This window comes from Mesoplodon bidens, assembly GCF_964165515.1.
Source record: "Mesoplodon bidens genome assembly, contig: HAP1_SCAFFOLD_210, whole genome shotgun sequence".
Lineage (NCBI taxonomy): Eukaryota > Metazoa > Chordata > Mammalia > Artiodactyla > Ziphiidae > Mesoplodon > Mesoplodon bidens.
The window spans coordinates 66,574-210,752 of NW_027671695.1; the positions used below are offsets into that span (position 1 = coordinate 66,574).

The 144,179-nt window shown below is 41.4% G+C and overlaps 1 protein-coding gene and 1 pseudogene across 2 annotated transcripts; both read left to right on the top strand.

Moving 5' to 3' along the window:
• Positions 1-3,523: 3,523 nt before the first annotated feature.
• Positions 3,524-31,190, top strand: LOC308611146 (transcription termination factor 1-like; annotated as a pseudogene). Its single transcript has 11 exons — positions 3,524-3,694; positions 6,196-6,400; positions 10,738-11,411; positions 12,741-12,967; positions 14,081-14,266; positions 15,203-15,281; positions 18,565-18,695; positions 21,762-21,996; positions 24,729-24,818; positions 26,413-26,478; positions 30,702-31,190. The product of its transcript is annotated as a transcription termination factor 1-like (transcript).
• Positions 31,191-48,469: 17,279 nt separating this feature from the next.
• On the top strand, positions 48,470-110,030 carry LOC308611152 (putative helicase senataxin). The gene is made up of 24 exons (XM_081260042.1): positions 48,470-48,959; positions 50,193-50,403; positions 52,375-52,484; positions 56,000-56,219; positions 56,993-57,112; positions 59,774-59,945; positions 60,080-60,167; positions 60,665-63,829; positions 73,341-73,440; positions 80,174-80,347; positions 82,665-82,897; positions 83,958-84,125; positions 84,808-84,958; positions 90,128-90,229; positions 90,419-90,534; positions 91,733-91,804; positions 93,503-93,652; positions 94,828-94,935; positions 98,205-98,392; positions 99,013-99,105; positions 100,793-100,957; positions 104,415-104,513; positions 105,119-105,206; positions 109,213-110,030. The coding sequence occupies exons 1-24, from the start codon at positions 48,783-48,785 to the stop codon at positions 109,963-109,965; spliced, it is 7,023 nt and encodes a 2,340-aa protein (XP_081116168.1). The 5' UTR covers positions 48,470-48,782; the 3' UTR covers positions 109,966-110,030.
• The last annotated feature ends 34,149 nt before the right edge of the window (positions 110,031-144,179 follow it).

Below are 144,179 nucleotides of genomic sequence, written 5' to 3' on the forward strand. Positions count from 1 at the left end.
CCACTTCTGTGACCAGGTCAGGGTAGTGCCTTGGGTGAGTCTCTTCCCCTCTCTGGGTCTTAATAGCCTCAAAAAAGGAATTGGACTAGATGGCTGTAAGCTTCCTTCCAACCCCAGAATGACGTGATTCTATAGCTCTATCTACAAATGTACACGCTTCTTGTTTGTGACACAAAGCCCCACCGAAAAACAGAGTCGGTGAGAAATTATGAAAAACATCGGGTGCCGTGATCATTTGCACACTCTAAGGATGCTCAATTCAATAAATTCCACCCCTGTACCTAGCCTGCCTCTCCAGGGCAACAGAAGATTCAAGGCTGTCAGTGGAGCAAACCAAACAGTCTCTCCCCATAATTGTATTGACAGGATATCAGTCGAGTTCTGATGGCAGGAAGGGTGCACCCTGACAGGTTCTGTAAAGGAGCCTTGAAGGCTATTGTTGCAGGATCCTCTGTTGAGTCACAGAGTTCTGGGGAAATGAGAATCAAGCAGGGAGAAGCCTGGCTCTTTCTCTATTTAATTTTATTCTTCCCAGAGAGTCACATTTGAAGGAAAACTGGCTAACCACACGTCACTTTATACAATAGAATAGATGCCCTTTCTAATGGAAAACACCTGCATCTTCTTGTGGCCACATTAAAACATGCAGTTGTTTCAATCAGCCCCACTCAATAGCCAGCTGGCTTGGTTTTAAATGAGGCAAAGAGTTGTTGAGCTCTTGCTGATAAAATATCTGCTTGGATGTCTGAGGTTTTCACTTTTCACTTGGTTACGGTGACATCTGGCAGACATGTTCTTGAATAACTGATGTGTGTACATCCCGGTAAATTCCATGGGTGTGAAACAGCAGTGTTGTGTTCGTTCAGGCAGTGTGTCTGCATTTTAAATGAAAAAGAAAATTGCAATCCTATTCACTGGAGAAAACAATCTGAGCAACAACCTCCCAACATGGGGGAGTCAATGACTCTTTCTCAGGTGCTATGTTCCCCCAATACAGATGCAACGTTCAGATTCAGACGGAGACAAAACCAAAATATACTTCAGTTCCAATCATTCTCCTGCAGACACCCCAGGCAGAGGGCACTCCCACCTCTGCTGCACACAATGAGAACTCGCACAGAAACAAGGGTTTGAAAATCTGGGATTGTGAAACTGACATGCCACAGTCAAGAAATCCACAAGCCATGCCTCAACAGAAATTTCAGCAATACATTATTGTTTAAAAAGATTTTTTTAAAGGCTCCACCATCTTGGATACTTTCAATCTTCTTTTCTTGAGAGCTGAAAACCTCAAAGTTTTTTTTTCATAATTTAAATTTCCTTTAAAATAGAGGAAGCTTTTTGGAGTGGTAAAAGTAAAGCTGGGCTGGGAGCCAGTGAACGAAGCTTATACCCCTGGCTCTGCCAGAACCTGGCACAAAGAACCCACCACAGACCTCCTCAGCGTCGCCAGTGTAAGGAGGGGTCTGAAGAAGGTAATAATCAAGGTTACTCCTTGCTCTCAATGTTTCTGCAGCTTTTACTTAGGCCAGATTTTAGTAGAAAAATCTGGTGGTGGTGGTCAGTATTGAAATGTGGACATAATCTTCACTGCTACTGAAACTACCTTACGGCCCATCAAGAACTGGAGGGAGAAAAGTAAGAAGGAAACACCTGCTTTCCTGACAGGAGACAAGCTGGGCACGATCACCAGGGCGCCCCCTGCTGCTTGAGCCGAGTCACCGCTGACGGGGCAGCCCTGCTCTGTGTCACATGCTCTGAAGACAGAACCCTCGGTGGTGGGTCAGTGTCTCCCGCACGTTTTCCAACCCAAAGTTCAAGTTCAGGAATTAGGACTGAATTCATCTGGAAGCTGTTCAGCTAGTGCCATCCAGAGGCCAAATACTGTCTTTCTTGATATGCAGCACGAGCAAAAGGAAAAATGGGAGGGGAAATGTTTACTTAGAGATGTATGTTATACATGTTAAACACATGTATATTGTACATACACATGTGTGTATGTGTGCATACATATGTGTATATACAAGGTGTATATATCTATGCATATACCTATATGTATGTATGTGTCTCTATGGCTATGTTATAGCTTGGGGTGTGCATCACACTTAATTCACCATGGAGAATAACTCCATTACACTGTCCATTTTGTATTTCACTAGGAAGGCGTTGGTCCCCCAGTAACTGCTTGAGTAAAAGCAATGATCAGAGGTGAGGAAATTGATTCTCCCCTTGATCCCAGAGTGGTGAACCCCATCTGTCTGTGCCATCTGTCCTCTGAGAGTGGCTCTTCTCACCTATAAATAAGTGAAGGATTTTGCTCCACTTTGGGAGGCCTAGGAAGGGGAGGTGTTAGATGGAAGGGTGCCTAGTGTGATAAGCCAGCTTCTCCCAGCTGCTGGTCCAGGAAACAGTTTGGGTAGGGCAAGAGCAGAGAATCCATGTTTTCACAGGAGCCAGTTAACTCAGCTAATTCTACCACGATGTTAAGAAAGCCCAGGTTCCCTGTACGAAACAAACAAAAAACTAACAACAACCAAAACCTCTGGGCTCTAAACAGCTCCTGGCGTTCAGATAAATAATTGTTACTGAATCCACGGTTATCACCTGCGCCGTCCACCCCCGGAATCTGGGGAACTGCGCACATTTTTAAAGGCACACTGCCCTCCAGTGGCGCAAGGTAAAATTGCTCCATGACCAGCTTCCCAAGCGCCAAACTTCAACTTGACCTTCCCTGAGGCCCCGGAAAGGAGCGTTGATGCCACGCCAGCGTTGGGTGATCACCATTCCCGAAACGTGACTAATGTAAGGGAGCGTGCGATCAAAGAGGCGGCGACCTAGTTGGAAACGGCGGCTCCCTCGCTCGTTTGTGTCTGTGGGACTCCTGGGGCAGAGATTCGCGCTTTTTGTCTCTTAGGGTCGTAATTCTGGTTAAGAGTATGATTGGGTGGAAATTAGCGTGTGATGTGATGCTTCCAAGGGACGTACAGAACACTGGCTACATAACAGCAGCCCAGGCATTCAGGGGAATCGGGACAGGCGGCCTGCACCCTGCGAGGGCTGGCTGGTGGTAAGGGTGCTGCTACCTGTCTGTCACCCTGGGGGTTCACCCTGCGTGAATACATATGCAAATAGCCGCCAACGTGGAGCACTTACCACGTGTCAGGGATCTCACAGGGATTACCTTATACAATCTTCCCAGTCACTCCCTTTAATGAGTGCCATTATCCTCCCACTTTGAGGATGAGGAAACTGAGGCTCAGCGAGGTGATGCGGCCTGCCCATGACCGCCTGGGGGTCCAGGTCTGTCTGGACCACAGCTGGAGCTCCCAGTGCCAGGCTTGGAGCGGGGCGGTGGGGCTGGGGCAGGATGGGTGGAAACCCCCGGCCGCGTGGGTGCCCAGTGAGGGGACGAGTGCAAGAGGGTGAAGGGCGTGGGGGCGGCTCACCTTGACGATGAGCGAGCGGGTTCTGAAACATGGAATCCCGCACGACCCCCAGCCTCTCATTCTCCATGGCCGGTTGGATGTCGGCCACGGTCAGGGGCCGCCGCGGGGGCAGGCAGATCTGGCTGACGGTGTGGCGCACCGGCTGCTTCTTCTTCCGTCGCGTGAGGTCGTGGCAGGAGGTCCTGGCCTCTGGCATCCTGGGGATCGTGGCGAGTCGACCAGCCGGCTGGATCGAGCGGCCTTCCCAGGTAGGGGGCTGGTGCGGAACTCGGAGGGGCCCTCCGCCAGTCCCGGGACATACCACCCGGACGCCGGGGTGGACACCAGACGCCGGGCTCCCTCCGGAGCGAGGCACGCCCACCTCGCGCCGCCCCCTCGTTGCAAGGAGCACTAAGACCTACAAAAGCCCCTCTGGCTCCTGAGAGCGCCTTCTGGGCTCTGCGCTGTGGATTCGAAAAGGAGAGAAAATCACGACCACCCCTTGAGGAAGAATGGAACCGTCCGTTTCCATGGTGACAGGAGACCAATGGCACTGGAACAGGGCTGGTCGATTTACTTTCAGGAAACTTTTTGGCGGCCACCTCAGTGGACGTGTTTTGAGTTTTCTTAAGTAGACCTGAGAAAAACCCAAGAATCACCACTGGGCTGTGTTAAAAGCGACGGAGTTCTAGAAGGCCAGCTACACTTGACTTCCAAGTCAAAGACACATACACCCCCCCACTCACCACGACCCCTCTCGCCGCCCCTTCCCACTTCTCCCAGCGACACACACACACACACACACACACACACACACACACACACACACACACACACACACACACACACACACACACACACACACACACACACACACACCGGGGCAGAGCGTTACGTGTTTCAGAATGAAATAGAAATCCGCATGCCAAGCCTGATGTTACTGCTAAACCACTGTGTGATCTCAAATTAGTCACCTTTTGGGTCCTCGGTATTTTCTTCTGTGAAATGTGTAGGGGGGGAAAGTCTAGAGTTGAATGAAATCAATGGTACCCAACTTTGTGCAACAGAAAAAAGGGAAGTTGAAAAATACAGATTCACTGAATCAGAATATCTGGAAATGGGATCTGAGAATCTGTATTTTAATCCTTCTTCCCCTTTGGATTTTTTTTTTTAAGTTCAAAGCTATGGAAACTTTGAAAGAAGAGTACAAGGAAAACCCATATAGACTTCACCTAGATTGACTGGTCCTTAGTATTTGCCACGTTTACTTTCTGTGTGTGTGTGTGAACATGCACACACACACACTGCTAAACCATTTTGAAAAGATCTGCAGACAGCATCATATCTGACCCTAAATACATGTACCTGCCAAGAACAAGGACAGTCTCACACAGAACTACAATGCTATTATGTCTATGGATTTCAATGTCACAATAATGGTGCCTGGTATGCAGTCTGTATGCAAAGTGGGAAATCTGCACTTTTTAAGAGCTTCCCGAGTGATTGGTGCAGTGTTTTGGGAACCACTAGCCTGGATGATCCCTAGTCTGCCTTCTAGTTCCAGCCTTTAGTGCCGTCATTCACCCATCATTATCATCTTCATTAAATGTGCAAATATCCACAAGGCTCTGGGTAAAGGGTTCACCACAGAGAAGTTGCACAGACAACAAACCTTCACTGCACGGCCTTGCACAGCAACAGTGGACAACAGCAGCACTGCCTTTCCAGAGCAAATCAGACAGACTTCCGACTGTCCATCCAAGGCCTGAAGAGGCCCTTGGGTGGTGACAGGTGTATGATGTACGCTTTATGGTTTCTCTAGTCTGCTTCACTTTCAGACTTTCACATAAGTGCGTGTTGTGCACTTTTTAATCAAAGCTGCTTGGCAGCTCACACAGAGGAAGTCAGGTGGTGCAGCAAGGCGCAGGATACTGCAGTAGTAGGAAGATCACAGGTTTGAATCCTAGCTGGGGCCACATAAGTTCCCCTGTGACAAGTTACATGAAGCCCTAGTTTTCTCATCCACAAAGTAAGGCTGATATTACCTAATAAAGATTTCCTAAAACAGGGGGTTGTTATAGGATTCCATGAGAAATCTCTTTGCTGGTGTGATTGTCTTCACTATGCAGTAAGACTAAAAGTTTGGGTGGCATGTATACTGGCCTCGACTTGATGGCCTGCTTAAAGCTTTACTTTTAATCATAAGCTAAGTTTCTTCAGGACTCAGTGGAAATGGGAGAATCGGAATAGATCTTCAAGGTTTCTTCTACCTCTAACCTCCACCTAAGTTCAATATGCATTAGACTCCACACCGCTGACCCCCTGCCATCCCCTGACTTCACCCCTTACCTCTGTCCCTGTCACTCACGGTGCTCCCGCTACCCTGGCCTTCTTTCAGTTCCTGCAGCAACCAAGTTCAGGGCCCCTGGATTTGCTCCCAGCCTGGAACACTCTTCCATCGATTTTTGTTCACCCTTTTCATTTAGAACTCAACGGTCACTCGTCCAAGGGCCTTCCTTACTATCTAACCTAGCTCTCACTGTCCCTAGTCGCTCCCTATCACATTACTCTGATCTATTTTCCTTAGAGGATAATCTGAAATTATCTTGGTTGATTAGTTTGTTTTCTGTCTTCCTCAGGTTAGCCCTCAGCATCTTGTTCACTCCTAGACTGCAGACGGACCTCAGCAAAAAAAACTGTTGAATAAATGGCATGCATGCACGAATAAGCAAGTCGGCGGAAGGGCTCTGTCCCACTTTCTTAGTTTTAGGATCCCGCTCTACCCTGTCCCACCCCACTCGCAACAAGCCCGGGAGCAAATTGGGCAGAAAACGACGCGAGTCACAGCCCCACAGCCAGCGAGCTGCTACGGCAGGGCGATGCCGAAGGGGGCGGGCCGGAAGTGACACACCCACTTCCGCCTTCGCCACACCAGCACTTCCGGATTGGAAGGCAGGTGGCCACGCGTTCGGAAGGTAAGTGAAAGCGCCTTATAGTTGCTCCGGCTTTTTTCCCAGTTGGCGTGTCTGAGCCGAGAGGTGTGTGGCTGCTGTCTTCACCTCCCCGGAGGCCCGCCTTTGGCCCAGGTCCCCAGGGATGAGGGTGGCGCCTGTTTTCTCCGCAGCCGCTCCAGGCCCCTCCACTCGGGAACCTCTCGTTCGTTCCTCCCTCTCAGCCCCGGAACGCCCACCTCGGGGCAGAGCAGGGTCTCCAGGGCACCCCAAAGTGGGGAGGGGATCGGGACCAGGCTTGGGCACGTCCCTGAAAGGCGGGAAGTGGTATGTTCCGAATAAGTGTGAGTAAATGTATATCCATACATATCGAATGCCGGGGAATCATTTGGGAGCCAGACGGACGAGAAGATCCCAGCCCTTAGGAGGCCGGTTCTGTCCCAACGGAGCGAAGTGCAGTAGGCAAGCAGCTGGATTGTTGAGAAACATTGTAACGAGAAGGCGGGACCCAGAAGTGATGAGAGAAAGTGAGTTTCAAACTTAGACCAGTTATAGCGCAGAAAGGTAACGGAGGAAAGGCATTCCTGGGGAAATGAGATGCTTTTGTAAAGTCCCTGATAACGAGAAGGATCACGGTGTATTCTGGGAACGGAAAGAAGACAGGATGTCTGAAACCCAGGGAGAAATGAGCGGTGGAGGGGTAGGCATGGACTAGACTAGCTCATGAAGGGCATGGTAGGTCTGTAAGGATTTGGAACTTTATTTTAAGAATAATGGAGGGACTTCCCTGGTGGTGCAATGGTTAAGAATCCACCTGCCGGTGTAGGGGACACGGGTCCGAGCCCTGGCCCGGGAAGATCCCACATGCCTCAGAACAGCTAAGCCTGTGCGCCACAACTACTGAAGCCTGCGCTCCTAGAGCCCGTGCTCTGCCACAGGAGAAGCCATGGCAATGAGAAGCCTGCACACCACAATGAAGAGTAGCCCCCGCTCGCGGCAACTAGAGAAAGCCCACAGACAGCAACGAAGCCCCAGCACAGCCAAAAATAAATAAAATAAAATAAATAAACTTACAAAGAATAATGGAGAAGCCATAAGAAGGTTTTAGTGGGACGTGACTATATATTTAAAACGTGGTGCTGAGTTCAAGAGACCAGAAGGAGAAGCATAGAAGGTATTTACAAAAAGAAAGAAAGAAACTAATGGAAGGTAAAAATACTAAAAGGAATTATCTGCTCTGTTCATTGTTATTGAGAGATCCTGAGGGAATTCCCTGGTGGTCCATTGGTTAGGACTCTGTGCTTCCACTGCAGGGGGCACGGGTTCGATCCCTGGTCAGGGAACTAAGATTCCGCCAAGCCACGTGGTGCAGCCAAAGAGAGAGAGAGAGAGAGAGAGAGAGAGAGATAGAGAGAGAGAGATCCTGAAAGATGGGCCAGGAAAGTATCTCTTGAATTTAGTGGCTCTAAGGTCATAGGCACTCTAACTGGAGCAGTCTCAGGGGGCGTGTCTTGGAGATGGAAGCTGCAAAGAAGTGGGTTAAGAAGGGGTTTCTGTGCATCTCTGGGTGACACCAGGTAGGAAGGCCTTAACCAAAGCTCCTGTTGCCTCCGTTGGAGGTGAGATCCTGAGGCTGGTAGTTTTGGCTTATAGGTATCAGTCCATATGTTTGTTATTCCCCATCCTTCCAGCTAGACAATTCTTATAGTTTCTTGACTACCGAGGAGAAAGTAGGTACCTTCTGGTAGAAAAGGTGCTTAAGCATTCAGACTTGAAAGACCACTGACACAGAGAGGTCTCCAGGATCTGTTGTTAAGTGAAAATAGCAAAATGCAGATCAGAATATACAGATGCTGCCTTCTCTGTGAGAAAGGAGGGAAAATAAGGGCAGATTATTTTGATGTTTGAACCATGTAAACGTATTACCTTTAGTATTACTTTTAGTCGCAGAGAAATAAAATCTTAAAAATTGAAACCCAGAAGCAATACGGAGCAAGGAGAGTTGTAAGATGTGTTTGTAAAATTATATTTTTAACCATGTCTTTTGTGAAGTACATTTCTATTCCTGTACTTAAACTCCAGGATGCACGTGCTCTGTATAAGAATTGACATTGGAGCCTTATTAAACTTCATTCCAACTTATTGCAGAACTTGGACATTTTGTTGGACACTAACAAGGCCCATTCAGCCTCTTTCTCAAAGATGCGATCTACTAGTTTGAGGTCAGTGGATACTTGATGTTCCCGCTCTGAACCACAGCTGGGCTAAATGCTACAAAAGAAAAATAGTTTGCTATGAAAGTATAGCATTTGGGGAATGGACCAAGCTCAAAGGGTCAGGAAAGGTTTCTTTCTTTTCTCTCTCTCTCTCTCTTTTTGGTAAATACTTGAAACAGTATGTTTACATCCTTCAGTTGCTTGTTTTTACGCTTGTATTTTTTAAAAATAAATTTATTGATCCATTTATGGCTGTGTGGGGTCGACGTTGCTGCCCGCAGGCTTTCTCTAGTTGCAGCGAGCGGGGGGTTACTCTTTGTTGTGGAGCATGGGCTCTAAAGCAGAGGCTCAGTAGTTGTAGTGCAAGGGCTTAGTTGCTCTGTGGCACGTGGCATCTTCCTGGACTAGGGCTCGAAACCGTGTCCCCTGCACTGGCAGGTGGATTCTTAACCACTGCGCCACCAGGGAAGTCCTTAATGCTTATTTTTCAGTGAAAGGAGTCTGTATTCTTGTTCTGCCCCTTGCTTTTTAGAAAGTGAACTATTTCAGTTCACTTTAAAAGAGTAGACAAATAAGAGTAGACAAAAATATAACAAATACCCCTGTACTCGTTACTCCAGTTAAGAAATAAAAGATTGAAGATATAAGAGTAACTGGCTCTCTACTTGTCCCTAATCCCTGAATTTACCAGTTATATTCCCCGTGCTCTATTCATAGTTTTACTACATATGTATCCATTCAGAAAAGATACATGAAACGATTTTGTGTTTTGAATGTAACATACATGGCATCATCATGTATGTATTCTCTTAACTCAATATACACGTCATCATAACATTTATATTGTCTTAACTCAGGATGCATGGTATCATAATGTTTATATTCTTTTAAAGCTTTCTGGAAGAAGCGATGCTCAAGCCAAGCTCTGAAGGATGAAAGGAGGCAGGGAGGGGTAGGAGACAGCGGAGAGCGGCCCAGAGTGAGGGAGTCGTGATTTATAAGACCTCAAGCCAGGGAAAGGATTGGAGCATGTTTGGGGAACCGAAAAAAAAAAAATAGTCCCGTGTAGCTGGAGCAACAGAGTTTGAGAGGAGAGGTAGAAGATGAGGCCATGGGGGAACAAGGGCCCGATCATGGCAGAGCACTGTTCTCAATTAACTATATTTTTTCCATATCATAAAGGCAATGGAACCAGACAAGTGAATTACAGTGAGCTTGCTACACATTTAGAATAATGGAAAACTTATAATCATGACTCCAGGCTTGCCATTTGTCCTGCAGTTTCGTTTTTGTGTGATTTTTTTTTTCCTCCTGAGGCTAATGTTTAAAATGCTCTGCAAAAAGAAACCATGTGGTTCTGTTTCCCTATAGGAGTAAAATGGAAGGAGGATCAAGCAGATTGGAAACCCACACTCCAGTTTTCGTCTAGAAAAAGATCAAGCATTCTGTACATAAGGAGAGACATGGGAGGCATCCCCATGAAAGATTCAGAGACTCCTCCCTGGCAAAGAAACCGGCTGACATAACTAAGGGTAAAAAAAAAAAGAGAAAGGATGCCCAGCATCTTGTTTCTTCTGCTTTGAAACAATCAGAAATGTGTGATGAGCCTGAAAAGACCACTTCTATACCGAAAAAGAATAAAAAGAGAGGAAAATGTGCTTTGGGAGTCTATAAGGAAACAGGTATTGTGTACATCCTGGTGGATAAAGAAAACATTGTGGGGGCTTCCCTGGTGGCGCAGTGGTTGAGCGTCCGCCTGCCAATGCCAGACACATGGGTTCGAGCCCTGGTCTGGGAGGATCCCACATGCCGCGGAGCGGCTGGCCCCGTGAGCCGCAATTGCTGAGCCTGCGCGTCTGGAGCCTGTGCTCCGCAACGGGAGAGGCCGCGATAGTGAGAGGCCCGCGCACCGCGATGAGGAGTGGCCCCCACTTGCCACAACTGGAGAAAGCCCTCTCACAGAAACGAAGACCCAACCCAACACAGCCATAAATTAAAAAAAAAAAAAAAAAAAAGAGCTGGTGACACGTACGTGCGCCGAGACAGCGCGAATTGGAGGAAAAAAAAAAACTTCAATAGGTTACCAGAGTAATTCAAGGTAAACTACAAATAAAGGATAATTGAGACAGAATTAAAAAAAAAAAGAAAACATTGTGAACACACCCAAGAATTTTAGAAAGCATGTCGATGTCATTTACATTGATGTAAGCAAGCGGCAAAAGTCAACAAAAGGGCCTGAAGCACATTTAGTTACTAAGTCACGTGAAAATGAGTCAGAACTGCATGATAAAGTTCGGGGGAAAAAGCATAAAAAAACATCGGAGGAAAGTCAGGTCCTGTGATGCTGTCCAGGAGAGTCTGGGTGCAAGCATCACCCTGCCCAGATCAGAATCCCAAGAGCAGGAACCCCAGCCTCCCATGGGCCAAGAAGGTGAAATCGCACAACTACCAGTGTCTGCAGATCAAAGCAAGTCTAAGACAAGAAAGAGGAAGCGTCCAAGTGACCAGGAATTCGAGGCCTTGCCTGCGCCTGAGAGCGCTGAGAACATATACTCAGAGGGATCTCAAGTGATTGGTGAGGTCGGGACTGCAGGGGGCAATCAGGAGTCCAGTGGCCTTAAGAAAAAGTCTAAGAAAAGGAAGAGAAGATCTTCTGTTGATACTGCCGTGGCACCTGCTGGTGAGTGTTCAGTGCTCAGGACGAGCTCTGAGGACACGCGCTTTGATTCAGTGGAAGGTACTGGTACCTTGATTGAAGAAAGTGTGAAACCCAGGCCACAAGAGGAGAAACCCCAGGCCTGTTCGGAAGAGGTGCAGAGGTAACGTGTGGGTGTAGAGCCTTCTGATGGTGTGCGTCTTGGGTGTGAAGTCTGCCCGTTACCTCTTTGTTCAGCACGGCCATAGGAAGTGGCAGAAATCATAAAGAGATAGACCATCGAATGTATAGGATGTCGTGCACATTTAACTGAGTAACTTGGCAGGTACTTTGCGTTCTTCATGTACAAAATAAGGCAGTTACAGTCTGTTTTCACTAAGAATTATTCCAGCCCTGAAATTCTATGTATAAGTTTAAAAAGAATTTTAAGACCCCACAATTACCTTGTCTATATGTACAGAGAGAGGAGAAAGGATCAGAGAACTTAGAATGCCACAGAACAGGAAAAAAACTTGACTTAGGGTTCTCCCTAATAAAAGAAACTTAGATATCGTTCTTTATATAATTATCATTTAAGTATACTGGCCGATGAGTAGATGCAGGAATTTTTTTGAAGCACTTTATTTCAGTTCCTGGGAGTTGGGACAGGTTTTCTCCCCTTTTCTACTCTGTGACGTTCTTACATTTGCTAGATTGTCCTGGCTTAAAATAGTTTCACATAGAAGTTAAATGGCAGAGGGCCCAACTCACATCATCCTCTGTGCCCTCTCTTTGGGGACATTTTTAGATCACTGATAATGATGCAGGAATGTTCTCGGCCTGTGGTTCTTAACTTGTATGGGGCTGTGGACCTGTGAAAGCTGTTGACCCTTTGCTCAGACAAATGCGTACAGTTTTGTTTTTGTTTTTGTTTTGTTTCAGTTTCCTGTCTGGGTGGTTAGCTGATGCCCTTGGCTGAGAACACCTTTGCACATCTGGCAGAAAGTCTGTGGGAATGAATTAGTGATAGATACATAGAAGACTATGTTTTCTTTATACTGCCAAGGGGAAAATATGTGGCCATTGTTAACTGCAAGGAAGCAATTGTAACGATGTAAACCCTGAATATTGACTTAACTAATTAGTAACCATTATTATAAAACGACTCATTGGTGGGGGGGAGGTGTCTTGAGTATCCATGGGTGTAGAAGAGGGCTGAGCTTATGAGGAAGTCAATATCTGAAACAATACAGTTGAGAAATAGTAACATAAGCAATGCCTGGTGGAAATAGGGCTTAAGGCGACATGTTTACCTTCCAGGCAGCCTCTGAGGTGTATCCAAGTTAGTAAAGCTACATTAAAGAGTTCAGACATCACAGACGGAATCAACTCCAAGATCCCTTCCAGCTTTAATGCTGTCGTAGTCAAAGGGAGAGTCACTGTAAGGAAAGAATCTGAAAGCCATTAGGGCACGTGACCTGTCAGTGTTAATCAATCCAGTTTTTCTCCTTAGATTAGAACCCACAAATGAAGAAGAAAGCAATTTGGAGTCGGCTAAAGATCCTGAAATGAAATATTTATCTGAAGATTCGAGAGATTCAGATAATTCAGACGTGGATTTGGATTCCACTGTGAGGCAGCTCCAGGAGTTCCTCCCTGATATCAAGGAGAGGGCTGCCACTACAATTAAGTGAATATATCGGGATGACTTGGGACGCTTTAAAGAATTTAAAGCCCAGGGTAAGCTTGTGGGACTTGAATATTTGTTGAACTTTTCTATATGCGTAACTAGCCCTGACTTTCTTTTGTGAGTGGTTCATATTTATAGATTCACAAAGAGCATCCCTTAGCTACTTTCAGCTTTATCTCCTTCCAGAATCATTATCTGCACTGTAAAATTACCAAACTGAAGTGCACTAGTTTTCCTCCTCTGTGCCCAACTTCTGGTAGGGGAGGCGAGGAAAAACGGGACTAATGGATCCAGGTGATCCACAGACTAGAAGATCAAGCCCGGAAGAAGAGGGGGAGGAGGTTAAGTGGTTGAGACACTGGGAGGGGGGCACAAGTGAAATCAAATTAAAACACGCATATCAACATCATCAGCTTTGATGAGGTGTAATTTCAAGGATATTAATTTGAGGGTGAGCTGGTTGTAGTGGGCATGGCTTCAGGCAACACCCAGCTTGGTCTCCTTCTTGATTTCACTGTGTTACAAGAACCTCCCAGAAAGCTTATTGGGTTTCAGAATGAACTACAAATGTAAGGTTGTGTACTGCAAGTGATAAAAGATTTTTAAAATAAGTTTAAGATTAGGAAAATGTACTGTGTAATGCAGTCAATAATAAGGAGACTTGAGTGCTTTGAGTTATGACGAGGAATAGAACGTAAATTGCAGTGACATTGTCCCCACCTCCCCCCAACATATATTCGTAGAGAATATACATGTTCATGTTTGTGCCACCCAGTTCCCAGCACTGCCTTGGGGGGAGGAGGGGCAGAGGATAGTGAAGTGGGGGGGGGGGCGCTTCTTTTAAACTTTTATTTCAACACTGTTTGAATTTTTAATGAATATCTATTACTGTTAATTTATTTCTTAAATAACTGTGTAAAAAGGAATTGATGACACAAGAAAGGTCACATTGGAGTAGGATGGCCAGGGAAGACTTTGGGAGGACAGTGTGGCTTTGGCCGAACTCTGCAGGAGAGCCAATGTCAAGGGCACAAGCAGGGGCTGCTCCCCGATAGGTGGGGAGGAGCTGACGGGTGCTGTTGTGATTGCTAAAGACAAAACGGTGGTTCGCTTTCATTCATTGTTGACAGTTGTGTACCTTTTTCTCCTTCCCCAAATCCTAGGTGTCGCTATTAAATTTGGCAAGATTTCCGTGAAGGAAAATAAGCAGTTAGAGAAAAATGTGCGAGAATTTCTGTCTCTGACAGGAATCGAGAATGCAGACAAGCTGCTGTACACAGACAGATACCCAGAGGAGAAATCTCTAATCACCGACTTAAAAAGAAAGTACTCGTTTAGATTGCACGTTGGTAAGTTTAGAACTGTGGCCTCTTTGACCATCTGCAGCCTTCCAGCCTTGCACAGATAACCATGGTGAGTATTGAACACAATGCCTGGCCCGTCCAGTACATGCAGTGCATGTTAGCCGCTGCTACGTTAATAGTATTTTTATTGCCAGCCTATACGTTCAGGGATTTGGAATGTGTTCACGTCTCCCAAGGATAGTGCTTTTACAGATTTTCTAACAAATTAGATGATCAGCTTCCAGCTTTCCTACTTGGTAACAATTACGGTTTTGGTTTCTCTTCTTGACCTCTATTGTGTATTTTTTGCATACACTGCACAAAGTACTCTGGTATACACCAGAGTCTCAGACGTTTTTTTAAGTAGAGCCATTTTTGCGCTTTGAGCTGGAACCCTCCTCTTGGAGGTATCCTGGGGAAGTTAGAAGGTCACGAAGCAATGTAGGTTTGGACTGGAAAAAAAATCTCTCTTGAATTTAAAGAGGATAATTTCTTAGGTGAAATGCACAAAGGAAAACAGAACAGTGAGCCCCTGCTGGGGGATCCTTTCATCTTTAGAGTGGCAAAGCAGGAAGAAGCTTATTCAATTGCAAAGTTTTTTTGTTTATCTTATGGGGAGCTGCTGGAGTGTGTCCTCCACCTCCAGATTACGGTAAAAGCTCTTTGCCTAATAAGGGTCTTTTCCGTGAATTTAGCAGAACAGAAGCTAGAGCCCCTACATACTAAGCATCTAGTTTCCAGAGATGGCCACGGAAACTGGGGATTTTGTATATCTGCTCCCCAAGACGGCTTTCTGCAGGACATAGGAAACCGCACCCTCCACCTGGGGTCTAGGATAGCGTGTGCTGTAAAAAGGGGCCCTTCTGGGTTTCTTTTATAATTGCGACTGTGTTTCATGCCACGCTCCGGTTGTCCCTCTGACCACCTCTCTTCCGACTTTAGGTAAGGGCATTGCCTGGCCCTGGAAACTCATATACTGTCGAGCAAAGAAGATGTTTGATGTCAACAATTACAAAGGCAGGTAAGAAAAAACTTGAGCAGAGCATTTCTCTAGTCTTTGCTGATACTGTAAATCAAAACGTACACAACAAAATCGTGAAGAGTTTCGTGTGTGAAACCAGATGTGCCGTCAGGTGTATGTCTCCAAAGTCCCTTTCAGTTTCCACCTCTTGAATAAATCTTCTGTCATCTTCCCCTTTCTAAATCCCTGGCTTTTACTTTATGCTGTCAATTGTAGCATTCTCCACGCGCTGCCTCTTAGCGTCACCTGTGCAGTTTTCTCGGCAGTCTCCTAAGTTGTAAGCTCCTTGCGAACCCAGACGTTCCTTCTCAGTGTGATGTGTGCCCTTCAGCACTGAGCCCAGTGCTTTGGGTTTTCAGTAAATATTTGAAGGTGGGGGTGAGCATTTGTGTGAGGTCATTTAAGTGTGATTCGGTAACATCAATGCAGAGCTTCATGTGGCGGTAGCCTTTCTGTCCTCCCTTTTTTCCTAAATAAAATACCCAATTATGTTCTGTTTCCAACATTCCAAATAAATCAAATGTAGACTGAGCGTCAGTGGTGGGTAAGCACTCTGCTTAAGGACAAAGGGATGAGGGAGAAAGCATCAGCTCCTACCCTTGAGGGCCCAGACAGCCACCTAGGGCTCAACTACTGATCTCACTTCCAGGAGGCAGATGGAGTGAATCTGTCACGGCCAGTTGGGTCCTACTGAGCGCCGTGATCTTGAATCAGGACATAGGTACTATCAGAACGTAACATTGATATGACCTCGGCTTCTTTTTAAAAATTTTTACCAAAAGAAATAAACCGGAAGTAGAGGAAAGGCGCCTCCACACAGACTGAAACCTGCCCTCTCTTTTTCCCAAGCCCCCGCCATGTACTTTAAGGAAATTCACTAAGGGTGACATTTTAAGTGGGACCAAAATGATGCTTTTGGTAAATGAGTGAGGTAACCTGTTTTTCTACCTGTTACATCACTGTGGGAAATGGCATTTTTCAAATAATGAAGGTCTGTCATTCTGATAATAAAGTTCATTCACTGGTACCATATTACTTGTGTTGTGCTGACCATTTACCCTTAAAGTATGTTTCCAACTTAAGGAACTCTTAAGTGAAAAAACCATAGAAAGTCAAAAATCAAAGAATTGTAAGGCTCCAAGGGGCCATGGAGGTCAGTACACCTGTTTCCTCATTTTCGTACACTCTGTTTTTCTCTCATGTCCTCTTTTTTGTTGCTTCAAGGGTACTTTTAAGTCTTGTTTTAAATCTCAGGAAGACCCTGCTTGCCTTATAAAGGAAACTGCTAAAAAGCTTGATTCTTAATGGTGAAGGATTTCGCATCTCTGTTCACCATGCTCTGCATTTTAGATCCATTTCTGAGAATGCTAGGATCTTACTGTCCCCCGGTAGTTGTGGATCATCCTCATTAGAAATGGTTAGTATTTTATTAGGGCTGCTTTTGTGTTGCATTAGTAATAACATAAACTACCACTTCTGACCCCTCTTCCTTCCCACCAAAAAGGAATTATAAAATGTCATAATGATGGCTTTTTTCCCCTTAAACATTTAAGATGTTTAATCTCAAAATCTGCATATATTATAGTGCACTTTAGTTCTTTTCTTTTAATGTATTTGCTTTTATGTGGGATTGCTGCCTCTTAACTTCCTTAAACTGTGACCGATTTGTGCTAAGGCATCTGTCACATCTTTTATTTTTGTCTGTGTTCGGTCTTTGTTGTTGCGCACGGGCTTTTTCTGGTGGTGGCGAGCAGGGCCTACTCTTCGTTGCAGTTTGTGGGCTTGTCATGGCGGTGGCTTCTCTTGTTGTGGAGCATGGGCTCTAGGCGCACGGGCTTCAGTAGTTGTGGCTCTCAGGCTCAGTAGTTGTGGCGCACAGGCTTAGTTGCTCCACAGCATGTGGGATTTTCCCAGACCAGGGATCGAACCCATGTCCCCTGCATTTGCAGGCAGGTTCTTAACCACCGCGCCACCAGGGAAGTCCCTGTCTCATCTTTATTGAGCATCTGTTGTCTGTCAAGCATTACCGGGTTCCAAAGTGTAGAAAACTGACAGGGTCCCCACCCTCCGAGGACTTCCCCTCCAGAGCTGTGCTGTCCATCCATGTGACCACCAGCCTCATGTGGCCATGGAGCACTTGAACTATGGTTAGTCCAAGCTGAGATGCGCTGAAGAGTGAAGTATACAATGGACTTAGAAGGCTTGGTGTGGAGAAGAGAGTGTAAAGTATCTCATTCATACTTTTAGGTTCGGATTACATGTTGAAATGGCTGCATTTTTAGTATATTGAGTTAAACAAGATATGTTATTAATTCATTAAAACTAAATAAAATTAGGGACTTCCTTGGTTGTCCAGTGGTTAAGACTCCGTGCTTCCACTGCAGGGGGTGTGGGTTTGATCCTTGGTTGGGGAACTAAGATCCCACATGCCGCATGCTGCCGCTAAATAAAACCCCCAAACACATGGAAGGCAGAGTGGAATGGTGGAAAGTGGTCCTTGGTGATTTGACTGAGCTCCTGGATTAAGCTCACCCTAGGGCCCACTTGTATCTGGACTTTTCAATTGCCTGAGCCAATAAATTATCTTTAAAAAAATTAATAAAATTAATTTTCACCTGACCACTAGAAAATTCTAAATGACATCTGTGGCTCATATTTCCATTGGCCAGTGGTGGCCTAGACGACGGGTCAGATAAACCAGGGAAGCCACGAGCGTACAGTTGCCAGTGGTGATGGGGGCAGTGAGAGAGCAGCAGAGTGTCCTGTGGGAGAGGACAGCAGGACACCTCCAACCAGGTGGTCAGGGAAGCCCTCTCTGAAGATGCACCATTTAAGCTGCTTCTGAAGAGCTTGCAGGAGCTTTCCAGCGGTGGAGGGAGGCCATTCCCAACACAGGTCCAGAGGCTTCGAGGTGAGAAAGGCCGATAAGGCCAATAGGGTTGAACTTAGGGAGCACCGAGCTTTGCAGGCACAGTCAGAAGTTTGGGTTTTATTGTGTGAAGCCTTTATGGATTTGGCTGGGGAATAGCATGATCAGATTATTTGTCCTGGCCTCTGTGTAAGTGAGCCAGGGACTGCGGTGACTGACTTACAGGATGCTCATGGTTGTGATGCCGAGACAGGAAGTATCTGGGCTCAGGACCTTGGTAGGACTGCGCTGAGCAGGTTTCCTGACAGCCCGCCCTATACAGCTTCTCCCAGCGTCGCAGCGTGCTGCAGTGAGAATAGTGGTTTTAAGCTTGTGGTTAACGCTTAGCTGTGATCTGTTTTCCCTTCCTCTAAGGTATAGCAAAGGAGATACCGAGAAGCTAAAGATATACCAGTCCCTCCATGGAAACGACTGGAGAAAGATTGGCGAGATGATGTCTGGAAGTAGCCTCTCTGTGGCCCTGAAGTTCTCCCAGATCAGCAGTTGTAAGTCGTGGTCTCTAGAGCCCACTTTGGTGAACAAATCAGCCCACAGTGGCCCAGGGCCCAGGCATCACTGCAGGCCTGTCTTCTGAGAGAGTCATCACTCTTTCAGCCATTCTCTTACTGATTCATTTATTTCTTCATGCATATTGATGCAGCCTTTATTCACCAGACTGATTTCTGCCACACGTTATGTCAGTAGCTTTCAGTGTGACTCCAACTGCCAGGTAAACTGAAACCCACTCAGCCGGTGGGCAGGAGAACCTGGGCCACCAAGGTCCTTTCCCCCAGGTGACCAGGGAAACCATCAAAGGGAGGGCCTGTTAGTCAGGGACGTTTCCCAAAGCCAGTGTCAGTCGTCTCTTGTCTGTTCTCTTCTTTCATAAAAAGCTTCCTTGGTTATATTCTTCACCTTAAAAAGTCCCCAGTTGCTTTCAGAAGACAGTCCTTAGTGGGTGTTAGCTTCAGCCCAGAGGCTCACATGCTCCGGCCCTGCAGGCAGAGCCGTGCAGCGGGTCCCAGCAAGGCGTCTGCATGTCCGCACGTGGTAAACTCTGAGGTGGTGGAGACCACGCCTTTTGTGCCACCAACTCTGGCCACCGGTGCCACGCGAAGACTCAGCACAGCCAATTCTGCCAGTTTCCAAGAAGTAAAGCAAACATCTGGATTTGCACGTGTGTGTGAAATCAAGATCTTTTTTTTCTTGGGACTCTCTTTTTTAAAATAAATTTATTTATTTATTTATTTATTTATTTATTTATTTATGGCTGTGTTGGGTCTTCGTTGCTGTGAGCGGGGTTTCTCTAGTTGCGGTGAGCAGGGGCTACTCTTTGTTGCAGTGTGCGGGCTTCTCAGTGTGGTGGCTTCTCTTGCTGTGGAGCATGGGCTCTAGGCGCGCTGGCTTCAGTAGTTGTGGCGCACAGACTCTAGAGCGCAAGCTCAGTAGATGTGGCACATGGGCTCAGTAGTTGTGGCTCGTGGGCTCTAGAGCGCAGGCTCAGTAGTTGTGGTGCATGGGCTTAGTTGCTCCATGGCATGTGGGATCTTCCCAGACCAGGGATTGAGCCCGTGTCCCCTGCGTTGGCAGGCGGATTCTTAACCACTGCCCTACCAGGGAAAACCCTCTTGGGATTCTCTTGATTTTTAAATATTCATCCAAATTGTTATTGGGGAAATAGTAACAATAACATTCTGTAGGCCAGATCGAAGATATCTGTAGCCTTCCAGCTTGCGGCCTCTTCCTTAGCATGACTGTGAGCATGTAGACAAGAAGAGCGAATCATAGAAGCTTTTGATGCCCTGCACCAAGGACTGGCTTTAGGAATTTACAGGTGCTGGGACTTCCCTGGTGGTGCAGTGGTTAAGAATCCACTTTTCCACTTCAGAGGGCATGAGTTTGATCCCTGGTCAGGGAACTAGGATCCCACATGCTGCAGAGCAACTAAGCCCACACTCTGCATCTAGAGAGAAACCTGTGTGCCACAACGAAGGTCCTACGTGCTGCAGCTAAGGCCGAACACAGCCAAATAATGTTTTTTAATTAAAAAAAAATAGCTTAATGAGTGCAATATGTAAAAAAAAGAAAGAAAAAAAGAAATTCACAGGTGCCTTCATCAAGTACTGTGGTGACGCCATTGTAGCTGTTAATTTCACTCCAGAAACTCTTGGGGAGAGTTATTTATATAACATGAAAGTCGTTTGGTTATTCTCTTTCCACTAAATGTTTGGGAACCTCACAATTTCTTGCAGTAGGTATTACTCTTAGAAACAGGAAGAACAGCTTTCTCGAAGATAAAAAAAAGATTGCATTAAGAAAGGATTTTTTTTCTTTGCAGTTGGTTGTGTATGTGTGTGTGTGTGTGTATGTGTGTGTGAGTGTGATTGGTCCTTAAAAGGAAACTATGGCCACTTTCGTAGTTTCATTTTGATTTGCATGTAACTGATAGTTTTTTTGGTTTTGTTTTGTTTTGTTTGGCTGCGTTGGGGCTTCATTGCTGCGCGCGAGCTTGTTCTAGTTGTGGCGAGCGGGAGTTACTCTTTGTTGTGGCGTACGGACTTCTCATTGCTGTGGCTTCTCTTGTTGCAGAGCACGGGCTCTAGGTGCGCAGGCTTCAGTAGTTGTGGCATAAGGGCTCAGTAGTTCTGACACGCGGACTCTAGAGCACAGACTTAATAGTTGCGGCGCGTGGGCTTAGTTGCTCCCCGGCATGTGGGAACCTCCTGGACCAGGGCTCGAACCTGTGTCCCCTGAACTGGCAGGCGGATTCTTAACCACTGCACCACCAGGGAAGTGCATAACTGATAGTTTTATGTTTGTGTAATTGAGATGTTGCCCATTGTCTTCTGAAAAGTGTCTGATTTACCTTTTTGTTTATAAAGGCTTTATTTTGGGCCTTCCCTGGTGGTCCAGTGGTAAAGAATCCTCCTTCAGATGCAGGGGACGCTGGTCGGGGAACTAAGATCCCACATACCGCGGGGCAGCTAAGCCCGTGTTCCACAGCTGCTGAGCTCACGCACCCTGTAGCCCATATGCCACAAACTACAGGGGCCATGCACCACAACTAGAGGGAGAAAATTCACACGCCACAACTAGAGAGAAGTCCGTGCACCATAACAAAGAGCCTGCGCTGCAACAAAAGATCCCACGTGCTTCAACAAAGATCTCATGTGCCGCAACTAAGACCCAACACAGCCAAAAAAATAAAGAAAATAAATAAATTAAGGGAAAAAAAAGACTATTTTTCTAGAGCAGTTTTGGGTTCACAGGTAAAGTGAGAGGAAGGTACAAAGACTTCCTACTTATCTCCTGCCCTACACATGCACGGCACACCCCCATTCTCAACACCCCCCAGCAGAGTGGTCCATTTGTTACAATCCGTGAAGCTACCTTGACACATCTTAACCCCCCAGAGTCCACAGTCCACATTAGGGTTCACTCTTGGTGTTGTAGCTTCTGTGGGTTTGGAGAGATGTCAAATGACAGATACCCCTCATCATCATTTTGTTGTTAATATTGTGTTTGAAAGCAAATAGATGAGCAACTTCAAGACCATCCTTTTATGTCAACAGAAAGAAATCATGGTGCTTGGAGCAAGACGGACACCCAGAAACTAATCAAGGCTGTTGAAGAAGTGATTCTAAAGGAAATGTCTCCCCAGGAGCTAAACGAGATGGATTCTAAACTCCAAGAGAATCCTGAAGGTCGCCTGTCAGTTGTTTGGGAAAAACTGTACAAAGGCATATCCTGGGTAGAAGTGGAGGCAAAAGTGGAAACCAGGAATTGGATGCAGTGTCAAAGTAAGTGGTAAGTTTGAGGCTTCTTACATAAATTTCAACAAGAAGCATTCCCTGCCCCTCTCTCAGCAACTTCCGGAGAGGGGTGGACTGCTGAGGTTACTAAGAATATCTGTAACGACCACGTGGAAAGCCTCACAGTAGGTCAAGAATGATCCTCTCTAATCCGCTGCTCCAAGCACTTCAATATCGAAAGCTGATTTAAGTTAGCATTTAACCACCCCTGATTCATTGTGTGGCTTCTTCATAAAGAACTTGGACCTTTTTATTCTATTTATTTATTTATTTAATTGAAGTAGAGTTGATTTACAATGTTGTGTTAGTTTCTGGTGTACTAAGTGATTCAGTTGTGCATATATATTATTTTTTTTGATTCTTTTCCAATGTAACTTATTACAAGATAGTGAATACAGTTTCCTGTGCTGTACAGTAGGACCTTGTTGTTTATCTATTTTATATATAGTAGTTTGTATCTGCTAATCTGCAATTTCAAATTTATTCCTGCCCCCTTTCCCCTTTGGTAACCATAAGTTTGTTTTCTGTATCTGTGAGTCTGTTTCTGTTTTGTAAACAGAACTTGAATCTTTTTAATATTGAATATTGACTTCTGATTTCTTCACTCTGTCCCTTTCTTCATAAAACAAGATTGTTACCTATTTATAGCATGAAAGAAATACAAAATTAACGTCTGGATATTTAGGAGGGAAATCACAAGTGTAGTGATCAGTAATACCTCCACCTTTTTACTTGTGCTTTCTAATTCAGCAGTTCCTCTGTCTTCATCCAAAGCAGGGCAGTCATACTCTTTCATCCTAGAACATCTTTAGGTACATCCATCATGAAGAAGTAGTTTCGGTCCAGATGCTGCTGCATGTTCTTTGCCCAACGTAGCTTTTCCCAGCCCTGGAGGGATTCCGAGCTAACTTTCAGCTGCAACATGACAGCTTGAAGCAGTGGTTCTACAGCCCACGACCCAGGTCTCCTGTATAAACGGGGCTCCATCATCCTGCATAAAGGGGGCTCCGTCATCTTGACCATTAAAGAAGAATGAAATCCAGAGTGGGCATGTTGTACGTTAAAAGCAAACTGCTAGATTATACTGAGTATTGTTTATATACCTTACAGTTCTGCTGTAGAATATTTATCTTACTAGAAGACTACCCTCAGGAAATAAGGACAGATAATGTTTTGGGGGGGAAGTGTGTAATATGGAGGAACCAGAGCCCTTTCTACCCCTATATCTTAGGCTTAAAAAAAGGAGTGGGGACTTCTCTGGTGGTGCAGTGGTTGAGAGTTTGCCTGCCGATGCAGGGGACATGGGTTCGTGCCCTGGTCCAGGAAGATCCCACATGCCGCGGAGCGGCTAGGCCTGTGAGCCATGGCTGCTGAGCCTGTGCATCCAGAACCTGTGCTCTGCAACGGGAGAGGCCACAACAGTGAGAGGCCTGCGTACCGAAAAAAAAAAAAAAAAAAAAAAAAAAGGAGTGGGGGCTTCCCTGGTGGTGCAGTGGTTAAGAATCCGCCTGCCAATGGAGGGGACACGGGTTCGATCCCTGGCCTGGTAAGATCCCACATGCCGTGGAGCAACTAAGCCCGTGTGCCACAACTACTGAGCCTGCACTCTAGAGCCTGTGAGCCATAACTACTGAGCCTGTGTGCCACAACTACTGAAGCCCACCTGCCTAGAGCCCGTGCTCTGCGACAAGAGAGGCCACTGCAATGAGAAGCCCATGCACCGCAATGAAGAGTAGCCCCTGCTCGCCACAACTAAAGAAAGCCCACGTTCAGCAATGAAGACCCAACACAGCCAAAAATAATTAATTAATTAATTAATTACTTTTAAAAAAGGAGTGGGTTATAAAGCCTCGGTTGGAAGATGATATGTCAGTGTCTTAAAAAGGAAATGATGAAGGGGAGCCGTGCTTCAGAATCAGCATAATTAAATAACATGCAAGGGTTCTTTTTTAATTTGAAGAAAAAAGTAGGAAACTTGAATGCTGAGCATAGGTTTACTTCATGAAACATTGAAATGGCATCAGCGGGTACATTTCAAACCAGTGAACATGGGCGGCTATTAGTAAAAACTCTCAGTTTCTCTGTGTGTGCCTCATGTACCTCCCTGCTCAAGAAAGTAAATGTCACAGCTCATGATCTGTCCATCAGATTGTGACAGATTTCACTCTTCAAGAGAAGCACTTTTTAAATATTTTTAATTGGGCTGCTTCTCTCATTAGGAACTTCAGGGAACCCTTTCCCTCAGCCTTGAACTTGGGGCCTTAGAGGAATCATGGAGTCATTGATCACTTTAGTAAATCTGTGTAGTTTGGTGTTTCAGCAGCTATAATGGTAATAAGAGCAATATCTCTCTGTTTGATAAACAAGCAAAAATAAATTGAGTCTACACAGCATCCTTTAGCACCTGCAAGCAGGCTTATTCTTTTTTTTTCCTCCCTTTTATTATACTGTTTATTATGGAAATTGTGTAACACACACCAACTTAGAACTCCTTGTATCCATCACTCATTTTCAATAACCATCAACTTTCTATCTCTTTATTTACCCTCTCCCACTTTAAAAAACTTTTAAAAAGGTATATTCTTGATGGTGGTAAATCTTAGCTGTGATGAGTTGCAAAAGTTATAAAGTGGTTCTGAATAAGGACAATTTAAATGAGGAAAACAAAGGACATTTTAATGGAAACTTTACCCCGAAAATAAACTGTTTTTCTTTCTTTCAATGTAGGACGGAAATTCTAACCAAGAAGAGGACAAATGGTCGGGACGTATACCGGGGACTTAATGCCCTACAGGCCAAGATCAACCTCATTGAAAGGTACAGAAATAGAAAGTGACGATATTTTACCCGTTTTCCTCTCTAGCCAAAGAGTAATTGTTAAACAGCAGAATCTGCAGTAAGATTACCACGGTTCATATTCCTGTTCCAGCACTTTCTACGTGCATGACCTTGGATGTGTTTCCTGCCTTTCTAGTTCTTGGTTTGTTCATCTTAAATGAGGATGATAATAACAGTACCTGCCTCTTAGTGTTATTGGCCGAAGAAATGAAATAATGCATGCAAAACGTAGCATGCACTCAATAAACATAGCTCTTTGAGTCTTTAAGGCTTTCACATAGACATTGCTTACTTCTGTCCATTGGAAAATGGAGGTAAATACTTCAGGCCGAGCCCTACTGCTCTCTAGCATGCATTAGTTGGCGTCACTGCTGCTTGGTCTTTACTTTTGTCTTTGAGTTCCTGGTCCGTGCAGAGTCCTCCCTCCCCTGATCGACAGGGAGACACAGAACTGTTTTACAAAGACTGCGAGTCTAGTGGACCTGGCCTCATGTCCAATGAGGAACAGCAAAGAGCAGAAGAAACCTTTGGATTCTGGCCGCCCTGTCCAGCTTCATTATTCTTGCGCTCTGTCAGGAAGCCTGCTTCTCCTTCATTGGTGGGCTTCCTCGTTCTCCACGCTGGCCTGGCTGGGGTTTTTCTCCTCTACCAGAGACAGCAGAGACTAGCAGAGCCAAGGAGGGCATCTCACGTCAGGCAGGCCTGGGTTCCAATGTGGGTACCACCTATGAGTCATGAAACCTTGAGCCAATGACCCGAGCTCTCAACCCTGATTCCTGGCCTGTGGAAAGGACATAATCCCCTAGCTTCATCAGGTGGTGTTGAGGGTAAATGGATTAGTGGGTATCAAGGTCTTAACCCAGTGTTTGTCACTTAGTAAGTGCTGAGTACACATGTATACTACTCTTGTGTGTCTACATTGAATGGTGAAGTTGTGTTTTTGTTTGTTTGGTTGGTTGGTTTTTAATATTGTATTTATTTATTTGGTTGTGCCGTGTCTTAGTTGCAGCAGGCAGGTTCATTAGTTGTGGCATGCAGACTCTTAGTTGTGGCATACATGTGGGATCTAGTTCCCTGACCAGGGATCGAACCCGTGCGCCCTGCATTGGGAGTGTGGAGTCTTAACCACTGTGCCACCAGGGAAGTCCCTGTGTTTTTTTTTTTTTTTAATTGAAGTATAGTTGATTTACAATGTTGTGTTTAACCTTTGCTATACAGCAAAGTGACTCAGTTATACATATATATATTCTTTTTCATATTTCATTCTTTTCTATTATGGTTTATCACAGCATATTTAATATAGTTCCTTGTGAAGTTGTGTTTTTTACTAGGCTTGGTGGGAGATGCAAAGGGCTCAGGAGGAGGAAGGGTGATTTTTTGGTCTGTAGCTCAGCCCAAGACCTTGGGCTGACCTTGGGTTAGCATGCCAGTGACACTGGGCCTGTGTAACAGGGGAGCTGGAGCAGGGGTGAACACGCTGAGGCCTTCCAGCTCTTAATATTCTGTGAGCCCATGAAGATGTGGATCCTGTTGATTTTTGGCTTGAAAACTTAATTTTTATTTTTTCTCATAGGTTGAATGAAATAAATGTGGAAGATGTTAATGAAATAGACTGGGAAGATCTTGCTAGCACCATAGGGTAAGGCCATTTGTTTAATATTAATCTAATGAAAAAATCAGAGAGGAGTTCTAATAAATGCCTCTCAGATTTGAAGAACAGGACTGAGATTCCTGCTGCTTATGGAACTCATCTATAAATTGTATTTGTGTATATATGTATTGGGAACACCCTGTCTACGTACCAGACCAGGTAAATCAGACCAGTCCTCCCTCCGCTCCAACCACCACCTCCACCCCAAGACACCTGAGAAGAGTGAATGAAATGTGTGCAGAGTCTCTTAAAAGCTTCATGGAGCACACCAGCTATGACTGTGATGAAGAACCCATGGTCCTTTTGCCCATAATTAGCCTTTTACCATTTGCCACATTGACTTTATCATCCCTCCCTTTCCCGCTCCCTTCTACAAGGGAATAGAATTCTTTCCCTTAACCGTTTCAGTGTTAGTGGTGGACGCCATGTCCTCAGCAAGGCTGTTATTCTGCATCAGCACAGTGATCGTACTGAGGGCACCTGACACTGATGCACTACTATTGTCTAAAACACAGCCCCCATGCAAATTTCACCCAGCGTCCCAGTCCTGTCCTTTATAACACTTTCCCCCTGATTTAAGATCCAGTCCAGGATCTGTCTCCTTAGAGTCTTCTAAACAGCAGAGTTGTTCTGCCTTTTCTTTTCTTTTTTTTAATTATTGGAGTATAGTTGATTTACAATGTTTCAGGTGTACAGCAAAATGATTTCTGTTATAGATTTTTTCAAATATATTTATTATCTTATTTATTTAATTTTGGCTGTGATGGGTCTTCATTGCTGCGCGTGGGCTTTCTCTAGTTGGGGCGAGCAGGGGCTACTCTTCATTGCGGCTCGCGGGCTTTTCATTACGGTGGCTTCTCTTGTTGAGGAGCACGGGTTCTAGGCGTGTGGGCTCAGTAGTTGTGGCTCGTGGGCTCTAGAGCACAGGCTCAGTAGTTGTGGTGCACAGGCTTAGTTGCTCTGCGGCATGTGGGATCTTCCTGGACCAGGGCTCGAACCCATGTCCCCTGCAGTGGCAGGCAGATTCTTAGCCACTGCACCACCAGGGAAGTCCCTCCGTTATAGGTTATTACAAGATATTGAATATAGTCCCCTGTGCTATACACTAGGTCCTTGTTGTTTATCTATTCTATATACAGTAGTGTGTATCTGTTAATGTCTTTGTCTTCTACGATGTTGAAATTGTGGGAAAATACAGGCTAGTCATTGTGGAGAACTTGCCTCAGCTGGGGAGTTTGTCAGACGCTTCTTCACTGTTAGATTCGGGTTTTGTATTTTACACGGGAATCAGTCACGGGGGAGGCTGTGTTTGTGTCACCATGTCACATCCCATCATGAGGCATGTGGTTCTGATTTTGATCCCCTGGCTCTGGCGGCCTCTGCCACACTGCCCCACTGTAGAAAAGTAAGTTTTTCTCTTGGTGAAAAGAAACGGCCACGGGGAGATATTTTGAGACCACATCAAGCTCCTGTTCCTCTTCGGATTTGCCTCAGTGGTTTCGGTGTGCTGTTCCTTTGCATTTCTCCTCTGAGGAGTGAGATTTCATCGGTTGTCACTGTCTGTCTTCATTGCTATGGTCCTTGCATTTTCAATCAGTTCCTGCCACTGGAGGAGAGGCCATCACTCTGAAGACCTGAGTTCACTGCTGGCCAAGCAACAGAGAGCTGGCTGGCAAAGCACAGTCCCTCTAAGCAATGCAAACTGTTGAGCATCACAGGGCTCAGGGGTTGGTGGGCTTTGGGAGGTGGGGATGTTGAGGGACTGTCTGGCCTTTAGTTCGGGAAGGGTGCTGAGGGGAACAGGGCTGCCACAACCTGGCTGCCTTTCAGAAACGTGGCTGCTGGCGTGAGGTTGTCACTGATCCATTAGGAAGGGTGTAAACTGGTTCTGCTGGTTAGTTATTTACACCTTGGGATTATGGACAAAGAACAATCAGTCCTTTTTTTTTAACTTGGAGAATTGGAATCTTTTCGTGGCAGGCCCTGTTGGGAGTCACAGACACATGCCCATGGTTCCAAACCCTTTCCTCTTCTAGCTCGTCTCAGGGGTGGGGCACCAGCTCTTGGGTGTGGGTCCCTGAGAGGGGAGGGTGTTAGGGGCTTTGAAGGAAGGCTGTCCTGCTGTGTACCCCACCAACTCCCATCCTAAGAAGTATTCATGTCGACAGCTCCCTCCCTTTGTAATATCAAACCCCTTTTGAAAAATCTGACTTTTCCAATAAATGTTTGTGTATCTTGTGACATTGCCTCAGATCACATTTCTTAAATTAAAATGGGTTTTTAATGATTTTAAGTAGAATTATATACTTAAATATTGATTGTTCTGGTTAAGGTTTAGAAATCTCAAAGCTGTAAAACAGACATCATGGCATCCAGTCAAATACCATTGGAAATAGTACATCCTCAAAGTTTTAATAACGAATTAAAACAGTGAAAATAATTAAATTAGAAGTTCGATCTCTTCAGGTTCGTTAAGCCTCCCTTGTGAATTGTTTATGCAGGATTTTAAAGAAAGCATCTCCACGTAATGAGATGTAACACCTACTTCGTTTGAAAATGTCCAGGTCAGTTATTGTTACTTCTTGAAGCCTGAGCTTTGATCTGCAGAACAACCTGTGTGTGGGGCGCTGTGGGAAGAGGGAAGGCATAGATGCCCTAGATCTTGGGCTTTGCAGTCAGGTGGACCGGGCGTCAAGTCCTGGGACTCTGCTCCTAATTTAGCCAGCCTTGGGCAGGTCATTCCCTCACTTGCCTCTGCGTCACGGTTTCCTCATCTGCGCAGCATTGTAACAGCACCGTGATGAGGACGACAGCAAGGAGACAGTGCGTGTCATGCCATGCACACGCGGCGGGCAGCTGCTGCCATGAAGAGGCAGAGAGAGCCCAGCCATCTTGTACTTCCACATACCTAGCAGATCCAGTTATTCCCACTAATCATATAACAACTAGATTAATTAATTACTGAAACAAATATGCCACGCTTTTGTGGCTTAGGAAATGAGTGCCCAGGAAGTGAAGTTAGTGATTTTCACTTTAAAAAAATATTTAAGATGTGGTTGTTTCCGTCCTACTTATTGTAAATGAAAAGTGGATTTGACTCACCAGAATATCGTAAGCATCCACTTTATTTAGCTTTGTAAAGTAAAAAATCCAGACCCCTGCTTTTGCATTGTGACAAATATATAGTTAGCCTGAAGGTAGTGGTTAAGAGTGTAGGATTTGTGAAATGTTGCCATTGGCAGCAACACGGATGGACCTAGAGATGATCATACTAAGTGAAATAAGCCACACAGAGAAAGACAAATAGCATAGGATATCAATTATATGTGGAATCTTTAAAAAACTGATACAAATGAACTTACTTACAAAACACAAATAGACTCACAGACATAGAGAACAGACTTATGGTTACCAAAGGGTTAGCGGGCGGGAGGTAGGGGGATAACTTAGGAGGCTTGGATTAACATATACACACTACAGTATGTAAAATACATAAACAATAAGGACCTACTGTATAGCACAGGGAACTATACTCAATATCTTGTAATAATCTATAATGGAAAAAAATCTGAAAAAATTATATATATATATATATATATATATATATATATATATATGTACAACTGAATCTTTCTGCTGTACCCTTGAAACTAACACATTATAAATTAACTATACTTCCATTAAAAAACACTGATATCAAAAAAAAAGAAAGAAAAAAGTAGAATTTGGAGTGGACCCAATTGAAGTCCCAGCCCTTCCCCCCTATTCACTGTAAGATCTTGGGCATCTTCTCTTGGGTTCCCCATCTCCAAAACGAGGGATAAGCATAGGAGGCCCCACACAGAGTGGTCGTGAGCGTTATTTGTTGCTCTGCGGAGAGCCCTCAGGGTGGGGCTGAAGACAATGTTAGCATCAGCCCCTGTGAGCTAGTGTTACACCTTGTCTTCTCAACTGGTAGTTTAGATTATTCTAGTTTAGACAGAATCCGTGTTGTTGTACTTCTGTTTTTCTTCCTTTTGTGTGTGTGTGTTTAACCAGATGAACAATAGCTTTTCATACGTGTCTTATTTTTCTCACATGTGTAGACATGAGGATTAAGAAAGCTGCTTAGGTCTGTAGACCACCCCTCAATCAATGCACTTAGTACACAGGACTGAAATGATTAATTTTTAAACTGCCACTAACTTTTTGACACCTTTTCCTTTCTAAAGGGGTGTTCCTCCATCTTATGTCCAAAGTAAATTTTATAAGCTGAAAGCTTCCTGTGTTCCGTTTTGGCAGAAGAAGACTTTTCCAGGTCAGTATTTTCGATATCTGAATAGTTAAAAACGCAGCATATGGGGACACACGCTGGTAGTGTGACCTTGGGTAGTGACTTTTGGGAACCTCAGATTCTTCAAATGGAAAATGGTAAAAATTGGCAAATTATAACCCCTACCTGACAGGACTTTCAAAAGTACTAAATGAGATAATGAGCTTGAGAAGTGTGGTCACCAGGCCGCCGGGCGTTTAGCAAGCACTGGGTGAGGAGCTGCGAGTGCTTCTGGATTGCACAGCACACATGCTCACACCACATGCCTGCACACCCACTGATCCACAAAAAACTGGAGGTACAGTTTCTTCTCTGCAGCCATTTGTAGGTGGTTTACATATGTAATTCCCAAACCTGGACTATCGGAGTCAGTTGGGGAACTTGGGAAAAAAGATACATACCTGGGTCTCATCCCAGACCCAGTCGATCCTAGTCTCTAGTCTGGGTCCAGAGGCTAGATTTTTCTCTAACAAGCTCACAGATGAGTCGCCAGTGGCCTGCCCAGCATCATTGTTTGGGAACCACTGGTTCGGGTAACACTGCACCCTGCAGTGTGTGACAAAATGCTCCTTGCTTTCAGCGGACAGCACTTCCTGGGTTTGAATCCTGGCTTCGCCCTCCTGACTCTATGACTTTGGATGAGCTTCATGTCTTTATGCCTCATTTGAAACACGGGTGAACAATAGTGCCTACCTCATAGCATTTTTGAGAGGATTGAATGAGTGACTATGAATAAAGCAGTTAGAGCCAGGTCTTGCACACAGTAGTGCCAGTAACAATGCATTGTCATCATCTGTGCCGTCCGTCCTTTGACCTTGGGAAGAGGCTTTGTCAGATCATCTCAAGATTCAGTTTCTTTTCTTTAGAGATTATAGACTACCTTCATGAGACTAGTCTACCGTTGCTTAAAGAAAAATTAGAGAAGAAGATGGAGAAAAACGGGACTGAGATCCAGACTCTGGCAACCCCCAAGCCAGTCTTCCTGTTTCGAGACATCTTTTGTTGTGACGATGACAGTGAGGGAGAAGACGGAGATGAACAATGTTAAGCGGCTGATACTCTCTTGTCCATTTTTCTAGGTCTGGTTGTGTTTATGTACGTGTCAATAATGCTATTTCCACTATTGATTTTACTGAAGAAGGTGCAACAGCCAAAGGAAGGGTATGAAAATAATAACATACTGTGGAACATTAAAAATTGATTCACATTTCATATTCAAGTTTGTCTGAATGTGAAAAGAAAGGCGAGTACATGAGTTGATTTAATATTTTCTGTGCTATTATATTGAAAATTATCATATTGAAAATACTTACAACTAATGGTTTTCATACAACAACAGGATCCCAAGTCCCTCTAATGGCAGCAGAGGGTAGTCATGTCCAAGGAACATTTTCTTTTTGTTTTTTTTTTTTTTTATGGCTGTGCCACATAGCTTATGGGATCTTAGTTCCCCACCGGGGATTGAACCCAGGCCCTCGGCAGTGAAAACGCAGAGTCCTAACCCCTGGACCGCCAGGGAATTCCCCAATGAACATTTTCATGGTGTGGATTCAACTATACGTGCATTCAGCAAAACAGAGAATGTTAACAATTTTAATAATGCATGCCATTTTTTTCTGTGTTTCAGTTGTTTAGATGTATATTTTAGTGTGTGTGCGTATTAGGTAAGTGGTACAGGGACGTTTGTGTTCCTGGAAGCTGGTTTCGGTTCCCATGTGCCTGTCATGGTGTGCGTATCTCATCTTCCCGAGTGTGATTCTAGTGTTCAAAGATAAGTATTTTTCATACAAGATGCCCTCTCAAAGCCAGTCACAGAATTCTTCTGGTGTTTAACTGGAAAAAACAAAGAATCCAGCAGTCTCTTCCATTGCTTCTGGAAAAACTGCCTCTGTTAGACTTCCCTTGCTGGCAAGGGGAATAAAGTGCCCAGGCTTCTAGCCTCATCTGTACAGGGGAGAACATAGAAAGGAAGGTGTGGGTGAGCAATATCCCATACAGTGAGGCCACCCTCTGGGCCAAGGTGCAGCACCCTTGTCTCCTGAGTGTAGCATCATGCTGTGTGATGTTGGTTAATTCATCCACAAAGCTAGACATGTTTCCAAGCTTGCCGTCATCAGAGAAGGAAGAATAGAGAGAAACAAGTTTAGGAGTCCTCATTCACCAGTATATCCACAGCACCTATCATGGTGTTGTGCAAATAATAGACACTCGATAAATATTCAGGGCACAAATGAGTATTTTCTTTTTAAAAGTTAATTAATTAATTTATTTTTGGCTGTGTTGGGTCTCCGTTGCTGCAGAGGCTTTCTCTGGTTGCGGAGAGCAGGGGCTACTCTTCATTGCAGTGCACGGGCTTCTCACTCTGGTTGCTTCTCTTGTTGTGGAGCACGGGCTATAGGTATGTGGGCTTCAGTAGTTGTGGCCCATGGGCTCATTAGTTGTGGTGCACAGGCTTAGCTGCTCCGCAGGATGTGGGATCTTCCTGGACCAGGAGGTGAACCCATGTCCCCTGCATTGGCAGGCGGACTCTTAACCACTGCGCCACCAGGGAAGTCCCAGAACAAATGAATATTTTCTTTTTAATAAGCATCTTGCCTTTAGTCACCTCCTTCTATCTGTCAAACATACCAATCTTCAGGCTGATGGGAATATAAATTACATGTTCCTTTTGGAGGACAATCGGGTAGAATACATCAAAGCCTTAAGAATGTACATATTCTGAGGTCCAGCAATTTCACTTCTAGGACCTAAAGAAATAATAGAACTAGTGTAAAAGAATGGCACATTTATAATATGGAAACTAGAAAAATGAATGTTCTTTCATAGGAAATTTACTATATATGATGGTGTATTCCTAGAATGGAATATTAGGCAGTAATTAAAGAATGATAATGAGGGACTTCCCGGGTGATGCAGTGGTTAAGAATCTGCCTGCCAATGCAGGGGACATGGGTTCAATCCCCGGTCTGGGAAGATCCCACATGCCACAGAGCAACTAAGCCCATGCACCGCAACTACTGAGCCTGCGCTCTAGAGCCCGCAGGCCACAACTACTGAGCCTGTGTGTCACAACTACCGAAGCCCACGCTCCTAGAGCCCGTGCTCCACAACAAGAGAAGCCACTGCAATGAGAAGCCCACGCACCACAACAAAGAGCAGCCTCTGCTCGCAGCAGCTAGAGAAAGCCCACGCATGACAACAAAGACCCAACACAGACATGAATAAATAGATAAATTAAAAAAAATAATGATAGTGATAGATTTGTTTAACATACAAGGTAAACAGTATCATCAACTAAAATATATACTGTTTTTCATTCAGAAGTGTACATATTATCTTCTTAATTTTGTAACAGTAAAAAAAAAATAGGGACTTCCTGGTGGTCCAGTGGTTAAGACACCTTGCTTCCAATTCAGGGGGCACAGGTTCGATCCCTGTTGGGGGAACTAATATCCCACATGCCGCGTGGTGCAGCCAAAAAAGAAAAAAAAATGTGTAAATAGAGTTGCATTACAGAGTAACGGAGGAATTAAACCCAAAGTGTTGACAGTGGTTCTCTCCGGGGAGTGGGATTGTGAGTTTATAGGTTAGAAGTCTTGACTTGCAAGTGCCAGAAAATGAGACTCAGATAGCTCAAAGGAATCCGGGGACTCTCAGACTGAAAATCCAGAGGGAGAGGATGGATCCAGCTACTCGGAGTCCCCAAAATGTGTTTTCTTGCTGATTCTCAGCTCTCCCTTCTCCAGAGTCCACTTCATCTTCAATCCACACAAGGGGCCCCTTGGTCCTGAGGGGTGCCTTCATAGAGCCCCATGTTATAGCATCCTTATTATTACTTAAATAGAGGATGCCATTCAGAGAAGAGAACAATAGCTCTTGCTTAAGTCCTGGGTTTCGTTCCCAGTGCCCAAATTAGAGCTTGTGCCCAACTCTGAGCCATCACTGTAGCCACAAAAAATAGGATGGTCTTCAACCCATCTGGGCTCATGTCTGGAGCTCGGATTTAGCTCAACCTTCCTTAAATGGCTGAAAGGGTAAATACCCCTGTGGACAATTGTTCCCAATTTTCATCTCTATTCTGCATTGTTATCACCATACAAACAAGCCATGGTGTTAGCTATCTTTTTTATTTTTTATTTTTTTTTTGTGGTACGTGGGCCCCTCAACGCTGCGGACCCTCCCGCCGCAGAGCACAGGCTGCGGACGCGCAGGCCCAGCGGCCATGGCCCACGGGCCCAGGTGCTCCGCGGCATGCGGGATCCTCCCGGACGGGGGCACGGACCCACACCCCCTGCACTGGCAAGCGGACCCCCAACCACTGTGCCACCAGGGAAGCCCAGTATTAGCTATCTTTGATTCTATACAGGTAGAATCAATTACCACTTTCTGCTACACTCCCCCAACTGCCCCCAACTTCTAAATGCTCATGTTCCTCGAGACTTTTTGGACTCTTCACATTCTCCCGGTGCCTCGAAATAACATCTATGTGCTGATGGCTCCCAAATGTGTAGTTATAGGTCAGATTCTCCCCCAAACTCCAGGCTAAAATATTAATCTACCTACCTGCCATTTCCATTCAAACGTCTGAGCTGTTTGACCATAAGGTTAAAAAGGACTTTAGTTTCTCAGAGCAGTTTTAGGTTCACAGCAAAATTCAGAGGAAGCTACAGAGATTTCTGATATACCCGCTGCTGCCCCCCGCCATATGCATAGTATCCCCCATTACCAACATTCCCTACCAGTGTAGTACATTTGTTACGACTGAGGAACCTGCGGTGACACATCATTATCACCCAGAGTCCATAGTTTTCATTAGGGTTCACTCTTGATATGTACATTCTATGGATTTGGACAAATGTATACTGACCTGTATCAGTCCTTTAATATCAGAGTACTTTCACTGCCCTAAAAATCCTCTGTGCTCTGCCTGAAAGCTCAGTCAGTTCACAAAGAAGATACACTAATTCTCAATCTGCACATGAATAGGTGTTCTAGGGCTTCCCCCGTGGCGCAGTGGTTGAGAGTCCTTCTGCCGATTCAGGGGACACGGGTTCGTGCCCCAGTCCTGGAAGATCCCACATGCTGCGGACCAGCTGGGCCCGTGAGCCATGGCCGCTGAGCCTGTGCTTCCGGAGCCTGTGCTCCGCAACAGGAGAGGCCGCAACAGTGAGAGGCCCGCATTCCACAAAAGAAAAGAAAAGAAAAGATGTTCTACATCATTATTCATTAGGGAAATACAAATGAGGCACCATTTTAACCCATTGGGATGACTGAAATTTAAAATACTTACAATAGGGGTAGTATTGACAAGGATGTGGAGCAAATGGCAGTCTTATACTTTGTTTATGGTAATTGAAGATGGTAAAATCACTTTGGAAATGGCTTGTAAATTCTTGTAATGTTAAAGGCACACCTACCCTGTAACCCAGCAATTCCACTCCTGCATATTTATCCATGTTAAATGAAAACATATGAGCATAAAAAGACTTGTACAGTAGTGTTCACAACAGCTTTATCTATTAACAGTGGAAAACTTGAAACCACCCAATATTCATCAGTAGATGACTAAAAGAAAAAAACCCAATTGTGGTGTATTCATTGAATGATACCCTTCTCTGCAATAAAAATGAATTGCTGATACATACAGTAACATCTGTGGACTTCATACACTTCCTGTTGAACAAAAGCAGATGGTCAAAAGAATACATAGTGTATAATTCCATTGATAGAGTTCTAGAATAGTCTAAATTAATCTATGATGATAGATATGTTGATAGAAGTCAAATCAATGTTTCCATTGGGTGAATGGGGAGAAGATTTTCTGCCAAGTGTCCCAAGGGCACTTTTCTGGCAGGAAGAAAATGTTTTATATCATGATTAGAGATGGTTACATGAAATTATGGAGTTGTTAAAATCTCTCAACCATACACCTAAAATGTGTACTTATTGTGTATAATTGTATATAAATTATATAAAGTTGACAGAATAATGGACTAAGAGGCTACAATGAAGGTTAATGTTGATGAAGTCAATAGAAATTATAATATAACAAATATTTTAGTAATTCATTAAGAACAGATCCATTTCAAATAGAAATAATGTGTAACATGTTCTTGGATTGTTGATGATCCAAATAATGATGAGTAATGAGTCAAATGATCAAACTGGAAAAAGTACTGAAAATTTGACATAAAATACTGACATATAAAACTCACAATCTGTATCTAAAAATGAGAAAATCTATGACAACCTAGTAGTAATGTGTTATCAATTCCAAGTACTTAGGTTCAATCATTACACCAGAAACTTTATGTGTTCTGAATTCTTACAGCTTATCTGTGAAAAAAGGCTTGATCCAAATTTTTTAAACTTGACAATCCTAAAATGTGCATATTATCAAACGAAGTATTAATTTGAAATGTTCATAAACACCATAAAATTTCATCAATCTTACTAGAAAAGAGACTGAATTACATTTGTGTTCCTTGTATAGAAAATGATCTTCAACCTCATTGCTGAGATAAAAGTGTATGAAGCCCAAATATATAACTTTTATAGAGTTGTGTTTGCAGCTTAAATATTTTTTTTTCTGAATTTTTAGTATTTGTGGGGTTTGTCCATTTAAAAAATTTGTAATTTGTGCTATTCATTTCAAATAAATATTAAAGACACCCCTCAAGTTTTGTAAACTTTTTGCTCTACAACTCCTGAGCATACCTTGGGTCAATGAATCTCTGAGTATAAAAAGCAATTCACGGAAAAATGCATTCAGTCTAATTTGATAAAGCTCAAAAACACGCTAAGCTTCATATGTTTACAGATTAAAGACAAACGTGGTAATATCATAAGGAAAGACCCACAGCGGGCTCCAAAGCAGGATGAAATTATGGCTTCAGTGGCCCTAGGCACTTTTTGCCTTCAGGGGCACTCTCCTCCTTAAAAATACCAAAATTTATATTTTATGACTGTATTGGTATAAAGACAAATAAATGGTAAATATTAAAAGATTTTCTTCAACGTAATATTCCACTTGTTTTTCTGATTTTATAAGAAGTTAAAACATTTCTGTGTGTCCCTAGCCCAAGCTACCCTATAAAATGGAGGAGCCCCTCTGTTCAGGATTCACGGTAATATTCCGTTTCTTACACTGTGGTGAGTAGCTTAGCATTTTATAAATATCCTTTCATGGCTACTTTAATAAAAACGTATGTAATACATTCTTCAAGGATACACATTAAAATGGTTATCTCAGGGAAATAGAGATTCCGGTGATTTTTTTTTCCATCTTCTCTTTCAGAAAAAGTTTTTTTTTGTTTTTTTTTTAATAGCCAGCCAGATCCCTATTTTACAAAAGTATTAATATTATTTTAAAAAGGATACCTACGCAATTTATAGTGCAATATAGTTCCGCACAGTTTTGTAACTTTCGTATTTGAACACTGGATTTGAATTTGGCCAACAGTCTGCCTGACAGAGAAAAATCTAGAAACGAGAATAACAGTCTTTGCCTCCCGCTGGGATTGTTAAATTTCCATAACAGGCATCGGGGCTTTCCGATAAGCCACGCCCTCTTTCTGGAATGTTCTTCAGCAGGACCCTGCCCACTTCTTCCCTGGCTCACCCCTTCTCATTCTTTGGTTAGGGTTTTCTGCTCAGTAAGATCGTCGCTGGCTGACCGGTCTGGATCGGGCCTAACTCAGCCTCTGCTTTCCTTTAGAGCCTTGATCAGAACTAGTAATTATTTGTTTTTCTGTCTCCTCTATTAGAGTATAAGCTAGTGGTGACGCCTCATCGTCGAAGTCAGCAGTAAGCGTTAAAAGAAAAAAAAAATGGGTAGGCTTCCCAGGGGGTTTTACTGTTATATTCTGTACTGTTTTTCCTCTTTCCAATACTTAATGTATCCCTTTTCTATGATACAAAGTATATACTTCCCCCAAAGTACGTGTTGATTACATATTATATTTTAGGTCTTTAAAGGAAATCGAAAGAGAAAAACAATTCCTTCGCAACCCGTAACACCCCTGCTGAAACTCCTGAGGCGTCTAAAAGGGAAGAAAAAGGACTGGGCGGAAAAGACAGCAGGGTAAGCGTCCAGGTCGCCCGGGGTGGGCGCATCGGTGGGCGGCCGCTACCCGGAGAAATCCGGGTCAAGGCCGCGGTGGAACCTCGGCCTCAAGCTTTCCCCCAGACCCCGCCCCTCACGGACGCTCCTGATTGGGCGGCCCTGGGAGCCCGGAAGTGACGCCGCGCCGGGCTTCCCGGCCTCCAGGCGGAGCCCGGGCGTGTCTCTTCCCACGCCCCGCCCCTCGGGGCACCAAAACAAGAAAGCGGCGGCCGGGGCGGGGCCTGCGGACGGCCGACGCCACGCAGAGGGCGGGTCCTGCGCTCGGGGCTTCTTCGGTTGGGTGGTCGGTTACGGATGTTGGCGACTGATCGCAGGCCCGCACTTCCGTTCTCGGCCGACTGTTGAGTTGAGGCATGGAGGCGGAGGCTGGTTAGCGGCCGGGGGGAGGCCGAGACGGGTGAGGAGAGCGTTGAACTCACGGCTGCTGGCCCGGTGAGCGTGGGAGTGCGCACGGTGTAACCGTCGCAGCGTGTGAGGCCCGGGCGGGTGGGGTAGGGGCGGCGTGAGCTCGGCCGCGTCCCTCAGGACAGTTGCGGCGCCCATTGGGGCGCCCTCCGGTCCTCTCCCTTCGCGTCGTCTGCAGTGCCGTCCCGTGTGAGCTCTTCTGAGTCTGGGCGCTGCGTAGTTTCTGTGGGAGTGAGTGGGGTGTCTCACTACAGAAAGTCTCTGTCCGCTCGGCGCCCCCTGCTTTCTCCTGCTGGGGTTCGTGCCTTTGGAGAGTGTGCCCCTCCCGAGTGGCCACCTGAGCCCTCCCTGCCCCACCTGAAGGCGATGGAGCGCTGACAGCCAGCCAGAGGGCCCTTTGCCGTCCTCCCCACCTTCCAGGAGCGACGATGTGGCAAGACCTGTGTGGCCCAGAAGGAATCGGGCCCGAGGCTCGAAGGAAGAAGAGCCCTTGGCTGGTCAGTCAAAGCGGCAGAGATGTTAGCTACTGACGATCGTAGGGCTGAACTCACCTGCTAATTGCGGGACTTAATGACAAAGTGCCTCGCTGTCCCCAGCGTGGGGACGAGGTCCCCCGTGGAGCCACTCCCCCTGTGGAGTCAGAATGGCAGTTGCACTGTTTCTTCATTCCTTGTTAGATCCACAGGCATGTTGTCTAACCTCTGGGAGCTTGAGCCCTGTCATCAAATGGTAATATTTGGTGGTTCTTTATAAGGATTGATGTGAAGCCCAGGTGAGAGAGCGAGTCTAAAAACCACTTCCTCAGTTTTGTTTTGTTTTGCTTTTTCAGAAATGTTGGGGGCCAGAGTCTGGTTATATATGAATGCAGATCCTCACCCATTCTCAAATAAACCCAGGAATCTCGACTGAAAGGATGGCTTCGCTGTAGGCCATTACCCCAGGTAATTATTTGTTTTTTTTTTTTTTTTAATTTTAAATGTTTACATGTTTTATTATTTATTTGGTTGCATTGGGTCTTAGTTGCAGCAGGCGGGCTCCTTAGTTGTGGCATGCGAACTCTTAGTTGTGGCATGCATGTTGGATCTAGTTCCCAGACCCAGGGATCGAACCTGGGCCCCCTGCATTGGCAGCGCGGAGTCTTAACCAGTGTGCCACCAGGGAAGTGCCGGCAGTTATTTGTTAAATAGACACTTAAGACTTTTTTTTTCAGGCACTTATTATGTGCCAAGCACTGAGAAGTAAGACAAAAGAAAAAAAAATACAGAACGGATCCTTGCCCCCTAACACACGCAGAATTGCTGAGGATGGAGCTTGTAGGTGGGAGACAGATAAGTAAACAGCTCAGCCTAACATGGTAAATGCAGTGATAGAGACCATGTACAAAGTCCTGAGGGGATGGAGAAAAAAGTCATCAAAGACAGATTGGAAGGTAGGGAATGAGTCAGACAAGCCTCCAGGCATGATGATGCTCAGAGGTAGTTCTCAAATCTGGCTCCTCCCACCCCCGCCCCCGAAATATTTACTTATTTATTTATTTTGGCTGTGCTGGGTCTTAGTTGTGGCTTGCGAACTCTCAGTGGCGGCATGCATGTGGGATCTAGTTCCCAGTCCAGGGCTCGAACCCCGGCCCACTGCATTGGGAGTGCAGAGTCTTACCCCCTGGACCACCAGGGATGTCCCCCAAATCTGGCTTTTTATCAGACGTACTGGTGGAGTCTTTTTTAGAACGCATCTGAATTTTCTCAGTGGTATCTCACCATGTGCCTTTGCTAATTTTTTTTGCCAAGTTCCTTTGGTGAGTCTGAGGCACATCCAGGGTTAAGAAGCAGGCAAAGGTATGAAGAGTAGGTGTCCAAGGCAGATGGAAGAGCTTCCATAAAGGCAGGTAATGCCAAACACCAGGAAGCATTTTAGGAAGTGCAAGTGAGGGGGAATGTCAAGAGATGATGCTGAAGCCAGGTCATGGAGAGCCTTGTGTGGTGAGGTCAGAAATTTTAATTTTATCGGCCAAAGGTAGAGGAGTCATTTGTGCTTTTAGAGTCTGGTTTTGGCTTTGGCCTTTGGCAGCACTTTGGAGGAAGAATTGATGGTGGATCAAACAAGAGGCAGATCATTTAGGTTTCTTCTGTAATCCAGACAAATAATGAAAATGTATTGAACTAAGGAAATGGCAGTCTCACTGAGAGTAAAGTACAGAGGTAATCAAGGTGGTAGACTGTATAGAACTTGTAGAGATGGGGGCTAAGGGAGGATAGCATAGGAGAATTCACAGGTTACTGGTTTGAAAAGTGAAGTCATGGTAATACCGTGGATACAGAGAATACAGGACAGATAACACATTGACGGGAAGGACTTTGTTCTGTTCTGGTCCTGTTTACTTTGAGGCAACTGTCAAGTGAGTATAGATTCACTGTACAGTTGGATATTGAGTACGGTCAGCCTTCCATATCTTTGGGTTTCCCATGTGTGGATATAGAGGGCCAACTGTGTTCCCTGTACTCCACTATTTTATGGAAGGGACTTGAGCATCTGCAGATTTTGGTGTGCATGGGGGGTACTCCTGGAACCAATCCCCTGCAGAAACTGAAGGGCAGCTGTATATCTTTGTGGAATTCTAGGCTAGGCTATCATTTATTGAGTAGCTGAAACACAAACATGGCATTGAGTTTTACCTACGTTCTCAGTCTTTGGGGAAGCTTCATTATAAATAGTAGTTGAAGAAATAGGTTGAATTGTCACCCACAAAGAGGATATTGAATGAAGGGTTAGAGTCCTGAGGACAAACCTTTGGAAATGTTGATATGAAGCAGGGGGAAAAGGAACAGATGATTATGGGGGCTGGGTAGAGGAAGTGAGAGAAGAATGCTGTGTTGTCGTAGCTAAGGAATACATGCTTAGCAGTTTCATATGCTTTAGAGGAGTCCATTAAAGAACCTACTGGATTTGGTATTAAAGAGATTATTAGGGACTTTTGTGAAAACATACAGTGAAACATAAGGTAGAGGCCAGAGTGCAAAGGAGCTAAAGAAGTGAATCTAAATTATTTTTTCAAGGGGAGTTCCCTGGTGGTCCAGTGGTTAGGACTCGGCGCTTTCACAGCCGTGGCCCGGGTTCAATCCCTTGTCAGGGATCTAAACTAAGATCCCTCGAGTCGCTCAGCGTGGCCGAGGAAAAAAATAAATAAAAGCAATTGTGAAGAAGTTTAAAATAAATAAATTTTCAAAAAGTTTAGCTAGGAAGGATAGAAGAAAGTGATTGTTATTTGAAGTTTCTGTCCAGCTATTATTGATAAATGATATCCCCTGGATAAGTCAATAGAAAATTACAGTTATACCTCTGGTGAAGCATCCTATGTTATTGGCAAAAATACTGTCTCTCTGATGCACAGGAGCCGCTCTTACTTCTGTCATGCAGCTTGAGGATTCCCTGGACTCCCCCATTTGTGGTTCAGTAATGATTCCAAGCAGTAAAAACACTGATGAACTTAACAAAACTGTCCTCCAGAAGAACTGAATTGTACAAAAATTTGCAAGATTCATAGTCATCTACCAGCAGTTTTCCCTTAAAAGAAAAATTTCAGTATACCCTGTTGAGATTTTTTTGGGCTTAGCTATCAGGCCAATGATGATTTTAGTTTTAGGAACATAACCACACCCACTTATGGCCTTTGAGAGGAACTATGGAAACATGTTTCTATTGTTGATTTGCTGTAGCACTGTTCTCTCTGTTTTCTAAATTCCATGGCACTTATCTGTTATATGGCAGTACCTCCTATCTACTTTGAGAACATTTAGTTTGCTTTCTGGAATGTGGAAGTAAGCCAGCTCTCTGAGTGAGTGAAATAAAAAGCAGCCTCCATAATTTTTTTTTTTACTAGAAAGTTTATTTTGCTAACTAACTTCTCTGTTAATAATTATTTTAAAGTATACAACATTTTGGGCTTCCCCGGAGGCGCAGTGGTTGAGAGTCCACCTGCCGACGCAGGGGACACTGGTTCGTGCCCCAGTCCTGGAAGATCCCACATGCTGCACGGAGCGGCTAGGCCCGTGAGCCATGGCCGCTGAGCCTGCGCGTCCGGAGCCTGTGCTCTGCGACGAGAGAGGCCACAGCAGTGAGAGGCCCGTGTACCGCAAAAAGAAAAAAAAAAATGTATACAACATTTTATTTGTACTTCAGTACCTTGATTTTTTCAAAGTTGCAGTTGACTGCAGTCTTGTTTCCTGCTCAAGTCAAGCTTGAAACAACTGATGTTTGAGAAATCTTCCCTGAGTTTCATTTTCTGTCCTTGCATTGTCTAGAAGGGTGAAACTTGTTGAATTAGATTACATCACTGGAAAAACACAGCTTCTGCAGACTTTTAACTTCCTGGTATTATATTACTGGTTTTTCAAGTATGAGAAGTTCTTTGAGTGAAATTTATATTCTGCAGAAACATAGTGTCTATTCTGTTACTTCATATTTCCTAGTTTGCAGCACCCTTAAAAAATGTAATTGAATTAGAATTAGTGTTAGGAAAGGGCAGGACCCTCCAGCTGAACTAGCATATTACTTTTTAAATTTTTCACACAAGGACTGTGTAACTCATGCTATTTTTCTGCTCTACTTTTCAGGAAGCTCCTAAATTAGGCCTTATTGAAATTAAATTTCTTGTACATAAGTTTTGATTTCTCTCCCTTTCTAAATTGCCTTCTAAAATGTCTTTTTCTTTATACTTTAATGTTGAAAGCTGCCCTGCATTCTTTTCAGAAGCCTGAAGAAAGTATACAGTTAATATTTAATAAATTTTAAAAATCAGTTCACAAGACAAATCCATGTTTTTGATTGTACAGAAACTATAAATACTGTCAAGATGTGATCAGTGTCCCATTAGCAGAGCTTATTATGCAGTCTGAATTTTTGGGTGGTAATGCATTCAAAAATGTAACATTGTCAAGTTTCTGTACCCAAGTATTCAATGACTTGGGTCATGTTTCTTAACCTTTTATTGTCCCTTCTCCCTCTCTGAAAGGAAACGTTTAAGACATTTCTTTCCTATGAATTTGCCATGAATTTTAATCCCACCAATATATATTATATACTTCTTTACGTAATGTCCATATACCTGTGCTTTATATGTAAAAAGAGTAGGATGTGTTCCACTAACCAGTTTTCATCTCCTTGAGGATGATGTCACTCCTGATGAGAATGCATGGATTAGGATCATCCAGTTAGGCAATGAACTTCATTGGGTTTACAGTTGGGTTTGTAACTTTTTTCCCATCAGGCTGATATACATTCATTAGATAATGAAGGTCAAGTTTTCAAGACCGGTTTTGTTGGGTAATTTCCTGGCCCAATTCCCAATAAAATGTTTCCATACGATAGAACACTTGGTTTGATTTCCCTTGGGTGTGGTTTTCTCCATTTTTGTCAAAGACTGGCTAATAGCTGTTTGGCTAATACATTGAGTTTGTCTGATGTTTCTCGCATGAATAGACTGGGGTTGTGGGTTTGGGGAAGCATACTGCAGAGTTGAAGTTCCTGCCTCATCACATTGTGTCAGGGGTTACCAACACGACTTAACCACTGGTGATGTTAACCTTGATCACTTGGTTTGAGGTTGTGTTTGCCAGGTGTCTCCACCATAAGTGTGATTTTCACTTTGCATCCTTTCTTATTTGGAAGTGTTTCACCAAGTCCAGCCCTCGCTCAAGATAGGGTGGGATTAAGCTCCACTTCCTGGAATGGGGAGTATCTGTATATATTATTTGCAATTCTTCCATAAGGAAAGTTTGTTCCTTCCCCCACATTTGTTTATTCATTCATTTGTATCAGTATGGATTCATGTATATTTATACTGTGGGTTATAATCCAATATTACATTATTTTGTTACTCAGATTGTTTCAGCTTTGGCCGCTGGGAGCTCTTCAGGTTGGTGTCTATTATGTCCCTTTGACATGCCCCCATCCTTTTGTGTTTTGTGCACTTTGTTTCTGTTCCGGGCTTCCCTGGTGGCTCAGTGGTTGAGAGTCTGCCTGCCAGTGCAGGGGACACGGGTTCGAGCCCTGGTCCTGGAAGATCCCACATGCTGTGGAGCAACTGGGCCTGTGCGCCACAACTACTGAGCCTGCGCTACAGAGCCTGCAGGCCACAACTACTGAGCCTGTGCTCTAGAGCCTGAGAGCCACAACTACTGAGACCGCATGCCACAACTACTGAGGCCCACGCACCTAGAGCCCGTACTCCACGAGAGAGGCCACCGCAATGAGAAGCCCACACGCCACAACAAAGAGTGGCCTCTGCTTGCTGCAGCTGGAGAAAGCCAGCACGCAGCAACGAAGACCCAACACAGCCAAAAATAAATAAATTAACATTAAAAAAAGTCCCCCACTATTATTGTGTTACTGTTGATTTCCGCTTTTATAGCTGTTAGCAGTTGCCTTACATATTGAGGTGCTCCTATTTTGGGTGCATATATATTTATAATTGTTATATCTTCTTCTTGGGTTGATCCCTTGATCATTGTGTAGCATCCTTCCTTGTCTCTTGTAACATTCTTTATTTTAAAGTCTATTTTATCTGATATGAGTATTGGTGCTCCAGCTTTCTTTTGATTTCCGTTTGCCTGGAATATCTTTTTCCATCCCCTCACTTTCAGTCTGTAACTGTTCCTAGGTCTGAAGTGGGTCTCTTGTAGGCAGCATATATATGGGTCTTGTTTTCGTATGCATTCAGCGAGCCTGTGTCTTTTGGTTGGAGCATTTAATCCATTCATGTTCAAGGTAATTATTGATATGTATGTTCCTATTACCATTTTCTTAATGGGTATGGGTTTGTTTTTGTAGGTCGTTTTCTTTTGTGTTTCCCACTTAGAGAAGTTTCTTTAGCATTTGTTGTAGAGCTGGTTTGGTGGTGCTGAATTCTCTTTGCTTTTGCTTGTATGTAAAGCTTTTGATTTCTCCGTTGAATGTGAATGAGCTCCTTGCCAGGTAGAGTAATCTTGGTTGTAGGTTCTTCCCTTTCATCACTTTAAATATACCGTGCCACTCCCTTCTGGCTTGTAGAGTTTCTGCTGAGAAATCAGCTGTTAACCTTATGGGACTTCCCTTGTATGTTACGTGTCGTTTTTCCCTTGTTGTTTTCAGTAATGTTTCTTTGTCTTTAATTTTTTGTCAATTTGAGTACTGTGTGTCTTGGCGTGTTTGTCCTTGGGTTTATCCTGCCTGGGATTCTCTGCGCTTCCTGGACTTGGGTGGCTATTTCCTTTCCTATGTTAGGGAAGTTTTCGTCCATCATCTCTTCAAATATTTCCTTGGGTCCTTTCTCTCTCTCTTCTCCTTCTGGGACCCCTATAATGTGAATGGTGTTGCATTTAATGTTGTCCCAGAGGTCTCTTAGGCTGTCATCATTTCTTTTCATTCTTTTTTTCTTTATTCTGTTCCACAGCAGGTGAATTCTACCGTTCTGTCTTCCAGATCACCTATCCGTTCTTCTGACTCAGTTACTCTGCTGTTGATTCCTTCTAGTGTATTTTTCATTTCAGTTATTGTATTGTTCATCTCTGTTTGTTCTTTAATTCTTCTAGGTGTTTTTTCTTTAATTCTTGTAGGGCTTTGTTAAACCTTTCTTGCATCTTCTCTATCTTTGCCTCCATTCTTTTTCCAAGGTCCTGGGTCATCTTCACTGTCATTTTCCTGAATTCTTTTTCTGGAAGGTTGCCTATCTGCACTTCATTTAGTTGTTTTTCTGGGGTTTTATTTTGTTCCTTCATCTGGTACAAAGCACTCTCTGCCTTTTCATTTTGTCTGTCTTTCTGTGAATAGGGTTTTCCTTCCCCAGGCTGCAGAATTGTAGTTCTCCTTGCTTCTGCTGTCTGCCCTCTGGTGGCTGAGGCTACCTAAGAGGCTTGTGCAGGCTTCCTCATGGGAGGGACAGGTGGTGGGTAGAGCTGGGTGTTGCTCTGGTGGGCAGAGCTCAGTCAAACTTTAATCTGCTTATCTGCTGATGGGTGGGGTTGTGTTCCCTCCCTGCTGGTTGTTTGGCCTTAGGCGACCTAGCACTGGAGCCTACCTGGCTCTTTGGTGGGGCTAATGGCGGACTCTGGAAGGGCTCCCACCGAGGAGTACTTCCCAGAACTTCTGCCACCAGCGTCCTTGTCCCCACGGTGAGCCACAGCCACCGCCCCTCCTGCCTCTGCAGGAGACCCTCCAACACTAGCAGGCAGGTCTGGTTCAGTCTCCTATGGGGTCACTGCTCCTTCCCCTGGGTCCCAGTGCTCACACTACTTTGTGTGTGCCCTGCAAGAGTGGAGTCTCTGTTTCCCCTAGTCCTGTCAAATTCCTGCAATCAAATCCTGCTAGCCTTCAAAGTCTGATTCTTCAGGAATTCTTCCTCCCGTTGCCGGACCCCCAGGTTGGGAAGCCTGACATTGGGCTCAGAACCTTCACTCTAGTGGGTGGACTTTGTGGTATAAGTGTTCTCCAGTTTGTGAGTCACCAGCCCAGCAATTATGGTATTTGATTTTATTGTGATTGCACCCCTCGTCATTGCAGCTTCTCCTTTGTCTTTGGATGTGGGGTATCTTTTTTGGTGAGTTCTAGTGTCTTCCGGTTGATGATTGTTCAGCAGTTAGTTGTGGTTCCGGTGCTCTCGCAAGAGGGAGTGAGTGCACATCCTGTACTCCGCCATCTTGAACCAATCTCTGAAATTAATTTCATTTAACCCTTTTTACTTGAGTTTGGATGGTGGAGGCTCTGATGGTAGTATAAAACCCCAAATTGGAGACAGTTGAAAACTGTAAGTTTCAAACTTAGTAGGAATAGTTTTGTAGCTATTATATTTGCAGCCATTACAGTTTATACTGCCTTGACGAGCAGTGAGTTATGGGCAGCAGTTCATACACACATGTGCAAATTCATGTGTATATATACTTCCAAACCAAGAGAAAATTCTTCTCTATATGAGTTTTTGTTATTGGTATGGACTAATATTTGGGGATTTCTAAGGTTTCCAGGGATTTCGGGAGCAGGGCCTCAGGGAATGTGAAAGGTTTCCTGAGCTTTTCACTTGACTCCAGTACATGATTAGAACACTCCAAAATCTGTACTTTGAAAACATTGATAATTCTATGTCTCTGTATATAATTTCCCATCAGTACTGTATAGTTTTGAGCCGGCTTTATAACACAGCTGTATGTTGCCTTATGATGTTTATTACTAACTGCTTTCATTTCATTATTTTTCATGTGTCACAGGTAAAGTTTTTACGAGTAAGCTCAGATTGAGTTTAGCCAGTGATTGATAAGCTGGCCAGCAGAATGTTCTGGATGTGGTCGAGGCACATTGTAAGTTGAAGACATGATCATTAGTAGGAAATGTACCCATTCTCCACCAGAATAGGCCTGAAGTGTTGTGTGTTTTTTTTTTTTTCTTTAGTCTTTCCATGTCTTCTTTTCTGGATACAGGTACAGAATGAGCACATGTTGTTGGTGTACACCAGGTGGTATTTCCACCATTGACTTCCTGCAACGCTATGCATCCAAGACCCACTCCAGTGAATTTCAAACAGCTGATGAAGACCTCTGCTACTGCTTAGAATGTGTGGCGGAATACCACAAAGCAAGGGATGAATTGCCATTCTTACATAAGGTACTTTACATTAATTGGGCAGTATTTTTCAGAGCTTGATAACTAGGAAGAGAATAAATTTAAACTCTGTTGGAAGCATTCAGGGAACTGAAAACGTGATTTAAACTGTGAATGCTAATATACGTGTAGTATGTAACTCATAGCCTGGTAGATAGTAGGTGCTGAATAAATGCTTATTGATTGATGGAATTGAATTGAAATCTAAAGCAGAATTTTATAATCCTCCACTTTTAGACATTTTGATGTGAAACAGTTTCATGAAATGAAGTGACGTATGGGGTATTTTTGGGTTCATGTTTTAATGTCGTTGTGTTTGACTTTCTTAACAACCAGGTATCTGAATGGCTTGGGTTATTCTTTTATTGGCTAATAGTTCTCTTTTTCCCCTCTCTTCATTTTTTAATGTTAAGTGCTATAAATCAATAAAGACAAACATTTTTTTCATTCACAGGAACCAAAGTGAAACATATAATTTTAAATATGTGGCTTTGAATATTGGTTTATTATATTTATCTGGTGAGAAATGGAATACAGACCATAGAGTTACGTATAATAATATAGAAGAGAGGAGGGGATGATAAGTTATGAACATTTTGAGGAAAACTTTACGTTTACAAAGTTGCCTAGCGATGAAGCTAACCAATGCCTTTATGCTAAAGCTGATGTTTCAAGGTAATTACCTATGGCTGGAACATAGGAGGGAAGTCAGAGAAGGCCCAGCTTGTGTAAAGAAGCTCCAACTTCTCATTTCCTTTTCAATAGAGTATAGTTGACAGTGCTGTTGATAACAAAACTCTGCAAGAGCAATGTTGTAAACATCTCATGCTCTATGTACTCATGTTCATGTATCATAAAAGCCACTTTTATGTTCAGTGACTGTTTTCTTTAAATCTAATATAATTTTTTTTTTTTTTTTTTGGTACGCAGGCCTCTCACTGTTGTGGCCTCTCCCGTTGCTGAGCACAGGCTCCGGACGCGCAGGCTCAGCAGCCACGTCTCACGGGCCCAGCAGCTTTGCGGCATGTGGCATCTTCCCGGACCGGGGCACGAACCCGTGTCCCCTGCATCGGCAAGCGGACTCTCAACCGCTGTGCCACCAGGGAAGCCCTGGTACTTCTTTAAACTTCTGAATTTTTATGCTTAGGAAAAGGCTTTCTAGAAGGATCGTCACATCCAGTATATTTTGTTGCTAATAAGATATAAAGCACACTGCCCGTTTTTCTTTTCCTGTAGGTTTTATGGGAATTAGAAACCTCACGTCTCATAAATCACTTTGAAAAGGCCATGAAGGGAGAAATTGGAGACGATGACGAGTTACATATAGTAGACAACAATGGAGAGGCACAGCTGTTTGACCTTACTGGCCAAGACTTTAAAAATAAGCTTCGAGTTGCTCTTCTTGAAATACTGAAATATCCTTATTTGCTTTTACATGAGCGTGTTAGTGAGTATCTTGGGTGTTTCACAGTTGTATCATTTTTATATTTTAAGAATTGTAAGAATTTGGGTTTATCTATATTGAAAATCTGTTTCTTAAACATATACTTAGGATACTTTTTTTTCCAAACGTTTTATTTTGAGCATTTCCAAACCTAGAAAAGTGAATTACACAGTGAATACCATATACACACCACATAGATTGTACAGCTGCTGATATCTTGCTGTATTTGCTTCATCACATATTTATTCTTCTATCCATTCAATTAATTTTCATTCTTGGAATTTGTCTGTAGCAGGGTTTTTCATACTTGGAACTGTTGACATTTTGGACTGGATAAATCTTGGTGTGTGAGGGACATGCTGTTTATTGTAGGATGTTTAGCAGCATCCCTGCCCTCTCTCCACTAGATGCTGGTAGTGACTTGCTCTCCCCATTACCCTAGTTGTGACAAGCAAAATTGTCTCCAGATATTGCCAAACGTCCCTTGGGAGTTGGGGGTCAGGGCCAGTGGGGGACAAAATCGCCAGGTTGAGAACCACTGGTCTGTAGTAGTTTTCAGTAATCACAATGGCATAGCATATTATGTCTGCCTAGATTTTGGCCATTTATATTTGCATTTCTTAATATGAATCTCTTGAAGACATTTTCCTGATCTGTCAAATCTAACGAAATAACAGTACCTTTAAGGCACCCACTACTGTATCTAGTCCACATTCAGATTTTCCCAGTAGTTGCAAAATGTGTTTTTTGGATGATTTATTTAAATTAGAGTCCAATCAGGGACTGTGCATTTGGTTCCATTTGGTTCCATATTTCTTACATCTCTTTTAATCCAGAATAGTTTACTTTTACGTATGTGTGCACAGGTATAGATATAGTTAGATAAATAGATAGATGGATAGATAGATAGATAGATTTTTTTTTTGTCATAACTTTGACTTGCTGAGACCAGATGGTTGCCCTAAAGAATAATGTGCTTCCTGGACTTTTCTGATTTCTTCCTTGTCATGTTATTTGACTTGTTTCTCTATCCTCTGTATTTTCAGTAAATTGAAAAGTATATCTAAAGATTTATTAGATAAATCAGTTCTTTCTAAATAAATTCAAAATAACTAGATTTTTAAATTCGAACAAGTCATTTTTCAAACATTTATTAAAGAGTACCATATCCAGAAAACTATATAAGCTTGATTTTTCATAAACTAAGCATACTTGTGTAGCTGGCACCCAGGTCAGAAACAAATCATCATCAACACACCAGAAGCTCTCCTCTTACTTTTCCAGTCATTGTCCCTCCTTCCCAAAGCTAACCACTGTCACTACAATATTCTTTGAAGCTTGACAAAATAAAGTTGATTCATCTGATATGGTAAACGTATGAGTCTATTCAGTATACTTTTGAAAGAGTGATGAAGAAATTTCCATGAAGCAACAGGGATTAAGATAGTGCTGGTACAGATAGACTCATGGAGCAGTGTAGAGACTCCAGAAGTAAACCGAATATATTTGGGGAATTTACTCTTTGCTGATGATAGCATTTCAAACCACTGGAGAAAATGGATTACTCAGTAACTGAGAGTAGGACAAAATAGCCATTTGTGGGGCAAAGCTGATTTTATCCCTGGGGTACAAGATAAAGTCCTCATGGATCAAAATGTAAAATGCTAATGGAATTGGACCTATAGCCATACTTCTAAGAAGGTGCTCTCTGGAGATAATTATGCCCAGTGTGAAAAAAGATGTTTGTACTAGGAAAGTCAGAGCAATTCATAGGCACACACTATGATCAACCTACCGGTCTTTCAGCAGCTAAATATCATTCCTACATTTACAGCAATTTTATGCCTCAGTTTAAAAAAAAAAGGAGCAACTTTTCATTTACTTACAGAGCAACTGAAGGAGCCAAATTTAGGGAATCTTGATACGTTGATAAGATTTATGTCTTATGTTTACTGCCTTATTTTTTCTATTTAGATGAATTATGCGTTGAAGCACTTTGCCGGATGGAACAAGCTAACTGCTCCTTTCAGGTTTTTGACAAACATCCAGGGATCTATTTGTTTTTGGTCCATCCCAATGAAATGGTGAGTGTGAGTGTTAGGCAGTGGAAGAGGGGATATTTTATTTTTGCACCTATATTACAGATAACTATAATAGAGGTTTTTGATGTGTACTTTGTTTAAAATATTTGCCAAAGTTATTCTCTTGTTGTTGTAACATTACTGTAGTTCAGGAGGGGGTGCTGGGGGGCTCAAAGAAGAGGGTTAAAAGAGTAGGGAAACAGTTCTGACAGGTGATGCTTCAGTTTAAAAGACAAATGAGGGAATAATCTGAACTTTCAGTGTGTTGACCTGAACTAACGAAGAAGGAGAGTTCTCTCTTGCTTTTCTTGCTTGCCTGCCCCGCTCCAAGCACATGGAAATACCAGTTAAAACACTTGAAATAATTATTTTGCTAATAGATGAGATTTTTAACAGGTGATGGGGTAGAGGGGAGAACAAGGAGATTCAGTTCTTAGGTGCCAAACAGGAAGAGGAACATGAGAATCAGAACAGTAGGTAGACAGAAGCAGAGAGCAACACCAGAGGCTTGGAACCTGACTTTGAGCTGATTGCTCGAGTTTGAGGACTTAACATCATGTGGCGAGGCAGCGTGTGCAGTAGGACCTGTGCACATTGGCCTCTAGAACTGAGTTACAACGTTAAGACAATAGCCACGAAGGGTTGCTCTGCCAATAGAAGGATAGTAAAGAGGCTTTTTTTTTAAGTGGCGAAGAAAGAACACGGTAATGGGGTTTCCAGTCAGAATGGTGGTGAATTTCTGTCTCCTTTGTGCCAAACCCAAACAATGATAGAAAAGAATTCAAAAAGTGGAATTCTAAAAGGTATAGTCCCACTTTTTAAAGGGTAAATGTTTCTTTGGACCAGTAATGGAACAGAAATACAAAGTGATACATGGTGGAAACCTGTATGTCGGCCTGGGTGGCTGTAGGTAGCAGGGGACTGAGTTTGTGCATGATAATAAGAATTACAAGTCTACTCCAGGCAAGGGTAGAACCAGAGTCGAGGCCTGTGCTTAAAATAAGGGTGGGGCTTTCCTGCCTGTGAAAGAAGACTGACAGAAAGTACAGCCAGCTGCTCTCCGGGACTGGCTTTCTTAAAGCTGCAAAGCAGTAGAGGAAGCAGGTCCAGCTGAGCAACCAGGACCTGGGCCAAGAACTTGCAGACTGGGTGACTGGGTCTGCAGGGCCAGGAATGACTGTATTCTTCATTATATATGTGTTTTTGTAGGTGAGGAAACTGAGTCAGGAGACTTAACCACAGTTACACAGGCTAGTATGGTGACTGGGATTTGTATATAGGCAGCCTGATCCAGAGCCCTAATGCTTTTTTTAAAGTTTTTATTTGAAAATACTTTAAAATTTTCAGAAAATTCTCAAAAATAAAAAAAGTAGAAAACACCTGTATATTCTTTAGCTGTATTCACCAATTACTAATGTTTCACTCCATTTGTTCTATCATTTGCTTTCAGTTAACTACAAAGCTGTTTGTTTTCTGACCATTTGAGAGTAGGTTGCATGTATCATAGCCTTTTGCCCCTAAATACTTCAGTGTATATTTCCTAAGAATAAGTATATTCTCACAATATTATAAACTTCAGTGACTTTAACATTGACACAGTAAGGTCTGTTTTCCAGTTGTGTCGTGTGATCCAGTGTACTTTGTAGCATTTTCCCCCTGTACTCCAGTATCCAGACCAGGATCAGGATTTACATGTAGTTGTGTTACATTAGTCTCCCTTAATCTGTAACATTTCCGCAGCCTATCTTTGTCTTTTATGACAATTACATTTCTGAAGAATAGTCATTTCTGCCTCCCTCCCATTTACAAAAAATAGAATGCTTTTCATTTTGGGTTTGTCTGATGCTTGCGCATGGTTAGGCTTCGGTTATACGTTCCAACTGGAAAACTACATAAGTGAAGGATGTTATGTCCTTCTCAGGCTGTCAGATATACGGCATGCCATATCATCCGGCCTCTCATGGTGATGTTAATTTTGATCATCTAGTTGAGGTGTTGTCCAGTTTCTTCACTGTACAATGTCTATTTCTTAAGTACTCTAAGATCACATAAATACCTTACTCCTCACCAAAATGTTCTCCTAAATTTAGCATTACCTGATGGTTCTTCCCTGAGCCAGTTTTTCTAAGATTGCAAAATAGTTTCAACCCCAGCACTTTACACGTTTTACCAGTCAGCACTTGACATTGATTATACTATAATCAAGAGCCATTTTCCCTGCTCTTCATTTATTCATCTGTTTATCATAAGTTATAGACTCATTGATTCCTTTGTATTTTTTTTCGATAGCTTAAAATCCATTACTTAATTATGTTGGCATAGAGCCCATTCTTTTGTCCACTAGTTCTATGTTTTGCAAACTTTTCTGCCCATAACCTAAATAAAAATATTCTTCATCGAGTTCACACACATATAGACATACGTGACCTAAACATTTCACAAAACAGTACTTACTGTTACTATGAAGGAAGCCCACTGATTTTTTTAAAAAAAATTTATTTAGTTTTTAAGGTTGGTTGTGATCACTAAATTCAGTTTGTAGTGCAGAATAAATTTAAAATCACTTCCCTATGCTATATCGCCATGTAGAGGTGACCTTTGATTTCTTCTGAGGTTTCTCTTTTCATTTTTCCTTTTTTAACTTTCTATTATGGAACATTACAAACATACAAAAATAGATTGGTGTAGTGAACCCCCATATATCCATCACTGTGCTTCATCTGTTATCAATATGTGGTCAATATTCTACTCCTGTTTAGTTACCGCAAATCTTAGACATCAGAGCATTTCATCCATAAAATACTTTAGTTCGTGTATCAAAAAGGTAAGTGCTCTTTAAAAAGAACAATTACATCGACACACTTATAATAATAATAATAATATATTTCTAGTCAGTATTTGAGTGGAAGTTACTCTCTCAAAAATGCTTTATCAGGGTTAGATCAAATCAGGATCAAGTAAGGTTCACATGTCGCATTCCAGTTGACCCTTGAGCAACAGGGGTTTGAACTGCATGGGTCCTCTTATACACAGATCCTTTTTAATAGCATGTAGTATAGTACTACACAGTTCGAGGTTAGTTGAATCCATGATGCAGAACCAGGATATGGAGGGCTGCCAACTATGTTATATTCGAATTATATTAGTGTATTCAACTACGCAGAGGGTAGGTGCCCCTAACCCTTGTGTGTTGTTCAAAGTTCAATTGTAATTAGTATCTTCCGTCTTTTTTTTTTTCTGTCATCATGGACCTTTTGGTTTATTTCCTTTAAATGTCTGAAAATCATGTATTTTTCCTAAAGTACTTTATTCTATATGATAGTTTTTTTCTTCCAGTTTTATTGAGGTATAATTGACATACAGCACTGTATAAGTTTAAGATATACGGTGCAATGATTTTTTTAAAGTATTTGATGTATCTTGTGTCCTCTGTAATCTGTAGAGAATCTTATTTTAACTGTATTCTTTCTGTAGACAATTGTGTGTTAAATGAAGTAATGAATGTGTTACACTTTTAGGTTTCACGTTGGGCTATCCTGACAGCAAGAAACTTGGGGAAAGTGAACAGAGATGATTATTATGACTTACAGGAGGTTTTGACTTGCCTGTTTAAAGTTATTGAGTTGGGGCTTTTCGAAAGTCCAGACATTGATACTTCTTCTGTCCTTGAGAAGGGTAAACTGATTCTTCTGCCTTCACACATGTATGATACTGCCAACTACAAAAACTATTGGTTAGGTGAGTATTGTTCCTACACACATATAATTAGTATTTTCCAATATTTCTTACGATTATCCTGCAAGGGAAGGGATCTCTTCTGGTAATCTGATCAAAATTGCTAAATAAAGGATTTCATAGTTCACAATTCTTGTTCTGTCATTAAATTGACTATTACAACATCTTGTCTTTAAACATTTCTTATCCTAGAAATCATCTGTGTAAGAGGTACATTTTCAAGTATGGCAAATAGATCTTTTATTTAAGGCAGTATTAGATGTTACCGTATTAGCACAGCAGCTGAACTTAATAGGGTTTTGATCTCTTGAAACAGAGGTTTAATACCTCTTTTCCCATCTGTAAAATATTTCCTGGGAGAAAGCGATACTAACTTTGGTTTTCATCAAGTTGTATATTGACTTAAAGTAGTTCTGTCCTACTTCATTGATTCAGAGTCTTACAGTCATGTGTATATTTGGCAGTGACTGGTACTTGAAATATAGTGATCTTAAAATTTAAGGGGTCTTTGATATTATGAGATGCAAATTGTGTGGTAGTCATTTTGGAAATGGTTTTCTAACCAGGTTCGTGCCATTTTCCCTTTTTATTCAGTCTAAAGTTCTGTTCTTAGGAGGAGGAGTTGTATATGAATATCTCAGACTTCAATGTCTGAGGCACTGGATACTGTTTGGTTTCATCTTACTGTCTTGTTATTCTTTTTGCCAACTAAACTGGAGAAGACATTAGAACAGTTTTATTTAATCAATTCAAGAAAACTATACGTGATCTTACAGGTATCTGCATGTTGCTGACCATTCTTGAGGAGCAAACCATGGATTCACTGTTGTTGGGCTCAAACAAACAGAATGATTTTATGCAATCAATACTTCACGCCATGGAGAGGCAATCAGATGGTAATAAACTTTATTTGCTGACTATTGTGATGATGGTGCACTTTGAAAATACTAGTGTCACTGTAAGAACTTGGGTGTATGATGTGGAGGAAAGAAAGAATGACCGTTTTATGGTTTTGGTCACAGAGTCAGAATTTTTAATTGGAAAGGACCTTTAGAGTTTAACTCAGCACGTTACTTTCATAAAAGAAGAAACTGAAGCCCAAGGAAGTTAACTTACTTTTGAAAAAAATAATTAATTAATTTTTGGCTGTGTTGTGTCTTTGTTGCTGTGCATGGGCTTTCTCTAGTTGCAGCGAGTGGAGTCTACAGATTCCTTCTTTAACATCTTTATTGGAGTATAATTTCTTTACAATGGTTTGCTAGTTTCTGCTGTATAACAAAGTGAATCAGCTACACATATACATATATCCCCATGTCCCCTCCCTCTTGCGTCTCCCTTCCACACCCCCATCCCACCCATCTAGGTGGTCACAGAGCACCAAGCGGATCTCCGTGTGCTCTGTGGCTTCTTCCCACTAGCTATTTTACATGTGGTAGTCCATGCCACTCTCTCACTTCGTCCCAGCTTACCCTTCCCTCTCCCCGTGTCCTCACGTCCATTCTCTATGTCTGCATCTTTATTCCTGTCCTACCCCTGGGTTCTTCAGAACTTTTTTTTTAAATTCCATATGTAAGTGTTAGCGTACAGTATTTGTTTTTCTCTTTCTGACTTACTTCACTCTGTACCACAGACTCTAGGTCCACCTACCTCACTACAAATAACTCGATTTCGTTTCTTTTTTATGGCTGAGTAATATTCCATTGTATGTATAGCCACATCTTTATCTATTCATCTGTCGATGGACACTTGGGTTGCTTCCATGTCCTGGCTCTTGTAAATAAAGCTGCAGTGAACATTGTGGTACATGACTGTTTTTGGATTATGGTTTTCTCAGGGTATATGCCCAGGAGTGGAATTTCTGGGTCGTATGGTAGTTCTATTTTTCGTTTCTTAAGGAACCTCCATACTGCTCTCCATAGTGGCTGTATCAATTTACATTCCTACCAATAGTGCAAGAGGGCTCCCTTTTCTCCACACCATCGCCAGCATTTGTTGTTTGTAGATTTTTTGGTGATGGCCATTCTGACTGGTGTGAGGTGACACCTCATTGTAGTTTTGATTTGCACTGCTCTAATGATTAGTGGTGTTGAGCATCCTTTCATGTGTTTGTTGGCAAACTGTATATCTTCTTTGGAGAAATGTCTGTTTAGGGCTTCTGCCCATTTTTGGATGGGGTTGTTTATTTTTTTGATATTGAGGTGCATGAGCTGCTTGTAAATTTTGGAGATTAATCATTTGTCTGTTGCTTCATTTGCAAATATTTTCTCCCATTCTGAGGGTTGTCTTTTCATCTTGTTTATATTTTCCATTGCTGTGCAAAAGCTTTGAAGTTTCATTAGGTCTCATTTGTTTGTTTTTATTTCCATGTCTCTAGGCGGTGGGTCAAAAAGGGTCTTTTATGTCATAGAGTGTTCTGCCTATGTTGTGGCAGGCGGATTCTCTACCACTTCACCACCAGGGAAGTCCCCTCTTTAAGAAACATTCCATAATTGTCTTCACCTAACTAATGACTTTCTTCCTTATTTGAGAGCTTCCTAGACATAAGACAGCTTCAGTAGAGGATAAAAAAGTATATGAGCAGTTCTACACGAACGACTATGATAAAAAAAAAAAAGTAGACTCTAAGAGCCCTGAGGGAAATAAAGCAGAAAGTTCTAAGGTTGACAGTAATTGGGTGAGTTAGAGCACTTGCCTCCTAAGAATACTGCGGAAGATGACAGGTGGTGCTAACAGTGAAGCCATTCTGGTTCTCACTTGGAAAAAGCCAGCTATCTGTTTTTTTCTGTAGGTGGTGTATCTTTATGTGAGTGTCAAAAATAAATCTGGAAAGAAAGAGTAAGATCTTACAGATGCTTGACTGAGGGCTTCTAATTTCCTTAGAAGACATTAAGGAGCAAGTGAAGGTCTTTGAGCAGGGCAGTGTTTTGCCCCTGCATGTAGAGAAGAGGGGAAGGACCGGGCATAAGAGTGTGTGAGTAATGGGAATTCCTGCCAGTTGGATGGAATGGAGATAACAACAAAGCCTTGTTGAGAATGGATGGATAAAGAGTATGTATCTCTGCTTATCCAGTGGATGAGGGGTTCAGTCCTTTATTCCAACCGAATGACACACACAATTCAGGATTTCTCATATCATGGACTTTGTTTAGATCTGAAAATACCAAGTTTTTCTTTCTCTCCCTTTTTTTTTTTCTACTTTACCTCTGTTATTTATTGAAGGATGGGAGTATAAAGGTCTGGAAGAAGCAGAGGAGGAACGATTCTTTCAGGTTGGCAAATAGGGTGAGAAAGTTGAGTTTATCTGGACTATCTCAGTTTGTTCCACACAACAAGATTTCTTAACAGAGGTGTATTGCTTTAAAAAAAAAAATGCAGACATTATTTAAAAGTTTGCCAGGTTTCTAAAACCTGTAGTTGACAACACTTTACTTTAAATTACTTCCTGCTTTGCTTTCAGTTTTGTTGCTACCCAGGTAAAGAATGCTTAATTCTCAATATATTTTAGTCCCTTTCTCTAATTGTGTTGTAATTTGGCAAATTACTCCATTGTGTTTCAGATGATAGTGTGGATCCTTTCTGGCCAGCGTTACACTGTTTCATGGTGATTCTGGATCGTCTTGGATCTAAGGTCTGGGGTCAACTGATTGATCCTATTGAGGCATTTCAAACCATTATCAACAATGTGAGCTACAGGAAAGAGATCCAGAACATACGGAACAGCTCTGTGAGGTTCGTTCAGTTCCTGTGTCAGGATTTCCAACAATCTGTATGAGGAAGTCTACTATAATTGACTTTAACAGTAGGATTTTTCTCTTCTTTTTACCCTTCATTTCAGTAATTTCTATTTGTTCTTAATATTTAAGGACCAAGTCAGAACCGGAGTCATATTTAGATGATATGGCGACTTGCAGCCAGATGGTATACAATTATAACCCTGAAAAGACCAAAAAGGTATAAAACATTTTGAGAATTCAGATGATATTGTATTGCCTTTATATTGTATAGTCAGTGTTTTACGTGGTTAGTTGCATTGCTGATTTTATGATATGTAGCTATTCTGAATCAACTGTTGCATAAAACAGTTTCTGATTGAACAGTAGCTCATGAGGAAAAATGGTCTGTAATGAGAGCATGCACAGTTTGAGAGATTAATTTTTAAGTACATTTTGGAAGGGTAGAACATTTATGGCATGAGGGAGATAAATCACATGACTAGAAATCGAAACCAACTGAAGGAAAGAGGTCCAGAGTACATGGAGGTTTTGTAAATTTAACCTTTTCATGAAAGCTTCACCTCAAAATTGGACTGTTTTCAATTTCTTGGGGGTCCATATATGTACATCAACACAGGAAAGTTGAGCAGTGTATTTTCTTGTTGGCAACTTTTGTGTTAAACCTGTCATGAATGGTGCTTGTTTATCTGAATGTCAGTATCTCTTTCATTTTAGGATTCAGGGTGGAGATCAGCCATTTGCCCAGATTATTGTCCTAACATGTATGAAGAAATGGAAACATTAGCTAATGTGCTTCAGTCAGATATCGGTCAAGACATGCGTGTTCATAACAGCACGTTTCTGTGGTTCATCCCCTTTGTGCAGTCCCTCATGGATCTTAAGGATCTGGGTGTGGCTTATATAGTGGAGGTTATTCATCATCTGCATTCTGAAGTCAAAGACGTCCTCAACCAGACGGACGCCGTGTGTGACACAGTCACTGAGTTTTTCCTTCTGATTTTGGTGTCAGTGATTGAACTGCATAGAAATAAAAAGTGTTTGCATTTGCTGTGGGTTAGTTCCCAGCAGTGGGTGGAAGCCATCGTAAAATGTGCCAAGCTTCCCACCACCGCGTTTGCTCGGAGTTCTGAGAAGTCATCTGGAAACTGCTCCAAAGGCACAACAATGATATCTCTGTCACTGCATTCAGTGCCATCTAACTCTGTACAACTTGCTTGTGTGCAGCTGATCAGAAGTCTCCTTAAAGAAGGCTATCAGCTTGGGCAGCAGACTCTTTGTAAGCGATTCTGGGATAAGCTCAACTTATACCTACGAGGAAATATATCTTTAGGTTGGCAGTTGACTAGTCAGGAAACCCATGAGTTACAAACTTGTTTAAAGCAAATTATTAGAAACATAAAATTCAAAGTGCCTCAGTGTAGCACTTCTGTGGATCTGACTCCTCCATGTAAAACACCTCCTGCATCTTACAATAAAGAAGAAAGTGAACAAACAGGGAAGAAGTCTAAAAAACAAAGGCACTGTCTGGAAAACTCCAGCCCAACATTCTCTAAAGAACCGATGAAAGCTGATGCATGTGAAGTGAAAGAGAGTATTTTCAGCAAGGCACATAATGCCATAGAAGAGGATAATGAGCAAACTTATCTAAAAGATTTGAAACTCAAAGACCATCTCTCAGCTGAGTTGTGCTTGAAGCCGAGTAGTAAAAGGCTTGTGAATGAAAGAGCTCGAGGCCAAGTTAAAATAAGTACAGGGAAGCATATGTCTGTAAAAGAGAATTCCTCATATACCCCACAGAATTGTACTTCAAGAAATGGTCCAGAAAAGGTATTTGACAGAGGAATAATCACATCAACAGGTTTGTTGACTGATTCTAGCAATGACTCTCTGGAAAAAGTGTCCACATCAGATGAGGATTTATCTTTAAAGGATGATGCTCTTGGCAAAACCTCAAAAGCAAAAACTAAGGCACATAAAGATGAAATCTGTGCTAAGTTATTGCATGTAATGAAAAAGCAAGACAGGAAAAGTACCACTTTAGAGGAAAACCTGACTGTATCTAGCATTGAAAGTTTCTGTTCAAAGAAAGATACAGGAGCTCAGAAAGGAGATGGCTTCATACACAATCTCTCTTTAGGCCCTAATGGTGTTCTGGATGATAAAAATGGACAACAAAAACCTGAAAACAGTTTACTGCTGAAAAAGAAACAAGTACAGGAAGAAGAGTTGGGCATTTTCTCCACCCCTGATATCAGTTGTCAAATACTAGAATGTCATGTTGGTAATAAAGATTTGGTCTCATTCACAGAAATGACCAATATTTTTGTGGAGAAAACACCTCCCTTTAAAGATCCTGTGACTGGACTTGAATCAAGAGATATGGGAATTAGCAAGAGTACTGTTGAGTTTTCTTCTGATTTAAGAGAACAGGTCCTTAGCATCAGTCCTAAGTCTGACCCTTTAACAGATTCTCAGATAGACAGAGACCTCCACATATTATCTTTAATAGTTCAAGCCAGTGTTATTAAGTTCCCATCAGGTTCAACCCAAAGAAGTTTATCCCAGCTACAAAGAAAAGTTAAAGATGATAGAAGATGTTTGACAGCCAACCAAAATAGTGTCAGGGAAACCTGCTCTGGACACGTCATTATTATTTCAGAATCTGATGAAGATGATGATGATGATGAAAGAATTGTGGGTTTTAAGAAACACATTAAACAGGGTAAGACATGCATTGAGAAAGGATGTCCAGAGCATCATACTTCAATAGCTAACACAAATGTGGAACAGAATGTAATAAAGGAAGAAAATACAAGGTCCCTTTTGCGGTTTGAGGAATCGGATTCTCATTTTTTTGAGTTTGAAAGTCCATGTGAAGTGTTTTCAGTTCGGCAAGATCAGAGACCAGACAACAAGAATTCAGTTCAAGAGAATGAAGAGAATTCGTGCTTGACTCATGTAGAGGATATCACAGATGATTGGGGTTATGGTCCAGCTTATGTACCTGAAGAGGTCATTAAAAAAGCAGCAGAGGCAGCTTTGAAGGAGGGAGAACCTGAATCCAACAGTGACATAGAGGAGGATAATATATTTTTAACACAATGTGATCCAGAAGATATGGATTTATGTTCACAAATGGAGAAAGAGAATGATGAACTCATTGAAGTAGTTCATGGAAAAGATACAGTCCAGGTAGAAGAAGATTCTGTGAGTCGGCCTCAGTTGGAATCTTGGAGTAGCACAAAATGTAAATACAAAGATTGTGTGGAAACACTGGAAAACCAGGGTGAATACTGTTCCAAACACTCTGAAGCTAAAGCAGCAGATGAAGATACATTTCGTAGACCTGGCTTGCCTCTCTCTTCATCTAAACCTTCGAGACCTCCCACTGCTAAGATATTTACCTCCAGTAGTACTTCACGAATTGCTGGTCTTTACAAGTCTTTGGTAAATACGTCAGCGCTCTTACCAACTCTGCAAAATAAGTCAAGTGGGGTACAATCTGCTTTGAAAGTACCACAGCCAGTCTCTGTGGTGTCTCAGAAGCCAGTGGCTGAAATGAAGGGTTTGTGCAACGTTCTCCAGTCTCATACTCCAAATAATTCCAACAGGCAAGGCTACAAAGTTCCATTTTGTGAAAACAGATCTTTTTCACCTTCCTCTCCAGTAAACGTTTTCTTGTCAGCACAGTCCATCTCTGACACCTTCGTTAAAGAGGTCTTAAAATGGAAATACGCAATGTTTGTGGACTTTGATCAGTGCGGACCCCCTTCAACTCTTTGTCAGTCCATCACAAGACCTGTGCCTGTGAGATTTCAAGATGGTAGAGATTATTTTAATGTGTTTTTCCCTTTGATGATCCTGAATACTTTTGAAACTGTAAGTATATGTTCTAATCGTATACCTTCAGACTTTGAAATTACGTTTCTTTACCATGCTGAGTACGGCTAAAATAACTGATCGCATTTTGATTTAGATGTAGCTTGTAGATTTCATGTTGAACAGACATTGTGCCCCACACTGTTCTAGATGCCGGTGATACAGAGGAAACCCTTAAACTCTGCCCTTCTGGAGCTTACAGACACAATTCAGAGTGCTAGTTTACCAAGTCCAGAGGTGGCACAGGAGGAGGAAACGTTTTTCGGTGTAAAATAAGGGAAGACTTCTCAGAGGACATAGTCTCTCATCTGCGTTTATTTTTTTGAAAAGTAGTGTAAACCTTTACTGAAGTTTTCTTGAGGAGGTAGCAAAGGGCAAGTTACACTGGTCAGCACAAAGCAGTAAATCCCAAATTTCTCATCTGTCTTCCCAACTTCTTAGGCCTCATAGCAGCCTTTAGCTGCCCCCCTACCCCAACACATCCCATTCTGGTTCTTCTCTCTTTCTTACTGCCTGACTGGGATTGCCAAGAAAAATATAGGATTCCCAGTTAAATTTGAACCTCAGAAAAACAGTAATTCTTTAGTGTAAACATCCACCTGCACTTTGAAGGATGTTTTTGGTGTTCTCACAGCAGGTCGATTTTTCCTTTTTTTCAAATTGGTTAAAAAACAAAAACCCAAAAGGTGAGTGTGCAACAAGACTCTTCAAAACCAAGAGCACTGAGGTAAATACCCACGTATTCAGTCAGCAGATCCTCGGGTGCCTGATACTTGCCCAGTATTATCACAGACCTGGCGGGGGTAAAGTGGTGAACACGACAGACAAGGCCTCTGCCTTCTGGGAATGATCATTTCAGATCGGGACAAAAGGCTCTAGAGTGCTCTAGAATGATCTAGAACAAAAGGGAGCAGGCACTTGAGACTGAAAGGTGAGACGGCCTCTGTGAGCGATGGTATTCACACCGAGACCAGAGTGAGCAGAAGGAGTTGGCCATAGGAAGTATATCGCAGGCAGAGAGACTGCAAAGATCCAGCTTAGAATTGTTAAAGGCAAAGGAGATGTACTGCACAAAGAGGCAAGTTGGTGTCAATTTATGCCCTAAATTTCAGCCATTGTCGTAAGAATTATTTTACTAGTGTTTCAGAACCATTAGAAACAACTAACTGATAAAGGCTCTTCAGTCTCTCTCCTTAAGAACAATGTGAAATAGTATTACAAGAATGATTTTCTTACCTTACAAAATCGTTAGTTCAGTGAACAGTGTATACAGTTAAATAAGCTGGGGAATATACAGAGATTTTCTTCATCTTGGAGCTTATTTTTTTCTTGAACGTTTATCCTTTCCAGAAAACACTAAATTGCTTAGAGGCCATTCATAGCCCTTAAATTTAGGACACATTTGTGATTTTATTTTTCCCTTAGTTCAGAAGTATTTATATGTTTATCTTTAAGATTTCTTCCTTCAGGACATTTCTGTAGCCAGAACCTTTTCAAAACAGAATGAGCACAAGTTCCGTTTGTATATACACAAAGTTTAAGATAGTCAAATACTTGTGGAAGGCCCATTATTAAAAAAAAAAAATCAGCCACTCTCACCTCCCCAAGTAATTATTTTTGATCCTTGAGGGATCCTTTTGTTATTTACTTCCATATTTCTAAATAACATGCCACTATTTTGACTTGTTAATTTTTCAGTACTAGACATTTTCTGTAATTACCCACTACAGGAAGTACCCTCTCTTCCCAGCCCTGTGTTCACACACACCTCTCCTGTTTTCCCATCCTCACTATGGAGTAGTCTTGTAATTTTTAGGTCAGTATTTGTTATTATTTTGACGATATAAAAGGTGTCCACTGGGCTTCCCTGGTGGCGCAGTGGTTGAGAATCTGCCTGCTAATGCAGGGGTCACAGGTTCGAGCCCTGGTCTGGGAGGATCCCATGTGCCGTGGAGCAGCTATGCCCGTGAGCCACAAGTACTGAGCCTGCGTGTCTGGAGCCTGTGCTCCCCAACTAGAGAGGCTGCGATAGTGAGAGGCCCACGCACTGCGATGAAGAGTAGCCCCCGCTTGCCGCAACTAGAGAAAGCCCTCGCACAGAAACGAAGACCCAACACAGCAAAAATAAATTAATTTAAACAAAAGAGAATAAGGTCTTTGAATTAAAAACAAAAGTGTCCGCGACTAAGTCATGTGGTAGTTGTAACTACTTTTCGTTTCCGACTCTTTGCTTTCTCTGGATTTATTGTTTACTTAATTTTCTATGTACTTATTACTAATTTAGCTTCAGGCTGTCTCTTGGATGTTTAGGTCTCTCAGTATGATCAGGCACATCAGATAGTTGATAAATTTCATCTTCTTGGTTTAGGATGGTTAACCTGAAATGCTCACCATCCTCATCCTAGGGCTTGCATTTCCTTCTTTCCTGTGTTGGATCTTTGTCTCCTGTACCCAGGGTTGTCTGTTTTTGTCACCCTCTCATTTTAGTAAGGCACATCCTTCAAGCTTCCTGAGAAAAGAATGTGTAGGAGATAAATTTTGAAACTTTGCATGTCTTAAAATTTCTTTCTATTTTGCCATCTCTGTCTTTGTTGTTGTCATCGTCATTCTCCTTCCTTGGAGACTTTCTCAGCGTCCAAGTCTATTGAAAAAAATTTTGAGCATATTTTTAGTTTCACAGTACTCTTGTCCTCTCATTATTCCTTTTTAGAGGATTGTGTGCTTTCTTCATGTGCACAGTATTTTTTACTACCTGAAGTTAATTAATGATAAGTTTAAAGTTAGTTGAAAGTTTTCTTCTCTTTTCATTGTCCCTGTTTTCCCAGTTGCTTTTTTCCTATTCATTTTAGTGTCTACAGACCTTTCATGTTAACTCCTTTCTTCACATGTCTAATGATTTTTGTTGGTTTACTCACATTTAAGAACAGGATACTAACAAGCAGATGGGAGCATTGTTCATAATAGCCAAAAGTTGTAAACAGCCGAGATGTCCATCAGGAGATGAATGGGTAAACAAAACATGGTATATGCCTACAATGGAATATTAGTCTACTATTAAAAGGAATGACCCGTTCTATGTACTTTTACCTGTTCTTTGATGAGCCTGGAAAATATTATGCTAAGTGAAAGAAGCCAGGTACAGAAGGCCACACATTGTGTAATTCCATTTATATGAATTTTCCAGAATAGGCACATCCGTAGAGACAGAAAGTGGATTAGTAGTCGCCAGGGGATGGGTGAGGGAGGGGTGTGGGAATTAGGACTGACTGCTAATAGGTATAAGGCTTGTTTGGGGATGGTGGGAATGTTCTGGAATTAGATAATGGTGATGGTTACACAAAATAGTGAATGTACTAAAAACACACTGTAGTGTGCACACTTTAAAGTGGTGAATTTTATATTGTGAACTATATCTCAACTTTTTAATGCTATAAGAAAAGAGGATGCATTTAAATAATGACAGGTCAAAAGAGATGCTTAGGAAAAGAGATACTTTTACTAAAATGGTCCTTTATTATTTGCACTGTGGAAGTCAAATGTGATCTGAAGGACACCATCACATGGTGAAATCCAAATTAGTTTCATTCTTTATATTAAGATTACATGCTTAGGTATAGTTATAATCTATATTTTGTTACATGTAAGATTTTAAAACCGATTAGAAGCTCTGAGTGAAAGGGATAGGCTTGTTGACCATTTGGCATTTTATTGGGAAGCCTCATCCCCACCCTCATGTCACTGTTTTTAGTCTTTTCTTTTCCCCTCTTAGTGAGGTCAGATTTCCCCAAGAAGAATCTTCAGATCGACTGCCTGGAAAGCATAGGCTTGATGGGGAGCTGACTGTGGGGTGAGGGTGGGGGCAGAGGGAAAGGTCCAGGCATTCAGTATCTAAATATTTGCTTAATTCCCTGTTTAAAAATTATTTTATTTTATTTTTAAAATTATTTTATTTATTTTTGGCTGTGTTGGGTCTTCGTTGCTGCACGTGGGCTTTTCCCTAGTTGTGGCGAGGGCTTCAGTAGTTGTGGCTCAAAGACTCCAGAGCGCAGGCTCAGTAGTTGTAGTGCATGGGCTTAGTTGCTCCACGGCAGGTGGGATCTTCCCAGACCAGGGATAGAACCCGTGGACCCTGCATTGGCAGGCAGATGCCTAACCACTGTACCACCAGGGACGCCCCCCCAACCTTTTTTTTTTTTTTTAAGTACAGTATCCCCTCTCTATCTGCTGCCCCACAGGCAGAGACGGTCACACTTTATAGAAGTGAAACCACTCTAGCTTTTTGCTAGGAACAGGGATGGGCAGTCTCCCTTCAGCCCTCCTCCTCCTAGAGGTGTATGTCAGACACTTCCTTCTTAGAGTTCAGCTTCTTGGACTTGCTGAGTTAGTTAACCATTCATCCATCTGCTTACCAGCTTCCCAGATTTTGATACTCTTGCCTCGTCTTCTGTTCTCTTCATCCTAATGAATTAATCCTGTTGTGAAAAATCCCTTGGGTGTTTTAGTGGGGTTTCAGGGGAATGAAAGGAAATGCCTGTGTTCAATCTGTCATCTTTACCATGAAGTTTTATCTTGTTCTTTTTTTCTTATTTTTGCAATCTTGTTCTTTTTCTTTAACCATGTAGTGAAACAGCATTGTTTTAGCATTTCTAGTTTATATAGGCCAACATTTATTAATGGTATTATTAATATACCTTGATTCCTTTTTTTTTTTCCCACTGTAACGTGTGGCTTGTGGGATCTTAGTTGCCTGACCAGGGATTGAACCTGGGCCCTCAGCAGTGAAAGCACTAACAACTGAACTGCCAGAGAATTCTCAGATACCTTGATTACTTTTAATGTTTATTCTTTCTTATAAGCCAGAGACTGTGGCATCAACCACAGTCTTGGGCCAAGGCTTCTTATCCTCATTTTGATGTAATTTGACTTCATAATATTGTTTGTTAATGGAATGCTGAAGTGTGTTTAGAGTCCTTTGACAGAAATGTGGTTGGTATCCTATTTAGGACATGAAACGCAGTGTTTGGTTATCCAGTTCTTATGTCTTATTGCAGGTGGAATGCAATGACATTGCGTAGAATTATCCCTTGCCCCAAAGGGCAAACGAGCAAATTCAACTTTTAGAAATATGAGTCTCTTGAATAAAAAAAAATTCCCACAGGACTCAGAGGCAAAAAGTATACAAGTCAATTTTCACAGCAAAGTAAAGGAGCTGTTACAGTGGAGGATTCCTGGACTGAATGTCAATATTATGACATAGTATGAGTCTGTTTCGTGTTTGGTAATTGCAATCATTGTTGCTTTTGTTGTGGTCATCCATTTGCAATGCTTGGTGTCAGTTTATTTATCTCTTGTAAAAATAAAATACAGTGTGTGGGGGGAAAAAAGAAATATGAGTCTTTTGTGCACTGATGTGACTGATAGAGGATATATTAGTTTTTAATCCTTACGTTTAACACACAAAAATATTAGATAAATGTGCACTATTTTGACAGGGACCAATTGTTTTGGTCAGTTTTGGCAAATACTCTATTTTCTTAAAGTTTTGGTTTGCTGGCTCTGTCTGCAGTCCCCTTCGGTTACCTGTGTGTGCATGCACGTGTATGCAGAGTGTAATTGGCAGCTGCTTTTTAGGTTGTGTAGACAAGGAGCAGGCAGAAAGGGGGCCCTTCTGGAGTACCAGCTGTGATTCTTAGTGCCCACACCCCTTATAGGGAGAGTGCACCATTTTTAGCTAATTTCCTGTTATAATTTGTTCTGTGAAGGAAACAAAACAGGTTGATATGATGAGCAACATTGGGAGGCTGCTTTTGAGATCGGGCTGAGAGCCAGGAGAGGAGGGTTTTGTGCAGAGGAGGGGGGAGGGTCAAGACTATAATGCTTTGAAGTAGGCCTAACTGAGCATATGTGAGCAAAGAGATTAGGCTGATGTGACTGGAGTGAGGTAACTTAGAGGTAAAGGGAAATGAAGTAAGATTGCAGAAATCAGTCAAGAGCTGGATGGTATACAACCCTGTAAGTGCAGGTTGGGGTTTCATTCTCAGTACAGTGAGAAGATGTTGGAGGATTTTTAGTTGGTTGGTGTTTAGGCTGGGGGAGTAGCAATATGTAATAGTTTACTTTTTTGTTTTAAAGAAAACATTCTTAGTTGCTCATTAGAGAATAACTGTAGAAAGGTAAGCATAGATGCAGTAGACCTGTCGGGGGCTATTATAATAGCCCAGGAGAAAGATGATGGTAGCTTGATCTAGGTGGTAGCTATGGAAATAAAGAGAAGTGAATTCATTGGGCGTAAATTTTGGAGATAGTACTCAGTACTTATCTTTTTTAAATATATATAGAAATTTATGTGATTCATTTTTGGCTGGGTTGGGTCTTGGTTGATGCACACAGGCTTTCTCTAGTTGCAGCGAGCTAGAGAACCTCTGCATAGCATCCCCCATTATCAACATCCCCTACCAATGTAGTACATTTGTACAACTGATGAACCTACATTGACACGTCATTACCACCCAGAGTCCATAGTTTTCATTAGGGTTCACGCTTGATTTGTATATTCTAAGGGTTTGGACAAACGTATAATGACATGTATCAGTCCTTTAATATCAGCGTACTTTCACTGCCCTAAAAATCCTCTCTGCTCTGCCTGTTCACCCCTCCACAGTCTCAACCCTGGCAATCACTCATCCTTTTACTGTCTCCATAGTTTGCTTTCTCCAGCATGTCAAATAGTTGGAATCACACAGTATGTAGCCTTTCCAGATTGTCTTCTTTCACTTAGTAATGTGCATTTCAGGTCCTTCTGTGTCTTTTCATGGCTTCATAGCTCATTTCTTTTTAGCACTAAATAATATTCCATTGTCTGGTTGTACCATAGTTGGTTTATCCGTTCACCCACTGAAGGGCATCTTGGTTGCTTCCAAGTTTAGGCAGTTATGAATAAAGCTGCTATAAATATCCATGTGCAGGTTTTTAACGTAAATATAAGTTTTCAGTTCATTTGGATAAATAGTGAGGGCACTATTGCTGGATCCTACAGTAAGAATATATTTAGTTTCATAGGAAACCACCGAACAGTCTTCCAAAGTGGTGGTACCATCTTGGGAATTTCCTGGTGGTCCAGTGGTTAGGACTCTGCACTTCCACTTGCAGGGGGCACAGGTTCGATCCCCGGTCAGGGAACTAAATCCCACAAGCCACGTGGCTCAGCAAAAAAAAAGAAAAAAAAGAAAAAGGTGATGGTGCCATTACATTCCCACGAGCAATAAATGAGAGTTCCTACTGTTCCACATCCCCGTCAGCATTTGGTCCTGTCAGTGCTCCAGATTTTGGCCATTCTAATACGTGTGTAATAGTATCTTGTTGTTTTAATTTGCATTCCTTTGATGACATAAGATATGGAGCATTTTTTCATATACTAATTTACGGTCTGTATATCTACTTTTGTGAGGTGTCTGTCCAGGCCTTTTGCACATCTTTTTCATCAGGTTGTCTGTTTTCTTACTGTTGAGTTATTTTTTTCTTTTTTAAATAAATTTAGTTTATTTATTTTTGGCTGCATTGGGTCTTCATTGCTGTGCACAGGCTTCCTCTAGTTGCAGCGAGCAGGGGCTACTCTTTGCAGTGTGCGGGCTTCTCATTGCAGTGGCTTCTCTTGTTATGGAGCACGGGCTCTAGGCATGTGGGCTTCAGTGGTTGTGGCATGCGGGCTCAGTAGTTGTGGCTCACGGGCTTAGTTGCTCTGTGGCATGTGAGATCTTCCTGGACCAGGGATCGAACCTGTGTCCCCTGTGTTGGCAGGCAGATTCTTAACCACTGTGCCACCAGAGAAGCCCTTCTCCTTCACTTTTAAAGGATAATTTTTCAGCATTCCGAATTCTAGATTGGTAGGATTTTTTCTTTCAACAGTCTAAATATTTCACTACTCTCTCCTTGCTTGCATGGTTTCTGAGGAGAAGTTAGATGTAATTCTTATCCTTCCTCCTCTATAAATAAGGTGTTTATTCCCACAGGCTTCTTTCATGATTTTTTTTTCCTTTATCTTTGATATTTCATATTCCTGAAGGTTGAATATGATATGCCTAGGTGTAGTTTCTGGCATTTATTCTGCTTGGTCTTGGAGCTTCCTGGATCTGTGGTTTGGTGTCTGATGTTAATTTTGGAAAACTCTGGGTCATTATACCTCAAATACTGCTTCTTTTTCGCTCTCTCTTCTTCTCGTATCTCCATTATGTGTATGCTGCATCTTTTGTCATTATCTCACAGTCTTGGATATTCTGGGGTGTGTTTTTTTTTACCCATTTTTTTCTCCTTGCTTTTCAGCTTTGGTAGCTTCTATTGCTGTAGCCTCAAGCTCAGAGATTGTTTCCTCAGCAATGTCCAGTGTAGTAATGAGGCCATCAGAGGCATCCTTCATTTCTGTTACAGTGTTTTTGATCTCTGGCATTACCTTTTGATTCTTTCTACTTTACATCTCATTCATTACATTACCCATCTATTATTTCATGGCCTCCTTTTTTCATTAAACTCTTAGTATATTAACTATAGTTTAAAAAAAAAAAATCCTGGTCTGATAATTCCAGTATTCCTGCCATATCTGACAGGTTTTAGTGCTTCTTTATTCTGTGCAAACTGTGTTTTTTGCCTTTGAGTATGCCTTGTAATTTTTTGTTGCAAGGCAGACGTAATCTACTAAATAAAAGGAACAGCAGTAAATAGGCCTTTAGTGATATAGAAATGAGGTATGGGGGAAGGAAGACCATTCCATAGTCCTATGATAAGGTGTCACTCTTTTAGTGAGCCTTTGCCTCTGGACTAAGAACTTTACACCACATGCTTCTTAGTTTCCCCCCACCTCCTTGGGTGCGACAGGATGGTTAGAATGGGCTGGAGCTGGTTTTCTTCCCTCAAGTAGTTTAAGCTCTGATAAAATCCCAGCAACTTTGACTCCGGTAAAATAGCATCTCATAGATCAGGCCTTGTTAAGAAGGTCAGGAATGCTCTGGTGTATTACACAATGGTTCCTTTACCCCAGTCCCCACCAACCCCCCACCCCCGCTGGAAGCACACAGGGAATTTTCTCCAGTGTTCACTGTGAGGGCCTGTTCGAGCTCCTAGAGGTAAGACTCACCAAAGTGTGGAGTCCCTTTTATGACTGGGTCCCCCTAGAGTTTTTAAGAGAGGTCATGCTGAGCCTCCAACAGTTTGTCGCATCCAGTTCAGGATTTCCTCCTGGCATGGAGGTTTCTACTTAAGAGTTTTCTGCGCTGGCAAGTTGTGATTTTCTGTATCCACCTTTTTGTCTCTTTTTACTTGTTAGGATGGAGTGGCGACTTCTAAGTTCCTTACATGCCAAGCTGGAAACCAGAAGTCCCAAATTAATTTTTAATGTTTGTGTCACACAGGAGTTCTAGGTTCTGGATTTTATGGTTGCTTACTTTGGAAAATTTTGCCGTTTAACATTGGCTTTTCAGATGTTTTTGCTTTCTTAAGTTGCTTTTTTTGCTTTGCGTAGGTGGCACAGGAATGGAACAGCTCTCCAAACAAAGAGAAATTCCATCAGTTGCATTTACGAAAATTTCCTGCTGATTATAAAAAATACTGGGAGTTTGTGGGTGAGTTCTTTCTTATGTAACTTGGGCTCTATCATATAATAATTGGAGATTGCTATTTGAGGGAACATAATAAGTGCTTGCATTTTCTGGGATATAGGTTTCCTGAGGTGAATTTGTAAGCTCTTACAAAGAGTATGTTTAAAGTCTTTACTTAATGAGGATAATTACTGGGACAGTTATAAAATTCATGGTTTTAACCATTGTGCTAGCAGAATACCACAGGCCAAAGTGTCCCTAGATGCTGGGCAAGGGAGAGAGAAGGTGAGTGAGGGAGTTTGATTGGCGGGGGCGGAGGGGGTGTTGACATGATCGTGCGTACAGATTCTGAGTAAATCTCTCTGCCGTCTCTGCTCTCACTTCATGAGTTGTCTGGAGCAGGTGTCACAGTTATGTCTTAGTTATAAAGAAACCAAGCATTTAGAACCCTTTAAAATAAAAAGTATAAATTCTCCGTCTGTCTCCTTCCCCCTTGCAGTCCATCCCACTCCATAGATTCACTTAAGAAAAAAAGCGTGTACATATATTTGGGGGGGAAGGTATTATATGTTCACTGTAGATTATTCAGATAATATTAGCCAATAGTAAAATAAACATCACTCACAGTTCCCATCATTCAGAGATCATCTTATGAACATAGTATTGTATATCTTACTGCTAGACTTCCTATTCATCTGAGTGAAGGGTGGGTGGGTAGGGTTATTTTACCTAAGTGACTTTTTTCATGTATTTATTCAGCAAATATTTACTGACTTTATACTACCTGATAGTGTATGATTCTAGATGCTAGGTATGTAGCTGTGATGAAAACATAAAATTCCACCTTCGTGAAGCTTACATTTGACTTATTTTCATTTAGTCTATTATAAATGTCTTTTCAGAGATAAATAATAAGAGCATGTTCAGTGTTTGTAGTTATTCCATTGTAAGTGTATTCCATAGTTCTCTTTAACCAGTAATTTCTAGTTAGACATGTACATTACTTATGATTTTTTACTGTTACACTGAATAAATCCCTTTGCTAGATCAAACAGTGTGTGCATTTTAAGACTTTCGGTTCATATTGCCTCTGTCTACCAAAAAGAATACCATTTTCACTTCTGACATAAGAATGTAAGAATGTATCTCTTCTCATTTGCTAGTTTAAACTTATCCCTCAGTTTTATATGGAACATGTATCTCATTTGAAGTTGTAGTTTTTGTCCTCAAATCTTTATTGGTCTTTTATATTCTTGGGGGGGGGGGCGGATAATTGTCTGTTCATGCCTTTTGTCCTTTTTTTATCTCTTAGGGAGGTTATTTTCTTACTTGTATGCATTGTTAATTTTTTTTCAATTTCATTATTTGCTGTTCAGTTTCACATGCACTTTTTGAGGCAGACAATTTTTATCTTCACATGTTCAAAAATACCGTATTTATTTCTTTACTGTTCAGTTGGTTTTAGAAATCAGATAAATACTTCCATATTTTCTTGTAGTAGTTTTATATTTCTTTCTAATATTTAAATCACTGGTTTATCATCCATTTATCTTGATGGTATGATAGAATCACATAGCATTTACTCTTGTGTCTGACTTCTTTCACGTAACATGTCTTCGTAATTCATCAATTTTGTGTGCATCTTTGGTATTTTTTTCATTGCTGTGGTGGTATTTCAATATGTGACTGTGTCACAATTTTACTGTTGATGGACATTTTTATGATTATTATTTTAAAGAAGTTTTTTTTGTCAGTGCCATGCAGCTTGTGGGATCTTAGTTCCCCGACCAGGGATTGAACCCGGGCCACAGCAGTGAAAGCGCCGAGTCCTAACCACTGGATCGCCAGAGAACTCCCGTTAATGGACATTTTTTCAGCAGTTTAGGCCTGTGTGTCAGGGCTCTCCAAGTCCATGCCCAAGTTCAGTGATTCGCTAGGAGGACTCACAGGAATTATATTCATGCTCATGGCTGTGACTTACTATGGCAAAAGGATACAAAGCAAAATCAGCAAAGGGAAAAAGGAAACCAGGAGCAAGTTTCCAAGAGTCATTTCCCAGCGAAGTCACACAGGACACACTTAATTTTCCCAGTAGTGGGCTGCGACAACCCATGTGACACATTATCTACCAGGGAAGCTTAGAGACCCAGTGCCTAAAACACCCTCTGCCTAGCCCACATTCATGACTTTCACAAGTAAAGTGGGTGTTTGACATAAGCTGTAGAGAAAAAAATTGGCAAACAGGTAAGGTACAGTGAGCCATTGTCATCAGCAAATGATGAGAGCTGTCTGGAAAACCAAGTTCCCAGATTCCAAGGGGGCCAACCTTGTAAGCAGGCCTTTGTAATGAGAGCAGCCTCAGGCCTTCTTCTACACACAGCATTTTATGAATAATGCTACTATGGTCATTCATGTGTCTCTTCGTGTTATGCGAGGGCATTTTTGTGGAGTCTGTCTCCTGAAGTGGGTCTCAGAGTCTCAGGGTATTATGCATGAGCTTAACATGAGTAGATAATGCCAAGCTAGTCATGCAGAATGACACACCCCACCAGCGTATGGAAGTCACGTTGCTCCATGTCTCTGCCAACACATTTGTGTTGATTGTGCTGTTCATTTTAGCCATTGTAGTGTGTGTGTATTGATGGCCATTTGTGGTTTTATTTTGTAATATCCTGGCTATCAGTGAGATTGAGCACCTTCTCATATATTTAGTAGATGCTCAAGTAACCTCTCTAGGGAAGCACCTATTAAAGACTCTTGTTCATTTTCTGTTAGTTGTCTTTTCCTTACTGATTTGTAGCAAGTTCTTTATGCAATCTGGATATAAACCATCCTCCCACTTTGGCTTGCATTATGTCTCTCTTAGTGATGTCTTTAAAATTCTTATTTTATTCTTGTTTAGACTTTATTTTTTAACATAACAAATGCATCTGTGTATTTTTTATGGTTAATGGTCTGTGCCAAAGGTTTAAGAGACCTTTCCCTGCTGCAGGCCATAAATATATTATCTTAACATCTAGAACAGGTGTCAGCAAACCACAGCTTGCAGATCTACCCTGTATCCTGTTTTTATACTGCCCAAGAGTAAGGTTCTTACATTTTTTTAAGCTTTTGAAGAAAAGATGATGATGAATATGCAACAGACACCATGTGTAGCCTGCAAAGAAAAATCTGGCTCTTTACAGAAAGTTTGCCAATCCCTTTTCTAGAGGCTTCGCTGTTTTGCCGACCTGGAATGGATTTTGTACACGAGTAAGATGTAGGGGCCATGTTTCATTTTTTTTTCCCTAATGGAGATGTAATTACCCCAGTAGTGTTTATTGAAAAGATTATCCTTTCTCCATGGTCTGCAGTGTCATATTTGTTACAAATCTAATGTCCATTTAATGCACTCGCCTTTTTCTGGACTCCTTTCTTCTTTGTTGGATCATTTGCCTACCTTTCTGCCCATATCACATTGCTTAATTTTACTTAATTAAGCTTTATTATAAACATTAATGAGCAAGTCTGCTTACCTTGTTTGGCCTTAAGAGTACGTTGGCTATTCTTGTCCCTTTGCATTACCATGTAAGTTTTAGAGAAAAAAAAGATGTGGACATTTGTTAAGAATTGACATCTTTCTAATACTGATTTGAATACGATACATACTGTCAGTTATTTAGGTTTACTTTCAGTAATGTTTTACAGTTTTCTAGGGAGAGGTTTTGCAGATCATCATTGGTTAGATTTTTTTTCTTTTGGTGTCATAATTATTTAAGTGACTATCTCTAATAGAGATGGACCTAAAAATTCATAGTATTTTTGCTGATAATTCATTATTTTGTTGCTAAAGTATGAACCATGATTTCTTAATATTAGATAGCTAGACAGTGTTCAAGTTTTCCGTTTCCTCATAAAGAACAATTTATTTCAGCCTGCTTGAATTAAGATCCAAGTTAGGTCCACTCACTGACATTGTTAATATGTCTTCTTCAATTACAATTGTCTCCTTCATGGATCCCTCCCGCTTTGTAATTTATTTTTTGAAGAAATTGTGTTGTTGACCCTGTAGAATTACAGGGTCTGTGTCTGTGTCTTGCTGATAGCATCCCCCTGGTGGTGTTTAGTATGTTTTTCAGTCCTTTGTACTTTTTGTAAATTGATAGTTGGATCTAGAGGCTTGATCAGTTTCATTTGACCTAATATTTTTGGCAAAACTAGTTCATAGCTGAGGTTGGTGTGTTCCTTTATCAGGAGGTGCTTGATCTCTAATTTCTCTTTTTGTAATACTTATAACCGTTGATCCTTAATGCCTAGATTAATTATTTTACTAAAGGATACAAAATGGTGATATTTTTATTTGATCATTTCTTCATTTATTTGCTATTGTAGTTCTGTAAAGAAAAAGTGCTCCATTTTATTTGATTACTCAGTAGTATACTTTATAAAGAAGGGTAGAATAAGTATTGATACTTGACTCCTGACCAGTTTTCAAACTAATGACTTAATTCTCTGCAAGTGTTGGGTTGACCAGTGAACTTTAAAAAAATGTTTTCTCGTTATGAACACATGGACTTAAATACACTTGTTTCAAGTCTTTGTAATTGGTTTCTTCAAGTTGGCTCCTGAGCCCTTTAGACAGGCTAGTCTTTGAGAGCTTTCTTGCTACCTGATATAACCGATACCATCTATATGTTTTATCCTGTATGTGAGCTTTCAATTTTCTAAGTAGCCGTAGTATCTTTGGGTAGAAAAAGTTATTTCAAGATCAGTATTGGCATGTTATATGCTGTTTACAAGTAATACATGTAAACATAAGGATACAGAAAGGTTAGAAGAGGAAGATTGGAGAAAGCTACTCATGCAAACCCAACTAAAAGAAACTTGTTTTGCTCTGTTAATACCAGACTAAATAGACTTTACGGCAGAAGAGCATTATTTGAGATTAAAAGCGAGTATTTCACAATGATAGCAAGTTCAGTGAACAGAAGATAGGACCATTTTGAATACCTAATAACATATATAAAGAAAAAACTGATAGAACTAGAGTGTACTCTTTACATATATGTGAGACCTTTGAACCATTCATTTTTTCTTTTCTTTTAGTTTGGAAATTATACGTCAACTTGTACCTCTTTTGCCATTTAGTAGTTTAGGTGAAAACTTAGAGCGTACATGATTCAAAGTTTACAGATTTCATTGATACTTTAAGTGTCTCCATAGATAAGGCAAAATCTTAAAAAACTTTAACCCTGTTTATCTGTTCCACTTTGTATATTATTATTGTTACGTATTTTAACTCTATATTTTAAACTGTGTTATACATACAGTTGGTCCTCTGTATTTGCGGGATTTGCGTCATCGGATTCAAGCGTGGATTGAAAATATTCAGGGAAAAAAAATTCCAGAAAAACATGTTTGCTATGCACCAGCACCTATTTACATACCACTTATGTTGGATTTACAACTATGTCCATAGCGTTTGCATTGGATTAGGTATTATAAGTAATCTAGAGATGATTTAAAGTGTACTGGAGGATGTGCGTGGGTTATATGCAAATACTATGCCGTTTTACATAAGGGACATGAGCATCTGAGGATTTTGGTGCCTGCGGGAGTCCTAGAACCAATTCAAGGACTGTACTCTGTGTAGTGCCTTGTGCAGCCCTTTTTTGTTTGTTTGTTGATTCTAGTAGTTCATGTATTCTCTCCTGGTGCTTTGCTTATTTCTAATATGTTGGTCATTGTCTTTGGAAAGCTATTTAAAAAATAATCAGGGGCCTAGGATGATAGGATGTCCTCTTCCAGAGAGGATTTTTCTTTGCTTCTGCCAGGATTCTGGGAGTACTAGCAATGTGGGATCATCTTAATCCGGCTTAAAGGATTGAGCTTTCCTGAAGTACTCGGGTGAATTGAAGCTGCCTTCATTGTTGGGTGTAGTCCTTCATGGTCCCTACCTGAAGCTTGAGGGCTACCAGGATGCCTACTTTATCTATGCAGGCCCTGGACTCCAGTTTTTGTCTCTTTTTTTTGTACAAGGCTATCCCAGGTACTGCTCAAATTCCTGGCTGCCACTCCCTGAAGAGTTCAGATGTTTCTAGGGAAAATACTGGGCTGACCCTTACGGATCTCCACCTTCTTCTGGATCTCAACAGAGTGATTCTTCATTGTTGTATTTGCTCTCTGATGCCTTCAAATAGACATTTCTTACATGATGCATTTTTAAAATTCTTTTTTGACTTAGTAGTTCAGTCTACTTAATCCTAGTACTTCGTGCTTTGGTTCAGTATGTTGCTGCTGGATTTGGCAGTTGGTACTGAACTTTTTTTAATTTTAGAGCTTGCTCTGTTTTCCCAGCCCCATTTATTTTACTACTGTCCTTTCCCCCTTGTTTGAAATGCCACTAGTAGGCTCAAAATTCTTACGTGTACATGGATCTGTTTCCAGATTTTCTCTCGGGATTTTGAAAGCAGGGCACAAAAGTGAAAATTCCTTGATTAAAAACTAAGGTAAACTTCAAGGAAAAGAAATGTATTAGCTACTTTTGAATATTATGACTTCATCTATTTTGGCTTTGTAGCAGGTTTTAAGAAGACTTTTATAATGCTATGTGATCAATATTTGTCAATGCTGACTAGCTTAGACTATCATTTTGAAGTATGTACAAAGTCCGCTAGTGCTGTATACTTGCTTGAACTTAGTACAAGCGTTTAATATCCTTTAATCTCATGTAAAATAATTCTGTTAGAATAAATGCTGGCTTCTTCTTGTGTTATAGTTTATCTTGAGGAATGTGAACTAGCTAAACAGCTTCATCCAAAGGAAAATGATTTGGTGTTTTTGGTTCCTGAAAGAGTAAATGGAGAGAAGAAGGATATAGAGAGACATCGCCTGCAAGTTCCCCGTGAACATTACTGTGGCTATGTTCATACGTTCCGCCGCACTTCAGTCAGTAAGTACCTAATGAGACATGGAAGAGAAATCTGTCAGCAGCTCATCTTTTCATCTCCCTCTAAATTAGGCTTTACTAGCCATGTATTTGCTATACATTTACCAGCCCTCTATTTGCTGTCCATTTACCAGATGTATGTTTGCTCTATGTTTACCAGACTGTATTTGCTAGGTTGATTACTTACCATTCAGAGTCCTCTTTTAGTTTTTCTAGACTCAGCTGGAAAAGGCCCAGCACGTATTGCTTTAGACTTAGGATTTTAAAGCTTTCTTTTGTAATGTCTTCTCCTTCTAGTAAATTCCTTCATCTGTCAGTGTGTTTGTTATAAAACAGACAGTTTGCAAACCATCTGTTTGTTAAATCACATTCCAGCCTTGGTTTGGGGGCTAATTATTGATGAGCAGACCAAACACAGAACTAATTGTAAGGCAACTGGAGGGGTTTACTGTTTCATCACTCCCATCCATTGTGGTGTAGGGACTTCTCTCCCTAAGGTAGCATAACAAAAATAATGTTAGCTTGAATTTAAGGACTACTGACTGTGTGCCAGCCAGTGTGCCCTGTCCTTCCTGTACACATTTATCATCTTTTCCCAGAGCCCTGCAAAGCAGAATGGTTTGTTCCCTGCTCATTGGGAAATCAGAGTTCAGGGATGTTAAGTAACATATCCAAAGGCATCCTTACTATTAAACACTTGGTCCAGAATTGAAACCTAATTTTGTTTGACTACGAAGTCCACATGCTTGATATATGCCAAGCTGCCTTTTTGACATTGCTGCTCTCTTAGTCTCTGTTACGGGAAGAGAATATGTGATCATTATTCCTTCCCCTTTTTGTATCATACCTTAAAAATAGCAACAAAGCTCTTAGAGTTTAACATCGTGCCGCATCATAACTGGTGTGCCATGTCCACTATTGTGTGGTCAGAGCTCAGTTCTTTGTGCAAGATGCGTTGAGCACCAGGGATATCTAGCTTCATCTGTGCTTTCAACTCTTACAAGTGGTTACATTTGCCAAAGTTCTGTTTCTAAGATTTAGCAATGGTTTCTGTCTCCTTCCCGGAACTCCTCATGCATCCAACTACCTGACATCTCCATTTGGAGATTATTAGACATTTCAAACCTACTCCAAAAGGAAGCACTTGATTTACTGCCTGACATCTGCTGTTGCTCTGGTTTTTCCCCACTCAGCATGTGGGACCTCCATCCCATTCTTCCAGTTGCTCAGCCCAAAACCTCAGAGTCATCCTCGAGTCCTGCTTTCCCTCGCACGCTCCATCTAATGCATCAGGAAGTCCTGTCGGATCTTCCTTGGCCATATATCCTACATCCAAGTGCCACCTCTCCTGCTGCCTCCTGGCCCACGTGACCATTCACTTTTACCTAGATTTTAGCCTCTTAAGTTGTCTTCTTGTGCTTTTTCCATTGCAGTTTATTCTTCATTCGCGATAAGTGATTCTTTTAATGTGTGACTTAGCGTGTGTCACTTACCTGCGCGGAGCTGTCCCGTGCTCTTGACCTGACTCAGAGTCATGTTCAGAGTGGTTAACTGCAGAGCCCTCTGAAGTGTAGCTGCATTTACCATCTTGGTCTTCTAGCTCGCTTCTCCCTGCTTTTCCTTCTAGCCATTCTGGCCTTCTCCCTGTTGTGAAAATAATCCAGGCACCTTGCTGCCCCATTGTCTTTGCAGTTGCTGATTCTCTGCCTGTAACCCACTTTCCCCGGTTACGGGCATGGCTCACTCACTTAATGCCATGGCTCTGCTCAAATATCATATCAGGAAAACCTCCCCTGACTCTCCTGTCTACAACAACACTCCCTCACAACCCTCATCACTTCCTCATCCCCCTTCTCGGCTTTCTTCCTAGCACTTACCATCACCTGACATGTTTATTTGCTTATCTGCCCCCTTCTTCTAAAAAATAAGCCTCCAGAGGACAGGAATGTTGCCTGGTTCTTAGGAGGCAGTCAGTAGATACTTACTGAGAAAATTATTTAAATGATGTATAAAAAACATGTTACAGGGCTTCCCTGGTGGCGCAGCAGTTGAGAGTCCGCCTGCCGATGCAGGGGACGTGGGTTCGTGCCCCGGTCTGAGAAGACCCCACGTGCCACAGAGCGGCTAGGCCCGTGAGCCATGGCCGCTGAGCCTGCGTGTCCGGAGCCTGTGCTCTGCAACAGGAGAGGCCACAACATTGAGAGAGGGCTGCATACCACAAAAAAAAAAGTTACAAAACACCTTGTTCTGAATAACCTTTTTAACTGGACACTGTTATTCACTGGTAACTGAAATTGCTTTTTCTCCTTCTTGATAATAGTGCGTAATGGGAAATCTGAGTGTTCCCTTTCCATCCAGACTCAACATAATTTACCAGTCAATTTAAATGAATTCGTGAAATGTCTTGTAATCAGCTCTCTGGTGACTACACAGAGGAAGTTGAAAGCCATGTCTTTGCTGAGTGGTCGGAACCAACTGGCCAGAGCCGTTCTGAATCCAAACCCCATGGACTTCTGTACAAAAGATTTACTAACTACAGCATCTGAGAGAATTGTGAGTGACAGTCATTTGATAACAGGGAAAGTCAGAACATTTCATGTCAAGATGTTAAAGCATGTTATTTTTATCTGTCACACATTCCCTGTTGTCTACAACAAAGACATAGTCACCATGTGTGCCCAGTGACGTTTTTAGTGCTTAGTTTTCTTTAATATTGCAAAGTAGTTCTTTGTGTTAAGTTAGTCAGCTTACCTCAGGAAAAAAGGTAGAGTCCAAAAAGGAATTGAAAACATGCTTGCAGAGCAGCATTAAAATGTGAGGTGAACATCCTACTTAACTGTTTGTTAGGTAATTAAATACAGGAGTAAGAGGAGGTTTAATGGAATGACTTTTGCATTTGAATGATCAGTGGAGCATTGACTGGTACTGTTGTCAGTGTGACGACGAAGTTGTGATTTTTGTGTGAACACATATTTCTCATTGTTGTAAGAGTTGGGTGTAAGTTCCAGGAAATTAACACAGAGACAGGCGGAAGGAAAGGAATGTTATTTGAACCCCTGTCTTGTGTTAGGACTTTCATATGCATTTTCTCAGTCAGTTCCCACCCTCTAAGGAATCCCAGATTTAATGATTGTCAAAGCCTGAAGCCCAGAGAGGTTAGGAGTTTAGAGACCTAGCGTTTGAGTGAAACTGAGGTGTAGACTCAGATCTGACCCCAAATCCCTGTTGTTTTGACTGTATCACTTGTGTTAGGAAAGGAAGTCTTGGAATGTTTTTACTGTCTAAAGAGAGGATTGACTAAAATGGGAAGAACCACGGAATAAAAAGAAGAAAAGTACAAAACAGTTTATTGTGATCATCTTTATAAGAATCACAAATAAAAATATAGTTGTTGTGGTTGTAGGTGGACTGAGGCCTGTAGACTCATCAGTAGCTCTTTCCAGTAGTGAAAGTGGTTCTTAGATTAAGGGTCATTTTGGGGTTTTGCCTGATCATCACCAAAGCTTCTGTCTGACAAAGGTCAGCAGCAGTTCAAACAGATGTCTTCCACTCTCTCGCTCTCCTGTGCCATCCCAGGAAGAACCGCTCGTTCTCACTAGTGTCTTTTGTATAGATTGCCTACCTAAAAGATTTCAATGAAGACCAAAAGAAAGCGATAGAAACTGCATATGCCATGGTGAAACACTCCCCAGCAGTTGCCAAGATCTGTCTGATTCATGGACCACCCGGGACAGGAAAATCAAAAACCATTGTGGGCCTCCTGTACCGCCTACTGACAGAGGTAGAGTGTGCACGAGGGCATCTGTGCCCTTAATTGAGTATGTTGTTTTACTTTAACGTGTAAATAAGTACTAAAGTGTGTTTTTCCCTTCACTTCTGTGTACCTTTTTGATACTGTGTGGAACTATATCAGATAAAGCGGTAGCAGAGGTAGAGAAGGTTATAAGAAATAAAAGGAACAGAAAATGTTATCTTGTGTGAAACTAATTCTATGGGCTAGAATAGTGGTCTTCGGGCTTTATTATAGGTCACGGCTAATCCCAGGAGACAATCTTGAATGTATTCCTGGGTTACATTTTGGATTGAACATTGAATAAAATAAGTGGATAGTAAGGTAAGGCTCAGAGAAGTTAGATTTTATGCCAGAGTAATTTTTTTTTTTTTTTTCGGGCACACCATGCGGCATGTGGGATCTTAGTTCCCCGACCAGGGATCAAACCTGGGCCCTTGGCAGTAAGAGCACTGCGTCCTAACCACTCGTTGGCCAGGGAATTCCCGGCCAGAGTAATTTTTTAACATCAGTGTAAGATGTAGGTGCTTTTATTTACTTTTAACTATTTATTAGGGGAACTTTCAAATATATGTGACAGTAGAGAAGAACTATAACACTGCACAATAGAGCTTATCAGTATTGTTTGTTTTTTTTTGTTTGTTTGTTTATTTGTTGCAAATTGTCGAACCAGAAGAGGGGGCATTCAGATGAGAACTCCAATGCCAAAATCAAACAAAACCGTGTCCTTGTGTGTGCACCTTCCAATACAGCTGTTGATGAACTTACGAAAAAAATTATGCTTGAATTCAACGAGAAGTGTAAAGACAAGAAGAATCCTTTAGGTATGATACTTATGTGGGCTTTTCATTTGTTTTTGTTTTCAGTGTTTAGTGTGGTAACTTTGAATGACAAAGAGCAAGCCAGTTCTGGTCATTTTTTCTACTTGAGGCTGTGGCCCATGTGTACTTACTGCTTTGTTTACTGAATATTTTGGAGCATTTATTCTGTGTCAGGCCCTGTGCCGTTTGAAACACCTTAGAGCAGCCCTTGATTCAGTTGTGTAGGGGTTAGGGAAGACTTTTAGAGGAAATGATATCTAAGATGAAACTTGGAAGAGCAATGAGGAAGTGAAGTGGGGAGAGGACTCTGGTGGAACTTACTGTACATAAAAAGGACCAGAAGCCAGAGAACCGTGGATGGTTCAGTCTAGCTAGAATATAACGAGGTCCACCAAGGCAAGGGCTTTTAAAAATGTGTTCATTGTAGTAACCCCCGTGCCTGGAACAGTGCCTGGCACTCAGTTGGGACTTAGTAGATGTTTAGTGACACAAAAGCTAGAGCAGTCATCACTTATGGTTACCGAGTGCTCACTATGTGTCAGTACTCAGAGTAATCCTCTGAGCCATGCAATAAATAACCTATCTACATTTTATAGGCGGAGAAGCTGAGGAGTTGAGATGTAAAGTATACCACAGGGACAAGTCTTTTCAGTACAGTTGACAGATTGAAGAGCATTGCCACCGAGGATTCGGAATGCTTGAGCGAATGTGTAAAGTCATTTCTGTGCCCTTAACCTTAACACCTCCTCTCACACCAGCCATCCTGAGTGGCGTGGTTATGGCTCTGGGTCGGGCTGCTCTTCTAAGCACATGTATCTCGTCTTCCCTAAGCAAATTTTATTTTCCTTGATGTTACCTGGCAGTGACCTAAATCAGTTAAGATTCAATTAGGCTTCAAATAATAGACACTCCAACTACAGTGGCTTAACTATGATAGAAGTTTATTTCCTGCTTACTCAGAAGCCCAGAGATGGGCAGCTGAGGGATGATACTGGCGTGATGACTCTACTTCCGAGTCTTCAGAGACCTAGGGTCTTTCTACCTTGTTGCTGCACTACGTGGGACCCCCCCACTCCTTAGTGCACCTCATGGTCAGAAACAGCTGCTCCAGCACCAGTAGTCCCATCTAGCAAGTGCAAGGAAAAAGGGACAGATATACTAGCTGTGCTTTAAGGAAAGTTCTGAGACGCTGCCAGTAGCACCTCTGCTTATTTCCTTTTGGCCAGAACTCAGTCCCGTGGCCACACCAGCTGCAGGAGCAGCCAGGATGTGTCGTCTGTCTTCGCAGGGATCACACATATTTCCCCTTTTATTGCACATGTATTAGCTACATCTAGAGGTCATTTGCCTTTAAAACTGAAAATGCATTGTGAACGGCAACTTTTCTACTCACCATTATGTTTGTGAGAACTATGACTTTATGTATCGCTGTATATGGATACGGTCATTCATGTTAACTGCTATAGGGTGTCTCATCTATGAGTGCACAGTTCATTCGTTATCCATTGATAGAAATGTAAGTTCTTTCCCTTTTTTTTTTTTTGTTATTTCAAACTTAATTCCTGTACTTGTGCCTGTTTCTCCAGTGCAGGATGAAAACGTTTACTGCCGTGACTGAGTTGTATTGTGTTGTACTGTACAGCAGCTGAAGGGAGTACACTGGAGTACTGTGTTCTTACTCACGTCTCCTGAGTATTCATACAGGCTGCTAGGGCAGTGCTTTCACACTGTGGCTTGTGACCAGTTAGTGGATTGTGAAATCAGTTTAGGGAGATCAGAACCAGCATACTTACACAAGATAAGATAGAACAGAAGAGAACAGAAAAGATTAGAGTGTAGGTAGTGAGGGGTAAAGTATTGTTTTGTGAAACCTGTTTTATTGGTGAGGTATGAGTGTACTGGCTTTCAATGTGAAGTGTACCTCATACTATAGATCACGGTCAAAAGAGTTTATAAAAACACTGGTCTAGTGTATATATACCTAGAAATGAGAATGCTGGGTTGAAGGATTTGTGCTGATTCTAGATAGTGCCCGGTTCTGCTCCAAAGTAGTTGTATCAAATTATACAACCGAGAACAGTTCCCGTGTGGTTTTCACTTTCCTTTCCCTGAGGGAGGGTAATAAGCCCTTTTTCAGGTGTGGGCTGACAACACGAGAAGGCTGGGACGAAGGTGGCACAAGTGTAGTGTCTAGGTTGGATTTTTAATATTTTTGTTAGAGAGAAAATGACATCTCTTGTCAGTAAAGACGGCTTTTTTCTTCTTATTCAGTACTTTCATTTTTGCTTCTTTTCACTATGTCCAGTGGTCCTGGGTGTCCTTTACAGAAATACCTTGGACATCTCACCATTAAGTGTGATGTTTGTTCCTGGGGTTTGGTATATACGCTTTTATCAGGTTAAAAAAGTCCCCACCTAATTAGAGTTTTTTAATGAATGGGTGTTGAATTTTACTGCATGCAGTATTTTTTCCTTCATATACCCCTCCCCCTCACCATATGGCAGTGCAAGCACAGAGTCCTAACCAGGGAATTCTGCTTTTCTTTTCTTTCTTTCTTTCATTCTTTCTTTTCTTTCTTTTCCTTTCCTTTTTTTTTTTTGTGTGTGTGGTACGCTGGCCTCTCACTGTTGTGGCCTCTCCCGTTGCGGAGCACAGGGTCTGGACGCGCAGGCTCAGTGGCCATGGCTCCCGGGCCTAGCCGCTCCACGGCATATGGGATCTTCCCGGACTGGGGCACAAACCTCTGTCCCCTGCATCGGCAGGCAGACTCTCAACCACTGCGCAACCAGGGAAGCCCCTTTTCTTTTCTTTCTTTTCTTCTTTCTTTCCATACCCCGAGGCTTAAGGGATCTGAGTTCCCCGACCAGGGTTTGAAACCAGGCCCATGGCAGTGAAAGTGCCGAGTCCTAACCACTGGACTGCCAGGGAATTCCCTACAATGCTTTACTAATTTGAAAATACCTTTGATTCCTAGAATAAGGTCTGCTTGGTTGTGTACTATTATTTTTTTACCACATTGCTGGATTGCTATTGATTTTTTTAACTGACGGCAGCCTATAATTTTTCTTTGTCATATCTTTGGTTTTAGTATTGAAGTTATACAGACTTTAAAAATGAAGTTATACAGGGCTTCCCTGGTGCCGTAGTGGTTGAGAGTCTGCCTGCCGATGCAGAGGACATGTGTTCGTGCCCTGGTCCGGGAGGATCCCACGTGCCACAGAGAGGCTGGGCCCATAAGCCATGGCGGCTGAGCCTGTGCGTCTGGAGCCTGTGCTCCACAATGGGAGAGGCCAGAGCAGTAAGAGGCCCGTGAACCACAAAAAAAAAAAAAAAAAAAAAAAGAATTTATACAGACATTTATTTGGGATGTTTCATATATGACAGGGAATTACCTGTTACTTGAAGGTTAATTTGTTTTTAGTGTTGTTTTTTGGGGGGCTTCTTGTTTGTTTGTTTTTTGTCTGTTTTTTGACAGATGGGTAAGTTTCTGTGTGCTGAATGTCTTTAATTGTTGGTTTATTCAAGTTTTCTACATTTGAGTGAGTTTTGCTAATTCATATTATTCAAGAAAAATCTCCACTTCACCTTAGGTTTTCAAATATATTGGTATAACATTGTTCACTGTATTCTCATTTTTAAAATCTCAACTGTATTTTGGTTGGGTCACCTTTGTCATTCTCTGTATTATGTGTTTAGGCTCTAAGTCCACATGTGGCATGGGCCTATAGTTGGAAAGTCCTAGAAGAGAGTTTTTTTTCCCAGCTAAGCCCAGGCCAAGATAGATTCATGTCGTTTTCATCCCTCCACCTCTTCCATGCCCTCTTGCTTTCTAGTGGACGTTAAAATCCAAGCCCCCATTATACAATTTCTATATGTTGATTGGAATGGTAGTTTTGCTGATGTAGATATTTGTCAAACTCTGTAGAACTAAGGATTTTTAAATCTCTGCATTTGATTGTATGTAAATGAAAAAACAAACACCTAAGCATCTAGAGAGTGACCAGCCCTCACCCTGTTCCCTCCAGGGAAGCCACAGCAGCTCAGGGGCTTTCACCTCTGTTTTTCACCTTTCTCTTTGTTTTTGGCCCCTAGGAATTTCTCTTACATCCTTCTGAGCTCACCCTGCAATTTAAAGGATGTCTGTTTTAATTTCTGGAGCATTTTTAGATGCTTATAGTGGCTATAAATCTCATCCACCTTTCTGGTAGAAACACAAGTTAGCAATTTTGACACCTTCAAGTAAATGTTGGTCAGAGAAGATGGCTTCAAATTTTAGAAGAATGAGCTGAACTAGGAACAAAAATATGTGTGAACAGCTGTATAATGAGTTCATTTATTCATTCAGTGTATGTTTATTGTACTTACGTGCCAGCTGCGGTTCTAGGCTGTGACCAAAACAAAACCTGGTTCTTATGGGACTTGGATTCAGTGGAAGGAGATAGCAAACAAGTATGTGATGTGTCAGATTGGGATAAGTGCTAATAAACGCTGCATGATTGCTATAGTTTAGTAGTTCAGTGAAGCAGTGGGAGACTTTTAGATTAAATAATATCTGAAATGTGCTAACCTAAAATTAAAATGTGGTTAATAAACCAGTTAAATGATGCTGACAGTTTTTGGAATTACCATATTCCAGAATTTCCAGCATCTTGTGTCCCTTAGATCCTGGAGTGGCATTGTGATGTGGAACAGTGTTTCAAAACCGTGGTTCTCAGTATTCTGCAGAAAAGCATTTGATGGTCCTGTAAGATTCTGTTTGGGGAATTCAGACCTGCATTAATAGAGAAAAGTCTTCATCTTCGAAATATCCTATGGTCAAGAAATTTGTTTTATTTTCACTCGCCATTTCCCAAATACATTTTACCATGGAGTGATGTATAGAACATAGTTTGAGAAGCATTAGTGTAATAGAATCTCAACTCTGCAGTGTACTGCTTGTGCAACCTCAGTAGCTTTTATTAGGTGGAAATAAATTCTTGCCTTATAGGATTCTTATGAAGCAAATCTAAAAGAATGTGTGTGGAACCTCTAGCGCAGTTCCAGGTATTTGGTTGATTAATAGTTCATGTTAGCTCCTTTCTCTGATTGTTAATATATTTGCTTAGAAATAATTATTATGTACAGAAATTGACAGCATTCTTATTAACCTCTAAGTGTGACTTCTATCAACAGGAAACTGTGGAGATATAAATTTAGTACGTCTAGGTCCAGAAAAGTGTATTAATACTGAGGTCCTAAAATTCAGTTTGGAGAGCCAAGTTAACCACAGAATGAGTAAGTACTGAATAAAGGTATATATAAATTGATTTCTGTTTCTTTTTGTATGGTAGAAAATGGCATGGGCATTAAAGGTAATTTGGAGACCCTAGAAGTAGTCTAGTTTTGAAAGCTAGTTTTTCTTCTCATTTGTATGCATATGTGTGTATTTGTTAGAATCAACAGCTTTTTATCTTTTTTTTAAAGAAAAAGACTTACCTTCTCATATTCATGAGATTCACAGAAGAAAGGAATTTCTAGATCATCAACTAGCTGAACTTTCTCGCCAGCGTGCTTTATGCCGAGGTGGAAGGGAACTACAGGTATCTAAACATGTCTTGATCAGTGTTTTTTAAAAGCTCATAGATAAACTAGTTGGTGAGTATTTGATGCCATTCTTTCATTGTGGAATAGCATAATTTGTGTACAAAAATGTACACAGAGATGGTATGCCTTACATTAGGGGTTAAACTTTTTTTAAAAGAACAAGATAGTAAATATTTCAGACTTTGCAGGCCACGTGCAGTCTGTTTTAGCCACTGAACGCCACTGTTAATAGCATGAAGGCAGAGTAGATAACACGTAAGTGATGCCCCAAGGGTTGGCCTGCTTAAGCAGAAAGCGTACCTGCAGTACTCTGAACAGAACTGAATCATACACACTATTAAGAATTTATTGGACTTCCCTGGTGGTCCAGTGGTTAAGAATCTGCACTTACACTGAAGGGAGCTCAGGTTCGATCCCTGCTCAGGGAACCCTAGTTCCTCATGAGCATCCCTCATGCTGCACAGGGTGGCCACAAAAAATAAAAGAATTTATCAAATTAGCACCTACTGATTGAAGCATGGGGTGCTGGTTGTCGGGTTGCTGGACAATGAGCTGATGTTTAAAAACAGACCACAAGAGAAAGCGAAATAGAGAAGTTTATTTTCACAGGTCTTGAGGGAGGTATAAGGCATGTCTCGTGGGGCATGACAGGCAGGTCAAGGGAGAGTGCAGACAGAGAGAGGCAGGCCCTGGCGCACATGTCATGATCAGAGTCCATGCGTGGAGTACTTTGGGGTTCCCAGGCTAGGGCTGGATTGGCCAATTTTAACTGAAAGAGCAGGGTTTTGGTAAGTAGCTTAGAGGGTCTCTTATCTAAAGGGCATATAAGGGGAAGGCACTGGATGGCAGAGGAGACTGTTGATCACAAGAGCTTATGTTGGCTGGTGGGCCGGTGACTCCACGGGCTGCCATCTAGGGCGTGCATGTGTGTGAAGGGGCCTAGTGTTAGTTTGGGGTCTCTGCAGGCTGCTTGGCCAAACAAAATGGATGCCAGGGCATCAGTACCATGGAGTAGCTTAGCTAAACTCTGACACACAGCAATACAGAAAGACTGGTATAGAGAAAACACACTGGGTGAATCAGTTTTTCATTGGTAAAGTACTGGCTCACCCTTTTGAAATGTGAGGCAGTCCATTGGAAAGCATTTTAAAATGCTTAATTTAATTTTAATGATGGCATTCTGATTTTTTCCAGAGGCAAGAATTAGATGAAAAAATGGCCAAAGTTTCACAAGAAAGGCAGGAGCTTTCTTCTAAAATTAAAGAGGTAAGTAGTTCACGTGTAGCACTTTACTGGTATTACTGTTTCTTTTTTAAAATTATGAAATAGTTCAGACAACCTGTGGTCTTTTCTCAATTACATTTAAAAATTTGGGGGAATTCCCTGGCTGTCCAGTGGTTAGGACTCTGCTTCCATTGCAGGGGGTGTGGGTGTGATTCCTGGTCAGGGAACTAGATCCCATGTGCTGCAACTAAGAGCCCGCATGCTACAACTAAAAGATCCCTCATGCTGCAACTAAAAGATCCCACACGCTGCCGGGAAGATCCCACATGCCACAACTAAGACCCAGCGTAGCCAAATAAATAAATAAATAAGTAACTATTTGAAGATACAGGAAAAAAAAAATACACATCTGAATTCAGGTAGAGTGACAGTGGCTGGGATGTGCCCCAAGAAATATAAGCACCTTTTTTCTCAGTTTTTGGCTGAAAGCATACACTCCTTTTACTTGTTTCTGATCACAAAAAATCCTTCTATAACATGTATAACTTTTCCCAGTTTTCTTTGGATATAAAAATATCAACTAACATTTATATTGGTCAAAGCTAGAATGAGCCAGGTGTGTACCCCATCATCAGCATGCAGCCCTTAATGAAATGAATTGGCGGTCAGGGAAAGAGAGGGTAATACTCAACCGGTAATGGTATTTGTATTTTTGAGCTGTGGTTTTCCTCTTGAATGTATTATTGACCTTCTCTGTGTGGCTAAATAAATATAATTGAACTTAATGTGTATTTCCACTAGCAGTTTGTTTATTTAAATCAAAAGTTATGTGGAAAGCTTTTTATTAAAACTTTAAGCTGAGCCCAAAATTAATCTTCCCACATTTAAGGATGAAGTCCATGTTTACCTGTATTATGGTTTTTGCCGCTGATCACATTGTTCTGTGGGCCATTAAATTAATTGTCCTTGGCAGTTTTACTCATTAGATAGCTGAGAGGAGAGGTATGTGACAGTTAACATGTGAGCACCAGAAGGCCACAGTTGCCACCCTCTCTTCACATACATGCCTTGGCCTCCATGGTTGAATCTATCACATGTTCAGGGATGATTCACGACAGCTTTTTCAGGAGGGGAGATAGGCTACCTGAATCTATGATGAGAGTACTAGTTTATTAATTTGAACACTGAATGATATGCATTGTGAGGTGTCATTCATACTGTTAGTCTCCATCACAGTTTATTCCATTATAGTCTGGACCAAGGTTGTTGGATTCCACTGTGGAACTAGAATGCTTGTCAGTTTCACAGGCGTTTTTGTTGGTACTATCCCTTATAAAAGAACAATATTACATACTTAAAAACTAACAGCAAAGTGTATGTTCAGGCTTAGTTCTGATCCTGGTTTTACTCAGATAATTGCTTCACAACTCAGTAGAATTACTTAATCTTTGCTTATTCTGATACCTTCCCTCATACGTCAGGCTGTAAGAATTGTAATCCACTTCGACCAAATTAAACCTGAATAAATTTTTCTTAATGTGCTTATTATTAACTCATGTTCTGAGATTAGACTCCACTGCAAAGTGTTCTTTTTGGTGGCTTCTGATTATCTTGAATGTTTCTTCTCTTTTCTAGGCTTGAGGTTCCTACCTAACATTTACTAGACATTATTCTGCCACATAATAAGTGTAGTTAAGAATTTATATACAACTGAATGTTGATGAACTTTTATTCTCTTAGGTTCAAGGATGCCCACAAAAGACACAGAACATCATCATCTTAGAGTCCCACATCATCTGCTGCACACTGAGCACGAGTGGTGGTTTGCTGCTCGAGGCTGCTTTCCGTGGGCAAGGGGGTGTCCCCTTTAGTTGTGTCATTGTTGATGAGGTCAGTAAGCAGTCGGCCATACAGCTTTGCTAGGAGTAAGGAGTAAGTCTTAGATGAAGAGTGGCTGCCGAGATGTTGACAAAGTGGTCTTTGCATCTGATTTTGACCTGCCATTACATATGTATTCTCTTATGTTGAAATACGCTGCTAATGACCCACCACGATGAAAATTGCTTTTTCAGTATCGGGACTGTAGTCTTAGAGATTCCTGATTGTTCTTCATAAAATCCCTCCCAAGGATTATTCTAGCTCCTGCTTGGGATATCTCTGGTTACCTTTTTTTTTTTTTTTTTTTGCGGTACGTGGCCCTCTCACTGTTGTGGCCTCTCCCGTTGTGGTGCACAGTCTCTGGACGCACAGGCTCAGCGGCCATGGCTCATGGGCCCAGCTGCTCCGCGGCATGTGGGATCTTCCCGGACCGGGGCACGAGCCCGTGTCCCCTGCATCGGCAGGCGGACTCTCAACCACTGCGCCACCAGGGAAGCCCTCTGGTGACCTTTTGAAGCATTTTTAATATAACTCTGGACAGCTCTGAGCCACCGTATTTTCAGCTAACATCTTTATTTCTACTTCATTCATTGAGCAAACATTTATTGGGTACCTACTGTTTGCCAGAATGTAGAGCCAGAAGACAAAAGAGATGGAAAATGAGGTACAGAGAACCCATCCAGGAGATCCAAGATCCAGTATTCACCAAAACGAAGGAATAGAAAAGGTGGAAGTGATGAAATAATTGAAGGAAATGCCATTGAATTGAAAAGAAGCTTGAGTCTTGCAACTGAAGCGGCCTACTGAGGAGCAAGGAAGAGAGAGGGGGTGGGGCACACAGACACACAGTCCCCCCAGGCATGTGCCCAGCAGGGACAAAGAAGACAAACTGGGGACATGACATGGCCCTTCTTGCTTATGGGCTGCTTCCCAGGTGGTAGTGGCACCTGAGTGGTGGCTGACTTCAAAACGTGTGTGGGTCTTTTTCCCCCGCTTCGGCATTTAGAATGTTTTTGTTGTTTTGTTTTCTAACCAAAGGAAGTTCTTATTTTTGATCTTTGGTGCAGAAGGAGAAAGTGTATGTTTCTGAATGGTTAGGACACTTGTGAATTGGATAGACTGTATATGGATAAATAAATAATAGAGATAATTCTGATTATGTCTCCATTCTGTACTCTCTTACCAAGGCCGGACAGTCTTGTGAAGTTGAAACTCTTACTCCACTCATACATCGTTGCAACAAGCTCATCCTTGTAGGAGATCCTAAGCAGCTCCCTCCCACAGTCATTTCTATGGTATGTTTTTTCACATTCGTGTTGCTTTAAAGTGGTAGGGGCTTGTTTGGGTTTTTTTTTTTTTTTTTGGGGGGCGGCGGGGCGGTCTTTCTTGGATCATCATCTCTTATTTGCAAGGATAAATAGGGAATGGCTGAGAAAAGAGAACCACTGTTGAGAGCCTTCATAGTGAAAGTCTCCGGAAATGTTCCTTTGTTCATAATGTGCTTATGTGTGTGTGACAGGAGCAGTGTGAGTGTCACAGACCAGAAGTTTAGGAGGAGGATGTCCCATGTGCAGTGGGCTGTTCCTTTGGGAAAGGCAGTGTGCAGCTGTTCTAAGGGCTGTATCTGATTTATTTTAGTAACATAAACACCAAAACAATAATAATAGAAAAACTTTAAAAGCAGGGAATAGAATCCAACCTCCTGATTTATCTTTCAATATGTGCAAATTTGAGGAAAACAGTATAAAGAGAAATTATTCTTACAGTAACGTTTTCAATTTTAGGATTCTGTATCCTATAGCACAGGAAAATGCCGGTGTCCCTCACATCCTCTGAAAGGGAAGGTGGTGAAAGGAAAGAGGTTGTGGGCTGTGCTTGTGGGAAGATGAGCACCAAAGTTGTGGTTCCCTTCACTTCGTTTCTTAAATCTCACTAAAGATGGCTCCTAGAAATGCACAGCAGAATCAGGATTCAGATGTTTTGGGTAATCTTCATAGGTCTAGATGACGGTTTTGAAGTTTAATGAAATTTGAGCATTTTACTGATACATAGATTATTTGTACAAATATAGAGTAGTGGCTGCATAAACTGTCCCAGAGAACAGACCATTTTCACAGCATTTCTGTTACGTTATGGAAAGAAAGCAGGTTTTTTTGGTTAGTATTGTTTTTGACTTTGGAATCATCAAAATGATAGTGCAGTTCTTTGACGTCTGAACACTCGTGCGTGACTGTTCAAGGGAGTAGCCTAGGAGCGCCCATGTCCCTGAGTGAAAACCTTGTCCATAGGACAGAGCTGCTGTGGGGGGTTCTGCTTGTGGAGACCTAGGAGGAGCCAGCTCTGCCCTGCATTCCTTGAATAGTTGCAGTATTTCAGAAACCTACTGATTTAACTTCCTGAAGGGCCTTAGCACGTGGTTAGTGAAAAGGGTTGTCGATAGGCCTCAACTTCACTGTCTCCTTTGGTGATTGATTAAAAACAGCAGAAATGAGAAAAATCCATTTGGGCTTTTCTTATTGTTGCAAAAATAATAGAGGCTTATTGAGAAGATTCAGAAAATAATTACAAAGTTAATTTTCTCAGCATGCCTTTCTAACCCTAGGGATAAGTACTATGAACAGTTTAGTGAGTATTTGAACAGTTTGTGGGCATGTGTGTGTTGACTTTTTTTCAGTCTGTGTTCATTGAGTGCCAGGCTAATTCAAGCACTGTTTTTAAGTTCTGGCGTCATGACAGTGACGAAAATTGACAAAAATCCCTGACCTCTGGCTTCCCTGGTGGCACAGTGGTTGAGAGTCCGCCTGCCGATGCAGGGGACACGGGTTCGTGTCCCAGTCCGGGAAGATCCCACAAGCCACGGAGCGGCTGAGCCATGACTGCTGAGGCTGCGTGTGCGGAGCCTGTGCTCCGCAGCGGGAGAGGCCACAACAGTGAGAGGCCCGCATACCACAAAGAGAAAAAAAATCCTCGCCCTCATGAAGCTGACATTCTAGTGGGTAACAGACAGTAAATAAGTTACTAGATTCAGAATGTCAGATGGCTATAGGGAATGTATAAATTTGTGTATATGTATGTAGGTTTTTTTTTTTTAATTTATGGCTGTGTTGGATCTTCGTTTCTGTGTGAGGGCTTTCTCTAGTTGTGGCAAGTGTGGGCCACTCCACATCACGGTGCGCGGGCCTTTCACTATCGCGGCCTCTCTTGTTGCGGAGCACAGGCTCCAGACGCGCAGGCTCAGTAATTGTGGCTCATGGGGCCAGCTGCTCCGTGGCATGTGGGATCTTCCCAGACCAGGGCTCGAACCCTTGGGTCCTGCATTGGCAGGCAGACTCTCAACCACTGTGCCACCAGGGAAGCCCTGTATGTAGGTTTTGACCTTGTTTAAAGGTGGAAGAATCAGTCTGTACCAAATTACCTTTTTTTCCAGTCAGTAAATAGATCAGGGATATATGTTCATGTCAAAACATAAAAATCTCCATCATTTTGTAGGATGGACTCAGTTTTTTTTTCTGGAAGTAGATGTGTTACCTCATATAAACCTCTTTCTTTTTTCACAGAGTGAAATAAATGAGGTTTTTTAGCTAACTTGAATAGATAAACTTTGGGGGGTATAGATGAAATTGCCAAATGTCTACTAAAAATATTCTCTTTAATTATACAAACCTATTTAATATCACATATGTAAATAATCACATATATAACTAATATAAATAAGAAGTAACGCCTGTTTTCTCCACTCTGATAGTTTGTGAAACAGGTTTATTAAAACTTTGCACATACATCTTCAACGCTCATATTGTCAACGTCACTCATAAAGATTGCATCATCCTAGTGGGTTTTCCAGAGCACATTTTTTGCTTCTAGATTATTTAAGACGTAATACTTTTTGAATCTTGATATGATGCTACCATTGAAAAGTATATCCCAAGGCACGACCGTGATAACATTAAGACAGTTTTCTTCGTTTGTCAATTAAGTCACTGTGTTTCAGATCACAGGTTTTGTAACCCTTTCTTGGATTTATGAAATCAACTTAGTTGCCTGTGTCCTCCACTAGAATGTAAGCTCTGTGACATTTGATCTTCACTGTAGACTGTCAGCACCCCAAATTTTAGCTGCTTGGTATATGATGGATGGATGAAGAAAGTGGTCTTTCAGAGGCTTATTTACAATGGCATTCATTATTTCTAGTTGTGATAGCATAGCCCAGAAATAATTGTTAAAATCTGGGTTACAGTTCTTTGCTGCTTTTATCATTGATTCTTTCAGGTGACCCCTGTTAGCACCTATAAAATAGCGACAGTTGTGGTCATTCACAAGATCACATCTCGTTCATAAGCAGTATGTGGGTTTTCTAAATAAGGGGAAAATACCTTAACTTTTGTAGTCAAGCTACATGGCTTTTCTAGGGCTGGAGTCGGAAATATCTTCTCTCTCTGAATCTTTGGTTGTTGGTAATACCTTGTACATTTGAGAGCTCAGTGATTGTTTTGTTTTTTTTTTTAATAGTGGGAAAAGTACACATGAATTCTTGCAGATTATTGTTTTGTTTTCCTCCTTTCAGAAGGCCCAGGAGTATGGCTATGACCAGTCGATGATGGCCCGCTTCTACAACCTTCTGGAAGAGAACGTGGAGCACAACGTGATTGGCAGGCTGCCTGTCTTACAGCTCACCATTCAGTACAGGATGCACCCAGACATATGTCTCTTCCCTTCTAATTACATTTATAACAGGAACTTGAAAACAAATAGGTGAGCTCTGTTCATTGCATGTTCACCTGTTTTATTTGTAGGTTTGGCTGCTTAGGAAGAATAGCTCTTTTGTTGTGCTTTTAGGTCTTGTTATTAAAAACACAAAGGTTTAATAATTTTAATTACAAAAGTCCTATTGATTGTAGCAAATGCAGATAAATGAAAAGAAAGGGATAAACCCAACCCCTATTGATACTACCCAGAAGTAATCACTGGTAACATTTTGTTATATCTACTTCCAGTCCTTGTACTATGCACATCTTTTTTTTTTACTTTTTCTCCTTTTTTTGGAGGAAAAAAGCACACCATGCTCTACATAGTATACTGTAGCATGCATTTTTCACTTACTGTATTATGAGTAACTTTCCAATCATGATTGTTATATTTTAATTTACATGGGTCATTCTCCCTAGTACTAGAATAGAAATGAAATTCACCTGCTACCTCTCACTAAAATATGTTATTTACAAGTATTTAATTTTATTTAAAAAGAAGGTCCTTCTTGTCCTCTTAACTTTCCCTTGCTCTCTTCCACAGAAAGAACAAATAGTAATAATAATTCTAAAACATTTTCTCTTGTAATTTGACTTGCATTCTAAATGGTGGCTGCTCTTTTGTAGAATGACAGAGACCATTCGGTGTTCATCTGACTGGCCATTTCAACCCTACCTCGTGTTTGATGTTGAAGATGGTTCAGAAAAGCGGGATAATGAGTAAGTTCTCCTTTTTCTTCAGTCCCCACTGATGGTCCCAGAATTTTTGTATTGTTTCTGTTCATATTTAAATTCAAAATACTTTCCATATAAATCTCTCTGCCTAGTGCCAGTGCACAATCATTTTCTTTTAGCTGGGTTGATAACTTCACCTTTTCAATCATAAATTACTGATGTCTTTATATATTTCAGTCTTGATTATTTTTTTCTTAACTGGGTAATGGGGGTTATGTTACCTAAAATGCGGTCAGCACTTCAGTAGATCCATGCTGAGATCCCAGCTGTGAGTAAAACAGACGTGGCCCCAGTGCAAGGCTGCTGTGGTCCAACAGGCGAGACAGACATTAACCAGGCCATCACCGTGGTGATTAATGGTTCCAGTTGGGTTAAGTATTGTGACGGATAAGTACAGATACAGTTGAATCAAGGTGTGAGGCAGAGGGTGGACAATACTTCCAGCATGTTGGATTGTGAATCAGGTGGTTTGTGAATGACAGCACAAAAGGAGCAGTGGTTGCTAATTAGCAAGCATCTCAGAGGAGCCGGGGCTTCTTGTGAGAGAATAAAGGAGGAGGAGCCCGGAGGCTGCATTTGTTAGCACAGATAGAAATGCCACCCCTGCATCATGACGTATGAAGAAATAGAAATTCCACCTCTGTGTCAAGAGAGAGCTGCAAAGCAAGTGGTGTCCTCCATGAGAATAAGATATTAGTTAATAGTGGTGGAAGGAGGGGCCCCTCAGTGAAGAAGTCAGAAATACGGAGCAGTTGGCTGGGGGGTTGCTATTCCAGAGGGACTGTGGAAGTTGTAGTGGGGTCTGTTGGAATGGAGCAGGGGATTGAGAGTTTACCGCATAAGTATTATGGAGATGGATGGTCACGGGAAGAGAGTTGGCCTGAGAGGTGACCAAATAAAGCTTTCAGGTATGGAAAAGAAAGCTAGCTGACTGGCTTGTCCGTATAGTAAGTCTTGAAATTAGAATAGTGAATATTTAAGGCTTTAAAGTGAGACAGATAAGGTAGCCTCGGGAATAAAGTTGCGCGTGCAGGGCATCCCCCAGTGTGCACACATGTTGCATTTGGTATGGTGATGAGGGAACGCATTGTAGTTCAGGAGATGAGTTGGGAGTGCAGGATGAGGCCAGCAAGGACAGAGGACGTGATCCTGCTGTAGGGCCCCGTGTTTGTTCATCTCTGGGAGCCGGGTCACATTTAGTCCGTGTGGCTGCCATCCTCTCGGTCATGTGGTGCATGATCTGCATGACCTGTGGTGGGGAATGCAGGAAGGTAGTACATCTGAAGCACTTTTCTCAGTGTGGGGAAGATAGTCAATCCTTAATGTTAGCTATTCATTAGTCATATCTTCATTATTATTATGAATACTTTCGTTCTCACTGTGGCTATCCCTGTTTTAATAAGTGAAGAAACTGGTGCCTTAACATCACGTAACTCGAACCACTTTTCTCTCCTACAACTTTGTGTTTCACTGGGCAGTTATTTTTATATTTATTCATATGTACAATATTAATGGTCATTATAACAGCCTCTTTGAATCACTGCTGACTGAATAAAGATGAAACCTACCTATGTACCCTTTACTGTAGTGGAAAACAAAGTGGAACTTAACTTAGCAATTGGGCTGCTATTAGTTTTGATGTGTTGTATTTTTTTGTTTTCATCTTATTTAGCTCATATGTAAATGTTCAAGAAATAAAACTGGTAATGGAAATAATTAAACTTATGAAAGACAGAAGAAGGGATGTTACTTTCCGAAACATTGGCATAATAACCCATTACAAGGCTCAGAAGACGATGATTCAGAAGGATTTGGACAAAGAGTTTGATAGAAAAGGGTGAGGCATCTCTATTTTTACAGAGATTTTGAGTTTTTCTGTTGAATTAAAAAGAAGAAAGAGGGGATAGAAGGAAAGAAGCAAAGGAAACTTAACTCTAGGGAGTGGTCTTAGACCCTGGTAGTATAGAACAAGGAGACTAGGACCCTGGCTCCATAGACTTGTGCTGGGAGGGAGTGTGGTTACACGTGTCGCCCCTGCAGATGGAGTGCCTCCTGCCAGTTCAAATGTCATCACCGTTACACTTGACAATGGAAGTGACTGAGAAATTCTTCAGGCCTTTACCTTTAGTTGGATGACTTGTTATCTGAATTCTAACTCTACTGAGAATCATGTATTCACATTTTCCCTTACAATAAATTATTTAACCCTTTTAGTGCCTTCATGTATAGGGTGAAGATCATGTTTTTGTCTCCTTTATACCTCAACAGTAAAATAAAAAAATTAAATATTAGAAATCCATTAACTCAAAAGTTTCTGCACCTAGAAGCACACAAAGTACCAAAATTGACTCTAGGAAAAGCCAGAAACTTTGGATAGACCTATTAAATGTAAAAAGAGTGAGTTAGTAATCACTTTCCAACAGAGAAAAACAGAGGATCAGGCTTCACAGGTGAATTCTGTCCAACATTAAGAATTAGCACCTGTCCTATGCAAATGCTTCCAAAAAATAGAAGGGAACACTTTCTAACTCATTTTATGGGGCCATTATTACCCTGATACCAAAGCCATGGAGACATCACCAGAAAAGAAAACTATGGACCAATATCCTTTATGAATATGGATGCAGAAGTTCTCAACAAAATAATGGCAGCTGAACTCAGCAGCATATTAAAAGGATTATTTACCACAGCCAAGTGGAATTTATCTCAGGAATGCAAGGTTGGTTCAACATATGAAAATCAGTCAGTGTGATATACCGTATTAAAGGGGGAAACCCCACATGATGGTGATCATCTGAATAAATGTGGAAAAGACATGTGACTGAATGCAGTAACCTTTCATGATAAAGATACTCAACAAACTAGGAAGAGAAGGGAACTTCCTCAACCTAATAAAGAGCATCTATGAAAAACCCACAGCTAACACATCATACTTGATGCTAAGATTGAAAGCTTTCCCCCTATGATGAGGAAGGATGCCACTCTCTACTCTCTCTACTTGCACTACTTCTGTGCAGCACTGTATTAGAAGTTCTATGCAGAGCAATTAAGCAAGAAAAGGAAATAAATGGCATCCATATTGGAAAAGAAGAAGTAAAAGTGTCTCTTAACAAATGGCATAATCTGGGACTTGCCTGGTGGTCCAGTGGTTAAGACACCATGCTTCCACCGCAGGGGGCATGGGTTTGATCCCTGGTCAGGGAACTAAGATCCTGCATGCTGTGTGGCCACAAAAAATCCAAAAACAAACAAACAAACAAAAAAACACACGCAAAAAGCTAACAACAATAACAACAAAAAACAAACGGCATACTCTTACATCTAGAAAAACCTAAAAAAATCTATGCAAACTACTGGTCCTTATAAACAAGTTCAGCAGAGTTGTAAGGTACAAGATCAGTATACAAAAATCAGTTGTATTTCTTTACACTCTAGAGAAGTCTGAAAAGGAAAATTTCTTAAAATTCCATTTACACTAGCATCATAAAGAACAAAATACTTCGGAGTAAATGTAACCAAAGAAGTGTGAGCTCATACACAGAAGGACAAAACGTTGTTGAAAGAATTTAAAGTACTAGATAAATGTAAAGACATTTCATGTCCATGGATCGGAAGACTTAATATTGTTAAGATGGCACCATTCCCCAGGTTGATCTACAGATTCATTGTTACCTCTGTCAAAATTCCAGCTACCTTCTTTTACAGAAATGGACAAGCTTATTCTAAAATTCACATGGAAGTGCAAGAGACCCTAAATAGCTTGACAGAGAACAGTGTTGGAGGGCTCACACTTCCCTCTTTCAAAATTTACTACAAAGCTATCAACACTGGTACTGTCATAAGGGTAGACATATATAGACCAATAGAATAGAAGTGAGATTCCAGAAATCAGTCCATACATTCATGGCCAGTTGATACTCAACAAGGGTGCCAAGCCTACTCATTGGGGAAATAATAGTTTTTCAACAAATGGTGCTGGAATAACTGGATATCCACCCGCAAAAGAATGAATTTAGACCCCTGTCTCACACTGTATAGAGTAATTAACTCAAAATGAATGAGTGCTCTGAGTCTAAGAGACAAAACTATAAAACTTACAAGGAAACAAAGGTAAATTTATATGACCTCAGATTAGGCAACAGATTCTTAGATATGATACCCAGGCACCAGTAACCAAAGGAGAAGTAAATTGGCCTTCATAAAAATTAAAAACTTATGTGTTTCAAAGGACACACTATCAAAAGAGTGAAAAGACAACACACAGAGTGGGAGAAAATACTTGCAAAATATTTATCTGACAAGTCATATCCAGCATATATAAAGAACTCATACAACTTAATAAAATGATAATCTAACTTTTTAAGCGGGCAACGGATGTGAAGAGCATTTCTCAAAAGAAGATAAACAGAAATCCAACAGGCACATGAAAAGCTGCTCCACATCATTTGTCATGAGGGAAATGCAGATCAAAACCACAGTGAGGAGATATCATTTCACACCCACCAAGATGACTATCATTACAAAAAAAAAAAAAAAAAACAATAACAAGTTTTGGAAGGGATGTGGAGAAATTAGAATACTTACACATTGCTGATGAGAAACTGCAGAAAACAGTTTGGCAGTTCCTCCTAAAGTTGAACATAGAATTACCACGTGACCCAGCAATTCCACTCCTAGGTACATACCTGAAAGAATTGAGAAAGGGTTCACACAAAAGCTTGTACATGAATGTTCGTAGCAGCATTATTCATGATAGTCAAAAAGTGGAAACAACCCAAATGTCCCAAAATGGTACATAGGTAAGAAGTAAATTGTGTATCTGTACAAGCGAATAGTCAGTCGTGGAAGGAATGAAGTACTGTTACCAGTCTACGACACGGATGAACCTTGAAAACATTATGCTAGGTGAAGGAAGCCCAACACAAAAGGTCCCATATTTTATGATTCCATTTATATGAAATTTCCCATGTAGAAAAGTCCATAGAGACAGACAGTAGATTAGTGGTTGCCAGGGCCTGGGGAGGGGGAGATAGAGACTGATGGCTGATAGGCACAGGGCTTCTCTCCTGGGTGATGGACATGCTATGAAATTAGATAGCGGTGATGACTGCACACTGTAGTGAATGGACTCAACACCACCAAATGGTGTGCTTTAAAATGGTGAATTCTGTGTTATGTGAATTCTACTCCAGTTTTAAAAGATAGCACTACAAAAGTAAGAAATACTACTGTATAAATATGTATATTTAATAATTATCTTTTTTCAGCAAATATGTTTCTCTCTTCGTAAATAGGCCAGCAGAAGTAGATACCGTGGATGCCTTCCAGGGTCGTGAGAAAGACTGTATTATTGTTACATGTGTCAGAGCAAATGCCATGCAAGGCTCAATTGGGTGGGTAACTGTCATCATTGATTCTTTGCTTGTTTATGATCCAGAGTTAGATCTTTTTAATCACTGTTAGAGAATACCATCATTTGCTCTATTTTCTTATATAAAAAATTGAGTAATATCATGAAGGTTTCTTTTTTAAGTTGTGAAGTTGATCCACTGTTAGGTCTGCTTCTCTTGGTACCTTGTGTATTAACCCATGTCACAGTGTGAATCTGTTGTTTCACTTGATAAGAGTGAAACAGATTATTGAATCCAGTATATTTTGCAGGGGCATGCTCCTCTCCATGGTATGTGTCATAATTGATCTACTATCATATTTTTAGGATCTTTGAAGGCTTAAAAATCATACCATTAAAATTTCCAATATCTCATCCAAGTCAAAATAGGAAATCGACAGACAGATGCATCACTTTGAAGGAAAGCACTGGGCCTCTTGTTTGTTTGCTGTCCTTAATGGGAATTGCTTCTGTGTCGGATCCTGCACCACGAGCTTAAAGCAGGAGCCCAAGAAAAGCTGTCTGAAATGCCTGTGTCTCACCTACACTGACATGCCGAGTCTTTCTGAAGAAAGAAGTAACTCTTTTTTTTTTCCTTCTATTGCTTAGGTTTCTGGCAAGTTTGCAGAGATTGAATGTCACCATCACACGAGCCAAGTACAGCCTCTTCATCCTGGGACATTTGAGGACCCTGATGGTAGGTACATTCTAGAGGACCGGGGAACTCCAGAGTTTGCTCATGATGACTGATACCGGGTTGAGGTTTTGTTTTTATTTTTCATCAAAGTGGAAATGATTTTGAGGCTACAAACAATAATGAGCCTCTTCCCACTGGTTGTTTTGTCCTCCAGCAGCTTCTTCCTGGGAGCTTTTATAATGCCTAAACCGCTCACCCTTTCTTAGCCCAAGACCCAGGTATCCGTAGTGTACTCTCAAGATGAGCTTTAAAAAAATTGTATCTACATCGTAGAATTGTTAAGAAGACATGTAAACCCATATATGTAAAGTGCTAGAAGATTGGTTAGCACTTAGTAAACACTCAGTAAATGTGGCTATTAGCCTAGCTTAATGCCAGAGAGAGGGGGAATTTGCAGGAAAGTGCTTGGATCTTCATTTCTGTCTTGGCACTTAGAGCAGCACTGCTTGCTGTTTCCCTTGAGGGGTGAGTGGCATCAGAGCTCATCCATGCGTACAGATACTCCTGTAGAAGGAGGGGCAAGTTTACATGTGTAGTCGACAAATAGTAATAGTACAGCTTAATTTGGTGAACCACAGCTAGATAAAGCATGTATTTGCCTGCCTCATTAGGTGTAATAACTCAGTTTCTCTAATTTCTGTATTTAACAGAGTCATTGTTTTATCTCAGGAGAGGTGCCAACTCAGTAGGATTTTCCCCTGTTTTGGTTAGTTCCACCAGAGGGCACCCAAATACAGTCTTTCTCATTCAGCTCTTACCTAGATTTGTGGTCTTCAACCTTTGTTGTTTGTGTACCCCCTTGAAAGAATGTTTAAAAGCTGTGTATCCTCCGCTTTTAAGTTTATATTGAAAATGTTTCATCGTTAAGTGTTGATAAAGATTTTGTTTCTAATGTATTGTAAATATTTGACATTTTAAAAGAAAGCTATTAAAAATAAATCCATTATGCCACTCTTAAATATATCCAGTGGAATAGAGAGCAGTGCTATTCTTTCTGCTCTTTAAAATTGAATTGCCATTTATACTGTTTAGGATAAAATTCAGTGGGGGTAGTTTATATATTTTCATAATTAAAAGGCTTTCTGTTAATATGACTATTAGGCTTTTCTGCCACAAAAACTTTACATGTAAATTTGAAAATTTAAAGAATTGGTTTTCATAACGATTTGGGGAAACTGTGTGAAGGGTGTGTGGAACCTCTGGACTGTTTTGGTAACTTCCTATGAATGTATAGTTACCTCGAAGAGTTTTTTTAAAAAAATATATTTTTCCTGTGACCATAAGGATCTGAGTATTAACAAATGATATCTTGTCAGTTGAGTAACATATTAACAATTACTCTTTTCACACAGTTGAATTTTGATAATGTTCAAACCCGAAAAGTAAAATGTTTATAGAGTTGTGTCTCTTAGATGCCCTGATTGCAGGAGCCTTCATGGGCACCCCTCTGTTTACCACCCCCTCTATTTGACACCCAGGCGTGTTTACCTCCCCTAGCTGTGTGCCCTGTGGTCAGATTTGGGACAGGTGAGACTTGTGGTTGTGAAGGATGGAGTGGAAGGGCAGAAAAGCCCCAGGAGGACATAGGGAACTGGGGTTTGGAAGCTGAGGTTTGGAAATTGATTCCCAGAAAACGTGCTCACATCCCCCCGAGTAAGTCTCTGTGAGCCCCAGAGTCACCGTCACGCAGATTTGAAGACCACTGACGTCTAGCTGCAGTATAGACGTTATTATCTTCACTCTGGGAAGCCAGTGTGACAAAAAGAGACTGACAGAACAGAGTAGAAAAACTTCCACTTTATCATTTGGACTTCGCAATCCAACTTGCGTATTTGTCCTTGGGCTTCCCCCTTCCCGAGCCTCTTTTTTTTTTTTTTTTTTTTTTTTGGTTTTTCAGCCCAGTTTCCCTTATGGAGATAGAATCAGTGATTAAGGCACTCGGTTTCCTCTGAGAAATCAAGACTAATAGCCCCTTCTCAGAACTGTTTTTGTGATCTAGGGATTGGATTAAACAGCAAGTTTAGGTGCAGTAGAATTGGCAGAAATAGCAGCAAGGCCATCTGCTTTACATCTGCTTTCCAGCCACAGGGTAGGACTCTCAAGAGCTCTCCTGAGTCAGGGAGATCTGAGCCTGGTACTGCTTACATGCACCTTCCTGATGCATGCGGTCACCGTACCGTGCACTTGATTTACGTGACTTACTTTAAAAGGCCCTGTGAGGTCTGCATTGCCACCATAGTTTATCAAATCCAAGAAGCCAATAGTTATATAATGTGCGTCATTATTTTATGCTCCACTATTGAACTGTGACACTTTATTTTCACTTAGAATTTTTGTCTTATAGTGACTGAAAGAACTCTTTTAGACTTTAGACAGATTTTTTTGGGTTGGCCAGAAGGTTCATTTGTTTTTTTTTCTGTAGCATCTGAATGAACTTTTTGGCCAACCCAGTGTCATACCACTCTTGTTCATACCTAGGAAAAACAGCAAAATAGGTAGACTAAGATACCCCTGAAAGCATCTCACTCTCAGACTAACACTCTGGTCGTCCCCATTCACCATCCCATGTACCCTTGCTGACGCTCGAACCATTCCCTGTGCAGTCAGAGGCGTGTCATGAGAGGGCCCCACTGTGGTCCCGGGGTTTTTTCCAACTTCTGATCTCCATTCTCCAAGTTGTAGTGCTGGTACTTTCTTGTCTTATCAGAGGATGTCTGTGGAAAGATTTTTCAGGCAAGAGCCAGGACTCATTCTTTTTAGAAGTGGTTTGTTGACTAAAAGTCAAGAGGTTGTAGTCGCCCAGCCATGAATTCCTCCAGGATTACATACATGGAAACTGCTGTCTGGCCTAGAGGCACCCTAAAGTCAGAAATGGTAAAATGTGAAAATAAAGTGCATTTTATTTATTTTATTTTATTTCAACGCACATTTTAGAGTCATTTAAATAAAATACTATTCATACCTTACAGTGAGGAAACAGGCTCAGAGAGGTCAAGTGATTTGACCAAGGTCACACAGCAGGTCAGTACTATGTATGCAGCTTCACTGCTATACCCTTACCCACCTTCATGAATAGTGCAGGAGCCCCCATGAGGGGAGCTATCCTTTCCTTCTCTTTCCTTCAGTCTCTGTCTTTTTTTCCTCCCTCATACTCTCTCTTTCTTCTGTCTAAAGAGGCCCAAGTTCTGATGGTTGTAAAGAAGCAATTTATTGCTGAGGAAACTCTAAAAGGAAGAGAGGAGAGATGCGTGAGTTGGGTTTTTGTTTTGTTTTTCCGTTTAGATGTGCTTTTCATAATTTAAGCTCTTCTAGAAAAGAGACACAAGTGAGACGACATCTTTGGAATAGTTATCTCAGCAGATTAAGATGGTTTAGCCCTTGGGAGTTTGGGAAGCCTTTGGGAATTTGATGCAAGCTGTGGTCCTCTTTCTAGAACAGTCAGCATGCACTCAAGAGTTAGAGCTTTCTGAAACCAAGCCTTCCTCTTCCAGAATGTTAGCCTTGGCCGGAGACAGGCAAGACTCTAGGGTCAGCAGTGTCAAAGGGAACTTGGTGGGATGACGGAGCCCTTCTGTGTCTGTGTTGTCCAGGATACTAACCCTAGTCACATGTGTCTGCTGAGCACTTGAAATGTGGCTGGTGCAACTGAGGAAATGAATTTTTAATTTTATTTAATTGAAGATTAAAGAGCTACATGAGGCTACCGGCAGTTGGTACAGATTTGCATGACAGCTAATTCACCACGTGGCCTGAGTATCAGTGGTAAAATGATGGAAGTACTTTCTTAGAGGTGGTTCCCAGTGTTCTGTTCTAGCAGCATGGCTTTATAGTTTTGTATTCGACCTTATTTTTCCTTTCAGCCTTGTCTGAAAAGTAATGGATTCTTGAGAATCTGTTCACGAAAGTATACTTACTATTTGTTCAGAAGTGAAAGCTGGAACCTCTGCTTCCCAAGCATATGAGTGTTTCTTTGGGATGTAATTTTCTTCCTTCTCTTTGTTTCAAGGAAAACCAGCATTGGAACCACCTGATTCAGGATGCGCAGAAGCGTGGTGCCATTATTAAGACTTGCAACAAAAACTATAGACACGATGCAATGAAGATTCTGAAACGCAGGCCCGTACTGCAGAGAAGTCTGACTCACCCTCCTGCTATCACCCCAGAGGTGTCCAGACCCCAGGGCAGAGTGCCCAGCAACAAGCTAGACAGTGAATTTGCCAAGATGTCTCTTGCTTCTTCCCTGTACCCCTCACCCTCTGAGTCCAAAGAAGCCACTGTCACTGTTACTGCAAAGGACCCTGAAAGGCCACCCCTTCAGGACTGGCTTCGGGACCCACGACTGCTTAGGAGGATGGGCTTGGGCTGTGAAGCCAAAGGGAAGTGCCTCTGTGAGCTGCAGCCCTCGAGCCCCCAGTATCCTGGAGCAACGCCTCCCTCTGGAGAGCCAGGCTCCCCCGGAAGTCACCAGGATGTGACCAGTATCAGGCAGCAGGCCCCCGCCAAGGGAGCTGCTGTGAACAACCACAGACCTCATATGCAGTGTGATCCTCCAGCTGCTAGTACCAATACTTCCACGAGTGAGAGAAGATGTGCCCAGGAAGGGGAGGCACTCAGCCACAGGAGGGAGACCAGGGCCTTCACCAAGGGGGATCAGGAGAGGCGTGGCTCTCTGAGCCACCACACAAAGAGGAACTCAGGCTGGGACGAGAGGGGACTGGAGGAGGAGGACAGTAGCTTGAAGAAGAGGAAGCTTTTGTAGTGGAGCCAAATGAGACTGTCAGCCACAAGCATTACTGCACATTTCAGATGACCAGCTAGTAGGACTGTCCAGATAAGATTATTTTTTTTTCCTTAAAGGGGTTTGTGTGCTGTTGGAAAACAGAAAATGTATCCTAACACATGGGCCTCTTGGTCATCTTCAGTACATTTTGTCAGTTGCAAAAGCTTTCAGAAGGCATTTGTGTATCAGTAATAATGTCCTCGAAGTCGAAGACTTAAAATGTTGATCTCTTGTTCTTCTGTAGGAAAGGTCAGACTGGAGGATTTTAAGAGGATGCTGTAAAAGTTGGAATGTATATTTGTATAGCAAATAACAGAATCCTCTTAAAATTTAATCTGGTAGACAGCTTTTCTTTCCCCTGCTTAAAATGTTAATCATTTTCAACGGAACCAACCTTATATTTAAAAAAAAAAAAGATGGGAGCAGGGCAGTTCCTTTCAGAGATTGTTGTAGCAAACAGACGTTTTTAACAGCCCAGGTGGCCTGAGAGAAGTGAGTCAATGCGTTGGGTCAGAGTCCTGTTAAACCAACTGGAGTGTCCTGGGCAAGACCCTGGGAAGCAGAGCTCTGTTAGGTGAAGTTCCACTCCTGCACCTTTTTAGACGAGGCACCTTGGCACAGGATGTTACATTTCTGTGATGAGTTTGTCTGCCCATTGTAGTCAGCACGTAGTTCTCTAGCTAAAATTCTCATTCTTCGTGAGATAGAAGAATGTGAAATGAAAGAATAATTCTTGAAATGTCATTCAGATCCCCCCAGCATATTGTGAATTTCCTGCAACTGGTGGGTTACAAATCCAGTGGTTGCCAAGTATTGGAGCAGTGCTGGGGTGGCTTGTGGAAGCCTGGGGATCACCAAGAGAATCCAACTCATGAAAATCTGGATGTTTAACATCTTCCCAAGGGATACTGGTCACCAGGCAGCTTGAGAACCAGTTAGGGCAGACCAGATACAATATTTTAGGCAGGAGAGAAACATCCTCTAAAAAGCGAAGGATGGGAGAGGAGTGCAAATGCTTGGGAGTTGAGAACAGGGAGAGAGTTGACAGATTGCCTGTCATCTTTGGAAACCATCGTAAGTTGACACAAATACACCGCTGTGGTGGAAGATCTGGTTAGAGGGGTTGTGCTTCTGTGAAAGGAGGTGGCCATGGTGGGTGGTGATTTGAGAGACTTGATGGAGGGCAGGGCTGCCTAATGTCAAAGTCCAGTTTTCCAAGCGCACACACACTGATGTTGAGGTATCACAGACTGAGAATCTGTGTTAGTAACAGTTGACCATTGTTTGAACTAGCGGTTTGTAGTGAATGCTTTGCAGCCCTAGTTAATTTGGGGGAGAAAGCATGCATTCCTGAAGACGAATGTGCACCATTTGAAACTTTTTCAGTCATCTGCTTTTTAAGCAAAAAGGGCTTTGTGTTCATCAGGAATTCTACTGAAGCAGGTTATTAAGAGCTTTCAAAAAAAAACATTTGGTTGCCAAAGGTTTAAGCATGCTACTTCTTTGTTACCCTTGTCCCTCCCTCTGGTTTCCAGACCTCTGCTGATGGGATTGAACACTCCTGTCACTCGGGGAGCACGTGCTCTGTCCCCACAGTTAGCCCCTGCTCCCTGTTGACAGAGGCGGGCTGAGCCCCACTCTGGGTAGGGGCTTCGTAAGCTTCCTGCCTGGCCTTTGGCAAGAAAGCTCATTGTTTCTTTAAGTTTACTTTCCTGCTATCTTGGTAAAATGCTTCATTTAGCAGACACTTGTAGTGACAATGTAGAGAATCTAAAACCTGTAAGCTTAGAGAAGAGGCATGCTGGAAAGAGCTTGGGTCAGGAACTTCTCCCACTCCGCTCACACAACACGTGAAGTAAGTGCTCCCCACCGTACGTACTTTGCTGCCCCACCCAAACGATGTTATTTCCAGTTAAGTTTGGTGCCTGTTCTCACACGTTGTGTTCACTTTTGGTCCACCTTCCACCTGGTCTGGCAACGTGAGAATTAGTGCATCATCTCTGGTAATGAGCAAGCCTGTGTCCTGACAGCCTCTCCCAGCAGGAAACAGTCATACCTGACATTGCATTGGAATCGATTGGTGGTTCCTGTTGATGTATGTATTTGCATGAAGCATTTCATATGTACAGTGTGGCCTTTCCTGATGTGGCTGTCATAGCAGTGTTGTTGATTGGTGGTTAACCTTACTGCAGGTGAAAAATGCAGCTGTTAGTTTCGTCCTTGCCCTGGCGTTAAAGAAAGTGGCCTTCTTTCAGTCTTAGTTCTTTGAACATGCATATATTGTACTTAAAAATTTGTTTTGCTTCTTTGTATATAATTTGCTTTGGATTTACTATGCATAGTTTATTGAGTTTTTGTTTTCATGTATTATCAGGAGGAAATTTGATAAGTACATGTGATTAACCTCCTGTAAATGAGTTTTACAACAAAATTGTACTAAACTATTTTCTAAAGTTAGTTGTACAGATTGATAATTTTTTTGCTGTAGTTTTGATTTGTTCTATGCTCTGAATTCCTAGCTGGGATTTGGCAAGCAATAGCCCTGTTGTCTTTGTTAAAACCTGAACATTAAGGGAAAATGGCAGAATTAAAAGTGGAAACAAGAAAACTGACGTGGTTTAGGAGTTATGTGTTTTTGAATGAAGGTTCAAGGTACTTCCCAGATACTCCATTTAGTCTGCCATTAGATTTATTTTATGCCACAATTATCTGGTGGGGATTTGTTTTATTCAGGTTTCTCATCCAGTCCACAACCCCAGCTCTCCTTGCTTCTCAGCTGTTCTTGGAATCTTACCCGTAAGGTTGCAGGGTGCACTGTGGCTAGTTGTGGTGTCAGTTACACGTTGACGTTTGGTCCAGAAACGCACGCTCACCTCCAGGCTAAGATTGGGGAGCGGGTGAGAGAGGAGGGATGGATGAACAGTGACCCACGAAAGGAGCTCCCGGGGCGCCAATGGGGGCGCAGGGAATAGATGGCCAAGTTGGGGGTCACCACTGCTGGTTACAAAAGTACAACTCGTTTTATAAAAGCAGTGGCTTCAGGGGGTGCAGTCAGATGTGCTGTGCTCCGCCAGGACATGGGCACCATCAGCTTCGCTGTGCCTCCCACTCATTCCGGATGGAGGCACCAACCACCCACGAGCGTAAAGTGACATACGTGTTCTGGGGCGAGATCAGCTTGCCAAGTGACCTGATGGGAGGTGAGCGCTCTGCGATGGCCATTTTATTTGTGGAATTTGTTACTGCAGCAGCTGGAGCAGTGATTTTTAAAGTCCCTCCTGACCAACACGCGCTGTCACCACCATCTCCTGGGGTTCACCATTTATTTTTTGAGGAATAAATAATTCAGGGAGGAAACTAAAATTTAGCTTCAGCTTAAATAGAATTCCCAATGTTCTGCAGCACCGTGAAGGCTGGTTCTGTACACAGGGGATCCCTCCATGACTCTGAAAGGAACTGAGTTATCGTCACCCTGTCCTGCTGTACAGAAGGCATTTGCCAAGTCAAATGGCATAAATGGTGTCTGCAGTTGGAAGGTGCTCGGAACCACAGGAGCTGCCTTTGTGCTCTCTTTGTTAGAGCTTGGGCCCAGCCGTGCTGGTGGACACTGTTGCCTTTGGTCTAAGGAGTATTGCTGCAAATCAAATTGTTAGTAGTTTTCAGCCTGGGAGGTGCACTTTGGAGTCACCTGGGGGAACTTCAGAAAAATTCCCACTCCCGGGCCCTACTGTAGAATTCCTGATTTCATGGGTCTGGGGGCAAGTACTTGTCGCCTTTTCCTTTTTTAAACTTAAGCTTAAACTCACTCTCAGGTGTTTCCGTCGAGTGGCCAGCCTTGCGGCCTGGCTCCTAAGGGTTCAGGAGGGAGGGGGAGCAGCCTTGGGGCCCATCGGGGTCACGTCTGCCTTCCTCAGTAATGGTCCCCCCACGGGCCCTGAGTGGGGCGAGGCCCACCACCAAAAACCAGCTGGCCATCTCTGCTTTTGTTCAGAAGGAGATTCCCAAGGGCTGCAGAGTGGGGCTGGGGAAGGAGGTCTGGGAATATATCCAGAGAAAACCATAATTTGAAAAGATACATGCACCCTGATGTTTATTGCAGCACTATTTACGATAGCCAAGCAACCTAAATGTCCATCCCCAGAGGAATGGATAAAGAAGATGTGGTACATATATACAATGGGATATTACTCGGCCATAAAAAAGAACAAAATAATGCCATTTGCAGCAACATGCGTGGACCTAGAGATGGTCATACTGAGTGAAGTAAGTCAGAGACAAATATCATATGATGTCACTTATATGTGGAATCTAAAAAAATGGTACCAATGAACTTATTTACAAAACAGAAATAGAGTCACAGATGTAGAAAACAAACATGGTTACCGGTGGGAAGGGGAGGGGGAGGGATAAATTGGGAGATTGGGATTGACATGTACACACTACTATGTATAAAATAGGTAACTAGTAAGGACCTACTGTATAGCACAGGGAACGCTTCTTGTTAGTCTGTAACGGCCTCTATGGGAAAAGAATCTAAAAAAGAATGGATATATGTGTATGTATAACTGATTTGTTTTGCTGTACAGCAAAAACTAACACAACATTTAAAATCAACTATACTCCCATAAAAATTATTAAAAAAAAACACAAAACAAAAACCACACTGCCACCATTCAGGTCACAGGGACCTCTTATTTGGGTTCCTCTGGTCAGAGGGATGGGTTTTCTATGAGGATTTTCCCACAGTCCCCGCTCACACGGGCCTCTTTCCCTGGTCCTCCAGAAAACTACAAAACATTGCTGCTGCTTCCTTTACCAAATACCCACCCTGGTCATTGCAAGTATCTGAAATAGTTAATTCTGATCTTTTTTTTATAGTCTACTGCCATAAAAAGGCATAAGGGCATCACTGTTTTTTTAAGTGCATTTATAAATTAAATCTTTTATTTTTTTAAATTAAACTTTTTTAAAGAAAAAATTGGAAAATTTTATTTGAGCCGAATTTGAGGATTCTAACCCAGGAAGAGCATCTCAGAAAGCTCTGAGAACTGTTCCCTAATTTTCTTTTTAAGCCCTTTAATTGCCACCTCTTCTAGTATTTAACCTGATCTAGTGAATCTAATAAACTCATAAACACGGTGAATCTCTAGTTCTTTTAAAAATACCATTTACATACGTACACTAATATGTATAAAATGGATAACTAATAAGAACCTGCTGTATAAAAAAGTAAAATAAAATTCAAAATATAAAAAAAGAAACCAGAAAACCTGAGGTTTCTTTTCCTCACATCAAAAAAATAATAATAATAAAACAAAAAATATCATTTAATAACAATGTTCTTAAATTTTCCATTTAAACCTAAACTGAGTTATTTAGTAGGTTTCTAATTGAAATAACAAAACTAATCTGAGATGAATATGCCAAATTCTCTTCAATGTTAAAAACGAGCCATCAAACACACTTTAACACATACAATTTGATCTAAAAACATCACTATCGTTTTAATTTACTACATCATCTCAGGTTTAATTTTCAGTCTTTACAAAGTTAGAAAGCAGCCACTAAGGGAAGTTTTTATCTTCCTGCGTGAATTAAGGTTGGCATCCCAAGCAAGTTAAAAAACAAATATGTGACCTGGGAATGGTGTATGTCCACAGTGATTCTCAGACCACTGATTGGCACAGACCTGGCTCTTAAAACTTTTGTGAAATAAATCATACACATCAGAGTGTATATAAGAGTGATGTAAAAGGAAAGACATAATAAAATAGACACTCATGTACCCCCCACCCCATCGTAAGTAACGGCACTGCTGACACCTGGAAAGGTCACTCCATGTTTCTTCCAGACACTCCGCCCCACCACCCCCTTCCACCTAGTTGTAACCCGAATTCTGAATTCTGTAGTTTGTATAAAGTTTCACTGCACACCCCCAAATTATATTTACTTAATTTTGAAGTTTATGTGTTATATACAATGGGTATTCTGGAGCTGACTTTTCTCCCCCTCATCCTTATATTTCTGAGATGACTAGCCGTTATCCACTCTTTTTGGGTGGAGGGTAGTATTCCATTTTAGGAACACACCCCAGTTAGCCCGTTCTACTCTGATGGACTTTGGGGTTGTTACTGCTTTTCCTGTCACATTCCTCTGGTACCCACGTAGAAGAGTTTTCCCAGGCAGTGCTCAGACCTTTGTCACGTAGGGACACAGGACAGGAAGGCACTCCAGAGCACCCAGACGTGGATGTTTCTGGGCTTGAGGCTGTGACATGAGAGCTCCAGACAGCAGCACGGTCAGATGCTCCCTTCCCCAGGAAGCAAGCCAGGAGGACTGCATGCCAGATGGGGACTGATTGGAGCCCCGCCCTTTGCATCATAATCCCCTTATCCCACCAGTAAACCCCTTGGTCACAGGAGCTAGACTTTGTGGGTTCCATTCTTAGTAACATAAGTGCCTTGATTGGAGTACTCCTTACCTAGCAATCTAAGGTAGTTAGGGGTCTAGAGACACATCCTGTGGTCCTAGCGATGTTGGAATTACACCCACCTCTCTGGGGCAGAGTTTCAGCGCCAGATGTAAATAGATCCCGGTAGCTGGGAACTGTCCACAATGTTATGGTTAGGTGGGGGTTATAGTTTTTTTTTCTGTATACGTGTATATATGTGTGTGTGTGTGCGTATATTTGAACAGAGTAAAGAGGCAATGGAACAGGAAGCATAGGAATTCTATGGAATGGGAGAAAAGATTTGCCAACTACATGACAGCTAAGGGACTAATGTCCAAACATAAAAGGACACAATTAAAACAAAAGCTGAATAATCTAATTAAAAAGTTGGCTGAACACTTTAGCAGATATATTCCTCTCATAGGAGACCTATGAATGACCAACAGACACATGAAAATTTGCTCAAGTTCTGTACTAGTAAGAGAAATGCAACATAAAACCACCAAAAGATATCGACTCACACATTTTATAGTGGTCATTATGAAAAAGACAAGACATAAAAGTGTAGTCAAGCATGTAGAAAAAAAGAGAACACTTACAGACTGTTGGTGGGAATGTAACTTAGTACAACCACTATGGAAAATAATTTGGATGTTCCTCAAAATAGTAAAAACAGTACCACCATATAACCTAGCAATTCCATTTCTGAATATACATATTTGAAGGAAATGAAATTAGTTACTTTACTGAGATATTTGCACTCCCTTGTTCACTGTATTAATATTTACCTAAAATATGCAAGGCATAGTCATTAACTATGTCATTGTTTATCAATGGTTAAATGAATCCTTTTAATGTGCTGTTGCATTCTCTTTGCTAGTATTTTGTGGAGGATTTTTGCATCTATGTTCATCAGTGACATTGGCCTGTAGTTTTCTTTCTTTGTGACATCCTTGTCTGGTTTTGGTATCACGGTGATGTTGGCCTCCTAAAATGTGTTTGGGAGTGTTCCTCCCTCTGCTATATTTTGGAAGACTTTGAAAAGAATAGGTGTTAGCTCTTCACTAGTTGTTTGATAGAGTTCGCCTGTGAAGCCGTCTCGTCTTGGGCTTTGTTTGTTGGAAGACGTTTAATCACAGTTTCGATTTCAGTGCTTGTGATTGGTCTGTTCATATTTTCTATTTCTTCCTGATTCAGTCTTGGCAGGTTGTGCATTTCTAAGAAGTTTTCCATTTCTTCCAGATTGTCCAATTTATTGGCATAGAGTTGCTTGTAGCAATCTCTCATGATCTTTTGTATTTCTGCAGTGTCAGTTGTTACTTCTCCTTTTTCATTTCTAATTCTATTGATTTGAGTCTTCTCCCTTTTTTTCTTGATGAATCTGGCTAATGGTTTATCAATTTTGTTTATCTTCCCAAAGAACCAGCTTTTGGTTTTCTTGATATTTGCTGTTGTTTCCTTCATTTCTTTTTCATTTATTACTCATCTGATGTTTTTGATTTCTTTCCTTCTGCGAACCTTGGGGGTTTTTTGTTCTTCTTTCTCTTATTGCTTTAGGTGCAAGGTTAGGTTGTTTATTTGAGATGTTTCCTGTTCCTTAAGGTAGGATTGTATTGCTATAAACTTCCCTCTTAGAACTGCTTTTGCTACATCCCATAGGTTTTTGGTCGTCATGTCTCCATTGTCATGTGTTGCTAGGTATTTTTTGATTTCCTCTTTGATTTCTTCAGTGATCACTTCGTTATTAAGTAGTGTAGTGTTTAGCCTCCATGCGTTTGTATTTTTTTACAGATCTTTTCCTGAAATTGCTATCTAGTCTCATAGCATTGTGGTCGGAAAAGATACTTGATAGAGTTTCAATTTTCTTAAATTTACCAAGGCTTGATTTGTGACCCAAGATATGATCTATCTTGGAGAACGTTCCATGTGCATTTGAGAAAAATGTGTATTCTGTTGTTTTTGGATGGAATGCCCTATAAATATCAATTAGGTCCACCTTTTTTAATGTATCACATAAAGCTTGTGTTTCCTTATTTATTTTCATTTTGGATGATCTGTCCATTGGTGAAAGTGGGGTGTTAAAGTCCCCTACTATGAATATGTTATTGTCGATTTCCCCTTTTATGGCTGTTAGTATTTGTTTTATGTACTGAGGTGCCCCTATGTTGGGTGCATAAATATTTACAATTGTCATATCTTCCTCTTGGATCGATCCCTTGATCATTATGTAGTGTCCTTCTTTGTCTCTTGTAATAGTCTTTATTTTAAATTCTATTTTTTTCTGATATGAGAATTTCTACCCCAGCTTTCTTTTGAATTCCATTTGCATGGAATACCATTTTCCATCCCCTCACTTTCATTCTGTATGTGTCCCTCGGTCTGAAGTGGGTCTCTTGTACACAGCATATATATGGGTCTTGGATTTGTATCCATTCAGCTCGTCTGTGTCTTTTGGTCGGAGCATTTAACCCATTTACCTTTAAAGTAATTATCAATATGTATGTTCCCCTTCCCACTTCTTAATTATTTTGTATTTGTTTTTGTAGATCTTTTTCTTCTCTTGTGTTTCTTGCCTAGAAAAGTTCCTTTAGCATTTGCTGTAAAGTTAGTTTGGTGGTGCTGAAGTCTCTCAGCTTTTGCTTGTCGTTAAAGTTTTTAATTTCCCCATCAAATGTGAATGAGATCCTTGTTGGGTAGTGTAATCTGGGTTGTAGATTTTTCTCCTTCATCACTTTAAATATGTCCTGCCACTCCCTTCTGGCTTGCAGGGTTTCTGCTGAAAGATCCACCGTTAACCTTATGGGGAATCTCTTTTGTGTTGTTTGTTTGTTTGTTTGTTTTCCCCTGCTGCTTTTAATATGTTTTCTTTGTATTTAATTTTTGATAGTTTGATTAATATGTGTCTTGGCGTGTTTCTCCTTGGATTTATCCTGCATGGGACTCTGTGCTTCCTGGATTTGATTAAATTTTTCCTTTCCCATATTACGGATATTTTGAACTATAATCTCTTCAAATATTTTCTCAGTCCCTTTCGTTTTCTCTTCTTCTTCTGGGACACATATGATTCGAATGTGGTTCATTTAATATTGTCCAAGAGGTCTGTGAGACTGTCTGCAGTTCTTTTCATTCTTTTCTCCTTATTCTGCTCTGCAGTTTTATTTCCATTATTTTACTTCCAGGTCACTTATCCATTTTTTCTGCCTCAGTTATTCTGCTACTGATCCATTCTACAGTATTTTTAGTTTCATTTATTGTGCTGTTCATCATTACTTGTTTCTTCTTTACTTGTTCTAGGTCTTGTGAAATGTTTCTTGCATTTTCTCTATTCTATTTCACAGATTTTGGATCATCTTCACTATCATTATTCTGAATTCTTTTTCAGGTAGACTGCCTATTTGCTCTTCATTTATTAGGTCTGGTGGGTTTTTACCTTGCTCCGTCATCTGCTGTGTGTTTTTCTGTCTTCTCATTTTGCTCATCTTTCTGTGTTTGGGGTCTCCTTTTTGCAGGCTGCAGGTCCGTAGTTCCCATTGTTTTTGGTGTCTGTCTCCAGTGGCTAAAGTTCATTCAATGGGTTGTGTAGGCTTCCTGGTGGAGGGGACTCTGGTGCCTGTGTTCTGGTGGATGCAGTTGGATCTTGTCTTTCTGGTGAAAATTTCCAGGTCTAGTGTTGTGTTCTAGGGTGTCTGTGGCCTTATTATGATTTCAGGCAGCCTCTCTGCTAATGGGTGGTGTTGTGTTCCTGTCTTGCTAGTTGTTTGGCATATGGTGTCCAGCACCATAGCTTGTTGGTTGTTGAGTGAAGCTGGGTCTTGACATTGAGACGGAGATCTCTGGGAGATTTTCACCATTTGATATTATGTGCAGCTGGGAGGTCTCTTGTGGGCCAGTGTCCTGAATTTGGCTTCCCCACCTCAGAGGCACAGCACTGACTCCTGGCTGGAGCACCAAGAGCCTTTCATCCACATGGCTCAGAATAAAAGGGAGAAAAAGTAGAAAGAAGGAAAGAAAGAAGGAAGGAAGGAAAGAAAGCAAGGAAAAAGAAAAGATAGATAAAATTTAAAAAGTTATTAAAACAAAAATAAAAAATAATTATTAAGGAAAGAAATATTTTATAAGTAAAAAAAAAAATTGACAGAACCATAGGACAAATTGTGAAAGCGAAGCTATACAAACAAAATCTCACACAGAAGCATACACATACACACTCACAAAAAGAGGAAAAGAGGAATAAATAATATATCTTGCTCACAAAGTCCACCCGTCAAAATGGGATGAACCATTGTCTATTCAGGTATTCCACTGATGCAGGGTACATGAAGTTGATTGTGGAGAATTAGTCCGCTGCTCCTGAGGCTGCTGGGAGAGATCTCCCTTTATCTTTTTTTGTTTTTGTTGTCTGTGTTTTGTTGTTTGTTTTTGTTTTTGACCCTGGTGTGAAATGTTTTTTAAAAATATATTTTTTAATTAAGTGTACTTTCATTAATTTATTTATTTTTAACTGTATTGGGTTTTCATTTCTGTGTGAGGGCTTTATCTAGTTTTGGCAAGCAGTGGCCACTCTTCATTACAGTGTGCAGGCCTCTCACTGTTGTGGCCTCTCTTGTTGTGGAGCATAGGCTCCAGACGTGCAGGGTCAGTAGTTGTGGCTCACGGGCCTAGTTGCTCCACGTGGCATGTGGGATCTTCCCAGACCAGGGCTCGAACCCGTGTTACCTGCATTAGCAGGCGGATTCTCAATGATTGTGCCACCAGAGAAGCCCCCTTTCTCTTCTTTGCTCGCACAGCTCCTGTGTTTCCGCTATGAATTTGGCCCTGCCTCTGCATGTAGCTTGCCTGAGGGTGTCTGTTCTTCGCTCAGACAGGACAGGGTTAAAGGAGCCACTGATTCAGTGGCTCTGCCTCTCTCAGGCCTTGGGGATGGAGGCATATGGATGCAGGTCTGGCCTGTGGTGTCCAAATCTGGCGTGACTTTGCAGCAGCCTGAGGTGCACAATTAATTCTCCTGGGGAAGTTGTCCCTGGATCTCGGGACCCTGACACTGGCGGGCTGCTCTGCTTCCTGTTCACGGAGGCATGAGGAGGGACCTGTGCTTCTACACAGGATTCTAGGTGGTGGCAGCAGCAGCCTTAGCATCTCATGCCCATCTCTGGGGTCACGCTGATAGCCACAACTCGCACCCTTCTCTGGAGCTCCTTTAAGTAGCGCTCTCCTCACGCACCAGGAATCAAAGAGGGAAGAAAATGTCTCTTGCCTCTCTGGAAGCTCCAGACTTCTTCCCGGACTCCCTCCCGGCTAGCCGTGCTGCACTAACCCATTCAAGCTGTGTTCACACCGCCAACTCCAGTCCTCTCCTTGCGCTCTGACCCAAGCCCGAGTCTCAGCTCCCAGCTCCTGCATGCCCCGGCCATTGAGCAGACCAGCCTCTTGGGCTGGTGAGTGCCAGTCATCACCGATACTCTGTGTGGGAACCTCTCTGCTTTGCCCTCCGCACCCGTTGCTGTGCTCTCCTATGTGGTTGCAAAGCTACACCCCTCAACCACCAGCAGTCTCCGCCCACAAAGGGGCTCCTAGTGTATGGAAGCCTTTCCTCCTTCACAGCTCCCTCCCACTGGTGCAGGTCCCATCCCTATTCTTTTGTCTCTGTTTTTTTCTTTTTTTTTCTTTTGCCCTACACAGGTACGTGGGGAGTTTCTGGCTTTTTGAGAGGCCTGAGGCCTTCTGCCAGCGTTCAGTAGGTATTCTGTAGGAGTTGCTCCACGTGTAGATGTATTTCTGATGTATCTGTGGGGAGGAAGGTGATCTCCGTGACTTACTCTTCTGCCATCTTCCTGAACTCCCCCTCTATTTCTTTTTAAACAGAGAGGACAAAGGAAAAAATAGCAAACCAATGGTTTACCAGAACAGTTGGATTTAATCTTTTCTCATAAGCTTGGATGTGAGGCAAATTCCATGCTGGTGGGAGGGGCTGACCCTTTCATACTATCACCTGAACCTACAGAGCTAAAGAAAGGCTGGTCTTTCCCACAGACAACAGGGTACGGGCCTTTGACAAAAGAAGGATATGACACACTTGGATTAATAACTCTTTATTAAGAATTCCAACTCCAAACAGTAGAAAGCAGCAGCAACAACAAAAAGTCCTCAGAAGAACTTAAGGCTCAGCATTTGCGACAACTATAAGAGAAATGGAAATAGATTGATTTGACTGAGAATGAGGTAGATGGGTGTAGAGTGAATAGCGAATGGTGTATCGTACATAGGGGACATCCAAATCATTGCCGCTCTAGTTGCAGCACAGCTCAAGAAACAGTGCTTGAATGTGGTGTCCCAGCTTTTGCTTTGATACTCGTTTCACTATTGCTGACATCCTGGAGTGAGGAGAAAGAGAGTCTGTGAAGTAAACAGAGAGGAAAGACTTACAGAGACAAAGTTAAGAGAACAGTGAAGATGAGTTGCATAGCTAGCTGATGTTTCCCACCCCAGGCAGGACCTGTTTCTGTTTGCACACTGACCCAACTCAAGCCTGAGTTGATCTTTGATCTTACTTGCTGTCTTGATAAAGGAGTAGAACATAGATACACCCTGGAACAGCATGATGATCTCTAACTTGTACTCTGTCTGAAGAGGGTGGAAACGAGGAGGGGCAACAGGGTCACTGGGATGGACAGTACCAGTAACCTGGGCAACCACCACCACAGGTGCAGTGAGTGAAAGGGTCTTACCTTAAAATAGTCAAGGAACTGCTTGAGGGGCATCTCTTCACCATTAGGCTGCAGCCACTGTACCTCAAAGCAATCCCACAGTGACCACGCTGGTTGTAGTATTATGGGACAAAGCACAGAGTAAAGCACCAAGAGTAAAATGGGAGCAAGCCCTAATCATACGCTCCTCTTCATTTCACAAACATGCCAGTTCCATTCCTACTTTGCACAGGTTCAAACAATGAACAAAGGATACACAAAATTAAAAAAGCCTCTCACCAGGTATGATGAAAACTAGAGCCAGTTCTACCGAAATAAGATACACACAACTTCTACGCATGCACACACACACATAGCATCAATCACTGATGGGCAACACCAAAGGTTTCTATAAAAGCAAGCCCTTACCTGGTGATGGTGTGGGGCAAGGGGCTCAGAGAAACGGAAAAAAAAGGAAGGGCCAAGTTGATGAAGCTGTTCTTATAGGACTCAAGCTGTTGGTGTCCCTGAACTACCTTGTACAGCTCCAGACCTGCAAGGCCAACTATAGCTGCTATGGCTGGAATGATCTTCCCTGCAATCAGCTTGATCTGTAATACAGAAGGTGATGAGAAGACGTAGTTGTTAGAGACGTTCAAGGTCTACAGAAGACTTCAAATGTGGCAGAGTTAAACTTGGAAAAGGATGCAAGGTTAGGTATAGACTATTGTAGTCTTATGCCGGTCAGCAGGGGGAATGTTATAGCTCTCTGCCCAGAGACTCGATACAGCCACAATGAAATGCATAGGAAAGTTGCTGTCATCATCCTGTTGTGAGTGGAGACAGAGGAAGAACAGGAGAGACAGAGTTAAGGAGAAAAAGTTTTCCTGGATACTGGGAACTGAGGTATATTCACCTCAATTACCTGCCAGACCAGCCAAATACTAGCCCAGACCACAAAAGATACTTGGGTCATCCGATGCAGGAGAAACGGGTCCGTGCACCAGTCGGGGAAGATCCCACATGCCAGGGAGCGGCTGGGCACAGGAGCCATGTTTGCTGAGCCTTCACATCCGGCACCTGTGCTCAGTAATGGGAGAGCCCACAAGAGAGAGAAAGCCACGTACCGAAAAAAAAACAACAACAAAAACAACATAATTACAGTCAGGCCTGTAATCCCCAAAAAAGCTTAGGGTGGCTCAGCCATTTCTCATACACGGTTGAGGTCCCCATCACAGCACCTTCTCAAAGTTGATGGGGTAGATCTTGAACCCAGCGAGGCTCTCTGGTTGGTCAGCATGGCTTGAGCTCCTGCAGGTGATTATCCACTGCGGAAAGGGAGGAAGTACACGTTAGTCCTTAGATACATGTTAAATCCCTGTTCACGGTCTGAGGTGCCAGCAGGAATCCAGGGTGGGGCAGAGATGTTCAGGCAGATAAAGGATTTGAAAAGGAGAGACATCATGGGAAAGAGAAAAGAAGGGGGAAAGATAGGGCAGAAAACATGTCAGAAAAGAAAAAGGTAGACAGGTGTGTGGGACATGGAGATATGTAGAGACACTGAGGGCAACAGGTAAAGCCACTAAGAAAGGATATAGACAGCAGCGTTAATCATGACAGATAAGAGGTGAAAGCACAGAAGTTGTTCACTGCTGAATGAGTGGACAGAAAAATGTGATCTATCCATCCAATGAAATATTAAGCCTTAAAATCCATTCCATTAAATATTAAGCCTTCCAAACTGGAAGTCTACTATATTTAAAGATGGTAAATCCTTTGTGTTTCTTACCACAATTAAAAAAAAAAAGGGAGTCAATGAGAACATACTTCAAGAGAAAGACATAGAGAGAGATGGGGAGACATGAAGGAAGATACGAGGGAAAACAAGAGACAGTGGGATAAGAGATACAGAAAGGAACATAGGGGGAAAGTGTACAGACAGCAAAGAAGAGAGTAATATGAAATGGGAGAGACGTGAAAAAAATCTGAAGAGGGAGACCAAGGAGGATAAATGTGAAGATTATGAGAACGTTCAGAGAATGGGAAAGTTCAAAACACCTGAAAGGGAGACACGTAGGGAGATAAATAAAGAAAATATACAAAGAGGAGCATGAGAGAGTAGTTATTTCGGAAGGGAAATGCGGGGGATACATCAGGAGGGGAGAGATATACAGACGAAGAAATTGAAGGATATATACAAAGAAGATGAAATGTAGAGGAAGACTTACAGAGCATGAGACAGAATACGGTAGAGGGGGGGAAATTTGAGTTGGGGGCTAGTTAGAGATGGAGAGATGAGGAGGGCTATCTAGAGAGGGAGATGAGGAAAGATATATGGAGGTTAAAAATAGGTTAGGCCTTCCCTGGTGGCCCAGTGGTTGAAAATATGCCTGCCAGGGCAGGGGACACGGGTTCGAGCCCTGGTCTGGGAAGATCCCACATGCCACAGAGCAAGTAGGCCCGTGAGCCACAAGAAGTGAAAGCCCTCACACAGAAACGAAGACCCAACACAGCCTAAATAAATAAATAAATCAGTAAATAAATAAATAACAATAGGGTAAACAGGCATACCAAAGAAGGGGGGAGGTGGATGAGGAGATCTATAATGAAATGAATCAAGGAAGAAATCAAGGCAGAGAGCCTACTGGTAAAGATCATATCCATTTGTCCCTGCATATGGACACAAAAAGAAACAGAGAAAGAACAAAACAAAGCAAACATACACACAGAAAAGAGCTGGACAACTGGTGCACCTGAGGGAGAAACAGTGGGAAGAACAAAGTAGTAGGGCATCAGAGAACTTGCCTCAACCAACCAACCTTATTTTAAATTGGAAGAAGCAAGGACCAAAGGACAGTGTGGATTAATCTCAGGCCTGAGATCTCAGAGCAGAGCCAGTGGCAAAACACAAGTACAGGGGAGGCTTGCATAGGTAGGTGATAAGTAGGATGCTAGCTCTAGGCCAACTAGATAAACATCCTCACAAACACACGAAGTGGTCTGCAGCTCCTGGTCAGAAACATGGATCTTGACACCAGACTTCGGGGTGAACTCAAGGACCTGCACAGACTGAATGAGTATGATCACAGAAGCTCGGTCCTGAGAGCCCCTCAGCCCATAGGCCTGGGCAAACAGGTTGGCAGCAGCTATCACCTAGTCCAGATGCAGGGGCTAAGAGAAGGCAAGGTATGGAGGGGTAAGCATATCAGTACTCACCTAAGGAGCTGCAGCCTCCTTCCCATCCACGTACCCACATTTGACCCGACTGTAGGAGACCTGAGGGAGGAGACTTCATTGCTGACATCAAAGATGAGCGGCTGTGCACAGACCAGAAAGGGGCTCCTGAGCTTGTAAGCTAGGAAAACAGAAAGATGTGGGAGAGTGGGACCTGAGAGGAGAGGTCTGTCTCATAATTGTGACTCCTCATTTTCAAGCCCGGAAGTCCCAAATTAGTATATTGCTGGGCACTCCCTTTGTGCCAGACACAGAGCTATTTATGAAACTTTTATGGATTGCCAGTCGTGTAGTAACATATTTAACTTATTAACTTAGTAAATATAAATCAACCCTCATAGAACTCTCATGAAATTAGGTCACCATTATTCCAACTTCCTACATGAGGCTACTAAGGCACAGAGAGAAAATACATGATTAGTCCCAATATCAAATGCAGTTGAGACTTGAAGCCACCTAGGTCCTGTGCTCTTAACACCAAAATTTCTCTTCTACAATCTCTATAGCCCTGACAGGGAATCTGGAATGACTCATGTCATATCTAAGGGAAATAGGTACCAAGTATGTTGCTTGAGAGAACAGGGCTGGGCAGGTAGAGGAGAGAGGTTGGGAGGAACAGGTCTTTGACTTCAAAAATCACTCACTTAATCATTTAATGAGATCTCTGGGACTTGGTGGTCTTGCCACAAATGGATGAACTGCAATGAACCATGTCAAAAGCGTGTAACAAACTGCTTCCAGTAAGCCTATTCTGACAAATGGAGCCCAGAAGAGTGTAATACCTGGTTCGGAGGAAAGCTACGCAGCAGCTGTCTGATGTTGTTGGAGCACTGGTTGTGCCAGTGCTAGTAAGACCACGTCACACAGTCAGCCCATGTATGTGGCCGCTGAAGCACCAGGCTGAGCTGCACAGCCTGCAGCACCTCTAGGGTTTGGATGCCTGCCAGGTGCAGTGTTTGCTCCACAAACTTTGAATCCCTATCAAGAATTAGAGAGGACACAAACTCAGAGTTACACAGTGATCCCAGAGGGAGCTTAACAGCATGAAAAGTCAGTGCTGACTCCCAAATGTATAAGGCCCAAGGAATCATTAGATTATTTGAAAAGTAGACCAGGTCCTAAGTGTTACACTGGTTACAGAATGCTTTGACTGACAGGCAGCAGACACGGTGAGCGAGGATTTGGACAGAATTACTCACATTAGGTACTGGTTGACGTTTTCTGCTGGCTGCTTGAAGAGACCTTCAAACTCATCCATGGCAGACAGAGCAAATCAACACTACGTGGGTTACGGGAAACAAATAAGTTTCTGTAGGCTTTAGGACCACCATCAGGAAATACAGCAAATAGGAAGAGCATGGCTGTTATGGGAGAACAGAGGAAGAAAACCCTCCCAATCTGTCTGGTCAAACTTGTCAAGCCCTCACCACTTCAATGTAAAAACCTATGATCTTAATCTGGGAAGAGGTTTACACACAAGTGTACATTCATGCAGAATTTATTAAGATGTACACATTACCCTAGGTATGTCATGCATCAATTCAAGAAAAAGTTCACACCAAGAATAAAACATGAACGATCTCTATGCAGGTTCTGGGGACTGGGAAGAAAGTAAGATAGAGGTTTGACCCCTGTGAATTCGGAGGTCAATAAATAGTCACTGGTGAAGTGATCTGGAGCACCTTGATGCTCGAAATCCAGGTTCAAAGGCCAGCTGTGCCACAGTCTTGTGACAATCAGGCATATCTGTACTTGTGTTTCCAGATTTTAAAGACAAACACTGTAACAGTAAAACTACACCTCAGGGAGTTAATAAGAAATAAGCAAACATGTACACATTTAAAGCTTAGTTTGAAAGTCACAAGGGCATATTAAGTATACATGTTTTTCAGAATTCCTGTGAGAGTTACTACTGTCATTCCAATTTTACAGATAAGGAATCTGAAGCATGAAGTGGTTAAGTCCAAGGGCACATAGTATATTAGTTTTAAAATCCTTTTTATTGGCCTTTCTGCGTACTGGGTAGAGAGAAACACAATAATAGAACCATAACCTAGGAGAGGATTTATATGTATAGAAATGAACACATACACACACAAACACATCTTTTTCTCCGTCTCTCTGTATCTACACACACACACACACACACACACACACACACACCAACATGGGATGCATGGAAAGGGAGAAAGACACATACTGAACTGACTCCACAAGTATAAACTCATCACTTCTGGAAGGAAAAGTGACAGACTGAACTGTTACTGCTCATTTTCTTCCTGTTCCCATACTTCCTAAACATAGCCTCAAAGACTGGGTTAAGAATCATTTTGATAAAAGGATGGTTATTTGTGGTTTGAAAGGGGACTGTAATTAGGGCCAAGTTCTGAGGACCAGTTAATGGGGTGCTTTTACTTTGTCAATGTACATGAGAGTTATGCTCTTTTGTATGTATGTGTACTATATAAACACAACTATGCTGACGAACTATTAAACATATTTTGGGAAACAATTAGAAAATTATTCCTAAATATGGACTTAATATTAGAGATATCTAAATAACTAGCAGAGATGATATTAAGTTAATTTTGTTCAACGACAAAATAGTATCCTGTACACAAAGAAACATATCCTCACCGTTTAGATATACACTTCTCACATAAAGTATTTCACATGGTATAAATAATACTTCCCTGTATGTTTGCAAAATAAAAATTTCAAGTTAAAAAAATCATTATGAAAAGCATTAGGCTCCTAGGTTTAAAGTGAGTGAAGAAGAGTTAAAGAGAGAGCAGATATTACATACACTGAGGCTTCATCATCGGAATAACAATAGTTTGGCAACTGAGACACTGTCCCAGTACATATCTGTTCCACCTCTTTCTCCCTGCAAGGCTGATCACCTGCAAAGTGTGCTCGATGACATTCGGGAAGTTCTTCAGTGTGCACCTGGGGATGGACTTGTCAGGAGGGTCCTGGCTGGAGCTGTATGACTCTGTCAGGAAGGGGATAAACCCTTACACATTACCCTTGGTACCCAGTGTGCCTGACTCCAGAAGAGGCTTTCGGTACAACACACAGCAGCAGTCCATATACGTGCCTGTGAGAAAGTTGCAGCAGGTGAGGGTGGGGAAAATAACATCAGGATAGGACACGGTGACACACACTCCCTAAAACACACACATTACTCTCGCCTCGTCCTCACCCATCCCCAAAACTCACGGGCATCCACATTGTCCGAGGCATTGTCCACACCATCCAGGTTTTGGAGGAATTTATCAATCATTCACATGCTCTGTGTGAGGGCCCACACAGTTCTGATGGCTCATCACACGGATGTGTGCGTTTATCTGGTTCACAGCTGCAGCATCTGTATCAGACTTCAATTTCTGGGTAGTGATGGAGAAACAGAACTGTCATTCACATAATCACCCAACAAAACTTTACAGAGCTGTTCTGAAAACTGATTTAAGTAATGATGCACAAGACCTAGGCTCTGAGGTCAGGAGGCTCTGTGGTCTATGACAAATGCCACACAGCTTGGGCTGGGACAAATGAGGAATGGCGTGAATAAAAAAGGAAAACAGTGATACAATAGGAGACAATGGGTTGAGTATCTGTTCTTTTGTCTACCGAACATCCACTGTTTTTCTTTACTAGCACCACGAGTTGGAGTGCATTCACGCAAAGAAAACCAAGTCCTCTGAACATACAAAACCAAAAAGGATCCTCTGAAACCAAGTCAGATCACATTCCTCTCCTCAAAGCCCTCTATTGATTCCCACTTTCACTAAGGGTGAAATGAGCTGGTCCCTATTCCTTTGACAACCTTCTCTCTTACCATGATCTATCTCTGTCTCTACTCCTTAAACATAGCAGTCATATTCCAAACTCAGGGTTTTGCTCACACTGTTAACTTCACCTGGCATACTCTTCCCTGAGATTTCTTCCTGTTCTCGTATACCATCTTTAATTCTCTGCGGTTATACCACCTTTCCAATGAGGATTTCCTTTACCACACTGCAAACCACCCTCTCATGGCACTTCCAGTTCTATATCTTGATTTTCATTCTTGTCCCTACACTTTATGTTTCACCTTGTTATGTTCTAACCACATACAGTGCTATGGTATTTATTATTTGCTCTAGCAGTTGTCCAAAATGAAGTTAAAACAAAGTTTGCGGTTTCTTTTTTATCTGATGCACAGCTATCAAGATTTCCTACGTTTGATATTTAATCTGAGAACATTTTAAAATATTATTACTCCATTTAAAATTGGAGGGGCTTCCCTGGTGGCACAGTGGTTTAGAATCTCCCTGCTAATGCAGAGGAAATGGTTTTGAGCCCTGGTCTCGGAAGATCCCACATGCAACGGAGCAACTAGGCCAGAGCCACAACTACTGAGCCTGCGCGTCTGGAGCCTGTGCTCCACAAAAAGAGAGGCTGCACTAGTGAGAGGCCCCCACACTGTGATGAAGCATGGTCCCCGCTTACCACAACTAGAGAAAGACCTCACACAGAAAGGAAGCCCCAACACAGCCAAAAATAAATAAATTAATTAATTAATAAATATGGAATAATTCCATTCTATAGTACAAACACTATGAAAGAAACTCCAATACAAAGCGTTAATGACAGGAGTCAATCTGTATTTACAGTTTTACAAATTTTACTTATATAATGTCTTAGAAGATAGCTGAATTTTCATTATTTACTGACTTTAATGTATTACATGTTTTGCTTGAAAGATGTCAGGGATATCCAGCCTCACAGAAAAAAAAAATCAATAACATTTTCAGATGACTGTTGATATTTAAATATATATATGAAAACTTGACAAGCAATATTTCTTTAACGTTTAGTTGAAAGGTGAAATACTGATCCACATCAATACCCACTGTCTTTCTCTGTATTTTGAATGGCTCTTTAGTTAATGCACAGTTCTGTATCATCATGAATTGGTCTGGTCATTTGGAAAATACTGTGTTTTGGGGTTATGGACAGCCTCCTAGAACAGAGTGGAAAATTACCCTTTCACCTGATAAAATGAGGATAAAAAGGACATAATGTCTTAGTATTCTTAAAAGAGTTGTGATCTTTTGGACTTGAGGAAAGAGTGCTGCCAACCTCCACTGCATTAGAGAATCTCTCATTTACTATGTCTTCTCACTAGACAAAAGCAGAAACCTTTCATTTGCTATCTTATATATTTTAACTACTTAAGTAGTACCTAGTATTTGCATGATAAAATGAAAGGAAAGATAAACACTGGGCAGGCAAAATAACACTGAACTTTACAGAGACGCCCCAGATAGATCCCTCTATAATCTAGCTTCCAGAGTTCCACATTAGCCGTAACCAAAAACCAAAGAAAAAAAAAAGATGGCTGGGGACAGGTTTAAACTCACAAATGAAAGATGTAATAAGTTTTCAATAAATATCTCCTGGAAGAAAGAGTGAGTGGTAGAGAAAAGAAATAAGGTAAGAACTGAAGGAAAGAGACAAACAAAAAGTCCTAAGGTGGGCTTCCCTGGTGGCACAGTGGTTGAGAGTCCACCTGCCGTTTCGGGGACATGGGTTCGTGCCCTTGTCCAGGAAGATCCCACATTCCATGGAGCGTCTGTGCCCATGATCCATGGCCGCTGGTCCTGAAGGTCCAGAGCCTGCGCTCCACAATGGCAGAGGCCACAACAGTGTGAGGCCCGCATACCAAAAAAAAAAAAAAGTCCAAAGGCAATAAGACAGATAACCAGAAAAAGACAGGAGAAAAGTGAAAAACAAAGCTGAACCACATACCATATCCATTCCACTCACCTTGATATCACAAGGTCGGAACAGAAACTGTCGATTCAGATTGGATTTTACTATGGTGTCCATGTCTGTAATGGTGATTGCCACACCCTCCCCACAGCCTAGCCCAGTCATGGCAAAGGTCTTGAGTAGCTCACAGCCAACGGCCCCTGCACCCACCTGGGAGGTGGCCAAGAAGGGAGACACAAGATGGTTAGGGTCACTGGGTAACAAAACCACTCCTCACTCCTCACTACCCCTGCAGATGGCAAGAGAGGGTAAGAGGATCTATGACTGCATATTTAAGTCACAGTGCCATAAAAATCCATGGTCCTCTAAGGAAAGAGGCACAAGACCAGGATATAAAGGACCTGGTGTGAAGAAAATGGAAGAGGGATGAGATGAGGGTACAAGCCAACACCATCCCTTGTACACCACGAGGAGACTCCAGAAGAGGTGGCCAGAGCCTAGGGGACCTAAAGGTAGCTTTTGACCACAAGGTTCTCTCACCAAGAAGTATCTCTGCTTACCCAGCTTCTCTTGCAGGTCAGAGCCAAATACAGCCATGTGCCCATCATAATGGTTCTGGCACTGAGTCATGTGAAGGGAAGAGAGGGTTAGGGAAAAGCCACGTTAAAAAGATCCACAATAATGTCTTCTCCATGGGCCCAAATCACATATTGGAAGGCACGTGTCCTCTGTGAAGGCCTCTTTTTCCACAGGGAGACACTCAATGGCATCAAAGTACAGCTACTGTATAACAGGCATAAACTTTCCAGAGCAGCCCTGAGGAGTCGGTTAGAAAGAGAATGTGATCACTGGTTAATCAGAGCTGGAAAGCAAGCAGCAGGGCCGGAAAGGAACCTGGCCCAGGCCCAGCACTGTCCGTCTCCACTCACGCTGACCTTCATAAACTCCTGGGCAGCCACACAACCAGTGAAGGAGTTGATGGGTGCCAGATCCCCAGGGGCTATATAAGCCGGCTTCTGGATGAGGTCTTCATCCAGACTGTTTTGCTACACTGCTGGCAGAGCTTGAGAATTCAAGCCTGTGCTAGGGTCACCAGTTCTGTTGCGTCCTCCTGGAAGGAGTAAAAGAACAATCACACCACTGTGGGGAGAGGGAGAGGGAGAAAAACTAAATAGATGAAAAGGCATAGAGCAGCTTTGGTTCAAGGACCTGGTTGGCTTGCCCACCCATCTACCTCATTGTGGGGCCGAGAGAGCTGGCCATGCTGAGCACGGAACTGGTGCAGGACCTGGAAGCCAATTTGTAGCTGAGGAGGGCGAGAATACTTGACAAAATTTGTTATCACAAAGTCCGGCTCTGCCTGTGAAGTAGGCAAGGTTTTCTGTGAGGAACAAGATATCAGAACCAAAAAAGTAAAAAACGTGGAGATGCCTGGAAGTCTACAACACACCCTCCTGCTCATAGTCACAAAGCTTATCCTCTTAGTTACTTTGACTTGACTGACAATGTCTCCACAGATGTAGTCAGAGAAATTGGAGGTATCACAGATACTAAAGGTGTAGGGACCTGGGGGATGAAAAGAATGAAGGGTTATCTGTCAATTCATTCCCTCCCAAGATCAACAGCACTATCAAAACAGGAATATGAAAACCTCCCACCTTCTTCCTCACCTAACACCCTCCCCCATACAGTGGGAGTTTGGAGTTAACAGATATAAGCTATTATATATAGAATGGGTAAACAACAGGGTCCTACTGTAGAGCACACAGAAATCTATTCAGTATCCTGAGATAAACCATCATGGAATAGAATATGAAAAAGAATGTATATATAGATAACAGAGTTACTTTTCTCTAAAGCAAAAAGTAACTAATTTTTAAATCAACTATACTTCAATTAAGAAATAAAAATAATGTATCGTACATCATAAAACAAAATCAAAAACAAAAACACAATGCTGATTTCTTCAGACAACACAGGTATTCTATGTCTAAATGCCACTCTAGAGAAAAAGAAGTAAGGCCTGAAAGGATCAGATGGCAACTACATAAGTTCTCTAGAGCAGACTCAAAAATATTAAAGGAACACAAAACGCAACTCCAAAACGCTAACATTCACAATTACCTTCCATCCATCAACACTTACCAGAAACTTACCAGCAACATCTGTGGCTTTAGTTTTCATTAAATTTGTAAAATTTTTGTCCATTATTTCTTCAAAAACTCTTTTGGCCCACCCCTTTCTTGGGAATTTCTTTGACATGTGAAATATATTTATAATAGATGTTTTAATGTTCTTGACCTGTGATTTTACATAACAGATGTGATTAACAAATTAACACACAAGAAAAAATTAGGAAGTTTAACAAAGTAGAAGAAACTATGCAAAATACAAAAGGTGTGTGTGGGGGGGGAAAGTCAAACAAGTCAAGTGCCTTAATACTCATGTAATTGGAGTTCTGGAAAGAGATAATGGTATGGCAGTGAGCTCCGAAAGTAATATTTTCAAAAAACATGTGGGCAGAAGTTTTCCCAATTTGATAAAACTATAAACCCATATTTAATAAATATTTAATAAACTGCAAAAGAGACATGGAGAAAATTATACAAATGTATATAATGTATTATATATATATATATTTATATTTATATTTATATTTATATTTATATATATATAATATATATATATATATATATATATATATATATATATATATGTGCTCTGTTTTTGCCGAATCCCATGTTTTGGTATGTTGTGTTTACATTTTCATTCACTTCAGAGTATTTTCTAATATCTCTTGGACACTGTTTGACTCTTTTATTACTTAGGAATGCGTTGTTTAATTTCCACATATTTACAAGTTTTCACATGTTCCTCCTATTATTGATGCCCATTATTCTTTCCTTTGTGGTCAGAGAACAATTTGGTGTGATTTAAATTATTGACACTTGTTTTGTGGCCTAACGTGAAGTCTATCCTGGAGAACATTCCTAGTTCATGTGAAAGGAAATTGTATTCTTCTGTTCTTGGGAGGAATATTGTGTACATGTCTGTTAAGTGCACTCGGTTTATATCATAGTTTTGTTTAGGTCTTCTCTTCCCTTGGTGATCATATCTTTTGTCATTCATTTGGATATGCTGTTGAACCTATTTATCTCTCTCTCAAATTTTGTAAGTTTTTGATTCAGGTATCTGGAACTTTTTTGTTAGGTGAGCATTTGTGTATAATTCTTGTGTATTTCAACAGATTTACCCTTTTATCAATAATATATTATTAATCTAATATAATAATATAGTAATATATACTGTCCTTTGTCTCATTATTTTTTTTATGTAAAATCTGTTTTGTCTGTTGTTAGTATAGTCACTATAACTCTCTTTCGATTTTTCTTGGCATGAGACTTATCTTTGCAACATTTTACTTAAAATCTATTTGTTTCACACTAAGATTTGTCTCTTTAACAACATATACGTGGTCATGTTTTTAAAAAATCCATACTTACAATCTGCTTTTTAATTGGACATCTTCTAGTGTACCACTTTTATGGTTATTTGTTATTTCTTTTACTATATACATTTTAGAGCCATTTTATTAGTGGTTGCTCTGGAGTTAGGTTGTTATAAGGTAAACTGACAGTTTCTAACAACCTAGTTCACATTAATACCAACTTAATTTCAAAATATGAATTTTTTCTTTTATCTAGTTTATCCTTTTTCTTGTGTTGTTCTTATCATAAATTACATCTTTATACACTTTATACATCAGCACCAATTAATTTTTTTTTCCTGTGGAGTAATGTTTTAAATCAGGTAAGAGAAAAAACTAACTGCATTAGTTTACTATTGTTACTGTAACACATTTTCAGGAATTCAATTGTTTAAAACATTACAAATTTTTCTCTTAAAATACTACATGTTACAAGTCCCAAATCCATTTTACTGGGCTAAAGTCAATATGTTGGCAGGATTGGGTCCATCTGGAGGCTCTGCTAGGAGAATGTATATCCTTGCCCTTTTTTTTTTTTTTTTTTTTGCTTAGTGGTTGCCAGTATTCCTAGGCTAGTAACCCCTTCTACTACCTTCAAATACATCAGTTCATTATCTACTTCTGTCATCACATTAACTTGTCCTCTGTCACCGACATCTCCTTCATTCCTCTTATAAGAAATATTTTGATTAGATCCACCCAAGGTAACCCAAGAAAATTTCCCATCTGAAGACTCTAATATAATCATATATGCAAAGTTTTCTGCATAAAATAACATACATGTCCTGGGGATTAAAATGTGGGCATATTGGGGGACTATTATTCAGACTACAATCATACACACAAAAAAATCGTTTAAATTATCCTCTGTATTTACCTATATAATTACTTTTACTGATGTTCTTTCTTCCTCTGGATTTGAGTTATCATCAAAGTGTCTTTCATTTTAGTTTGGACTCTCTCCAAGAATTATCTCATCTTGTAGGGCAGATAGTTAGCAATAAATCCTCTCCGTTTTGTGCTTATCTGGAATTGTCCTAATCCTGTCCTCAGTTTCAAAAGATGGTCTTGCTCCATATAAAATTCTTGGTTGACAGTTTTTTTTTCTATTAGCACTATGAATGTATCGAAGTGTTTTCTGCCCTGCATGTTGTCTGATAAGTAGTCTTTTTTTTTTTTTTTGTTTAATTGAGAATCTCTTACATGCCATGGGTTGCTTCACAGTGCTTTCACAATTCTCTCTTGGTTTTTGGCTTTCAGTAGTTTATGATATGTGTTGCTATGGATCTCTTTGAGTTTAACCTGCTTTGAGTTTGTTTAGCTGGGCGAATCTGTATAATGATGTTTTGCATCAAATTTGGGATGTTTCTTGGCATTAATTCTTAAAACTTTCTTTCTGCCCCGATAATTATTTTGACAACTCCCCAGGTTAAAGTACATTCGCACTGGGTGACGTCCAAATTATGTCAAATATAGCCAGTCTTGCAAACGCAGAATTCGAAGGAACATCTCAGTCACATCAGATAATGATAAATCTTTGGAGATGAGGTTCTGAAAGAATTCTCACTTTGTTCTTCTCCTTTTGGTGGCTACTCGGATGCAAAAGGAATGCATACTCTTTCAATATGTACTATTATTAAGCTGGAAAAAAGGAGGATGGGATTGTGACCATTTAAAGTCTCTAGAGCTTGCTGATCTTACCAAGATTCAGTCATTTTTAAACACGTAAATACTTCCCTAGTTCCTGTGAAATTTTGTCAATTTCCAGAGTTCTGAAAAAGTTGAGTCTGACAACTTTGTAGGTTTGTAATGTAAAGAATTTTTGGAGGGCCTTACACTATCATCTTCTGACATAACTCATTAGCTGTCCTTTCTGAGGAAGAAACAATGATCCTTTCGTGTTCCAGCCCGCAGTTGGCACAAGAGAAGTGTTGGACCCTTCCAGTAATTCTTTCCATGATTATCAGCTGTGTGACCTGAAGACAGGGACCTCACTTCTCTGGGCCATCTATAAAATGAGGATAATGATTGTACCTTTCCCCATTGGTAGAGTTTAAATGACTAAATATGAATAAAGGGCTTAAAAAAGAGTGTGACACACAGTTCATACTACCTAATTAACATTAGTAGCTGGAATACTATTAAATTACCTGGTGTATTATGACACCTGATAAAGACTTACATTCACCACACTGTAAAGATCATGTAAGTATTTGCTGTTCTTCTTATCATCACCTTCATACCACCAGTGATGCTGAAAAAAAATTACCTGTGATCACACAGCTGGGAGAGAACAATGCTGGATTTTTCATTTAGAAACTTTGCAGGTAACTGACATACTGGACCAGAAGGCTTTCCCTTCCTCATATACAGAAGTATGTACTTCTTCGCTAGACACAAGGCTCACAACTCTATAACCCGTTAGGGAAAATTATACATAGTTTATGTACATGAATGAGCAAAGGCCATACTCTTCATGATAGATGTACAACTGTCCTAAATAGAGCCTCTCTAAATTGGGACTATAGTCTCCCTCATGAATAACCAATGCATGTAATTTTGCATGATAATATCTGTGTCCCAGCAGCACAACTGTTCTTTCTCCATTCCTGACAAGAAGGGCGCCATATGTTCATGAATGGTAGTAAAACTATAGAAAATGAAGTCCTAATGGTACCCTGTTTCTCTCCAGATCCTAGTTGACTATCTCCAGTATCCTTTCTTAGCCTGATTTGAAGACTATCTTTACGAGAAAAGTGATCTCCGATGAATCGAATCTTATTGACACAGATCTCCAAATGCTTGGAGGACCCTATAATGGAACTTGGGTCACAAAAGTCATTCTGGCAAGATCCCAACACTTGTACTAGGACCCTTACTTAAACAATATTCCTCAAATCCTGCCTTGATTAGAAATCTCCAATTTTACCCAAATCCACCTCCCTTTGGAGAACATTGCAAATACCATGTGCTATCGAAACATGGCCACCAATGACCATCTGCCAAATATTCCTAAGCCCTGGCGCAAAATGATATGCCCCCAAAGAGACATCCAAATCCCTCCCCTCAGTCCCTAAACACCACCTGTATAGGTCCCCTCCAGAATAGACATGCCCTAAATGGCACCATGGGCCATAGATGCAAAGACATACCTCAGGGTATACCTGAAGTTTAGATCCTTTCTACAAATGACATGTAGGCTTTTAGACAACTTGAACTCCTCTTGACTCATGAAACACTCTTATTTACCATTGCAACAAAAAGAATAGGAAAAAACATACCCGGGGAGAGAATAGAGTTGTATGCAGAACACTATAAGATGCTGATGAAAGAAATGAAAGATGATACAGACGGAGAGATATGCCATGTCCTTGGGTTGGAAGAATCAACATTATACAAATGACTATATTACCCAAATCAATCTACAGATTCAATGCAATGCCTATCAAACTAGCAATCGCATTTTCCAGGGAATCAGAAGAAAATATTGCACAATGTGTATGGAAATAAAAATACACCGAATAACGAAAGCAAATTTGAGAAAGAAAAACGGAGCTGGATGAATCAGGCTCCTGCACTTCAGACTATACTACAAAGTTACAATCCTCAACACAGTATGGTACTGACAGAAAAACAGAAATATACATCAATGTAACAGTATAGAAAGCCCAGAGATAAACCCACTCACATATAGTCATCTTATTTTTGACAAAGCAGGCAAGCATATACAATGGAGATAAGACATCCTCTTCAACAAGTGGTGCTTGGAAAACTGGACGGATACATGTCCAAGAATGAAATTAAAACACTCACTAACACCATACACAAAAATAAACACAAATGGATTAAAGTCCTAAATGTAAAGTCAGACATGACCAAACAATTAGAGGAAAACTTAGGCAGAACACTCTATGACATAAATCACAGCAAGATTCTTTTTGACCCACCTCCTAGAGAAATGGAAGTAAAAACAAAAATAAACAAATGGGACCTAGTGAAATTTAAAAGCTTTTGCACAGCAAAGGAAACCATAAACAAGACCAAAAGTCAACCCTGAGAATAGGAGAACATATTTGCAAATGAAGAAACTGAAAATGATTAATCTCCAAATTTTACCAACAGATCATGCAGCTCCAAACCAAAAACACAAACAACAATCCAAAAATGAGCAGAAGATCTAACTATACAGTTCTCCAAGGATGATATACAGATTGCCATAAAACACATGAAAGGTTGCCCAATATCATGAATCATTAAAGAAATGTAAATCAAATCTACACTGAGGTATCACCTCACATTAGTCAGAATGACCATCAACAAAAACGGTACAAACAATAAATTCTGTAGAGGGTGTGAAGAAAAGGGAAACTTCTGGCACTGTTGTTTGGAATGTAAATTGTTACAGTCACTACGGAGAAAAGTATGGAGGTCATAAGAAACTACTACTAGAAATAGCATATGACCCAGCAATCCCACTACTGTGCTTATACCCTGAGTAAACCATAATTCAAAAGGAGTCATGGAACACAAAGTTCATTACAGGTCTATTTACAATAGCCAGGACATGGAAGGAACTTAAGTGTCCATGGACAGAAGAATGGATAAAGAATGTGTGGCATATATATATATAAAATGGAATATTACTCAGACATAAATAGAAATGAATTTGAGCTCTTTGTGGTTAGTTGGATGGACTTAGAGTCTGCCATATTTCGTGAAGTAAATCAGAAAGAAAAAAGAACAACTGTTTGCTAAGATTTATGTACGAAATCAGAAAAAAAAAAGGTTCTGATGAACGTAGGGGCAGGAGAGGAATAAAGATGCAGATTTAGAGAATCGACTTGATAACACTTGCAGGGGCAAGGATAAGCTGGCACGAAGTGAGATAGTCATATAGACGAATATACACTACCAAATGTAAAATGGATAGCTAGTGGAAAGCAGCTACATAACACAGGGCGATAAGTTCAGTGCTTTGTGACCACCTAGCCGTGTGAGATAGGGATGGTGTGAGGAAAATGCAATAGGGAGTGGATAAGGTAGTATATGTATACCTATAGCTGATTCACTTTGTTATAAAGCAGAACCTAATGCAATATTCTAAAGCAATTATACTCCGATATAGGTGTTAAAAAAAAGGAATATGTTGTCTATAAGAGCCATTTTAACTTTAAGGACACACATAAGCTAAAGGTGTGGGAATACAAACTGATAGTCCAAACACTTTCCAAACAAGAGCAGGACTGGCTCTCCCAATCTCATTTAATACAGATTTTCAGTCACAGTAGTTCAGAAGTGATAAATAAGGTCAGTATAAAATAATAACGGATCAATTTATCAAGAGGTTATAATAATTGTAAATATATAGGTACTGAATGTTGCATGATTAAACAAATATTTAAATCAACCATTAAGAGATCTGATAAGAGAAATCAACAGTAAAAATAATAATACTAAGGAACTATATTATCCCACTTTCTACCTTAGAAAATTAATAAAGACACAGAAGGTACCTAATAAACTTATAGAGAACTTCCATTCATCAGAACCAGAATCCACATGCTTCTTAAGTGCTGATGGAACATTCCCCCTGATAGTCACTGCCTTGGCACATAAAGCAAGCCTTAACAAATTTAAGAAGATCAAAACCACACTGAGCATCCTGTTTTATCATAAGGTTATGAAGCTAGAAATCCGTAACAAGAGAAAAAGTGAAAAATTCCTAATATGTAAAATTATACAGCACACACTGGAAAAATCTATGGGTCAAGGAAGAAGTCAAAGGGGAAATCTGAAACTACCTTCACATAAACAAAAATGACAACATACCAAAACTTTAGGGATGTAGCATAATCAATCTAAGGAGTGAATTTTTAGCATTCATAACTTCTTTTATTAAGAGAAAAGAATGATCTTAAATAAACGACTTATCCTTATACATGAAGGCCTAGGAAAAAGGAACAAATTAATTTCCAAGAATAAAAGGAAGAAATATGAAAGTTTCAAATGGAAATGAATAAAACAATAATCATATAATTATTTAAAAACTGATTCCAAGAGCTGGTATTTGTAAAGCATAATAAAATTGACAAAGGTTTAGCTAGACTAATGAAGAGAAAAAAGAACTTAATAAAGAAATCTTTAATTGAAAGAGGATAAATTGTGATTGACACCATAGCATACAAATCATAATAAAGAAAGCTAAAAAACAGGGTCACACAAATGCATAAATCTCCACTAACTCCAATGTACCATGTTGCAAGACCATCATGAAGAAGAAAAAAAAAAAAAGTATGTCTTGATCATACAAATGATGAATTAGAAAATTGATTCAGTATTCAAAACTCTCCAAACAAAGAGAAGTCGAGGATCAGATCGTTTCATGGGTGAATTCTACTGAACATTTAATGAAGATTTATTGCCAGGCCTTCCTAACCCTACCAAATAAAAAAAAAAGAGGAAACATTTCCAAACTCATTTTATAAAACCAGCATTTATCTGATTAACAAAGCCAGATAAAGATATAACAAGGGAATCACAAAACAAAACAAACAAAAAAACGCAGAACTTACAGGACAATATACTTGTACATATTGATCGAAAAATTCTCAAGAAAATTCTAGCAAACCAAATTCAATAGCACACTAAAAGGATCAACATGATAAGGTGGGATACCTCCTGGGGATGTAAGGGTAGTTAACATTTTTAAATCAATGCTTTTAATTAACCACATGAATAACATGCGGAAGAAATGTTTGAAAGTATTTTTTAGACTTTCTTGAATAAAGCTCTTAACTAACTGTGTAGCGAAGAAACATTTTAAATGTAATAAAGGTCATATATTAACAAGCCCACAGCTAACATCATATTCATGGTGAAAAGCTGAAAACTTTTCCTCTCAGACAGGAACAAATAAAAAATGCCCACTATCACCACTCCTATTCAACATAATATTAGAATACATAGCCAGAAGCATTAGGCAAGAAAAAGAAAAGAAAGGGATCAAAAGTGGAAAGGAAGAAGTAAAAATGCCTCTGTTGGAAGATAAAATATGCTGTATGAAGGAAATCCTAAAGTCTCCACCAAAAACCGCATGAAATTGTTAGAACTAATAAACAAATTCAGTAATGTTGTTGGCTGTGAAACAAAAATACCAAATTAGTTGCATGTGTATACACTAACAAGAAAATAGCTGACACAAAAATAAAGAAAACACTTCCATTTACGGCAGTACCAAAAACAATAAAATGTTAGGACTACATTTAAGCAAGCAGACAAAAATATCTGTACACCTAAAAATATGACATTTACAAAAACTGAAGAAGACACAAGTGAATAGAAACTTATCCCATGTTTCTGAATTGAAAGAATGAATACTGTTCAAATGTTCACGCTACCTAAAGCCATCTATAGTTTCAATTGAAACCCAATAAATTTTCAATGGCAATTTTCCTAGAAATAGAATAACAATCCTAAAAATTGTACAAAACAACAAAGGACCCTGAAAATAGCCAAAACAATTTTCAGCAAGATAAACAAAGCTGGTTGCAACTCACTTTCTGGTTTCAAACTATTATACAAAGTTATGGTAATCAAAATAGTGTGAAGTTAGCATAAAAAAGACAATAGACCAATAGAATAGGACTGACAGCCCAGAAATAAACTCAGCCATGTCCAGTCAACTAACATTTGACAAGGACGACAAGAATAAACAATGGAGTAAAAATAGACTTTACACTGAGTGGTGTTGGAAAAACGGGATATCCACATGGAAAACAATAAAATTGAACATGCATCTTAGACGATTCAAAAATTAACACAACATGAACAGAAATCACAACATGCCTAGAATTAAACAGAAAAAAAAATCTCCAAGGCATTTGCCTCAGCAATGATTCTTTTGGGTATGATACCAAAAGTAGAAGGAACAAAAGGAAAATTCAACATGTGTGACAACATCAAATTTAAAAGCCTCTGCACAAAAAGAAACTTGAACAGAGTGAAGAGGCATTGAACAGGAGGCATAAGAATTCTCCTATGGAATGGGAGAAAAGATTTGCCAACAACATGCCTGCTACGGGACTAATGTCCAAACATAAAAGGATTCAATTAAAAAAAAGATGAATAATCTAATTAAAACGTGGGCTGAACACCTTAGCAGATATACTACCTTCATAGGAGACCTACAAATGACCAAGAGACACATGAACATTTGCTCAACATCTGTAATAGTAAGAGAAATGCAAAATAAAACCACAAAGGGATGTCAACTCACACATTTCCTAGAGGTTATTATGAAAAAGAAAAGACAGAAAAGTGTAGTCAAGCATGTAGAAAACTGGGAAAACTTACAGACTTTTGGTGGGAATATACCTTAGTACAACCACTACATAAAATAATTAGGATGTTCCTCAAAGTACTAAAAATAATACCACCATATAACCCAGCAATTCCATTTCTGAATATACATATTTGAAGGAAATGAAATCAGTTACTTTACTGAGATATTTGAACTCCCATGTTCACTGTATTAATATTTACCAAAATATGCAAGGCATAGACACTAACTGTTTATCAA

Bases quoted from the DNA above. Each gene is read 5' to 3' on its own strand.
- LOC308611152 (XM_081260042.1), top strand. From the start codon at position 48,783: ATGAGCACATGTTGTTGGTGTACACCAGGTGGTATTTCCACCATTGAC. The intron at 57,113-59,773 runs GTAATAAACTTT...ATTGTGTTTCAG, and splicing joins CATGGAGAGGCAATCAGATG to ATGATAGTGTGGATCCTTTC. The intron at 63,830-73,340 runs GTAAGTATATGT...TGCTTTGCGTAG, and splicing joins TCCTGAATACTTTTGAAACT to GTGGCACAGGAATGGAACAG.